Raw genomic sequence first — 144179 nt, 5'->3', positions numbered from 1 at the left:
TAGGTGCCAAATGAGGAGTCTTGTAACGGGCACATACCTCGCAAGAGAGAACATAGTCCTTGGTATCCTTCAGGCAAGTTGGCCACCAGAAGAATCGGCTCAGGAACTCTTGTGTCTTCTGTACCCCCCTGTGACCAGCCAACTTGGAGTCATGTACCAACTTGAGGATCTGCAGACGGACGACCTCAGGGACGTAGTTACGTCGATCTCTGAACCACATGCCACCCTTAAAGACAAGATTAATATCCACAGGTGGGTTGGCCAGAAATACATCACCGTCATAGGCCTCCCTGCACTCCTTCCACAAGTCCTGATCGTGAATAACTCCAATGAAATTGGCATCAGATAGAATGGTCTTGGACGGGGCTCCAGGTACGGAATCCGCAGCATGGATTCGGGATAAAGCATCAGCCTTCCCATTACGAGAACCTGGACGGTACGAGATAACAAAGTTAAATTGATTTAAAAATAAGTTCCAACGAGCCTGATGAGGAGAAAGACATCTAGCGGATCTAAGGAACTCTAAATTGCGATGGTCAGTTAGCAGTATGATCTGTTGTGCAGCTCCTTGCAGATGATGCCTCCATTCTTTGAAAGCCGCAATAATAGCCAGCAATTCCTTGTCTCCCACATTGTAATTCTTCTCTGCTGAGGTTAGTCTACGGGAAAAGAAAGCACAAGGATGTAGCAGACCCTTCTCTCCAGTTCTTTGGGAGAGAATAGCCCCCAAAGCATTATCAGAAGCGTCCACCTCCACAATGAATGAAAGTGTTGGATCTGGGTGTATCAACAGCGGTGCTGATGTGAAACAGATATTAAGCCGATCAAAAGCTTCTTGAGCCTGTAATGACCACTTAAAGGGCTTTTCCTTCTTTGTCAAGGAAGTAATGGGACGGACAATATCAGAAAAATTTTGAATGAAGCGTCTGTAGAAATTTGCAAAACCAATAAAACGTTGGACCTCCTTAACGTTCTTGGGTACCGGCCAGTCAAGGTTAGCCTGAATCTTACCAGATTCCATGTTCAGCCCCTGGGGAGAGATGATATAACCTAAGAACTGTATCTCAGAACGATGGAACTCGCATTTCTACAGCTTGATATACAGATGGTTCTCTTTCAGACGTCTTAAAACAGCTTTGACATGTTCTTCATGTTCCTGTAGAGAGTCAGAAAAGATTAGAATATCGTCCAAATAGATCACCACAAACTGGTCCAACAAATCTCTGAAAATGTCATTAGCAAGGTGTTGAAACATTGCAGGGGCATTACAAAGCCCGAAGGGCATCACGAGATATTCAAAGTGTCCATACCGGCATCGGACTGCTGTCTTCCACTCATCCCCTGGACGAATACGCACCAAATTATAAGCCCCACGAAGATCCAGTTTAGAGAACACCTTAGCATGGCGGACTCTTTCCAGTAATTCGGGAATCAGAGGCAAAGGGTGACGGTTTCGTTCGGTTACCTTATTGAGTTCCCGATAGTCAACACAGGGTCTCAGGGTCCCATCCTTCTTTTTTACAAAAAATATAGGTGCCCCTGCTGGTGAGGAAGAAGGATGTATGAAGCCTTTGGCCAGATTTTCATCAATATACTCCTTTAAGGCTTGAAGCTCAGGTGCCGCCAAAGGGTATACGTTACCAAAAGGAATAGCTGCCCCAGAAAGCAGCTCAATGGGACAGTCATAATGCCTGTGTGGAGGAAGCTGATCTGCATTCTTCTTGTCACAGATGTCAGAGAACTCTTTATATGCTGGAGGTAAAGAAAATACCTGTACATGTGGTTCCGTAGCCGTGGACTCAGGGACAGCTTCTGTTAACGCTGAGTTGCTCCTTGTTGGAAAGATAATCTCCTTGGTCTCCCAGTTGATAATTGGGTTCTGAGAACGCAACCAAGGAATGCCTAAAATCACAGGAAAATGATAAGAAATTAGCAAGAAAGAAAGTTGCTCCTGATGCTTAGGCTCCAACAAAATTTCAGGGGGTACGGTCTCCTGATCCACAGGCCCAGAGATTAGAGGTGACCCATCCACTGTTTCCATGGTAATTGGAGAGGCTCTTTGCTGAATTTCAATACCATGTTCCTTGGCAAATGCGATATCCATAAAATTGCCACCTGCACCAGAGTCAATCATAGCTGCACTGGAAATCCACTGTCCTGAACACAGGATCTTAATAGGGAGAGAACAGTGAGAGTTCTTCTCCTTCAGCTCCTTGGGGGGTGAAGTCATAGAAAGTGAATGGAATGCAGCGTTTAAAGGCAGGCTACATTCAGAGATGTCAGATTCATCATCACTGTTGTCATACTCCCCTACTGCTGCTAGCAACTTGTTAGGCCGTCTAGGACACTTAGGACAATTGATCAAGAAGTGGTCAGACTGGCCGCAGTAGAAACATAGACTTTCACGAATGCGATGCTTCCGGCGCTCATTGATCTCGCGCCTCTGAACGGAATCAATTTGCATTGGCACCTCCTCCACCTCCTGAGAGGTTTTACCTGCAGGCTCTTTGGAAGGAAGGGAAAAGTTAGAAATACGGTTATATGCAGCAAATTTCTCCTGCCTACGCTCAGTAAGGTGAATGTCTATGCGCACACAATGCTGTATAAATGTCTCTAGCTCTTGTGGTGACTCAGAGCGAGCTAGTTCATCTTTTATAACACTAGACAGACCCTTTTTAAAAATAGGCAATTGTGCATAACTGTCCCAATTGGTATCTACCGCTAATCTACTGAATTCAGTGGCATACTCAATAACAGAACGTTTAGCCTGGCGTAAAAACAACATAGCAGATTCAGCGGTTGCACGGCGATTAGGGTCATAAAACATTAATGCCATAGCGGCCAAGACATAATCCAAGTTATTTAACCGTGGGACACGAGAGTCAATCATCGGATTCGCCCAGGCAAGCGCTCGTTAGGTCAGTAGCATTATTACACACAATAATTTGGATCTATCAGTAGGAAAATGGTCAGCATGCACATCAAAATATAGCATACATTGATTCACAAAGCCACGAAATTTGTCGCGATCACCATTAAATCTGAATTTGGGCAACTTAGGTGGGCTAGCTGGTGGCGGTTGCCCAGAGGATAAAGTCACTTGTGCAGCTATTTGCGTGCTTATGTCCTGAAAAGCCTGTCCATGCTGGGACTCTATGCCAGCAAGTTTGTTTTCCTGGGCTGCCATGCGGTTGCTTAAGTCCTGCAAAGATTGTCCAAACACTTGTTGATTGTGTTCAAAGCTTCCAAACTTCTTTTGCAGACCTTCCACATCTTTCTGCAGTGATCTAATTATGGAAAACACCTGCTCTTATCTGCTTTCTGTAGTCATTGTTCCAGCAGTCTCCTTTTTTTTTTAGGCTAGAGTATCCTGTAGTAATTATAGGGGATAACTCAGGAGACTCTTTGCATGGAACAAGACAACTACAGGACACAGTTTTATAAGTGGTAAAGTCTATATTATCACATGGTGATTCAAACAGGTGCAGAGAGAAACTCAAGTCCACAACACTTGGTGTAAATATTAAACGCAGCTTAGCAGTCTATAGGAAACTTCAGAGGAAAATGCAATCAAGCAGAACGTCTATGAAGCACAGTTATTCTATAGGATACTTGACACAAATAAATCCTTATCTTAGTCCAAACACAGATAGATAAGCTTATAAGGCAGTTCAAATCATATCTTAGCTCAACCAGGGAGGCCTGGTTAATAGTCTCAGGTTTTTGCAGAGAATCAGGATGGAAGTAAACACGAGCAGCAGATGAAGGAGGATTACTGGAAACTGGTGTATGCAGCAGGAACTCAGAGCAGAGTAGCAGGATCACCACACAGGTTCACAGGAGCAGGTTTATAGCCAGGGAGTAATCAGAGGTCAGGAGCTGGATTTAAGGCAGAATACTCTAGCACAGACTGAAGGCTGGGGTGGAGTTTTATAGCAGGAAGACACAGTGCACATGAGACCAAAGACGCCATCTTGGAAAAGGGCAGTAATGCACAAAAGGTAAAAAATGTTCAGAGTCCTGACACCTGCACGTCACCATCTACCATCTTTACCTACTACACTGGGAGCCCTGGGGACTAAGCTTCACCTGTGGGAAGCCATACCATCCCTGCTGCAATAAGATCATCCCCAGTGGACCCCTTTAAGCAGCGTCGGTCATCCCTGACTGAATGTCACAGGTGGCGTCACGAACATTCTTTATTCACAACAACCCCTTTAAAGACCTTCTCTTTAACTTGAATGCCCAGGGCCACAGACCGGGTCACCACCACCGTGACTACCCCTTTAATGACCACCGGTCCTGGCCTGAGTACCCCAGGGTCCTAGCGGACGCTCCATGGTAAGTCAGATGCTCGAATGCTGATCCAAACATTTTCTTTGGAGTTACTGGAAAAAGCTGAGCGCAACGCTCAGTAGCCACATAGGGAATAGAGTAGCAGTCAATCATACACATTGTTAATCCATTCTATAAAGGAGAGGCCGGAGTCCTAGGCTTGCACAGTGGGCAGAGGCCGGCATCACGAGCATTTGGAGGGGGTGGGGCAGGTTAATGGGAGGTTTTAGTGAGGGGGCATTTTTAAAGGGGGTTTGGGGAGTCACAGAGCAAGTCACCCTTGTCGCATTAGAATGTCACACATGGACCAGATGCTAGAATCCCTGAGGACGGCCGCCAGCGGTCATTCTTCTAGCTGGCTTGATGAGCAGGTGGGGAGGATCATCAGTGGTGGAAAGAGGGTGGCCGCGACACAATCTCTGCCAGAACGGCACCCTAATAGGTCTTGGACACCAATGTGGTTGTCTCCTGACCAGGCTCCATGGGCTGGGTGTCAGTGCAGGAGCCCCTCAAGGGACCCTCCAGTCCGAGAGCCACGCCCCAGCCTCTCTGCCAGGTCTTGGGCCTGGAGGAATCCAGGTTCATGGCCTAGCTCCGCGGTGGTTAGCAGGCCTCCACTGTTGATGGGGGAGGGGCTTGCTACTGCTGAGACAACAGGAAACACGTCATTAACAGTGGGCCATAGCGGCGATGTGCCTATTGGGCTTCCTGCTTCTGCCACCAATGACTACCTGCTCCAGAACCTGGTCTTGGCGGTATCGGACGGTGGGCTGATTGCCAGAGGCTCCCTCTCCTGGTATCTCAGCCGGTTGGTTCACCCTCTACATCAGCGTAATTTCCCTTGGGCGTTCTGCATTTTTCATGATCTCAGGGTTATAGCACCCCTCCCATATCTCCTCCTGCTGAGGATCCATCTGTCAGGAGCTCGGGAACCGATGCACATAGCAGCCGTCTGGATGCTGGATTTCTGGCAGGTGAGATCACAGCTCACTAGCAGCCTGGTGAGTATTATTCTTTGTCTTGTCTATTTCCCCCTACTCTTATGTCGCAGGGTGTATTCGGTGTGTTAGGCGCACTGTCGGGTACAGGTTTCTCCTTTTCCCCCCTTTCATTTTGTCTCAGGGTGTAGTTCTTGGTCATGATGCGTCACAGGGTGGATTTAATAATCAAGTATGTTGCAGAGTGTAGTCGGTAGTTAAAATGTGAGCGGTAATTTGACAGGGGACGGGGTAACAGAAATGTTAGCTAATGTCAAGGAGCTTTTATAGTGGCTGGAATGTGGGGGATGACCCACGGCACAATTGTTGGTATGGGTCACGTCGGGTGGACACGGTCAGTGATGTTAACCCCTTCACGACCAGAGGTATTTCCGTTTTTGCGTTTTCGTTTTTTTGCTCCCCTTCTTCCCAGAGCCATACCTTTTTTATTTTTCTCTCAATATGGCCATGTGAGGGCTTGTTTTTTACAGGACAAGTTGTACTTTTAAAAAACACCATTGGTGTTAACATGTCATGTACTGGAAAACGTTTAAAAAAAATTTGCGGTGAAATTGCAAAAAAGTACAATTCCAATGTTTGGTTTTTTTTACCATGTTCACTAAATGCTACAACTGATCTGCCATTATGATTCTTTTTTTATTTAAGTGGTAAAAAAAATCCAAAGTTTGGTACAAAAAAAAGTTTCACCATTGTCCCAGACCTGTAGCGTCTCCTTTTTTCGTGACCTGGGGCTGAGTGAGGGCTTATTTTTTGTGCGCTGAGTTGAGGTTTTTATTGATACCATTTTGCTTCAGACCTCTAGTTGTCATGCCTACCAATCGTGGACCATGTGATGGGGTCACCGATGGGCGGGATTTACGACATGCTTCCCGTAAGCGTGAGTTAAATGCCGCTGTCAGAATTTGACAGCAGCATTAAACTAGTTAACAGCTGGGGGGTGGATCACGATTTCACCCACGGCTGTTGCGGGCACATGTCAGCTGTATATATCAACTGACATGTACCTGGAATGGTGCAGGCTCAGCTCTGGTGCTCGCACCAAACGGGGAGTCTGACATCGGCGTACTATTAAGCCCGATGTCAGAAAGGGGTTAATAGTAGTTTGGATGGGGTGGCACAGGCTGCGGCCCAGGTGTCAGTATCAGTTCAGACAGCAAGTAATAAAGGTGATAAGATTAATTTGGATGATAAAGCACGGGGTAAAGTTTACGTTTGCTTCGAAGGCTGTTAGGCGCCCACCTTATAAACAGGTGAGGGAAAAGATTAGGAAAGATGAGTACGTCTACATTTTTTCCCTTTTGACTCTTGATAAATTTAATTTGGACAAAAGTGAAAAAGGTTGATAGTAAAAAAGGGGATGAGTAAAAGCACAGATGGTGCTTGATTCCTCAAACCTTTACTAATTGGTTGCAATCATTTGCGATTTTGGTGACTGTCATAGGTGAGAAAACGCCTGAGAATTGTTCCCCTCTTTTTTATTATTTTGTTTCCATTTGTGAAGCATATAGGATTCATGGCGGTCAGGCATGACTGAGGTATGACAAACAATTTTGTCAGCGAAAGGCTGTCAGGCCGACCATTAGGTGGGATTAAAAAGATACTGGGATTCGGTTAAGAGTGATATCCCCATCTAGGTACGGGCATCCTTTTCAAAGCGGAGCTGGTTCGGCTGGTCAATCAGGGAGCCAGGAAATGGGTAGCCAATCTGGAGGGTCAGAAGGGCAGAAGATGGGTTTGTGTTGGCAATTTAATGATGGCCAATGTAAATTTGGATCCAAGTGAAAGTTTAAGCATCTCTACTCCTATTATAGCAGGTCTTCGCATGGGGCCGGATGATGTTTTAAGAAGGTCAAGGGAAAGGCCCCTGCAAGTAATTCCTAAGGGAGCAACACCGATGAAGTTAACCGTTATGCTTCCCTATCTAAGTAGGTTCCCCGATTGGGAGAAGGCTGATTTATTGATGTCAGGTTTTGATGTTGGTTTTCAGTTTCTGCGCCTTCATTTGAGATTCCCAGTCATTTATATAATTTGCGGTCTGCTTATCAGCATTCTGCAGTGGTGTCATAAAAACTGGAAAGGAGGTAGCACTTAGCCAGATAGCGGGGCCTTTTGATAATTTGGCAATTCCTGATTTGATAGTTTCCCTTCTAGGGATTGTACCTAAAAAGATGTCAAATAAGTTTCAGTTAATTTAGCATCTTTCTTACTCCTGAGCTATGTCGGTATCCCACCTGAGCTTTGTTTGGAAGTTTATGCATCTTCTGATGAGGCGGCTAAATGGGTGAGGAAATTTGGTAAAGGTGCGTTGATGCAAAAACAGACATCAAATCTGCCTTTAGGTGTCACGGGTGTGTCAGAGGCTGCATCTGGCTGCAGAAGCTTTCTTCAGTTGACTTTGCAGATGCCTTGCTAATCCTTTTAACTCTTGGACCCAGTGGCAACCTCCCCCCAGCTCTAATTGACACACCTGGACTGGGTGTTTATAGAATTCCTGCCTGCTTCTGGGAGTCGATGGGGATATTTACATTTTCCCCTGTTGAGTCTAGGAGCTATAGCAATCAGCTATCTTCCTCTTTGGTGTTTGGACGATGTCTGTTACATCTGTGAGTCTACTCTAGATAAGTGTTCCCCTTGTTTGTCTATCCCATCTGTCTTTAGTGGGGATCGGCTAGTGGGCACCCTGTCCTTTCCTAAGCAGGGCTTATAGCCAGGGTCATGCAGGGATTAGGTTCCTGCTTGGCGATAAGTGCAGAACCTATGTAGGGATGTTTAGGGCAGACAGGGTGACTTTAAATCTGCCTAGGGGTCTCTACTCCCCCCTTTCCTAGTGTTGGGCTCCCTTCTCCTCTTTCCTTCGTGTTGCACTTCGTCTTCCCACATTGTGTGTGACATTAGGTTGTTATCAGTTTATCTTGACGGTGTTCGATTACTTGGTTGTTTTTGAAACAGGGCTTACTTTGTTGACCCATGAGTTGTTCACTTTCTTGTTCTTTTGTTTCAGGTGTTTCGTACTTTTTGTAGTGGGTGGTCCATGATGTTTCAGGCAGGGCATTCAACATTAATTATTTGGATGATTTTATGGTTTAAATTTTTTTGATGTGTTGGTCCTAAGGATTCTTCATTGTGTGGGTCCATGCTGCATACTATGGAATGGCTTGCTAAGCTTTTTGGAGTTCCTTTGGCCCTAGGTAAGATGGAGGTGCCAGATACATGTGTTTGCTTTTGGGCTTATTCATTGATTCTGAAGTGGCTAGGGTCATGTGTCTAAATAAGATCACCTTGAGAGAGATCCAATCTCTTTTGGGTAAGCTTAACTTTGTATGTAGAGTGATGCCCATGGGGAGGGTTTTTTCCCTTATGTTTGCTAGTTTTTCATTGGCTGTAAACCATAATCATCAACATTAACAGAAATAAACACTTGAAATAGATCACTCTGTTTGTAATGACTCTATATAGTATATGAGTTTCACTTTTTGTATTGAAGAACTGAAATAAATTAACTTTTTGATGATATTCTAGTTTTGTGAGAAGCACATGTATGTGTACCTGGGGCACATGCATACGATATTCATTTTCTTTTCTTGTAGGCATAATAGTTGTTGGCATAATGGTTAATGGATTATTTCCTTGTGTAAGTTATAGTTCTTGTACTATCATTCATACCTATTTACTTAATGTGTAACCTGGCAATCATGTAGCTTTTCTTTGCAGACATTTAGGATGGATTGCAGACAGTTTTCCCGGATTACAGAAATGTAAATTATGCATGTACATAAGAACTTCTAAGATACATAATGCAGAGATGGACAATATAGGGGTTAGTGAACCTTGGAGTCTACCCAGTATCCTGCAGGAAGAAATTGTTTCACTGCCTGCTCTAATAATTTACACTCATTAAATGAATATATTCAAATCCAATCGTGTTCCAGTGCTAATGACGCATCACTTAAAATTAATCTTTCACCAGATTCCACTATACAAAACTATAGATCCCTTAGACCTAATGAGAGTAGTGTACTTACTTTGGAGATCTAAGTCAGAATGGCTGCATGACCTTTGTCAAAGTTTTAAGCTCTAGATGTACTCGTAAAATGCTCATTTTTTTAATAAATGGCCTGAAGCAATGTTACATGTGTGCCCCTGTACAATGATGAAGTGGTGCCATGCAGACTATAAAAAAAAGAGTTTGAGAGTGCCGTCAGGTAGGAGGTGTTCACTGGGCTCCCATTTGACATCCACAAATAACTGATATGGCTTATGGACCAGGTTCTGCCAATTGATTTCCACAATATCTACTGCTAACATCTCTCCAAGTGGTTATGAGGTGACTGTGTAAAGTGACCACAAGTGGTATTCATGATGAAGCTGCTGCTTCACATTGCCCCGGCCAGCAGCGTAACGACCGCAGTCACCAGCAGAATCTTCAACTTGATGTGCATCCTCGGACGCCCGTGGTGAGTATAATGGTTTATTTTCTTCAATATATTAACAAACAGCGGCAGAACGGAGGACATATACCAAGATGGGGTATATATACCAGGATGGGGCCGAGCATAAGGGACATATTTCAGAATAGGCAATATATATATATATCAGGATGGGACCAGGATGAAGGACATATATACCAGGATGAGGGACATATAAATTAGGATAGAGGACGCATATAATCAGTAGGGAAGATTAGTATTGGTAACACTGACGATTTTGCAAGTTTCCCCACCTACAAAGAATATATAGGTCTGTAATTTTTATTGTAGGTACACTTCACCTGTGAGAGACAGAACCTAAAAATTAAAAAAACTGAAAATCACATTGTATAATTTTTAAATAATGAAATTGAATTTTATTGCATGAAATAAGTATATAATCATCTACCAACCAGCAAGAATTCTGAGTTTCACAAACCTGTTAGTTTTTCTTTAAGAAGCCCTCCTACTCTGCACTCATTACCTGTATTAAATATACCAGTTTGAACTTGTTATAAAAGACACCTGTTCAAACACTCAGTCATACTCCAATCTTCCCACCATGGCCAAGACCAAAGAGCTGTCTAAGGACACCAGGGACAAAATTGTAGACCTGCACAAGGTTGGGATGGGCTACAGGACAATAGGCAAGCAGCTTGGTGAGAAGGCAGCAACTGTTGACACAATTATTAGAAAATGGAAGAAACACAACATACTGTCAGTCTTCCGTAGTCTGGTGCTCCATGCAAGATCTCGCCTCGTGAGGTAAGGATGTTTCTGATAAAGGACAGGAATGAGCCCAGAACTACATAGGAGGACCTGTTCAAAGACCTGAAGAGAGCTGAGACCACAGTCTCAAACAATAAGTAACACACCACGCCGTCGTGGATTAAAATCCTGCAGGGCCTGCAAGGTCCCCCTTGTCACACCAGCACATATCCAGGCCCATTTGAATTTTGCCAATGGCAATCTAGATGATCCAGAGGAGACATGGGAGAAGGTCATGTAGTCAGATGAGACCAAAATAGAACTTTTTCGTATCAACTCCACTCGCCGTGTTGGAAGGAAGAAGAAGGATGACTACAACCCCAACCCCAAGAACATCGCCCCAACCGTGAAGCATGGTGGGGGAAATATGATACTTTGGGGGTGCTTTTCTGCAAAGGGAACAAGGCGACTGCACCGTATTGAAGGGTGGATGGATGGTGTTATCTATCGCGAGATTTTGACCAACAACCTGCTTTCCTCAGTAAGAACATTGAAGATGGGCCATGGCTTTGTCTTCCAGCATTACAATGACCCAAAACACACAGCCAGGGCAACAAAGGAGTTCTCTAAGAAGCATTCAAAGGTCCTGGATTCGCCTAGCCAGTCTCCAGACCTGAACCCAATAGAAAATCTTTGGAGGGAGATGAAGCTCAATGTTGCCCAGCAACAGTACTGAAATCTGAAAGATCTGGAGAAGATCTGTATGGAGAAGTGGGCCAAAATCCCTGCTGTAGTGTGTGCAAACTTGGTCAAGAACTACTTATTTCATGCAATAAAATGCTAATTAGTTATGTAAAACCCATACAGTGTGATTATCTGGTTTTGATTTTTAGATTCTGTCTCATAGTTGAAGTGTACCTACGATAAAAAATTACACACCTCTCCATTCTTTGTAGGTGGTAAAACTTGCAAAACTGTCAGTGTATGAATTCTTATTTTCCCCACTGTATATATAATTAATACATTTAATTTATTCAAACTCTAGTTATGTCACTGGTCCCAGCACTTTACAGGAAAATCATGTCCCAGTCCCAATGTGCTCCTCAGTGTGGAGTGCATCATACTCATGTGTAGACCACAGGCCTCTGCTGTTTCCAGGCCTCCATCTTCCAGAGTCACCAGACATAACTCAGGGGATACACAGTTTGTATTAACCAACAACAGTTTACTGGACAGTTCAAGTTCATCAGCTTGTAACTCTCATTATCATGCACAACCCTTCTTGTTCCTTGTTTCCTTAACACAGTACGTTTCCTTAACAGTTTGTTTCCAGCATTACTATAAGTTCCTCATGGACAATCCCTACATTGGCTATTCCTGTGTGCCATGTGGATTTCTTGTCCAGTATTGCAGTGCACTCGGAATCCATTACTGGCCCTTCTCATGGTTCTGCATCATTCGTCACTTGTACGCCAGAGGATAAGGCACTCCGCCTAGTACATATACCGAACCCTGAGCTCTGAACGTTGCAGGAATGTCTACAAGGGGTTCTAGTAAGGTCTCCCACTGCCATGAACGATAGTTCCATGCTGCCATCAAAAGCCCACTGCACTTGAACTTGACCTTGGTTACTACACTTCCCTATCTGATTAACTATAAGAAAGTAGTCTGTTTTATATTATGCTTTCTACACTTGGAGAGTCTCCCACATGTCTCTTTGCAAACTCAAAAAAGGCCTTATAATTGCTGTGTGTAGGCAAAGACTTTTCTGCCCACTCTTCCATAAAAGCCACCTATATTGAGTGTACAGCTTATTGTGGTCGTATGGACAGATACCACACTTTCCTCTTGGGAACTCTGCAGTTCCTCTAGGGCTACCTTTGGTCTCTGTGCTGCCTCTGATTAATGCCCTCCTTGGATTTGAAGGTGTTTGGCAATCATCAGATATTGGGATATTTTTTATACTTGTACAAGTCAGGTCCGAGCATTTCTACATGAACAGTTTCCTGGAAAGTGGATTGTCACAGTGGGCCAGTTGAATGGCCACCAAGGTCTCCCTATCTGACCCCCTGTGAAGATACGAGATGTGTAGCATCTGAAACAACGGATACTGGAAGCCTGTGCTAGCATTTCTTCTGCGGTGTTGCTATCAGTGTGTCAAGAGTGGGAGAAGAGGGTTGCATTGATAATCCTACACAATGGGCAGCACTTTGAACACATTTTATAAGTGGTCATAAACTTGTAAATAACTCATGAAAGAATAAAGTTACATTAAAACCAAGCACACCATTGTTTTTCTTGTGAAATTCTCAATAAGTTTGATGATGAAGTTGGATCCAAAATGGCCAACTTCAAAATGGCCACCATGGTCACCACCCATCTTGAAAAGTTTCCCCCTTCTATATACTAATGTGCCACAAACAGGAAGTTGATATCACCAACCATTCCGATTTTATTTAGGTGTACCCATATACAGTGCCTTGCGAAAGTATTTTGCCTCCTTGAATTTTTCAACCTTTTCCCACCTTTTCCCACATATCATGCTTCAAACATAAAGATACCAAATATAAATTTTTTGTGAAGAATCAACAACAAGTGGAACACAATTGTGAAGTTGAACGAAATTTATTGGTTATTTTAAATTTTTGTGGAAAATCAAAAACTGAAAAGTGTGGCGTGCAATGTTATTCGGCCCCTTTAACTTAATGCTTTGTTGCACCACCTTTTGCTGCGATTACAGCTGCAAGTTGCTTGGGGTATGTCTCTATCAGTTTTGCACATCGAGAGACTGAAATTCTTGCCCATTCTTCCTTGGCAAACAGCTCGAGCTCAGTGAGGTTTGATGGAGATCGTTTGAACAGCAGTTTTCAGCTCTTTCCACAGATTGTCGAATGGATTGAGGTCTGGACTTTGACTTGGCCATTCTAACACCTGGATGCGTTTATTTGTGAACCATTCCATTGTAGATTTTGCTTTATGTTTGGGATCATTGTCTTGTTGGAAGACAAATCTCCGTCCCAGTCTCAGGTCTTTTGCAGACTCCAACAGGTTTTCTTCAAGAATGGTTCTATATTTGCTCCATCCATCTTCCCATCAATTTTAACCATCTTCCCTGTCCCTGCTGAAGAAAAGCAGGCCCAAACCATGATGCTGCCACCACTATGTTTGACAGTGGGGATGGTGTGTTCAGGGTGATGAGCTGTGTTGCCTGTACGCCAAACATATCGTTTGACATCGTTGCCAAAAAGTTTGATTTTGGTTTCATCTGACCAGAGCACCTTCTTCCACATGTTTAGTGTGTCTCCCAGGTGGCTTGTTGCAAACTGTAAACATCATTTTTTATGGATATCTTCGAGAAATGGCTTTCTTCTTGCCACTCTTCCATAAAAGCCAGGTTTGTGCAGTGTATGACTGATTGTTGTCCTATGGACAGACTGTCCCACCTCAGCTGTAGATCTCTGCAGTTCATCCAGAGTGATCATGGGCCTCTTGGCTGCATCTCTGATCAGTCTTCTCCTTGTATGAGATGAAAGTTTAGAGGGACAACCAGGTCTTGGTAGATTTGCAGTGGTATGATACTCCTTCCATTTCAATATGACTGCTTGCACAGTGCTCCTTGGGATGTTTAAAGTTTTGGAAATCATTTTGTATCCAAATCCGGCTTTAAACTTCTCCACAACAGTATCACGCACCTGCCTGTTGTGTTCCTTGGTCTTCATGATGCTCTCTGTGCTTCAAACAGAACCCTGAGACTATCACAGAGCAGGTGCATTTATACGGAGACTTGAATACACACAGGTGTATTATATTTATCATCATTAGGCACTTAGGACAACATCGGATCATTCAGAGAGCCACAATGAACTTCTGGAGTGAGTTTGTTGCACTGAAAGTAAAGGGGCCGAATAATATTGCATCCCCACTTTTCAGTTTTTGAATTTCCACAAAAATTTAAAATAACCAATAAATTTTGTTCAACTTCACAATTGTGTTCCACTTGTTGTTGATTCTTCACCAAAAATGTACATTTGGTATCTTTGTTTGAAGCATGATATGTGGGAAAAGGTTGAAAAGCTCCAGGGAGCCAAATACTTTCTCAGGGCTCTGTAAATGGCCCACCCTGTATACTGCAGCCTCAAGGTATAATGCAGCCCCTTTCCCTTCCTCCCCTCACCCCATAGTATAATGCAGCCCCAAAGCGGTATAATATGTCCCATACCGCGGCTTTACAAAGAAAAAAATAAGTTTTTCCTTACCTGGCCGAGCTCCAGCAGCGGCCTCCTCTCTGATTCAGATGAGGTGCGCATTGTCGTTACAGCATATAACAGTGACGTCATACGTCGGCAACGTAAGCGCTGACATCAGCGTACATGGCAACAGATTTTAACTGATCGTGTTTCGGAGGACGCACGATAAGTTACTGAGCCGGTAGGGGGCCCCTGCCGCTGGGGCCTGGTGAGCAGAACAGAGGTGGCTTGCTGTGGGCCCCCTCAGCTCATCAGGCCCCATATGTAAGTATGGCGGCCCTGTGTGATTGCAGAGTAGTGAAGCCCCTAAGAACACGCACTGTTCATTGCAGGGATTTGGCGATTTTTGAGTAGGGACCAGAGGGTATATATGAGTTATACATATTTGATATCTTAAATGAAATTTATGCCTAAGATTTTCTCATTTCACTTCACCAACTTGAACTTTTTAGTGCTGATGCATCAAACATAAATCAGATTAGAAAAATATTTAAACACAGCTTGCAATGTATGGTACAAAATAGGTACAAAGCCAAGGGTGTGAATACTTTGGCAAGCCACTGTATATTATGAAATTATGGCAACACTTACTTTACAGATTTGGTAAAACTCTTGGTGGTATATGTAACCTTGCAATTTAGTAATCTGTACTCTGGAATAAGTATTAAAGAGAAACTGTTATGAGGTTGTCAAATAATAGCTTTATTAGTGCAATGGTCGCGTCCTGTGAATACAAATTATATAACGTTCTTATATGCTTTTATATTAAATGTTATACTTTTTATTAAACATCATTATAATATACAAGATAATGGTGAAATTGCCTTGTCTCATTTGAAAAGCAGCTTCTGCAATTAGTTCCTGATAAAGTCGTAGCTAGAAGAGTATCATTGCTAAAGCCTAGCTTAGACAGAGCAAAGCAAATTGTGAGAAGAATAAATCAATCATCTAACACCCCACTAAACTGTCCATCAATTCTCATTTCACGGAGCTTGAATCATCATGTTCCTATTTTTTCGTTATATGTGATTCAGAGTAGAGATCACACGTGAGAATAGCAGCTCCAGCATAAGCGATTCTAAAAATGATACTGACAAGTCACACGGTTACTTTATTTTACAGCGCTATGACATTTTTGTAGTTGTTATCCAGACTTGTAATACAATACAATAGACTTATGCAATACAAGGTGCATTTTCTTGAAGGCTATAAGTAATGGCGGCGGTGAAATATGAATGTATTATATGAAATATTACAAACACAAACATACATTACGAATGCTGTAAATACAATAAATATATAAAAATGTAGAGTAAGTATGAATACCCGCGCTTGTCCAAACTTCAAGGACAATATCAAAAAGCTGCAAGAGACAATATATACCTGTGGTAGTGGGATTAATTCATATAGAGCACTACTTGATAAATGGCATGTCTCTGCGCTATTTAGATATATGTGGTAGCTACCTTTAAAACAAAATATTAGTGACAGTTCACACAACCTATGATACAGAGTCAGCAAGGGTTGTTAAAACAATTGGTACCAACTGTTGTGCACAAAGATATAGTTAGTGCACTATAAAGCGATGCGTGTTATTTTGTCACCAACTGAAAATATACTGTACATGATTGTATATATATTCTACCAATATTGAATGGTTACAAATAGGTAAAAAACAGGCCCACATTAAATAATGCATATACTGCAGTCAGATATAATCTGCCAGGTTATATATATCTATAGCTCTGGGAAAAATGAAGAGACCACTGCAAAACGTTTAGTTTGTCTGATTTTTCTCTTTATAGGTAGACTACCGTTCAAAAGTTTAGGGTCACTTAGAAATTTTCTTAGTTTTGAAATAAAAGCACAGTTTTTTCAAATGAAGCTAACATTAAATGATTCAGAAATACACTCTGTACATTGTTAATGTGGTAAATGACTATTCTAGCTGCAAATGTCTGGTTTGTAATGCAATATCTTCATAGGTGTATAGACGCCCATTTCCAACAACCATCACTCCAGTGTTCTTATGGTACTTTGTGTTTGCTAATGGATGGTTAGAATACCCTTGAAAACCCTTGTGCAAGTATGTTAGCACAGCTGAAAACAGTTTGGCTGATTAGAGAACCTATAAATGTGACCTTCCTTTGAGCTAGTTGAGAATCTGGAGCATTACATTTGTTGGCTCCACTAAACTCTCAAAATGGCCAGAAAAAAGAACTTTCATGTGAAACTCGACAGTCTATTCTTGTTCTTAGAAATGAAGGCTATTTCATGTGAGAAATTGTCAAGAAACTGAAGATTTCCTACAATGGTGTGTACTCCTGTCTTCAGATGAGAACACAAACAGGCTCTAACCAGAGTAGAGACAGAAGTGGGAGGCCCCGCTGCACAACTGAGCTACAAGACAAGTACATTAGAGTTTGTAGTTTGAGAAATCGACGCCTCACAGGTCCTCAACTGGCAGCTTCATTAAATAGTACATGCAAAACGCTGGTGTCAACATCTACAGTGAAGAGGCGACCCCAGGATGCTGGCCTTCAGGGCAGAGTGGCAAAGAAAAAGGCATATCTGAGACTGGCTAATAAAAGGAAAAGATTAAAAAGGGCAAAAGAACACAGACATTGGACAGAGGAAGATTGAAAAAAGTGTTATGGACAGACAAATCCAAGTTTGAGGTGTTTGGATCACACAGATGAACATTTCTGTGATGCAGAACAACTGGAAAGATGCTGGAAGAGTGCCTGACGCCATCTGTCAAGCATGGTGGAGGTAATGTGATGGTCTGGGGTTCCTTTGGTGCTGGTAAAGTGGGAGATTTGTACAAGGTAAAAAGGATTTTGAATAAGGAAGGTCATCACTCCATTTTGCAACACCATGCCATACCCTGTGGACAGCACTTGATTGGAAACAATTTCATCCTACAACAGGACAATCACCCAAAGCACACTTCCAAATTATGCAAGAACTATTAAGGGAAGAAGCAGGCAGCTGGTATTCTATCTGTAATGGAGTGGCCAGCTGTTATGATCCTTAGTGGTTGAGGATCACAAATTACTCCAGCAAGGTGACTAAACATAGGACAAGCTCTAGGGAGGTGGAAAACTGGACTGACCGCAAAACTGAACCTATCCAACCACACTAGAGGCAGCCGGTGAACGTGTCTAAAATCCTAGACGTCTCGAGCCAGCCTGAGGAACTAACTACCCCTAGAGAGAAAGAAAGACCTCTCTTGCCTCCAGAGAAATAATCCCCAAAAGATATAGAAGCCCCCAACAGATAATAACGGTGAGGTAAGAGGAAGGCACATACACAGGGGTGAAAGCAGATTCAGCAAAAGAGGCCCACTAATTCTAGATAGCAGAAAATAGAAAAGGGGTCTATGCGGTCAGTAAAAAACCCTTACAAAATATCCACACTGAGATTTCAAGAACCCCCACACCAACTAACGGTGTGAGGGTAGAAACTCAGTCCCCTAGAGCAACCAGCAAGTAAGAAATCACATTTTAACAAGCTGGACAAAAAAACATGATGAACGCTGATAATCAGAAACTGAACAAACAAAAACTTAGCTTGTCTTGGAGAGACTGGGAGCAAGGTAGTCACCAGGAATCTGAAGAGCACTGAATACATTGATAGCAGGCAAGGAACTGAGTATCCAGGTGAGCTAAATAGGAAACCAACCAAGGATAACGAACCAGGTGATGAAGCCAACCTGCAAAAAGACAACACTACACAGTACCGCTTGTGACCACTAGAGGGAGCCCAAAAATAGAGTTCACAACAGTACCCCCCCCTTGAGGAGGGGTCACCGAACCCTCACCAAGACCCCCAGGGCGATCAGGATGAGCTGCATGGAAGGCACGAACCAAATCGGCCGCATGAACATCAGAGGCGACAACCCAGGAATTATCCTCCTGACCATAGCCCTTCCACTTAACCAGATACTGAAGTCTCCGTCTAGAGATACGAGAATCCAAAATCTTCTCCACCACGTACTCCAATTCGCCCTCGACCAGCACCAGAGCAGGAGGCTCAACAGAAGGAACCACAGGTACCACATGCCTCCGCAACAAAGACCTATGGAACACATTATGGATGGCAAACGATGCCGGGAGATCCAAACGACAAGACACCGGGTTAAGGATTTCCAAGATCTTATAAGGACCGATGAAGCGAGGCTGAAACTTAGGAGATGAAACCTTCATAGGAACATACCGAGAAGACAGCCACACCAAATCCCCAACACGAAGTCGGGGACCCACACCGCGGCGGCAGTTGGCAAAGTGCTGAACCCTCTCCTGTGACAATTTCAGATTGTCCACCACATGGCTCCAAATCTGCTGCAACCTATCCACCACAGAATCCACCCCAGGACAGTCAGAAGACTCAACCTGACCCGAGGAAAAACGAGGATGGAAACCAGAATTGCAGAAAAAAGGCGAAACCAAGGTAGCAGAACTAGCCCGATTATTAAGGGCAAACTCGGCCAATGGCAAAAAAGTCACCCAATCATCCTGATCAGCAGAAACAAAACATCTCAAATAAGTCTCCAACATCTGATTAGTTCGCTCGGTTTGCCCATTAGTCTGAGGATGGACGGCCGACGAAAAAGACAAATCAATGCCCATCTTAGCACAAAGAGTTCGCCAAAACCTGGACACAAACTGGGATCCTCTATCAGACACAATATTTTCAGGAATGCCGTGCAAGCGAACCACATTCTGAAAAAATAGAGGAACCAAATCGGAGGAGGAAGGCAGCTTAGGCAAGGGCACCAAATGGACCATCTTGGAAAAACGATCACACACCACCCAGATGACAGACATTTTCTGAGATACTGGCAGATCCGAAATAAAATCCATGGAAATGTGCGTCCAAGGCCTTTTCGGGACAGGCAAAGGCAAAAGCAAACCGCTGGCACGAGAACAGCAAGGCTTAGCCCGAGCACAAATCCCACAAGACTGCACAAAGGAACGCACATCCCGCGACAAGGAAGGCCACCAGAAGGACCTAGCCACCAAATCTCTGGTACCAAAAATCCCAGGATGACCCGCCAACACCGAAGAATGAACCTCGGAAATAACTCTGCTGGTCCATCTATCCGGGACAAACAGTCTCTCTGGTGGACAACGGTCAGGTCTATCCGCCTGAAATTTCTGCAGCACTCGTCGCAAATCTGGAGAAATGGCAGACAAAATCACTCCCTCTCTGAGAATACCATCCGGCTCAGAAACTCCGGAGAGTCAGGCACAAAACTCCTAGAAAGTGCATCAGCTTTCACGTTCTTCGAACCAGGCAGGTATGAGACCACGAAGTTGAAACGGGAGAAAAACAACGACCAACGAGCCTGTCTAGGATTCAGGCGCTTGGCAGACTCGAGGTAAATCAGATTTTTGTGATCAGTCAGGACCACCACACGATGTTTAGCTCCTTCGAGCCAATGTCGCCACTCCTCAAATGCCCACTTCATAGCCAACAACTCCCGATTACCAACATCATAATTTCGCTCGGCAGGCGAAGACTTTCTTGAAAAGAAAGCACACGGCTTCATCACAGAGCCCTCAGAGCTTCTCTGCGACAAAACAGCCCCTGCTCCAATCTCGGAAGCATCAACCTCGACCTGGAAGGGGAGAGAGACATCTGGCTGACATAAGACTGGAGCTGAAGAAAACCGGTGCTTAAGCTCCCGAAAGGCCTCCACGGCCGCAGGAGACCAATTAGTCACATCAGAGCCCTTCTTGGTCAAATCCATCAAAGGTTTAACCACACCAGAAAAATTAGCGATGAAACGACAGTAAAAATTAGCAAAACCCAAGAACTTCTGAAGACTCTTAACAGACGTGGGCTGATTCCAGTCATGAATAGCCTGGACCTTGACTGGGTCCATCTCCACAGTAGAAGGAGAAAAAATTAAACCCAAAAAGGAGACCTTCTGTACTCCGAAGAGGCATTTTGAGCCCTTCACAAATAAAGCATTAGCACGCAGGACCTGAAACACCATCCTGACCTACTTCACATGGGACTCCCAATCATCAGAAAAAACCAAAATGTCATCCAGATAAACAATCATAAATTTATCCAGATATTCTCGGAAAATGTCATGCATGAAGGACTGAAACACAGAAGGAGCATTAGAGAGTCCAAAAGGCATCACCAAGTACTCAAAATGGCCTTCGGGCGTATTAAATGCTGTTTTCCATTCATCTCCCTGCTTAATGCGCACAAGATTATACGCACCACGGAGATCTATCTTGGTGAACCAACTGGCACCCTTAATCCAAGCAAACAAATCAGACAATAGTGGCAAAGGATACTGAAATTTGACTTTGATTTTATTCAGAAGGCGATAATCTATACACGGTCTCAAAGAACCGTCCTTCTTGGCCACAAAAAAGAATCCTGCACCAAGAGGGGAAGAGGATGGGCGAATATGTCCCTTCTCCAAAGACTCTTTTATATAACTCCGCATCGCGGCATGCTCTGGTATAGACAAATTAAAAAGTCGTCCCTTAGGGAATTTACTACCAGGAATTAAATTTATAGCACAGTCACAATCCCTATGAGGGGGCAGGACACTGGACCTGGGCTCATCAAATACATCCTGGTAGTCAGACAAAAACTCAGGGACCACAGAAGGAGTGGAAGAAGCAATAGACATCAATGGAGTATCGCCATGAATTCCCTGACAACCCCAACTAGACACAGACATAGCTTTCCAATCTAAAACTGGATTATGAGCCTGCAGCCATGGCAGACCCAAAACGACAACATCATGTAAATTATGCAGAACAAGAAAGCGAATCACCTCCTGATGAACGGGAGTCATGCACATGGTCATTTGCGTCCAATACTGAGGTTTATTCTCAGCCAATGGCGTAGCATCAATTGACCTCAGAGGAATCGGAAATTCCAAAGGCTCCAGGACAAAACCACAGCACCTGGCAAATGACAAATCCATCAGATTCTGGGCAGCACCCGAATCCACAAAGGCCATAACCGAGTAGGACGACAAAGAACAAATCAAAGTAACAGACAAAATAAATTTAGGCTGTATAGTACCAATGGTGACAGGTTTAGCAACCTTTTTTAAGCGTTTAGAGCATGCTGAGATAACATGAGCAGAATCACCACAGTAAAAGCACAACCCATTTTGACGTCTATGACTTCGTCGCTCAATTCTGGTCAGAGTTCGATCACATTGCATAGACTCAGGTCCCTGTTCAGAAAATACCGCCAAAGGATGAGCAGATTTGCGCTCCCGCAAACGCCGATCAACCTGAATGGCTAAAGCCATAGAATCACTCAGACTTTTAGGGGTGGGGAACCCCACCATAACATCCTTAATGGCTTCAGAAAGACCTTCTCTGAAATTTGCAGCCAGGGCACACTCATTCCATTGAGTAAGCACTGACCATTTCCGAAATTTTTGACAATACACCTCTGCTTCATCCTGCCCTTGAGAGAGGGCCAGCAACGCTTTTTCTGCCTGATTCTCAAGATTAGGCTCCTCATAAAGCAATCCAAGAGCCAGAAAAAACGCATCCACATTAAGCAATGCAGGATCTCCTGGCGCCAGAGAGAAAGCCCAATCCTGCGGGTCGCCACGCAACAAGGAGATAACAATTTTTACTTGCTGAGCGGAATCACGAGAGGAACGAGGTCTCAGAGATAGAAATAACTTACAATTATTCTTAAAATTCTGAAACCTAGATCTATCTCCAGAAAACAACTCAGGAATGGGTATCTTTGGTTCTGACATAGGGCTATGAATAACAAAATCCTGAATACTTTGCACCCGTGCAGCAAGATGATCCACACTAGAAGTCAGAGTCTGAACATCCATGTCTGCAGCTGAGCTCAAAACCACTCAGAGTTCAAGGGGATGAAAGAAGCTAGACAGACTGCAGCACAAAAAAAAAATAAAAATACTCAGGTCTTCTTTTAATCCCACTTCTGCTATGCATAAAACACTTTTTGGCCTGCTATACTGTTATGATCCTTAGTGGTTGAGGATCACAAATTACTCCAGCAAGGTGACTAAACATAGGACAAGCTCTAGGGAGGTGGAAAACTGGACTGACCACAAAACTGAACCTATCCAACCACACTAGAGGCAGCCGGTGAACGTGTCTAAAATCCTAGACGTCTCGAGCCAGCCTGAGGAACTAACTACCCCTAGAGAGAAAGAAAGACCTTTCTTGCCTCCAGAGAAATAATCCCCAAAAGATATAGAAGCCCCCAACAGATAATAACGGTGAGGTAAGAGGAAGGCACATACACAGGGGTGAAAGCAGATTCAGCAAAAGAGGCCCACTAATTCTAGATAGCAGAAAATAGAAAAGGGGTCTATGCGGTCAGTAAAAAACCCTTACAAAATATCCACACTGAGATTTCAAGAACCCCCACACCAACTAACGGTGTGAGGGGAGAAACTCAGTACCCTAGAGCAACCAGCAAGTAAGAAATCACATTTTAACAAGCTGGACAAAAAAACATGATGAACGCTGATAATCAGAAACTGAACAAACAAAAACTTAGCTTGTCTTGGAGAGACTGGGAGCAAGGTAGTCACCAGGAATCTGAAGAGCACTGAATACATTGATAGCAGGCAAGGAACTGAGTATCCAGGTGAGCTAAATAGGAAACCAACCAAGGATAACGAACCAGGTGATGAAGCCAACCTGCAAAAAGACAACACTACACAGTACCGCTTGTGACCACTAGAGGGAGCCCAAAAATAGAGTTCACAACAGCCAGCACAGTCACCAGATCTCAACTCCATTGAGCTGTTGTGGGAGCAGCTTGACCGCATGATACACAAAAAGTGCCCATTAAGCCAAACCAAATTGTGGGAGGGGCTTTCGGAAGCATGGGGTGAAATTTCTCCAGATTACCTCAGCAAATTAACTGCTAGAATGCCAAAGGTCTGCAATGCTGTAATTGCTGCAAAGGGAGCATTCTTTGATGAAAGCAAAGTCTGACGGAGAAAATTATTATTTCAAATAAAAATCTTTATTTTAAACCTTGTCAATGTGTGGACTAGATGTAAAATTCATTTGGCAACTCATTTAATTAATAAAAGTATGAGTTTTCATGGAAAACACAAAATTGTCTGGGTGACCCTAAACTTTTGAACGGTAGTATATATTTTTGAGTAAAATGTAAATTGTTCTTTTATTCTATAAACTTCTGACAATATGTCTCCGAATTTCCAAGCAATAAATTTAGCATTTTTTTCCTTACAAAGAAAAATGGTCAAAATAAAAAAAGCCACATTGTTTTCAGACCTCAAATAATGCAAAGAAAATCATTTCATAATCATTTAGAAGCAACAATACTAATGTTGTAACTCAGGAAGCGTTTAGAAATCAATATTTTGTGGAATAACCATGATTTTTAATCACAGCTTTCATGCGTCTTGGCATGCTTTCCACCAGTCTATCACACTGCTTCTGGCGCAAAAAATGTAAGCAGTTCTTCTTTGTTTGATGGCTTGTGACTAGTGTTGAGCGATACCGTCCGATACTTGAAAGTATCGGTATCGGAAAGTATCGGCCGATACCGGCAAAGTATCGGATCCAATCCGATACCGATACCCGATACCAATACAAGTCAATGGGACTCATGTATCGGACAGTATCCCTGATGGTTCCCAGGGTCTGAAGGAGAGGAAACTCTCCTTCAGGCCCTGGGAACCATATTAATGTGTAAAATAAAGAATTAAAATAAAAAATATTGCTATACTCACCTCTCCGACGCAGCCTGCACCTTACCGAGGGAACCGGCAGCGTTGTTTGCTTAAAATTCGCGCTTTAACTTCCTTACGCGAAGTCCCGGCTTGTGATTGGTCGCGCGCCGCCCATGTGGCCGGGACGCAACCAATCACAACGCCGGAACGTAATTTTAAAATCCTGAAGGACCTGAAATTACGTCACGGCTTGCTGTGATTGGTTGCGTCCCGGCCACATGGGCGGCGTGCGACCAATCACAAGCCGGGACTTCGCGTAAGGAAGTTAAAGCGCGAATTTTAAGCAAACAACGCTGCCGGTTCCCTCGGTAAGGTGCAGGCTGCGTCGGAGAGGTGAGTATAGCAATATTTTTTATTTTAATTCTTTATTTTACACATTAATGTTGTTTCGATACCGATACCCGATACCACAAAAGTATCGGAATACCGGTATCGGAATTCCGATACAGCAAATATCGGCCGATACCCGATACTTGCGGTATCGGAATGCTCAACACTACTTGTGACTATCCATCATCCTCTTGATTACATTCCAGAGGTTTTCAATGGGGTTCAGGTCTGAAGATTGGGCTGCCCATGACAGAGTTTTGATGTGGTGGTCTCTTTATATATATATATATACAGCTGTGGCAAAAATTTATATATATATATATATACTAGCTATTGAACCCGTTCTACGCCCGGGTGGCGAGCATTTATATTGGTATATGGTCTCCATCCTGGTATGTGCTGCTCCCATCTTGCTCTCCCATCCTGTCATGTGCTGCTCCATCCTGCGCCCCCATCCTGTCATGTGCTCCCATCCTGCGCCCCCATCCTGTCATGTGCTGCTCCATCCTGCATCCCCATCCTGTCATGTGCTGTTCCATCCTGCGCCCCCATCCTATTATGTGCTGCTCCATCCTGCGTCTCCATCCTTGTCATGCGCTCCCATCCTGCGATATGCTGCTCCATCCTACACCCCCATCCTGTCATGTGTGTGCGCCCCCATTCTGTCATGTGCTGCTCCCATCCTGTGCCCCCATTCTGTCATGTGCTGCTCCCATCCTGTGCCCCCATTCTGTCATGTGCTGCTCCCATTCTGTCATGTGCTCCCATCCTGCACCCCATCCAGTCATGTGCTCCCATCCTGCACCTCCATCCTGTCATGTGTGCGCCCCCATTCTGTCATGTGCTGCTGCCATCGTGCGCCCCCATTCTGTCATGTGGTGCTCCCATCCAGCGCCCCCTTTCTGTCATGTGCTGCTCCCATCCTGTGCCCCCATTCTGTTGTAATGTGCTGCACCCATTCTGCCTGTTCCGGTTTCCATTCTGCCATATGTTGCTCCCATCTTTCTCTCTCCGGCTCTACTTCCCGAGGGCGGCTGTGCTGAGTGCGGGCGGCTGTGCTGAGTGCGGGCGGCTGTGCTGAGTGCGGGCGGCTGTGCTGAGTGCGGGCGGCTGTGCTGAGTGCGGGCGGCTGTGCTGAGTGCGGGCGGCTGTGCATGGCGGTGATGAGTGCGGGCGGCTGTGCGTGGCTGTGCTGAGTGCGGGCGGCTGTGCGTGGCTGTGTTGAGTGCCGGCGGCTGTGCGTGGCTGTGCTGAGTGCGGGCGGCTGTGCTGAGTGCGGGTGGCTGTGCTGAGTGCGGGCGGCTGTGCTGAGTGCGGGCGGCTGTGCTGAGTGCGGGCGGCTGTGCTGAGTGCGGGCGGCTGTGCGTGGCGGTGCTGAGTGCGGGCGGCTGTGCTGAGTGCGGGCGGCTGTGCTGAGTGCGGGCGGCTGTGCTGAGTGCTGGCGGCTGTGCTGAGTGCCGGCGGCTGTGCGCGGCTGTGCTGAGTGCCGGCGGCTGTGCGCGGCTGTGCTGAGTGCCGGCGGCTGTGCTGAGTGCCGGCGGCTGTGCTGAGTGCCGGCGGCTGTGCGCGGCTGTGCTGAGTGCGGGCGGCTGTGCTGAGTGCGGGCGGCTGTGCGTGGCGGTGGTGATAGCGGGCGGCTGTGCGTGGCGGTGGTGAGTGCGGGCGGCTGTGCGGGGTGGTGCTGAGAGTGCGGGCGGCTGTGCGTGGCGGTGGTGAGTGCGGGCGGCTTTGCGTGGCGGTGGTGAGTGCGGGCGGTTGTGCGTGGCGGTGGTGAGTGCGGGCGGCTATGCGTGGTGGTGGTGAGTGCGGGCGGCTGTGCGTGGCAGTGGTGAGTGCGGGCGGCTGTGCGGGGTAGTGCTGAGAGTGCGGGCGGCTGGCGGTGGTGAGTGCGGGCGGCTGTGCGGGGTGGTGCTGAGAGTGCGGGCGGCTGTGCTGAGTGCGGGCGGCTGTGCTGAGTGCGGGCGGCTGTGCTGAGTGCGGGCGACTGTGCGTGGCTGTGCTGAGTGCGGGCGGCTGTGCGTGGCTGTGCTGAGTGCCGGCGGCTGTGCGTGGCTGTGCTGAGTGCGGGCGGCTGTGCTGAGTGCGGGCGGCTGTGCTGAGTGCGGGCGGCTGTGCTGAGTGCGGGCGGCTGTGCGTGGCGGTGCTGAGTGCGGGCGGCTGTGCGTGGCGGTGCTGAGTGCGGGCGGCTGTGCTGTGTGCGAGCGGCTGTGCTGTGTGTGGGCGGCTGTGCTGAGTGCCGGCGGCTGTGCTGAGTGCCGGCGGCTGTGCTGAGTGCCGGCGGCTGTGCGCGGCTGTGCTGAGTGCCGGCGGCTGTGCTGAGTGCCGGCGGCTGTGCTGAGTGCCGGCGGCTGTGCGCGGCTGTGCTGAGTTCGGGCGGCTGTGCTGAGTGCGGGCGGCTGTGCGTGGCGGTGGTGATAGCGGGTGGCTGTGCGTGGCGGTGGTGAGTGCGGGCGGCTGTGCGGGGTGGTGCTGAGAGTGCGGGCGGCTGTGCGTGGCGGTGGTGAGTGCGGGCGGCTTTGCGTGGCGGTGGTGAGTGCGGGCGGTTGTGCGTGGCGGTGGTGAGTGCGGGCGGTTGTGCGTGGCGGTGGTGAGTGCGGGCGGCTGTGCGGGGTAGTGCTGAGAGTGCGGGCGGCTGGCGGTGGTGAGTGCGGGCGGCTGTGCGGGGTGGTGCTGAGAGTGCGGGCGGCTGTGCTAGGCGCCGCGTGCTGGGGGCCTGAGCAGGCGGGGATACCGGCACGCTGTGGGGGTCAGGTGCCGGAGTCGCCGCTAGCTCAGGTCCCCGGCACTTGCTATTACCTGTCCCCCGTTCCACTGCTGCGCGCCTCTGTCTCCCAGGGTCCTCTGCCTGTGACTGTTCAGTCAGAGGGCGGCGAGCATTAAGCGCGTCATCGCGCCCTCTGAACTGAACGTCGCAGGCAGAGGAGGTCCGAGGTGGAGGATGGAGCAGCACGCAGCAGTGGAACGGGACAGGTAAATATACTCACCCTCCGCCTCCTGGCTCGTCCCTGATTCTCCGTTGGAGATCGCGGTGTGTGTTCAGCGCTTACGCATACCGCGATCTCCTGTGGGAGCGTCACTCTGTGGGGTCCAGACTGCGCCGGCGCTTGCGCTTGCGCAGTCTATAAAGGCTTCGGACAGAGTGACGCTCCCAGCGTTATATTATAGATATATATATATATATATATATATATATACTGTATATACACACGTGCAACCATGTGTGATGGTATGATACACATCAAATTATTGTGCCTGTAGATCATAATAAAATAGACACCGTTATAAAATAATGGTCTGATGTCTCTGTATGTATCTATATAACCTGTATGTTGGCAAAATAACCTGTTTGCAGGTTATAACCAAGGTGTCCTCATACATGGAAATATCCAATAACAAAATTGTCTTTTTTTATAGCAATGCACACTCTGTGTGCAGAATAATTTGAATTATTAGTATTTGTATTTTTGAAGCTTAATTTTATTATTGAACAACTACAGAATTGTCGGCAGGATTGGAGAATGCTCCAGGGGACCCACCCTCAGCCCCAACTCCAGCCTCCTTCATTCATGCCTGCCCTGGAACTAATAGCGTGTACCGTGCGGTGCACACTTTAGTCTATAGCCGTCACTGATGGGCAGGCTGCACAGGTGATGTGAAGTGCAGTGCAATCGCCTTCACATCACCTGCCGTCGCTGCTGGCTTCTATTAAAGAGCGGTGTGTGCCAACCGTCCTCAACTCCTCTTCCACAACACCATGGACAGCGGAGGACTAAAGATGATTGGCTGGAATGCAGCCAATCAGCATTTGCTTTCTTTGTGTGACCTCACAGCACATCTCCGACAAGGAGCTGTGTTGTGGTAGGTCGACTATCCTGCCCAAGCAGCACAGCAGTATTGTATAGAGGAGCAGAGGGACAATGTTGATGGCTGCAGTATGAGGGTCTGTACATAAAATATATGATGCCTGCAGCCTGACTAGTTCTCCAGCCACTGGGGTAGTCTAATCTAAAGGTGAAACAGGGGAGGGGGCCCACATGAAATTTCTAATTTCCTGTGGGCCCCCTCCTACACTGTTTCAACTCTAATTTCCTGTGGGTCCCCTTTCCCATAGTGTTAATCACCTCTATTTTACTGTGGGTCCCTTTACCCCTCTGAGCAGGTGCACAGTATATTAGGTGACACCATGGGGGAGGGGGCCCATAAGATATTAGAGGTGAAACAGTGGGGAGAGGCGGCCAACGGGAAATTAGGTGACACAGTGAGGAAGGGGGCCCACAGGTATTTAACACAAGTCGACATGCGTGAGCATTATTCTCTCATCCATCGGTGTCCCGCAGTCACATCACAGGCGCACCAATGGCCATGTTATGACAGCAGGGGGTCTACTGATGACCCCAGTGTCTGTCATTAAGGAGCTCTTTTGAAACCCTGGCTCCAAAGGAGACCATGATTTCTGGTATATGCAGTGATGCGTCTCATATGGTATAGTATATAGAGGATGTGTCCCATGTGGTGGTGTATATAGAGGATGTGTTCCGTGAGATGTAGTATGTAGAGGATTTGTGCTGTGTGGTGTAGTATATAGAGGATGTGTCCTGTGTGGTGTAGTACATAGAGGATGTGTCCTGTGTGGTGTAGTATATAGAGGATGTGTCCTGTGTGGTGTAGTATATAGAGGATGTGTCTCATGTGGTGTAGTATATAGAGGATGTGTCCCGTGAGATGTAGTATGTAGAGGATTTGTGCTGTGTGGTGTAGTATATAGAGGATGTGTTCCGTGAGATGTAGTATGTAGAGGATTTGTGCTGTGTGGTGTATTATATAGAGGATGTGTCCCATGTGGTGTAGTATATAGAGGATGTGTCCTGTGTGGTGTAGTATATAGAGGATGTGTCCTGTGTGGTGTAGTATATAGAGGATGTGTCTCATGTGGTGTAGTATATAGAGGATGTGTCCTGTGTGGTGTAGTATGTAGAGGATGTGTCCTGTGTGGTGTAATATATAGAAGATGTGTCCCGTGTAGTGTAGTATATAGAGGATCTGTCCTGTGTGGTGTAGTATATAGAGAATGTGTCCCATGTGGTGTAGTATATAGAGGATGTGTCCCATGTGGTGTAGTATATAGAGGATCTGTGCTGTGTGGTGTAGTATATAGAGGATGTGTCCCATGTGGTGTAGTATATAGAGCATGTGTCCCATGTGGTGTAGTATATAGAGGATGTGTCCCGTGTGATGTAGTAAATAGAGGATCTGTCAGCTCTCCTGTGTGATGTAGTATATAGAGGATCTGTCGGCTTTCCTGTACTTTGTAGTATATAGAGGATGTGTCCTGTGTGGTGTAGTATATAGAGGATATATCCTGTGTGGTTTAGTATATAGAGGATGTGTCTTGTGTTGTGTATAATATAGAGGATGTGTCCTGTGTTGTGTAGTACATAGAGGATCTGTCAGCTCTCCTGTGTGATGTGGTATATATAGGATCTGTCGGCTCTCCTGTGTGGTGCAGTATATAGAGGATGTGTCAGCTCTCATGTATGGTGTAGTATATAGAGGGTCTCAGCGGTTGGCTATGTAGACTCTTTCCTAGTCCTTCTGACTTTAGGACCCAGTGGCAAACTCCCCCGACTCTAGTTGACACACCTAGACCAGGGTGTTTATAACTCCTAGTTGCTGCTGGGAGTTGCCAGTGATATTCCCATTTCCATGTTGAGGCTTGGAGCTATAGCAGTCAGCTATCTTTCTCTTTGGTGTTGGGAGGTTGTCTGCATTTCTCTCTGAGTCTACTCAAGCTAAGTTTTCCACTTGTTTGTGTATCCCATCTGTCTTTAGTGGTAGTGGGGATTGATTAGTGCCTATCCTGTCCTTCCCTATGTAGGGCTTATCTCCAGGGTCAGGCAGGGGTTAGGTATCCTGCTCGGCGATAGGTGCGGAACCTATATAGGGAGGCTTAGAGCAGACAGGGTGACATTAGATCTGCCTAGGGCTCTCCACTCCCCCCTTTCCTAGTGTTGGGTTCCCTTTCCCTTATCCCTTCGTGTTGCACTTAGTCTTTTCTAATGTGCGTGACATTATCACTGGCCGTGCATAGTTCAGTAAAAAAAAAACTGACACACTTTTTTTGTGTGTGTTTTTTCTCTTTTTCTGGATCTGGTTGCAAGAATAGCCGAGCAGCTGCGCTGTTTGACTCTGGAAATGAATGATCTCCGCTAGGAGGTTCAGTAGCAGCGACAGCGGCTGCAGGTCGCTGATGTTGGAGTCTCTGCAGGTAAGTTGCCTTCCCAGACAAGTTTTTTGTGTTTAAGGAAGCTTGCAAACTTTATTTTAACCCCTTTCTGACCTCGGACGGGATAGTACGTCCGAGGTCAGAAGCCCCGCTTTGATGCGGGCTCCGGCGGTGAGCCCGCATCAAAGCCGGGACATGTCAGCTGTTTTGAACAGCTGACATGTGCCCATAATAGGCGCAGGCAGAATCGCGATCTGCCCGCGCCTATTAACTAGTTAAATGCCGCTGTCAAACGCAGACAGCGGCATTTAACTACCGCATCCGGCCGGGCGGCCGGAAATTATGGCATAGCCGACCCCCGTAACATGATCGGAGGTCGGCGATGCTGCAGAATAGTAACCATAGAGGTCCTTGAGACCTCTATGGTTACTGATCCCCAGCAGCTGTGAGCGCCACCCTGTGGTCGGCGCTCACAGCACACCTGATTTTCTGCTACAAGGTAGCGAACAGCAGATCGCTGCTATGTAGCAGAGGCGATCGCGCTGTGCCTGCTTCTAGCCTCCCATGGAGGCTATTGAAGCATGGCAAATGTAAAAAAAAAAAGTAAAAAAAAAATGTGAAAAAAAAAAAAATATATAAAAGTTTAAATCACCCCCCTTTCGCCCCATTCAAAATAAATCAATAAAAAAAATCAAACCTACACATATTTGCTATCGCCGCGTTCAGAGTCGCCTGATCTATCAATAAAAAAAGCATTAGCCTGATCGCTAAACGGCGTAGCGAGAAAAAAATTCGAAACGCCAGAATTACGTTTTTTTGGTCGCCGTGACATTGCATTAAAATGCAATAACGGGCAATCAAAAGAACGTATCTGCACTGACATGGTATCATTAAAAACACCAGCTCGGCACGCAAATAATAAGCCCTCAACTGACATTGAAAAATGGAGACGCTACGGGTATCGGAAAATGGCGCAATTGTTTTTTTTTTTTTTAGCAAAGTTTGGAATTTTTTTTCACCACTTAGATAAAAAATAACCTAGTCATGTTAGGTGTCAATGAACTCCTACTGACCTGGAGAATCATAATGGCAGGTCAGTTTTAGCATTTAGTGAACCTAGCAAAAAAGCCAAACAAAAAACAAGTGTGGGACTGCACTTTTTTTCCAATTTCATCGCACTTGGAATTTTTTTCCCATTTTCTACTACAAGACATGCTAAAACCAATGATGTCGTTCAAAAGTACAACTCGTCCCGCAAAAAATAAGCCCTCACATGGCCAAATTGACGGAAAAGTAAAAAAGTTATGGCTCTGGGAAGGAGGGGAGTGAAAAACGAACACGGAAAAACGGAAAATCCCAAGGTCATGAAGGGGTTAATCTTCGTCCTTACTCCTCTAGAATTGAAGAGCAACGAGTGGGTATCGTGATCTCTCTGCTACAGGGAGATCCAAAGTCCTGGGCGTTCTCTTTGCTGAAGGATACGTTTTTTCTCCAGTCTGTGGAGGGATATTTTTGGGCTCTTGCCTTTATCTATGATGACCCTGACCGATTTGCCTTGGCTGAGTCCAGGTTGCGTTGCCTTCGGCAGGGGATCGGTCAGTGGAGACGTATAGCACAGAATTCCGCAGGTGGGCAACTGAAACTAAGTGGAATAACCCGGCTCTAAGGAGGCAATTTCTTCAGGGTCTCCCTGAAAGGTTGAAGGATGCTTTAGCAGTGTACAAAACCCCAGAGTACTTGGAGGCCTCTTTGTCTTTGGCTATTCGTGTGGATAGATGTGTTTGGGATAGGTGGGTAAGACCACCTTCTCCGCAGCCTCTTTTGCTTGGTATTGACCCTTTGCCAGGGGAGCAATCTAATGGTAAACCAGTACTAAGGAGGAAGGAGGAACCCATGCAGTTAGGGGGTGCCTCTGTATTGGACATTTCACAGGAGTTTCACAAGAAAAAGGGTGTGTTTTTTTGTGTGGTAAAAAGGGACATTTTATTGGGGCCTGTCCTTTGATGCCTAAACAAAGGGAGACTCATTTAGCCCTTGGTAGTCTGGAGTTAAATTAACAAGGTGTGCATTTTTCATCAAACTGCAGTTCCTGGTTTGTCATGACAGCAGAGGTGGTGCTGGAGAGAAAAACCAAGGAGATTTCTGTGTTTGTTGACAGTTGAGCTGGAGTCAGCATGGTTAAGGCCGGCGTCACACTCAGCGTATGAAAATACGGTCCGTATTTTACGGCCGTAATACACAAAAATGTTCCAAAAATAGTGGTCTGTATGTCATCCGTAGGCAGGGTGTGTCAGCGTATTTTGCTCATGGCATCCTCCGTATGTAATCCGTATGGCATCCATACTGCGATATTTTCCCGCAGGCTTGCAAAACCGACATCTAATGGATTTATGTGCTCAAATGTTCGTTAAAACATATATACAGTATATATATATATATATATATGTCATTGATACACATATATATATATATATATTCTGTATTTATATTTAATTCAGCGCGAGATATGTGAAAAGCCGGTAATTCAATTGCCAGCTATTTCTTTCTCCTTCCCAAACTCGACAGGATATGAGACATGGTTTACATACAGTAAACCATCTCATATCCCTTTTTTTTTGCATATTCCACACTACTAATGTTAGTATTGTGTATGTGCAAAATGGGGGCACTCTAGCTTGTAAAATAAAGGGTTAAATGGCGGAAAAAATTGGCGTGGGCTCCTGCGCAATTTTCTCCACCAGAGTGATAAAGCCAGTGACTGAGGGCAGATATTAATAGCCTAGAGAGGGTCCATGGTTATTGGCCCCCCCTGGCTAAAATCATCTGCCCCCAGCCACCCCAGAAAAAGCACATCTGGAAGATGCGCCTATTCTGGCACTTGGCCACTCTCTTCCCACTCCCGTGTAGCGGTGGGATATGAAGTAATGAAGGGTTAATGTCACCTTGCTATTGTAAGGTGACATTAAGCCAGATTAATAATGGAGAGGCGTCAATTATGACACCTATCCATTATTAATCCAATAGTACGAAATGGTTAATAAAACACACACACATTTTTTAAAAGTATTTTAATGAAATAAAGACACAGGTTGTTGTTATATTTTATTATACTGGTAATCCACCTGATGACCCTTGTCCTGTAACAAAGGAAAAATAAAAACTCAACAATATCTCATACCTTCCGTCGCTCAGGTCAAGTCCCACGAAGTAAATCCATCTGAAGGGGTTAAATCATTTTACAGCCAGGAGCTGTGCTAAAGCAGTGCTCGTGGCTGTAAAACCCCCAGGAATGAATGGATTGCAGGGGAATGACCTGTAGTTACCTTGAGTTGCGGTGAGGCGCCCTCTGCTGGATGTCCTCATGAACTGGAGCCTGGTAAAAGTTCCCACGCTCGAGTTCATATGAGGACATCATTTTCTGGGGTGGCTGGGGGCAGGTGTTTTTAGCCAGTGGGGCCAATAACCATGGACCCTATCTAGGCTATTAATATCTGCCCTCAGTCACTGGCTTTACCACTCTGGCGGAGAAAATTGCGCGGGAGCCTACGCCAATTTTTTCCGCGATTTAACCCTTTATTTTACAAGCTACAGCGCCCACATTTTGCACATACACACTACTAACATTAGTAGTGTGGAATATGCAAAAAAAAGGGGATATGAGATGGTGTACTGTATGTAAACCATGTCTCATATCTTGTCGGGTTTGGGAAGGAGAAAGAAAAAGCCGACAATTGAATTACTGGCTTTTCTATAGAACACCGCTGCGTATTTCTCACAAGTCACACTGCTGGTCCGTGCGGAATCCGATTTTTTCTCGCCCCAATAGAATTTCATTTTTTTGCATAGTACGGTGACAAACGCAGCATGCTGCGATTTTGTACGGCCGTAGAAGACCGTATAATACGGATCCGTAAAATACGGCTGATAGGAGCTGGGCCATAGAGAATCATTGGGCCGTGTGTTATGCGTATTTTACGGGTGTATTTTCTGCGCTCATACATCTGTAAAACTCGCCAGTGTGACGCCGGCCTCATGCTGAGTTTGCCAGAACTCACGGGCTGGTTTGCTGTGCTTTAGCTAAGCCCATTTCCACCTTTGCCATTGATTCAGTGCCACTTGCACAGAAAGCTTTCACTCACATTGTACGTAATGTAAGACTGAGGGTGGGGTTGATTCATTGTGAAATAATTCCTTGCTATGTCCTGGATGGGCACCCCACTCCAATTGTATTGGGCCTTCCTTGGTTGGTGAAACATAATCCGTTGGTGGATTGGCAAGCAAGGGAGGTTATAGAGTGAGGGTTTATTGCCAGGAGAACTGTTTAAATTTTTCCCTTTCTTCAGTCTCTACAGAAACCTTAACTTCTTTTTTGTCAGGGTGTGAGGACTTTTTTTTCTGAGAGGGGGTGTCAAGATTTGCCTCCTCATCGTAAATATGACTGTCCTGTTAATCTTGTCCCCGCAGCTAAACTTCTTAAGTCCAGATTCTATAAACTTTCCGGTCCAGAGAGACAAGCCATATCCCTTCTGCAGACATTCCGCAATGAAATCCTCCTCTCAGTCTTCTTTTTTGCAAGCTAAACATTCCCAAATCCTGTAACAGTTCCTTGTAGGACATTGTTTGCACAGGGCCGGCTCCAGGTTTTTGAGGGCCCCGGGCGAAAGAGTCTCAGTGGGCCCCCTACTTTAACACATACCACTATTCATGATGTACAGATACAGCAGAGAAAAATACCACAGCCAAGTAGCCTATAACACAGCCTACGTAGCATATAACACAGCCCATGCAGCATATAGCACAGCCACGTAGCATATAGCACAGGCCACATAGTATAAAGCACAGCCATGTAGTATATAGCACAGCCACGTAGTATAAAGCACAGCCACGTAGTATATAGCACAGCCCACACAGTATATAGCACAGCCCACGCAGTATATAGCACAGCCCACGCAGTGTATAACACAGCCCATGTAGTATATAGCACAGCCACGTAGTATATAACACAGCTCACGCATTGTATAACAGCCCACGCAGTATATAGCACAGCCCACACAGTGTATAGCACAGCCCACGTAGTATATTGCACAGCCCACATAGTATATAACACAGCCCACGCAGTGTCTAACAGTCCATGTAGTATATAGCACAGCCCACGCAGTATATAGCACAGCCTACGTAGTATATAACACAGGCAGCCCACATAATATACTACGTGGGCTGCCTGTGTTATATACTATGTGGCTGTGCTATATGTTACGTGGCTGCCTTTGTTATACAGGCAGCCCACGTAGTATATAACATAGGCAGCCCACGTAGTATATAACATAACACAGGCAGCCCAGCTCACCCACCACCACGCCATTGCCGCCCGTCGCCCCTGACCATTGTGGACACAGGATCTGTGCTGCTCGTCTTCTCCTGCTGGCTGCGCTGGAACTGGATGGTGGACCATCACCCAGGTCCCGAGCCGTTGCTCCTCTTAGGATGCCGAGCTCTTCACTCTCACCCGGAAGTGACGACTGCCGGCCTGGAAGTGACGACTGCCGGCCCGGAAGTGACTCTTCTATCCCCATGGACGGTGATTGGTGAGTATTCCTGCTGCAGTGAGTCCCAGTCAGTGAGTCCCGCCTCCTGCTGCCTGGAATCATATATCCACTCCAGCTCCGCCTCCGAGTCCTGGCTGCAGTCACACACAGTAACAGCTCACTAGTGGAGGGAGGGAGTTAGGGCTGGACTCGGGGATGATGTAGTCCGGCTTCAGGGGCCCCCCAGGAGCGCATGATGTGCTGCGCATCAGTGTCGGCAATGCCGGCATAATAAGTGTCTTACCGGTGTTATGGGCCCCCCAGTCTCGCCAGGGCCCCGGCACTTGCCCGGGTGCGCCGGGTGCTGACGCCGGCCCTGTGTTTGCAGACCGGTCACCATTCTGGTTGCTCTTCTCTGAACTTGCTCGAGTTTGTTGATGTCTTTTTTTTAAATGTGGTGCCCAAAACTGGACACAGTATTCCACATGAGGTCTGACTAAAGTAGAGTAGAGGGGGATAATGACTTCACATGATCTAGACTGTATGCTTCTGTTAATACATCCCAGAATTCCTTTTGCCTTTTTGCTGCTGCTTCACACTGTTGACTCATGTTCAGTTTATGATATATTAGTATACCCAAGTCTTTTTCACATGTGCTGTTGGTTAGCCCTATTCCTCCCATTCTGTATATGCCTTTTTCATTTTTATTGCCCAGATGTAGTACTTTGCATTTTCCCTGTTAAAAACCTTTCTGTTAGTTGCTGCCCACTGCTCCAGTTTATTTATATCTTTTTGAATCTTCTCTCTCTCTTCTCTGATATTAGCTATCCCTCCTAGCTTTGTGTCATCAGCAAATTTAATCAGTGTACCCTCAATTCCTTTGTCTAAATCATTGATAAAGATGTTGAACAATGCAGGGCCCAGGATAGAACCCTGTGGTACCCCACTTGGGACATTCTTCCAACTGGATGTGCAGCCATTTATGACCACTCTTTGGGTCCGATCACTAAGCCAATTACGAATCCACCTAACAGTTGCCTTGTCCATTCCACATTTAGTCATTTTTTCAATAAGGATGGTGTTAGATACTTTGTCAAATGCTTTGCTGAAGTCAAGATATACTATATCTACAGCATTTATCTGATCCACCCAGTCAGTGATTCTGTCATAGAAGGAAACTAAGTTAGTCTGACATGACTTATTAGTTAGAAACCCATGCTGACTCTGGTTAATCACTTCATTCGTATCCAGGTACTTATATACATGTTGTGTAATAATTTGTTCTAAGATCTTTCCTGGTATAGAAGTCAGACTCACCGGCCTATAATTCCCTGGGTCCAACTTCTTCCCCTTTTTGAAGATAGGAACAACATTCTGGGACTTCTCCTGTTCTCCAAGAATTTTCAAAGATTATGGAGAGGGGTTCAAAAATTTCTTCTGCTATCTCCTTCAGTAGCGGTCCTTGATTGGAATCGTCCTGACAACCTGAAAGCCCTACAACGTTTTCTGGGTTTTACAAATTTTTACTGAAAATTCATCCCTAATTATTGTGAAACCCTTTACTGACAGAAGGAGTCTGACTTTTCCAAATGGTCAAATGCTGTCCTGCAGGCATTTTCATCCCTAAAGAGCTGTTTCGCCACGGCTTCTTTACTTAGTCAGCCCGAGGTTTCCCAACCCTTTTCTGTAGAGGTTGATGCGTTGGCGACGAGGGTTGGGGCTGTGTTGTCTCAAGGTCCATCCCCTGGTAAATGGTGTCCATGCGCCTTCTTTTCGAAAAAAAATTATTTGGCTGAGAGAAATTATGATGAGGGCAATAGGGAGCGCAGTGAATATTCATTTCTCTTTAGCAACGGGCACAGGCTTTAGCCGCAGGAGTCGGCTTCTGCCTCCTGTGACCCACTGCTCCGCCGCTGCCACTCACCCTCCATCTTCTGGGACCATCTCTCGAGTATATACTGAAGAGGGTGTTTTCAGCATCAAAAAATGCACTGAAAAACTTGGCTTATAGTGGCGTATATACGGTACTATGGAGTTTGTAATGGGGGTTATCTTATATACGCTTCTCCATTAATAACACCTGGAATTGATGTCAGCTGACAATACAAAGTTTACATCAACCCCACAAATATTACCCCACTTGCCACTGGGCAAGTGGGAAGAGCATGGCTATGTTTCAGATGTGGCACATATTATGGATGCGTAATTTCTGGGGCAGCTGAGGGATGATGTTGGTAGCCTGGGGGGATCAATATCTCTGGCCCCTTCTCGGGCTATTAATATCAACCCACAGCTGTCTGTTTAGCCTTTGCTGGTGTGAATTTATACGGGAACCCTTTGTATTGTTTTTCTGGGGTCCCTCGTAAATTCACCAGGAAAGGCTAGGCAAACGTCTGTGAGCTGTTATTAATTGCCTGGGAACCTTTTGGGATATTATACCTTTTCCCAGATTATTAACATCAGCCCCCAGCTGTGGGCTTTCCCTGTGCTGTTTATCAAAATTATGTGGGAGCCGTTTCTTTAAATTTTATTCTTTATTTTACACAGGAGGTACACAGCGGGTGCTAAATACAACTCCCATCACCTAGTCATGGTGGTCTCTGGGAGACCAAATGACAATGACGAGAGCTGTCTTCAGCAGCCAACGCCTGGGAACAGCACGAACTGTACCGTTTGTTCCGAGTTGCCGGTACTTGTCATGCTGATGACACCTGGATGTCATCCGTGTGTCATCAGTGTTCATGTGTGCAGCACACATTTTGTTCTTGCTGCTGACAAAAACTGACATGTCTGCGGGTGTTTCACAGGGACACATGGTCTGTGTGAAAATCTGACGTGCGCACGACCATTGAATACAATGGGTATGCATGTGTGTCTGTATTTGCGGCCCTTAAAAACGGACCACATATGGGGGCAAAAAATCGGCGTGTGAAGGGTGCCTTAGCCAGTAGATAGAAAAATATTAAAATTTAAGTCCTCAGTGGTTGATATCGCTAACTGAAAAGATGGTAACAAATTGTAAGTTTTCAATACAACTCAGGTCTCTTCATCAGGCATAGAATAAAACAAATCAATAAACATTCAAGTTTATACAGCTTGGAGTTAAAAAATCTGCATAAAAATGATGATGTGGCAAAATACTCCCTTGCCTAATAATTGTCCACACAGTGTAGGGTAGTGGCCAGTCACTTAAAGCAAATCTATCACCAGGTTTGGCCAATATGAGATACGTCCACCACCTTTTAGTGCTGATATACAGCATTCTATAATGCTGTGCATAAGCCCCCAACCCGGACTGTAAGTGAAGAAAATATAATTTTTATTATACTCAGCTGCAGGGCGGTCAGCTCCGAGGGGTGTTGATGTTCTTTGTCCGGCGCCTCCCATCTTTTACGATTGCCATCCTCCTTCTTGCTTCGTGTGGATGATGTGTCCCTGCATCATCCACACAGTGTTCCCCTTCAGGCTCCTGTGCAGGCGTACTTCTTTGCTCTGGTACTGCAGTGCATATGAGACAGGGCTCTTGGACCTCTCCCGGCACCTGCGCACTGCAGTACTAAGAAAATGGGAGGCGCCAGACCAAGAGCATCGATGCACCTTGGACCACTCCGTAGGTGAGTATGATAAAAGTTATTTGTCTTCTCTTAGGCTGGGTTCACACTGCGTTGCTGGCGTCCGTTAGATGGACTACGTTACACCGCGGCATAACGCGGTGTAACGTAGTCTGTTTAACGCCGCCATTGACTCCAATGTCGGACGCATCACTTACGCCTGCCCACAATGGGCATGCGCTAGGGATGTGCCGTCATTGAGTGACGGACCCTGAGACGTGGGCTGCAGCATTTCCGGGTCCGTCACTGCTAGCGCAGATAGAGCTAGCAGATGCTCTATCTGCGCTAGCGTGCTGCCATACCGGCACTTACGTTTACAGCAGCCCGTTACCGTATGTGTTGAACGGGCTGCTGTAAACGTAATGTAAAACCAGCCTTACAGGCTGGGTTGGGGGCTTATATATAGCATTATAGAATGCTCTATATCTGTTATGACCCCAAAGGCAGAGGGTCTCAGAAGTACATACCAAGTCTGCAAACATAAAAAACCAGCTCATAGGGCAGTGGTAACTGGGCTAACCGTATATCTAATCCTAGCACCACAAATAGCAGCAGCCGGGGAACGTGCCTACGTTGGTTCTAGATGTCTCGCGCCAGCCGGAGAACTAACTAACCCTAGAAGGGAAAAGATAGACCTTTCTTGCCTCCAGAGAAAAGACCCCAAAAGTTGGATACAAGCCCCCCACAAATAATAACGGTGAGGTAAGGAGAAAAGACAAACGTAAGAATGAACTAGATATTTAGCAAAGAGAGGCCCATTGACTAATAGCAGAATATAGTAAGATGACTTATACGGTCAGCAAAAACCCTATCAAAATTTCCACGCTGGATATTCAAGAACCCCCGAACCGTCTAACGGCCCGGGGGGAGAATACCAGCCCCCTAGAGCTTCCAGCAAAATCAGGAATCACATTTAGTACAAGCTGGACAGAAAATAAGAGCCATACAAATAACCAAAAAACAAGGAAGCACGACTTAACTTAGTTTTGCAAGAACCAGGACCAGCAGACAGGAGCAAACAGAAAGGATCTGATTACAACGATGCCAGGCACTGGACTGAGGATCCAGGAAGCTTATAGCAACACCCCTGGACTAACGACCCAGGTGGGTGCCAAACTGAGAAAGACAATCCCAGAGTCATATCACCAGTGACCACAAGAGGGAGCCAAAAAAGTCTAATTCACAACAGTACCCCCCCTTTAAGGAGGGGTCACCGAACCCTCACCAAGACCACCAGGGCGATCAGGATGAGCAGCATGAAAGGCACGAACTAAGTCGGCCGCATGCACATCAGAGGCAACCACCCAGGAATTATCCTCCTGACCATAGCCCTTCCACTTGACCAGATACTGAAGCCTCCGCCTGGAGAGACGAGAATCCAAGATCTTCTCCACCACGTACTCCAACTCGCCCTCAACCAAGACTGGAGCAGGAGGCTCAACAGAAGGAACCACAGGTACAACGTACCGCCGCAACAAAGACCTATGGAACACGTTGTGAATGGCAAACGACACCGGAAGATCCAAGCGAAAGGACACAGGATTAAGGATTTCCAATATCTTGTAAGGACCAATGAAGCGAGGCTTAAATTTAGGAGAGGAGACCTTCATAGGAACAAATCGAGAAGACAGCCATACCAAATCCCCAACACGAAGTCGTGGACCCACACCGCGGCGGCGGTTGGCAAAACGCTGAGCCTTCTCCTGTGACAACTTCAAGTTGTCCACCACATGATTCCAGATCTGCTGCAACCTATCCACCACGGAATCTACCCCAGGACAGTCAGAAGGCTCCACATGTCCCGAGGAAAAACGGGGATGGAAACCAGAGTTGCAAAAAAAAGGCAAAACCAAAGTAGCGGAACTAGTCCGATTATTAAGGGCAAACTCAGCCAACGGCAAGAAGGTCACCCAATCATCCTGATCTGCAGAAACAAAACACCTCAAATAAGCCTCCAGAGTCTGATTAGTTCGCTCCGTTTGTCCATTAGTCTGAGGATGAAAGGCAGACGAAAACGACAAATCAATGCCCATCTTAGCACAAAAGGATCGCCAGAACCTGGAAACAAACTGGGATCCTCTGTCAGACACAATATTCTCAGGAATGCCGTGTAAACGAACCACATTCTGAAAGAACAAAGGAACCAGATCGGAAGAGGAAGGCAGCTTAGGCAAAGATACCAAATGGACCATCTTGGAAAAGCGATCACATACCACCCAGATGACAGACATGCCCTGAGACACCGGAAGATCTGAAATGAAATCCATGGAAATGTGTGTCCAAGGCCTCTTCGGGACAGGCAAGGGCAAGAGCAACCCGCTGGCACGAGAACAGCAAGGCTTAGCTCGAGCACAAGTCCCACAGGACTGCACAAATGACCACACATCCCGTGACAAGGAAGGCCACCAAAAGGACCTAGCCACCAGATCTCTGGTGCCAAAAATTCCCGGATGCCCTGCCAACACCGAGGAATGAACCTCGGAAATGACTCTGCTGGTCCACTTATCAGGAACAAACAGTCTGTCAGGTGGACAAGAGTCAGGTCTACCAGCCTGAAATCTCTGCAACACACGTCGCAAATCCGGAGAAATGGCTGACAAGATAACTCCCTCTTTAAGAATACCAACTGGTTCTACGACTCCAGGGGAGTCAGGCACAAAGCTCCTTGGAAGAGCATCAGCCTTCACATTCTTTGAACCTGGTAAATACGAGACCACAAAGTCAAATCGGGAGAAAAACAATGACCAGCGGGCCTGTCTAGGATTCAGGCGTTTAGCAGACTCGAGATACATCAGATTTTTGTGATCAGTCAAGACCACCACACGATGCTTAGCACCCTCGAGCCAATGACGCCACTCCTCAAATGCCCACTTCATGGCCAACAACTCCCGATTGCCAACATCATAATTCCGCTCAGCAGGCGAAAACTTCCTAGAGAAAAAGGCACATGGTCTCATTACAGAGCAACCAGGGCCTCTCTGCGACAAAACGGCCCCTGCCCCAATCTCAGAAGCATCCACTTCAACCTGAAAAGGCAGTGAGACATCAGGCTGGCACAAAACAGGCGCCGAAGTAAACCGGCGCTTCAACTCTTGGAAAGCTTCCACGGCTGCAGGAGCCCAGTTAGCAACATCAGAACCTTTCTTGGTCATATCCGTCAAAGGTTTAACAACGCTAGAAAAATTAGCGATAAAACGACGGTAGAAGTTAGCAAAACCCAAGAACTTCTGAAGACTTTTAACTGACGTGGGCTGAGTCCAATCATGAATAGCTCGGACCTTGACTGGGTCCATCTCCACCGCAGAAGGGGAAAAAATAAACCCCAAAAAGGGAACCTTCTGTACTCCAAAGAGACACTTTGAGCCCTTAACAAACAAAGCATGCTCACGCAAAACCTGAAATACCATCCTGACCTGCTCTACATGCGAGTCCCAATCATCAGAAAAAAACAGAATATCATCCAGATAAACAATCATAAATTTATCCAGATACTTCCGGAAAATATCATGCATAAAGGACTGAAACACTGAAGGAGCATTAGAGAGCCCAAAAGGCATCACCAAGTACTCAAAATGACCTTCGGGCGTATTAAATGCAGTTTTCCATTCATCTCCCTGCTTAATGCGCACAAGGTTGTACGCACCACGAAGATCTATCTTGGTGAACCACTTGGCACCTTTAATCCGGGCAAACAAGTCCGACAACAGAGGCAAAGGATACTGGAATTTAACAGTGATTTTATTCAGAAGCCGATAGTCAATACAAGGTCTCAAAGATCCGTCCTTCTTGGCCACAAAAAAGAATCCCACACCAAGAGGGGAAGAGGATGGACGGATATGCCCCTTCTCCAGAGACTCCTTGATATACGAACGCATTGCGGTATGCTCAGGTACAGACAGATTAAATAGTCTTCCCTTAGGAAATTTACTACCTGGAATCAAATCTATGGCGCAGTCACAGTCCCTATGAGGAGGCAGAGCACTGGACCTGGACTCGCTGAATACATCCTGATAATCAGACAAATACTCAGGAACTTCCGAAGGAGTAGAGGAAGCAATAGACACCGGCGGGGAATTACCATGAATTCCCTGACAGCCCCAACTTGACACAGACATTGCCTTCCAATCCAAGACTGGATTATGGGTCTGTAACCATGGCAGACCCAAAACGACCAAATCATGCATTTTATGCAGAACAAGAAAACGAATCACCTCCCGATGTTCAGGAGTCATGCACATGGTTACCTGTGTCCAAAACTGCGGTTTATTTTCCGCCAATGGCGTAGCATCAATACCTCTAAGAGGGATAGGATTTACCAAAGGCTCAAGAACAAAACCACAGCGCTTGGCAAATGACAGATCCATAAGACTCAGGGCAGCACCTGAATCCACAAACGCCATAACAGGGTAGGAAGACAATGAGCAAATTAAAGTCACAGACAAAATAAATTTAGGTTGCAAATTGCCAATGGCGACAGGGCTAACAACCCTTGTTAGGCGTTTAGAGCATGCTGATATAACATGTGTAGAATCACCACAGTAAAAACACAACCCATTCTGACGTCTATGATTTTTCTGTTCATTTCTAGTCTGAATTCTATCACATTGCATTAAATCAGGTGTTTGTTCAGACAACACCACCAGAGGATTAGCAGTTTTGCGCTCCCGCAAACGCCGGTCAATTTGAATAGCCAGCGCCATGGAATCATTCAGACTTGTAGGAATGGAGAAACCCACCATCACATTCTTAATGGCTTCAGAAAGGCCATTTCTGAAATTTGCGGCCAGAGCACACTCATTCCACTGAGTGAGCACGGACCATTTCCGAAATTTTTGGCAATACACTTCAGCTTCATCCTGGCCCTGAGAAATAGCCAGCAAGGCTTTTTCTGCCTGAATTTCAAGATTGGGTTCCTCGTAAAGCAATCCGAGCGCCAGAAAAAACGCATGAATATTTGCCAATGCCGGATCTCCTGGCGCTAGCGAGAAGGCCCAATCCTGAGGGTCGCCCCGTAAGAAAGAGATAACAATTTTAACTTGCTGAGCTGAGTCTCCAGATGAACGGGGTCTCAGAGATAGAAACAATTTACAATTATTCCTGAAATTCCTAAACTTGAATCGGTCTCCAGAGAACAGTTCAGGAATAGGTATTTTAGGTTCAGACATTGGACTACTGGTAACAAAATCTTGTATGCCCTGCACACGAGCAGCAGGCTGATCCACACTTGTAATCAAGGTCTGGACATTCATGTCTGCAGCAAGCACAAGCCACTCAGAGGTAAAGGGGAGGAACAAAGAGAGAAAAAAAACCTCAGAATTTCCTTTCTTATTATCCCACTTCTGCAATGCATTAAACATTCAACTTTGGCCTGGCATACTGTTATGACCCCAATGGCAGAGGGTCTCAGAAGTACATACCAAGTCTGCAAACATAAAAAACCAGCTCATAGGGCAGTGGTAACTGGGCTAACCGTATATCTAATCCTAGCACCACAAATAGCAGCAGCCGGGGAACGTGCCTACGTTGGTTCTAGACGTCTCGCGCCAGCCGGAGAACTAACTAACCCTAGAAGGGAAAAGATAGACCTTTCTTGCCTCCAGAGAAAAGACCCCAAAAGTTGGATACAAGCCCCCCACAAATAATAACGGTGAGGTAAGGAGAAAAGACAAACGTAAGAATGAACTAGATATTTAGCAAAGAGAGGCCCACTGACTAATAGCAGAATATAGTAAGATGACTTATACGGTCAGCAAAAACCCTATCAAAATTTCCACGCTGGATATTCAAGAACCCCGGAACCGTCTAACGGCCCGGGGGGAGAATACCAGCCCCCTAGAGCTTCCAGCAAAATCAGGAATCACATTTAGTACAAGCTGGACAGAAAATAAGAGCCATACAAATAACCAAAAAACAAGGAAGCACGACTTAGCTTAGTTTTGCAAGAACCAGGACCAGCAGATAGGAGCAAACAGAAAGGATCTGACTACAACGATGCCAGGCACTGGACTGAGGATCCAGGAAGCTTATAGCAACACCCCTGGACTAACGACCCAGGTGGGTGCCAAACTGAGAAAGACAATCCCAGAGTCATATCACCAGTGACCACAAGAGGGAGCCAAAAAAGTCTAATTCACAACAATATCAGACTTGAAAGGTTGTGGCCAAATCTCATATTGGCCAAACCTGGTGACAGGTTCCCCTTAAAGGGAACCTGTCACCCCATTTTTTCAGATGGGCGTGGTGTCTTCCCCCAGATCTTGCTTAGTTTTCCGTTGGTGGCGTAGTGGTGTGCGCATGCCCAAGTCCAGAATCCACTGCACAGGGGAGGGAAAATAGCGCGATCTGCGCTATTCCCCTGGTGATCGGTGGGGGCGGCCATCTTTCTGTGGCCGCGCGTGCGCAGATCGAGCGCTCTGCTGCCCGGGGCTTCAGGAAAATGGCCGCGAGATGCCGCGCGTGCGCAGATGGAGATCGCGGCGGCCATTTTCCTGAAGCAGAGATGCGAACTAAGCAAGATCTGGGGGAAGACACCACGCCCATCTGACCAGACCAGCCTGATTGACAGGCGAAAACGACTACTTTGGTAACGTATTTCGGCAGCATAGGTGGGGAATGGGGGTCCACAAAATACACTATTGTAATGCACAGCTCAGGCGCTATTTAACAGTATTTTTATCTCATATGGAAAAAACGGGGTGACAGGTTCCCTTTAAAGGGCAGTACTGTAGTATATTGTTTATAAAAAATAAATACATACAAAAATAAATAAATGGTCACTGCATTCCCTCACTCATCTTTTGTAGTCCCTGTGATTGTGCCTCCTGTGATATGGTAGCTGCAAAGCATTATAGGGAATCACATGCAGCCATGCCTGACATGCAAGCCCAATCTCTTTTCAACAATGTGTGAAAAAGTGCCTAATTGCAAATTGTTCAAATTAGCTTAGACCTGTGAATTTCCGGAAATTTGACTTGAAGTCAATTCTTAGAGTATCTTTCTGCTCAACTTTATTGTTATGTAAAGTCGACGATCATTCATCTGTATTCGAATATTTAGTAAAGTATTAACCCCTAAGGCTACTTTCACACTAGCGTTAACTGCAATACGTCGCAAATGCGTCGTTTTGCCGAAAATACGCATCCAGCAAAAGTTCTTGCTGGATACGTTTTTTCGTCATAGACTAACATTAGCGACGCATTAGCGACGCATTGCAAAACGTCGCGTCCGTTTTGCGACGCTTGGGCGTGTGTTAGCGGACCGTCGGGAAAAAAAAACGTTACATGTAACGTTTTTTGCTCCCGACGGTCCGCTTTTTCCGACCGCGCATGCGCGGCCGGAACTCCGCCCCCACCTCCCCGCACTTCCCCGCACCTCACAATGGGGCAGCGGATGCGTGGGAAAAATGCATCCGCTGCCCCCGTTGTGCGGCGGAGACCACGCTAGCGTCGGGAACGTCGGCCCGACGCACAGCGACGGGTTGTTCCTGACGCTAGTGTGAAAGTAGCCTAACTGACCACCAATTTGTCTTTTTACTGACCTGAGATGTAAGCATCCCTTGATGGGTGAGAATGCAGCAGCTGTCAACTGTACACTATAGCCGACACCCTGCTACACCAGCTACGATAAGTGTTGGCACCAACTATGGCCGTTTAACCTCTTAGATTCTGCTGTTAATAGTGACTACGGCATCAAGATGGTTAAAAGAGCATGGGCGCTCCCTCTTCCACCACATCCTCATTTTCAGATTGTGATTGTGTGGTCCTAATTGTTGCCATGGCAATCCAAGCCCAAGTAATGACCATAAGGTCTGCCAGCTATAGTGACCTGTTCAGACGTTAGCAACATTTTAGTGGTAAAAATACAATTTTTTATTTCTGACATTCTACTATGCACTATTTATTAAAAAGCACCCGAGGGGTTAATAAACTACCTGACAGCAGTTTTGAATGCGTTGATGGGGGTGCTTTTTTAATCCCTTCATGACCCTGGGATTTTCCATTTTTGAGTTATCATGTTCTGCTCCGCTTCTTTCCAGAGCCATAACTTTTTTATGTTTTCGTCAATATGGCCATGAGAGGGCTTGTTTTTTGCGGGATGAGTTGTACTTTTGAACGACATGATTGATTTTACCAGATAGTGTACTGGAAAACGGGAATACATTTCCAAGTGCACTGAAATTGCAAAAAAGAGCAATTCCACAATTGTTATTTTTTTTTTAACCATGTTCACTTAATACTAAAACTTACCTGCCATTATGATTCTTCAGGGCATTATGAGTTCGCAGATACCAAATATGCATAGGTTCTTTTTTATTTAAGTGGGGAAAAAAAATTCCAAAGTCTGTAAAAAAAAAAAAAGGTGCCATTTTCCAAGACCCGTAGTGAGTCACCCACCATGGGTCTGCTTTCTAAAATGGTGTCACTTGTGGGGGGGTTTCCACTGTTTAGGCACATTAGGGGCTCTCCAAACACGACATGGCGTCCTATCTCAATTGTTATGGAAATTTTTGGGTTGGATAAATATATCCCTGTGTGTGCTGCGGCCGCTCCCAATAAGACTGAGTATTTTGAGCGCTCAAGGAATGAGACTGCAACATCATTGTGTCAATAACATTCCATCAATACTGATACTTTATTGTACATACATAGTTTTTATGATAGCATATAGAAAGGAGTGGTTAGGGGTTGTTAGGGGTGGTTAGTTATTTACCATATTGTCTAGCTCCTCTGTCATTGGTTATCTAAACATATATGGAATATTGTGATTAACGCTCATATGACTGCTGACCAAGCAACTAGAATTGAGCTCTCTGCATGTAGGACAGAGTTGAGACATCTGATCAGCACTTAATACATCTGACACTGTTGGTCTGCCGCTTCAGCAAGATTCAGCTATATTCTAGGCATTATTTCAGGACATCTGGCCCAAGTTCCGCTTTTGAGATGGAAAACCCCATACAATCTGTCTGGCTTATATCAGTTCATGTCAGCCATTTTAAACCATTGATTATAATGTATATATTAGCTGTGAGTATATGAGTATATATGATTATAGAGGAGTATACATGCAAGTGAGATCTACATGATATATATATTTCTATCACACAATTCCAGCCAATTTTGCATTGAAAAGTCAAACGGCGCTCCTTCCCTTCCGAGCTCTGCCATGCGCCCAGTGGTTTACCCCCACATACCCCCACATATGGGGTATCTACATACTCGGGACAAGTTGTACAACAACTTTTGGGGTCCAATTTCTCCTGATACCCTTGGTAAAATAAAACAAACTGGATCTGAACTAAATTTTTTGTGAAAAAAGTTAAATGTTCATTTTTTTTTTAAACATTCCAAAAATTCCTGTGAAGCACCTGAAGGGTTAATAAACTTCTTGAATGTGGTTTTGAGCACCCTGAGGGTGCAGTTTTTAGAATGGTGTCACTTTTGAGCATTTTCTATCATATAGACCCCTCAAAGTGACTTCAAATGTGATGTGGTCCCCCCAAAAAAATGGTGTTGTAAAAATAAGAAATTGCTGATCAACTTTTAACCCTTATAACTTCCTAACAAAAAAAATTGGCTACAAAATTGTGCTGATGTAAAGAAAACATGAGGGAAATGTTATTTATTAAGTATTTTGTGTGGCATATCTCTGAGATTTATGGTCATGAAAATTCAAAGTAGGAAAATTGCGAAATTTTCAAAATTTTCGCCAAATTTTCATTTTTTTCACAAATAAACGCAAGTAATATCGAGGAAATTTTACCACTAACATGAAGTACAATATGTCACGAGAAAACAATCACCAGGATCCGTTGAAGCATTCCATAGTTATGACCTCATAAAAGGATAGTGGTCAGAATTGTTAAAATTGGCCTGGTCATTAATGTGCAAACCACCCTTGGGGGTAAAAGGGTTAAAAAAGTAACAAAAAAAAAAATAAAAGTTCAAATCCCCTTTTGCTCCATTCAAAATAAAACAAAAAAAATTGTGTATTTTTTTATTTGCTGTGTTCATAATTGCCCGATCTATCAAAATATAAACTAAGTTAATCCGATCGGTAAACAGCATAATGAGGAAAAAGAATCAAAATGCCAGAATTACGTTTTTTTGCTCACTGCAACTTTGCAATAACAGACTATCAAAACATTGTATTTACCCCAAAATGGTAACAATAGAAGTGTCAGCTCGGCACGCAAAAATAAGCCCTCACCCAGCCACAGATCCCAAAAAACACAGTACTGCTGCCTTCCTCTCGGGGAGAGTAGTGCTATGCCTGGAAACAAGAGGGATCTCTTTGGCAGGTAAATCACACACAGACAACACCTTCTGAATCCAGGCCAGGTGGGGGAGCTCAAAACTCTGTTTTAGGGCAGCTTCCCTGGATAAACATCCTGGTTTGGAGGAGCAGTCAGTTTAGTCTGGATCAGACAGTCTGGAGAGCAGACAGGAAAGGAGCAGAGGAGAGATTTCAGGGGTCAAGGAGGCTACAAATGGGCCTCTGAGGAGCCAAAGCACAGAAACTGGGTACCGGGAGCCAGAGCCTGGAGTGGAACTGTAGGACACCTAGCAGAACCGGAGGGCACAGAACTACACGCACACTGCCCAAACTAAGCCTGTGCGGCAGCAGCACCCTGGAGCCTGAAGTCACCGTGCAGAGACCCCAGAAGGAACGGCTCAAGCTACCTACCATACAGGTGCCTGTCCCAGGACAGGGGAAAGAACCAGGACCTTGTTAGGACATAAAAGAAAGCAAGGGACTATAGCAAGTGCAAAATGGAAGGCTCCCACCCAGACTTGCCAAGGGGATTCCACTTGTTTCCAGGCTGCCTGGCCTCCTAATGTAGCTGTTGCCGGTAGCCTGGACTGTGGCCTGCCAGCTACAGTAAACCAGGTAAAGACTTTACAACTTGTGTCCTTTACTCATTGACCGGCAAACATCATCATCACCATACACTCTAGGACCCCTGGGGACCCCGCTTCACCTGTGGGAAGCGCCACCATCATTGCTGCAACAACATCTCCTAAGGAATTTATCCAGATGTGTGGTGAGCACTTTGACCGCCAAAGTGCTTCACAGAAGTTTATAATGTGGAGCCGTAAAAATAAAAAATCATATTATTTTCACAAAAATTATATTTTGCCCCCAATTTTTTATTTTCCCAAGGGTAACAGAAGAAATTGGACCCCAAAAGTTGTTGTGCAATTTGTTTTGAGTATGCTGATACCCAATATATGGAGGTAAACCACAGTTTTGGCGCATGGCAGAGCTCGGAAGAGAAGGAGCGCCGTTTGACTTTTCAATGCAAAATTGGCTGGAATTGAGATAGGACGCCATGTTGCGATTGGAGAACCCCTGATGTGCCTAAACAGTGTAAACCCCCATAAGTGACCCAATATTGGAAACTAGACCCCCCAAGGAACTTATCTGGATGTGTTATGAGAACTTTGAACCCCCAAGTGTTTCACTACAGTTTATAATGCAGAGCCGTGAAAATAAATAATCTTTTTATTTCCACAAAAATGAATTTTAGCCCCCAGTTTTGTATTTTCCCAACAGTAAAAGGAGAAATTGGACCACAAAAGTTGTAGTCCAATTTGTCCTGAGTACGCTACCCCATATGTGGGGGTAAACCACTGTTTGGGCGCATGGCAGAGCTCGGAAGGGATGGAGCTCTGTTTTACTTTTTCAACGCAGAATTCGCTGGAATTGAGATCGGACGCCATGTCGCGTTTGGAGAGCCCCTGATGTGCCTAAACAGTGGAAATCCCCCAATTCTAACTCCAACCCTAACCCGAATACACCCCTAACCCTAATCCCAACCCTAACCATAACCCTAGCCACAACCCTAACGCGAACACACCCCTAGCCTGAATACACCCCTAAACCTAATCCCAACCATAACCATAACCACACCTCTAACCCCAACACACCTCTAATCCCAGCACACCTCTAACTCCAACACACCCCTAACCGTAATCCCAATCCTAACCACACCCCTAAGCCTGACACACCCCTAACCCTAATCCCAACCGTAATCCCTACCGTAAACGTAATCCAAACCTTAACCCCATCTCTAGCCCTAACCCTAACCTTAGCCCCAACCCTAACTTTAGCCCCAACCCTAACCCTAGCCCTAACCCTAATGGGAAAATAAAAATAAATACATTTTTTAAATTTTATTATTTTTCCCTAACTAAGGGGGTGATGAAGGAGGGTTTGATTTACTATTTATAGCGGGTTTTTGTTTGGCAGCTGTCACACGCTAAAATACGCTTTTTATTGCAAAAAATAGTTTTTGCATCACCACATTTTAAGAGTTATAATTTTTCCATATTTTGGTCCACAGAGTCATGTGAGGTCTTTTTTTTTGCGGGACGAGTTGACATTTTTATTGGTGCCATTTTTGGGCACATGACATTTTTTGATCACTTTTTATTCCGATTTTGGGGAGGCAGAATGAACAAAAACCAGCAATTCGTGAATTTCTTTTGGGTGGGGCGTTTATACCGTTCCGTGTGTGGTAAAATTTATGAAGCAGTTTTATTCCTTGGGTTAGTGCGATTACAGCGATATGTCATTTATATTTTTTTTATGTTTTGGCGCTTTTATACAATAAGAACTATTTTATATAAAAAAATAATTGTTTTTGCATCGCTTTATTCTGAGGGCTATAACTTTTTTAATTTTTTGCTGATGATGCTATATGGCAGCTTGTTTTTTGCGAGACAAGATGACGTTTTTAGCGGTACCATGTTTATTTATATCAGTCTTTTTGATCGCGTGTTATTCCATTTTTTGTTTGGTGGTATGTAGTGTTGAGCGATACTTTCCGATATCGGAAAGTATCGGTATCGGAAAGTATCGGCCGATACCGTCAAAATATCGGATCCAATCCGATACCGATACCCGATCCCAATGTAAGTCAATGGGACGAAAATATCGGAATTAAAATAAACCCTTTATAAACTTGTAGGTTCATTCTACATGAAGGAAAACAACTAAGAATAATGTAGGATGTATTGGGGGACGTGGCGGAGACATTAAAGGCACAGAGGTTTAGCCCAATGTAATAGAATAGCAGGATTTTGGGGGTTTTTTATGACGTTCGGCGGTAGAAAGATTTTGACTATGTTAATTTTTTTTTTTATTTTGTCAGATATTGATGTTTCACTACTTCCACGCCCTTCACCTTCTTTTTTACTTCTCCCACACTTTCTTCTTCATTATCCTCATCATCAGCTTCTTTGACATCAACTTCTTCACCTTATTCATCTTCTTCTTCATCTTCTACCTATTATTTTTTTGGTTACATTGTTCATATTCTTTTTATTTTACTATTATCTTCATCATATTCTACTTCTTCATCATATTCTTATTTGTGACAGGCATTCCCGTAGTTGTTATCTATAAAAGTTTGAAGATTACACCTTCCGTTCTGCCTGTCACAAAAGAGTTACATGCGTTCAGTTTGGCCTGCAGCATCAGGCTTTATCCAGGGGCACCACGAGGAGGAACGGACTCACCCCCATACACTACTTAGTCTTCTTCTGCTTATAATTTAGATAATATTTTTTGCTCTGATATTTAGTGTTATGCTTAATGTTCTTCTGCTCTTTGTTCTGCAGCCTCTTGTTCTTCTGCTTCTCGGTCTTCCAGGTCGTCGTCGTCTCCAGGGTCGTCGTCTCCGGGGTCGTCGTCATCGGGGTGGTCTTCAGGGTCGTCGTCTCCGGGGTCGTCGTCATCGGGGTGGTCTTCGGGGTCATCGTCTCCAGGGTCGTCGTCATCACGGTGGTTGTCGTCTCTGGTGTCGTCGTCATCTTAGGGGTGGTCTTCCGGGTCATCGTGTTTAGTCTCTTGAACTTGGAAATGTAGCAGAAGGTACAAGAAGGCTGAGAAAATGCCGAGAACCAGCTGATGGAACTGGAACTCGGATGGCTACCCGAAGGTCCAAGAGCCAATGGAACTACCGAGGACCAGCTGACGTTACTGGAACCCGGTTACTAAGCAGGAGGTACCCGTGCCTGAAAGCACTACCAAGGACCACCTGACGTTGGTGGAACTCGGATACCCAGAGGGAGGCACCTAAGCCAAAGGCTCTGCCCGGAACCAGCTGACGGTACTGGAACCAGGATGGGGAGCAGAAGGTACAAGAGCAAAAGACACTGCCGAGAACCAGCTGACGGTGCTGGAACCCGGATGGGTAGCCGAAGGTCCAAGAGCCAATGGAACTACCGAGGACCAGCTGACGTTACTGGAACCCGGTTACTAAGCAGGAGGTACCCGTGCCTGAAAGCACTACCAAGGACCACCTGACGTTGGTGGAACTCGGATACCCAGAGGGAGGCACCTAAGCCAAAGGCTCTGCCCGGAACCAGCTGACGGTACTGGAACCAGGATGGGGAGCAGAAGGTACAAGAGCAAGTGTCTGCGTGGCTTTTGCAGGACACGATGCCGGCTGCACAGCAGGGGAACAGCTGGCGGTGCTGAACCCCACTGACACATTGGCTGGTGTTTTTCTCTGTGCAGCTAGCAGTACCGGGCCCCAACTGGCGGTGTTGGAGCCCGGGGTCAGCAGGAGGAGGAGATGGAGCAGAATGTAGGCCGTAGCCTGCACTGGCGGCAGCTTTTGGGTCTGTTGTGCCTGCGTGGCAGTTGCAGGACACGTTGCCGGCTGCACAGCAGGGGAACAGCTGGCGGTGCTGAACCCCACTGACACATTGGCTGGTGTTTTTCTCTGTGCAGCTAGCAGTACCGGGCCCCAACTGGCGGTGTTGGAGCCCAGGGCTCTGCAGGGGGAGCAGAGTGTAGGCCGAAGCCTAATTGAACCAATTTCAAAGGTAACCTTTAACCCCCCCTCAGGGGTTACAAAGTAGAAGAGCCACAGCTTATGCAGCAGTAGTGCTGCACAAGTCAAAGGTTGCTCTTTTAATTTCGCTCCTTGCACACGCTGAATGAAACACGTATAACATTTAGCCCTTTAAACAGTCAAACTGTGTTGGAGGCGCGAGTTCCCTTTGTAATGAGACGCAGCACAGATGTCAAGAATCCCACCTTGGTGCTGGGTGCAGCCTCCTGAGCGTTGTTATTTGCTGTACAGGAGTCTGCGCTGTCGTGTTATCCCCTGGCCTAGCGCTGTTAGCGCTGCCCATGTTCTGGCATCATTTAATGTCGGCCGGTGCGGTTCGCGATGACCATGAATCCCAGCCCCGCAGTGTCTTAACATTGTTAAAACACTGCGGGGCTGGGATGCAGGGCCTGGCGCAGCACATATGTTCGCCTCTCACACTCGGGTCCTTACACCCGCTTCAGACTGTGCGGCGTCATCTGATCCCTTATCGCATGCCACGGCCATGAAGCCGCACAGTCCGCAGAAGGCGGAAGGAGATGAGGGACAGGCGAACTGATGCACTGATCATGCCCGTCAATCACACCCTCGCAGTCCCAATAAATAAGACACCGAGGGGCGTTGTGTGGGTCAGGGCGGCCGCAGAGGCGCAGGCAGCCAAACAATGATGCCAGAAGACGGGCAGCGCTACCAAGGGGGTTGCAGCGTGTCATTACAAAGGAAAGTCACACCACCGGGACGGTTAAATGGTCACACAGAGGACACATTTTAGACGTGTTTTCAGTTCCACATGTGCGAGGAGAATACGTTTATGAGCCACCTTGCACACATGCAGCATTACCGCTGTACAAGGTGGCCTTTAAAACGTACAAACGCCTGGGGGAGGGGGGACAGGTTCCCTTCAATTTCAGTTCTTGTGTCTGCGTGGCTTTTGCAGGACACGATGCCGGCTGCACAGCAGGGGAACAGCTGGCGGTGCTGAACCCCACTGACACATTGGCTGGTGTTTTTCTCTGTGCAGCTAGCAGTACCGGGCCCCAACTGGCGGTGTTGGAGCCCGGGGTCAGCAGGAGGAGGAGATGGAGCAGAGTGTAGGCCGAAGCCTGCACTGGCGGCAGCTTTTGGGTCTGTTGTGCCTGCGTGGCAGTTGCAGGACACGTTGCCGGCTGCACAGCAGGGGAACAGCTGGCGGTGCTGAACCCCACTGACACATTGGCTGGTGTTTTTCTCTGTGCAGCTAGCAGTACCGGGCCCCAACTGGCGGTGTTGGAGCCCAGGGCTCTGCAGGGGGAGCAGAGTGTAGGCCGAAGCCTAATTGAACCAATTTCTAAGGTAACCTTTAACCCCCCCTCAGGGGTTACAAAGTAGAAGAGCCACAGCTTATGCAGCAGTAGTGCTGCACAAGTCAAAGGTTGCTCTTTTAATTTCGCTCCTTGCACACGCTGAATGAAACACGTATAACATTTAGCCCTTTAAACAGTCAAACTGTGTTGGAGGCGCGAGTTCCCTTTGTAATGAGACGCAGCACAGATGTCAAGAATCCCACCTTGGTGCTGGGTGCAGCCTCCTGAGCGTTGTTATTTGCTGTACAGGAGTCTGCGCTGTCGTGTTATCCCCTGGCCTAGCGCTGTTAGCGCTGCCCATGTTCTGGCATCATTTAATGTCGGCCGGTGCGGTTCGCGATGACCATGAATCCCAGCCCCGCAGTGTCTTAACATTGTTAAAACACTGCGGGGCTGGGATGCAGGGCCTGGCGCAGCACATATGTTCGCCTCTCACACTCGGGTCCTTACACCCGCTTCAGACTGTGCGGCGTCATCTGATCCCTTATCGCATGCCACGGCCATGAAGCCGCACAGTCCGCAGAAGGCGGAAGGAGATGAGGGACAGGCGAACTGATGCACTGATCATGCCCGTCAATCACACCCTCGCAGTCCCAATAAATAAGACACCGAGGGGCATTGTGTGGGTCAGGGCGGCCGCAGAGGCGCAGGCAGCCAAACAATGATGCCAGAAGACGGGCAGCGCTACCAAGGGGGTTGCAGCGTGTCATTACAAAGGAAAGTCACACCACCGGGACGGTTAAATGGTCACACAGAGGACACATTTTAGACGTGTTTTCAGTTCCACATGTGCGAGGAGAATACGTTTATGAGCCACCTTGCACACATGCAGCATTACCGCTGTACAAGGTGGCCTTTAAAACGTACAAACGCCTGGGGGAGGGGGGACAGGTTCCCTTCAATTTCAGTTCTTGTGTCTGCGTGGCTTTTGCAGGACACGATGCCGGCTGCACAGCAGGGGAACAGCTGGCGGTGCCAAACCCCACTGACACATTGGCTGGTGTTTTTCTCTGTGCAGCTAGCAGTACCGGGCCCCAACTGGCGGTGTTGGAGCCCGGGGTCAGCAGGAGGAGGAGATGGAGCAGAGTGTAGGCCGAAGCCTGCACTGGCGGCAGCTTTTGGGTCTGTTGTGCCTGCGTGGCAGTTGCAGGACACGTTGCCGGCTGCACAGCAGGGGAACAGCTGGCGGTGCTGAACCCCACTGACACATTGGCTGGTGTTTTTCTCTGTGCAGCTAGCAGTACCGGGCCCCAACTGGCGGTGTTGGAGCCCAGGGCTCTGCAGGGGGAGCAGAGTGTAGGCCGAAGCCTAATTGAACCAATTTCAAAGGTAACCTTTAACCCCCCCTCAGGGGTTACAAAGTAGAAGAGCCACAGCTTATGCAGCAGTAGTGCTGCACAAGTCAAAGGTTGCTCTTTTAATTTCGCTCCTTGCACACGCTGAATGAAACACGTATAACATTTAGCCCTTTAAACAGTCAAACTGTGTTGGAGGCGCGAGTTCCCTTTGTAATGAGACGCAGCACAGATGTCAAGAATCCCACCTTGGTGCTGGGTGCAGCCTCCTGAGCGTTGTTATTTGCTGTACAGGAGTCTGCGCTGTCGTGTTATCCCCTGGCCTAGCGCTGTTAGCGCTGCCCATGTTCTGGCATCATTTAATGTCGGCCGGTGCGGTTCGCGATGACCATGAATCCCAGCCCCGCGGTGTCTTAACATTGTTAAAACACTGCGGGGCTGGGATGCAGGGCCTGGCGCAGCACATATGTTCGCCTCTCACACTCGGGTCCTTAAACCCGCTTCAGACTGTGCGGCGTCATCTGATCCCTTATCGCATGCCACGGCCATGAAGCCGCACAGTCCGCAGAAGGCGGAAGGAGATGAGGGACAGGCGAACTGATGCACTGATCATGCCCGTCAATCACACCCTCGCAGTCCCAATAAATAAGACACCGAGGGGCGTTGTGTGGGTCAGGGCGGCCGCAGAGGCGCAGGCAGCCAAACAATGATGCCAGAAGACGGGCAGCGCTACCAAGGGGGTTGCAGCGTGTCATTACAAAGGAAAGTCACACCACCGGGACGGTTAAATGGTCACACAGAGGACACATTTTAGACGTGTTTTCAGTTCCACATGTGCGAGGAGAATACGTTTATGAGCCACCTTGCACACATGCAGCATTACCGCTGTACAAGGTGGCCTTTAAAACGTACAAACGCCTGGGGGAGGGGGGACAGGTTCCCTTCAATTTCAGTTCTTGTGTCTGCGTGGCTTTTGCAGGACACGATGCCGGCTGCACAGCAGGGGAACAGCTGGCGGTGCTGAACCCCACTGACACATTGGCTGGTGTTTTTCTCTGTGCAGCTAGCAGTACCGGGCCCCAACTGGCGGTGTTGGAGCCCGGGGTCAGCAGGAGGAGGAGATGGAGCAGAGTGTAGGCCGAAGCCTGCACTGGCGGCAGCTTTTGGGTCTGTTGTGCCTGCGTGGCAGTTGCAGGACACGTTGCCGGCTGCACAGCAGGGGAACAGCTGGCGGTGCTGAACCCCACTGACACATTGGCTGGTGTTTTTCTCTGTGCAGCTAGCAGTACCGGGCCCCAACTGGCGGTGTTGGAGCCCAGGGCTCTGCAGGGGGAGCAGAGTGTAGGCCGAAGCCTAATTGAACCAATTTCAAAGGTAACCTTTAACCCCCCCTCAGGGGTTACAAAGTAGAAGAGCCACAGCTTATGCAGCAGTAGTGCTGCACAAGTCAAAGGTTGCTCTTTTAATTTCGCTCCTTGCACACGCTGAATGAAACACGTATAACATTTAGCCCTTTAAACAGTCAAACTGTGTTGGAGGCGCGAGTTCCCTTTGTAATGAGACGCAGCACAGATGTCAAGAATCCCACCTTGGTGCTGGGTGCAGCCTCCTGAGCGTTGTTATTTGCTGTACAGGAGTCTGCGCTGTCGTGTTATCCCCTGGCCTAGCGCTGTTAGCGCTGCCCATGTTCTGGCATCATTTAATGTCGGCCGGTGCGGTTCGCGATGACCATGAATCCCAGCCCCGCGGTGTCTTAACATTGTTAAAACACTGCGGGGCTGGGATGCAGGGCCTGGCGCAGCACATATGTTCGCCTCTCACACTCGGGTCCTTACACCCGCTTCAGACTGTGCGGCGTCATCTGATCCCTTATCGCATGCCACGGCCATGAAGCCGCACAGTCCGCAGAAGGCGGAAGGAGATGAGGGACAGGCGAACTGATGCACTGATTATGCCCGTCAATCACACCCTCGCAGTCCCAATAAATAAGACACCGAGGGGCGTTGTGTGGGTCAGGGCGGCCGCAGAGGCGCAGGCAGCCAAACAATGATGCCAGAAGACGGGCAGCGCTACCAAGGGGGTTGCAGCGTGTCATTACAAAGGAAAGTCACACCACCGGGACGGTTAAATGGTCACACAGAGGACACATTTTAGACGTGTTTTCAGTTCCACATGTGCGAGGAGAATACGTTTATGAGCCACCTTGCACACATGCAGCATTACCGCTGTACAAGGTGGCCTTTAAAACGTACAAACGCCTGGGGGAGGGGGGACAGGTTCCCTTCAATTTCAGTTCTTGTGTCTGCGTGGCTTTTGCAGGACACGATGCCGGCTGCACAGCAGGGGAACAGCTGGCGGTGCTGAACCCCACTGACACATTGGCTGGTGTTTTTCTCTGTGCAGCTAGCAGTACCGGGCCCCAACTGGCGGTGTTGGAGCCCGGGGTCAGCAGGAGGAGGAGATGGAGCAGAGTGTAGGCCGAAGCCTGCACTGGCGGCAGCTTTTGGGTCTGTTGTGCCTGCGTGGCAGTTGCAGGACACGTTGCCGGCTGCACAGCAGGGGAACAGATGGCGGTGCTGAACCCCACTGACACATTGGCTGGTGTTTTTCTCTGTGCAGCTAGCACATCTGGGCCCCAACTGGCGGTGTTAGAGCCCAGGGTCAGCAGGACGAGCAGGGGGAGCGGAGTGTAGGCCGAAGCCTGCACTGGAGCAAGTTGAAAGGAAACCTTTAACCCCCCCCCCCAGGCGTTTGTAGCTGGAAGAGCCATCGTGTACACCACTAATGCTGGAAAAGGTAAACTTAGCCCTTTTAATTATGGTCCTTGCAGATGCTGAACCTAACACTTATGAAATGTGTCCCCTCACAGCGTTCAACCGTCCGGTAGGTGGAACTTTCCTTTGTCATGTGACGCAGCACAGCCGTCATTTTTACCCCCTTGGCGCCGTGCGCCGCCTCCTCAGCGTTGTTTGAATCTGTCCCGGAGCCTGCGCTGTTAGGTTACCCCTTGGCCATGCACACATTTTGCGCTGCCCGTCTTCTGACATCATTTGCTGTCAGGCTGGCTGCGCCTGTGTGGGTGCGCTGTCCGAGATTCAGCCTCGCGGTGTCGTCTAATGTAATCCCACCGCGGGCCTGGGATCCGTGGCCATGCGCAGTGCATATCCTCACCTCTCACTCCCCTCCCTACGGCTTCTTCAGACTGTGCGGTGTCACGGCCGTGGCATGCTATTAGGGATCAGCTGACACCGAACAGTCTTTAGAAGCCGTAGGGAGGGGAGTGAGAGGCGAGGATATGCACTGCGCATGGCCACGGATCCCAGGCCCGCGGTGGGATAACATTACACGACACTGCGAGGCTGAATCTCGGACAGCGCACCCACTCAGGCGCAGCCAGCCTGACAGCAAATGATGTCAGAAGACGGGCAGCGCAAAATGTGTGCATGGCCAAGGGGTAACCTAACAGCGCAGGCTCCGGGACAGATTCAAACAACGCTGAGGAGGCGGCGCACGGCGCCAAGGGGGTAAAATTGACGGCTGTGCTGCGTCACATGACAAAGGAAAGTTCCACCTACCGGACGGTTGAACGCTGTGAGGGGACACATTTCATAAGTGTTAGGTTCAGCATCTGCAAGGAGCACCACGAAAAGAGGCACTTTTTCCCTTTGCATCATTACTGCTGCACAAGGTGGCTCCTTCAGTAACAAACACCTGGGGGGGGGACAGGTTCCCTTAAATTTAACTTGTTGTGCCTGCGTGGCGGTCGCAGTACACGTTGCCGTATACACAGCAGGGGAACAGCTGGCGGTGCTGAACCCCACTAACACATTGGCGAGGTGTTTGGCTCTGTGCGTACAGCACTTCTGGATGGCAACTGGCGGTGTTGGAGCCCAGGGACAGGTGGAGGAGGAGGAGGTTGGAGGAGGTAGGAGGGATTGCCACACACACAGCAGGGGAACAGCTGACGTTACTGAACCCCAATAACAGAGGAGGGACTGTTGACTGTGCGTACAGCACTTCTGGACGGCAACTGGCGGTGTTGGAGCCCAGGGACAGGTGGAGGAGGAGGAGGTTGGAGGAGGTAGGAGGGATTGCCACACACACAGCAGGGGAACAGCTGACGTTACTGAACCCCAATAACAGAGGAGCGACTGTTGACTGTGCGTACAGCACTTCTGGACGGCAACTGGCGGTGTTGGAGCCCAGGGACAGGTGGAGGAGGAGGAGGTTGGAGGAGATAGGAGGGATTGCCACACACACAGCAGGGGAACAGCTGACGTTACTGAACCCCAATAACAGAGGAGGGACTGTTGACTGTGCGTACAGCACTTCTGGACGGCAACTGGCGGTGTTGGAGCCCAGGGACAGGTGGAGGAGGAGGAGGTTGGAGGAGGTAGGAGGGATTGCCACACACACAGCAGGGGAACAGCTGACGTTACTGAACCCCAATAACAGAGGAGCGACTGTTGACTGTGCGTACAGCACTTCTGGACGGCAACTGGCGGTGTTGGAGCCCAGGGACAGGTGGAGGAGGAGGAGGTTGGAGGAGGTAGGAGGGATTGCCACACACACAGCAGGGGAACAGCTGACGTTACTGAACCCCAATAACAGAGGAGCGACTGTTGACTGTGCGTACAGCACTTCTGGACGGCAACTGGCGGTGTTGGAGCCCAGGGACAGGTGGAGGAGGAGGAGGTTGGAGGAGGTAGGAGGGATTGCCACACACACAGCAGGGGAACAGCTGACGTTACTGAACCCCAATAACAGAGGAGCGACTGTTGACTGTGCGTACAGCACTTCTGGACGGCAACTGGCGGTGTTGGAGCCCAGGGACAGGTGGAGGAGGAGGAGGTTGGAGGAGGTAGGAGGGATTGCCACACACACAGCAGGGGAACAGCTGACGTTACTGAACCCCAATAACAGAGGAGGGACTGTTGACTGTGCGTACAGCACTTCTGGACGGCAACTGGCGGTGTTGGAGCCCAGGGACAGGTGGAGGAGGAGGAGGTTGGAGGAGGTAGGAGGGATTGCCACACACACAGCAGGGGAACAGCTGACGTTACTGAACCCCAATAACAGAGGAGCGACTGTTGACTGTGCGTACAGCACTTCTGGACGGCAACTGGCGGTGTTGGAGCCCAGGGACAGGTGGAGGAGGAGGAGGTTGGAGGAGGTAGGAGGGATTGCCACACACACAGCAGGGGAACAGCTGACGTTACTGAACCCCAATAACAGAGGAGCGACTGTTGACTGTGCGTACAGCACTTCTGGACGGCAACTGGCAGTGTTGGAGCCCAGGGACAGGTGGAGGAGGAGGAGGTTGGAGGAGGTAGGAGGGATTGCCACACACACAGCAGGGGAACAGCTGACGTTACTGAACCCCAATAACAGAGGAGGGACTGTTGACTGTGCGTACAGCACTTCTGGACGGCAACTGGCGGTGTTGGAGCCCTGGGACAGGTGGAAAAGCAGAGGAACACAATGTAGGCCGAAGCCTGAGAAAGTCGAAAGGGAACCTTTAACCCCCCCCCCAAGGCGTTTGTAGCTGAAAGAGCCAGCTTGTGCAGCACAAAAGATGCAAAAGGAAAAGGTGGCTCTTTTCATCATGCTCCTTGCAAACACAGAACTAAACACTTGTAAAATGTGTCCCCTGCAACTGTAAAACCGTCCTGGAGGTGGGACTTTCCTTCGTAATGTGACGCAGCACAGCCGTTATTCCTACCCCCCTGGCGCCGCGCACCGGCTCCTCAGCGTTGTTTGATTCCGTCCCGGAGCCTGCGCTGTTATGTTATCCCGTGGCCAGGCACACTTAGCGCTGCCCGTCTTCTGGCATCATTTGGTGTCAGGATGGCTGCGCCTGTGCGGCCGCGCTGGCCGAGAGCCCGCCTCGCAGTGTCTTCTGATTTAATCCCACTGGGGGCCTGGGATCCATGGACATGCGCAGTGCATATCCTCGCCTCTCACTCCCCTCCCTACGGCTTCTTAAGACTGTGCGGTGTCACGGCCGTGGCATGCTATTAGGGACCAGCTGACACCGAACAGTCTGAAGAAGCCATAGGGAGATGAGTGAGAGGTGGAGGTTCAGATATGCACTGCGCATGTCCATGGATCCCAGGCCCCCAGTGGGATTAAATCAGAAGACACTGCGAGGCGGGCTCTCTGCCAGCGCGGCCGCACAGGCGCAGCCATCCTGACACCAAATGATGCCAGAAGACGGGCAGTGCTAAGTGTGCCTGGCCACGGGATAACATAACAGCGCAGGCTCCGGGACGGAATCAAACAACGCTGAGGAGCCGGTGCGCGGCGCCGGGGTGGTAGGAATGACGGCTGTGCTGCGTCACATTACGAAGGAAAGTCCCACCTCCGGGACGGTGTTACGGTATCAGTGGACACATTTTATAAGTGTTAAGTTCTGCGTGTGCAAGGTGCTAAACAAAAATAGCTACCTTTTCCTTGTGCAGCATTACTGCTGCACAAGGTGGCTCTTTCAGTAACAAACGCCTTGGGGGGGGGGGACAGATTCCCTTACATTTCAGTTGTTGTGTCAGCGTGGCGGTCGCATGACACATTGCCGGCTACACAGCTGGGGATCAGCTGACGTTACTGAAACCCAATAACACTGGGTCGTATGTTTTGACTGTGCAGACGGCACTTCTGAGCCTCAACTGGCGGTGTTGGAGCCCAGGAATTTAAGTTCAGGTGGTAGAAAGATGAACACAACAGGAGACCTGGATAACGTATACAGTGACCTAATTATTTAATCAGGAGGAGGAGTGGCAAATTCCTGCGAGATCCAGGCCTTGTTCATTTTCAGGAAAGTAAGCCGGTCAACGTTATCGGAGGATAGTCGCATGCGACGGTCAGTTAGTACACCACCTGCAGCACTAAAGACACGTTCCGATAATACACTGGCCGCAGGGCAAGACAGCACCTCCAATGCATACTGGCTTAGCTCTGGCCATGTATCCAGCTTTGAGACCCAAAACTTGAAAGGGGAAGAGCCGTCTGGGAGTACAGCAAGAGGGCAAGACATGTATTCTGTCACCATCTGACGGAACCGTTGCCTCCTGCTGACTGGAGCCGTCTGTGATGGTGTAGACTTTTGTGGGGGGCACAGAAAACTGTGCCACAGTTGGGCCATACTGGTCTTGCCTTGGGCAGAGGCACTGCTTCTGCTCCCTCTTTGTGCAGAGCCTCCACCACTGCCTGGACGCACTGAGCTGCTTTGGAATGCACTAGCAGAACTTCTCTCAGTTGGAATGGAGAAGATGATGGAATTGACCAGTGTGTCTTGGTACTCCCGCATTTTTCGCTCCCGGTTCAACGGTGTGATGAGGCTTTCTACGTTGTCCCGGTAGCGAGGATCGAGGAGGGTGAACACCCAATAATCAGACATGTTGAGAATGTGGGCGATGCGGCGGTCGTTTCTCAGGCACTGCAGCATGTAATCCACCATGTGCTGCAGACTGCCAACTGCCCAAGAAACGCTGTCCCCTGCTGGAGGCGTGATCTCTGCCTGCTCGTCATCACCCCACCCTCGCTGTACACACTGAGTACTGGACAATTCGGTAACTCCCTCCTCTGGACGGACGTCTTCCTCCTCCATTGACTCCTCCTCATCCTCCTCACAAACTGTCCCCTGCCTACGCGTTTGTGAGGAACCACGTGGCGCTGACTGTCCAGAAGATGATGGAAATGGTGAATCCTCATCCTCCACCTCTTCCACAACATCATCCCTTAGCGCTTGCAGTGATTTTTCAAGCAGGCAGATAAGGGGGACAGTCATGCTGACTAGTGCATCATCTGCACTCGCCATCCGCGTGGAATAATCAAAGGGACGCAAAACCTGGCAGACGTCATTCATAGTGGCCCACTCTGTGGTTGTGAAGTCTGTACGGCGCTGACTGCGACTTTTTTGCGCCTGAAGCAGCTGGTACTCCATTACAGCTTGCTGCTGCTCACACAACCGCTCCAACATATGTAACGTGGAATTCCACCTGGTAGGTAGGTCACATATGATGCGATGTTCCGGCAGGCGGTGTCGGCGCTGCAGAGCCGCAATGCGCGCTTTTGCCGTGCTGGAACGCCGCAAGTGAGCACACTCTAGGCGGACCTTGTGCAGCAGTGCATCAAGATCCGGATAGTCCCTCAAAAAGCTCTGCACGACCAAATTGAGCACATGTGCCAGACATGGGATGTGAGTGAGGTTGCCGAGGCCCAGAGCTGCCACCAGATTTCGGCCATTATCACACACTACCATGCCTGGCTGGAGATTCGCTGGCACAAACCACACATCGCTCTCCTGCTTGATGGCATTCCAGAGCTCCTGCGCTGTGTGGCTACGATTCCCCAAAAAAATTAATTTCAACACGGCCTGTTGACGTTTGGCCACGGCTGTGCTCATGTCGGTCGTAACAGGTACACGTTCATCACGGGTCCATGTGGAGGTGGACTGTGACGGCTCCTGCAGCGATGATTCTGAGGAACTGGTGTAAGAGGAGGAGTCAATGCGTACAGAATGGATTCCTGCAATCCTTGGAGTGGGCAGGACACGTCCTGCGCCACTCGCACGGTCTGTACCCGGCTCAACGACATTAACCCAATGGGCAGTGAGGGAAAGGTATCGCCCCTGTCCATGTTGACTGGTCCACGCATCGGTGGTGAGGTGGACCTTGCTACTGACGGCGTTCAGTAGCGCGTGTTTTATGTGTCCCTCCACATGCTTGTGCAGGGCAGGGACGGCTTGCCTGCTGAAGTAAAAGCGGCTGGGCACATTGTACTGTGGGACTGCCAATGACATCAAGTCACGGAAGCTGTCAGTCTCCACCAGCCTGAATGACAGCATTTCCAGTGACAGAAGTTTGGCAATGCCTGCAGTCAGAGCCTGTGCTCGTGGGTGGTTTGACGAGAAAGGCCGCCTTTTCTCCCATGCCTGTACTACCGATGGCTGTAGACTGGGCTGGGAGTGTGTGGATGACTGGGAAAGTGGTGCTGCGGGTGGAATTACAGCGGGTCTCTGGACAACAGGGCCAGAGGTTCTTCCACGGCGATCCTGGGAGGAAGCCGAACCAGCTGCGTGTGAGCTAGAGGAAGAGGCAACACGAGCTGAAGAGGTGGTAGCTGCCGCTGTTGGTTGGCCTACCTCTTCAGTGTGTTTTTCTAACTCCGCCGGGTGCCTGTTGCGCACATGTTTCCACATGTTGGAGGTATTGAGGTTGCTGACATTTCGACCTCTTTTGACTTTTTGATGACACACGTTGCATCTGACATAGCAAATGTCATCTGCAACTGTGTCAAAAAAGGACCAGGCACTGCAAGTCTTGGGAGCGCCCTTTTTGGCTTTTGGAAGAGACATGCTCCTAACGGGTGCCAAAGCGGAGGCTGCAGGATCCGCAGTCTTCCCCCTCCCTCTCCCTCTTTGGGCCGTACGGGGAATCTCTTCCTCAGAGCTGCTCCCACCTTCCTGTCCCTCACGCCAAGATGGGTCGAGGACCTCATCATCTACACTACCCTCTGCCCCCAACTGCTCCTCCTGGGTAGTCTCAGCAGCAGAGCACGCACCAGTAAGTGGCACCTGAGTGTCATCATCAGCTGATGCGGCCTGCGATGTGGTGACCGGAGCCACTGGCCAACCCGCCTCTTCAGAGGAAGACAGAAAAAGCTGTTGGGCATCACTGCACCCTGCCTCTTCTTCCATTTCTCCAATGCTGCTTGGCTGGCCCCCTGTTTCCAAGCCAAGAGATTCAGAGAACAGAAGTAGAGACGGCTCCTGTCCTGGGCTCTCTGTCTGCCTGGGCAATTTGGCAGGTGGTGAAGAGACAGATGGCTGCTCTCCAGTGCTCTGTGTCTGAGAGGATGTGGCACTAATGGAAGTTGATGCATTAGCTGCCATCCATCCGACAACAGCTTCAATTTGTTCTTGACGCAGCAGCGGTGTACGGCGCTCTGACACAAAGCTGCGCATGAACGACTGTTGCCTGGTGAAAGTGGGTGCTGATGAGTCACCGGTGCCCGCAGCAGGCACAGAATCCCCACGTCCCCTCCCTGCTCCGCGCCCACGCCCACGCCCACGTGCCTTACTCACTGCCTTCTTCATCTTGGTTGACTGATAAAGATAAGCAGAAAAGTACTAACGGATTTGTGTGCTTATTCCTGAGCAACTCCTCCTAACAGGTATAAGAAACACTAATTTTCTAAAGTGTGGACTAGACTTTAATATGAGCTAATGTGGCCTACACAAATGTAAAGTGGTGTAACTGGTGTGTTTGGTGAACTTTATTATTTATTTCTTTTTTGGGGGCTGAACTGACAACAGATAGAGCTGCAGTCACACGGAGACCGTGCAGACAGACGTAAACGGCGCTGCAAGGCCCAAAAACCCTCCTCTACGTTATCCTATGTAGTGTTTTTCCACAAGTTAGCTGGAGACGGGTGGAAAGACACTAATAGGATTTTTTTAAATAAATTAGCAGCAACCTACACTACTTGAAAAAAAAAGAAAATTGATTTGGCGGTATGACGCAGTGAACAACCCTGAGCAGGAAACAACCAGGCTATGGCTGCTCACAGACTACAGGGCGAGCTGCAATCACACGGAGACCGTGCAGACAGCCGTAAACGGCGCTGCAAGGCCCAAAAACCCTCCTCTACTTTATCCTATGTAGTGTTTTTCCACAAATTAGCTGGAGACGGGTGGAAAGACACTAATAGGATTTTTTTAAATAAATTAGCAGCAGACTACACTACTTGAAAAAAAATTAAAATTGATTTGGCGGTATGACGCAGTGAACAACCCTGAGCTGGAGACAACCAGGCTATGGCTGCTCACAGACTACAGGGCGAGCTGCAATCACACGGAGACCGTGCAGACAGCCGTAAACGGCGCTGCAAGGCCCAAAAACCCTCCTCTACTTTATCCTATGTAGTGTTTTTCCACAAATTAGCTGGAGACGGGTGGAAAGACACTAATAGGATTTTTTTAAATAAATTAGCAGCAGACTACACTACTTGAAAAAAAATTAAAATTGATTTGGCGGTATGACGCAGTGAACAACCCTGAGCTGGAGACAACCAGGCTATGGCTGCTCACAGACTACAGGGCGAGCTGCAGTCACAAGGAGACCGTGCAGACAGCCGTAAACGGCGCTGCAAGGCCCAAAAACCCTCCTCTACTTTATCCTATGTAGTGTTTTTCCACAAATTAGCTGGAGACGGGTGGAAAGACACTAATAGGATTTTTTTGAATAAATTAGCAGCAGACTACACTACTTGAAAAAAAAAAAAAAAAAAAAAGAACAGTATGAGGCAATGAACCACCCTCCCTGAACTGAATACAACCAGCTATGGATGGCCTATGTGGCTGCACTCAGACTAGAGAGTGGGCTGCACTCACACACACACACACAGACCTTGCAGATCGCTGTGAAAACAGCGCTACAAGGCAAAAGCAAGGTGAATAGTAGGTGAACACAGCGGTTGCTAAATTAGCCTTTGGAAAGCACAAAGAAGCAAATCGCTATCTCTAAGGCTACTTTCACACTAGCGTCGGGAACAACCCGTCGCTGCGCGTCGGGCCGACGTTCCCGACGCTAGTGTGGTCTCCGCCGCACAACGGGGGCAGCGGATGCATATTTCCCACGCATCCGCTGCCCCATTGTGATGTGCGGGGAAGTGCGGGGAGGTGGGGGCGGAGTTCCGACTGCGCATGCGCGGTCGGAAAAAGCGGACCGTCGGGAGCAAAAAACGTTACATGTAACGTTTTTTTCTCCCGACGGACCGCTACCATACGCCCAAACGCCGCCAAACGCATTCACCGTTTGGAAATGCGTCGCAAATGCGTCGCAAATGCGTCGCTAATGTTACTCTATGACGAAACAACGTATCCAGCAAAAACTTTTGCTGGATGCGGCGTTTCGCAAAAACGACGCATTTGCGACGTATTGCAGTTAACGCTAGTGTGAAACTAGCCTTAACTGTCCCTGAGTCAGCAAACAGCGTCCTGTCACTAACTGAATTCACAGCAGAGTGATCGCAAAATGGCGCCAGCGACTTTTAAACTGCAGCATGACATCATTTCAGCAGCCAATCACAGCCTTGCCAGTAGTTTCATGCCCTCCATGCTAAACAGGATGTGCCCACACTTGGAATCATTCTCATTGGCTGAATTTCTGCATTTTGAATCTTGGAACTTCCGATTCCGGTATCCGATACGCGGCAAGTATCGGAATCCCGGTATCGGAATTCCGATACCGCAAGTATCGGCCGATACCCGATACTTGCGGTATCGGAATGCTCAACACTAGTGGTATGATAAAGCATTGTTTTTGCCTCGTTTTTTATTTTTTTTACGGTGTTCACTGAAGGGGTTAACTAGTGGGACAGTTTTATAGAACGGGTCGTTACGGACGCGGCAATACTAAATATGTGTACTTTTATTTATTTTTATTTTTTTTAATCAAAGAAATGTATTTATTGGAACAATATTTATTTTATTTTTTTTCTTTATTTAGGAATTTTTTTAAAATATTTTTACACATGATTTTTTTTTTACATTTCCACTTTCCAGGGTGGGACATCACTATATATTGTCAGATCGCTGATCTGACACTGTGCACAGCACTGTGTTAGATCAGCGATCTGACAGGCAGTGCTGCAGGCTTGCCGGAGCCTGCTCTCAGCAGGCGCCGGCAAGCCACCTCCCTGCAGGACCCAGAAGGAACCCCGCGACCATCTTGGATCCGGGGCCTGCAGGAAGGAGGAGGTAGGAGACCCTCTGAACAACGCGATCACATTGCGTTGTTCTGAGGGTCTCGGGGAAGCAAGCAGGGAGCCCCCCTCCCTGCTCGATGCTTCCCTATGCCGTCGGAACACTGCGATCATGTTTGATCGCAGTGTCTCGGGGGTTAATGTGCCGGGACATAGTGCTGGCACATATGCTGGCACATAGTGCTGGATGTCATCTGTGATAATCAGCTGACACCCGGCCGCGATCAGCCGCACTCCCCCCGCGAGCGTGGCTGATCGCGTATGACGTACTCCTCCGTCCATGGGAATTAGGGCCCGGGTCACATGGACAAAATAGTTCGTCTGATGGCAGAAAGGGGTTAATATTTTTTAAAACATTTTTTAAAACTTTTTACTTGCTTCAATAGTCTCCTTAGAAGACTTGAAGCTAGCTACGATCATCGCTTGTTCTACACATAACAGGGCTTCATCATTAGAGCTATGCTTGCCGAATAAGCTGCAGATGGAACCCAGATACATGGAGTGCAACTTTACTCATCATATCCTATTAATGCCAGTCATGGGCCGACCTGCAATGACCCCCGGCTGTGATGCCAACCCATCGGCGCCCCATGATCATATGACAGGGGTGCTGATGGGTGGGGTTTGAGACCCGCTTCCAGTAAGCGCAAGTTAAATGCCGTTGTCAGAGATTGATAGTGTCATTTAACATGTTAACAGCCGAGGGTGGATTGCAATCCCACCAGTGGCTATTAGAGGGATATAACACCTGATCAAATCAGCTGTCATGTGCCAGGAAGATGCGGGCTCATCAAATGCCGGAACATAACATCTATGGTCTGATATTAACCCCTTTCTGCCAGCTGACGGAATAGTGCGTCAGCTGGCAGATTCCCCACTTTGAGGTGGGCTCCGGCGGTGAACCCACCTCAAAGCTGCGACATTTCAGCTGTTTTGTACAGCTGACATGTGTGCGCAATGAGCGCGAGCGGAATCGCGATCCGCCTGCGCCCATTAACTAGTTAAATGCCGCAGTCAAGCGCTGACAGCGGCATTTAACTAGCGCTCCCGGCCGCGCGGCCGGCAGTGCTCGCACCGCTGACCCAAGTCACATGATCGGGGGTCAGCGGTGCATTGCCATAACAACCAGAGGTCTCCTTGAGACCTCTATGGTTGTTGATGGCCGATTGCTTTGAGCGCCACCCTGTGGTCGGCGTTCAAAGCAACCTTGCATTTCTGCTACATAGAGGTGATCTGTGCTTCACCTCTATGTAGCAGAGGCGATCGTGTAGTGCATGCTTCTAGCCTCCTATGGAGGCTATTGAAGCATGCCAAAATTTAAAAAAAAAACCGTTTAAAAATATAAAAAAAAATATAAAAGTTCAAATCACCCCCCCTTTCGCCCCAATCAAAATAAAACAATAAAAAAAAATCAAACCTACACATATTTGGTATTGCTGCGTTCAGAATCGCCCGATCTATCAATAAAAACAAAGGATTAACTTGATCACTAAATGGCGTAGCGAGAAAAAAATCAAAACGCCAAAATTACGTTTTTTTGGTTGCTGCGACATTGCATTAAAATGTAATAACGGGCGATCAAAAAAACGTATCTGCACCAAAATGGTATCACTAAAAATGCCAGCTTGGCACACAAAAAATAAGCCCTCACCCGACCCCAGATCTCGAAAATTGGAGACGCTACAGGTATCGGAAAATCGCACAATTTTTTTTTATTTATTTTTTTTTTTTTAGCGAACGTTGGAATTTTTTTCACCACTTAGATAAAAAATAACCTAGACATGTTAGGTGTCTATGAACTCGTAATGACCTGGAGAATTATAATAGCAGGTTAGTTTTAGCATTTGGTGAACCTAGCAAAAAAGCCAAACAAAAAAACAAGTGTGAGATTGCACTTTTTTTGCAATTTCATCACACTTGGAATTTTTTTCCCGTTTTCTGTTACAGGGCATGGTAAAACCAATGGTATCGTTCAAAAGTACATCTCGTCTCGCAAAAAATAAGCCCTCACATGGCTATATTGACGGAAAAATAAAAAAGTTATGGCTCTGGGAAGGAGGGGAGCAAAAACCGAAAACGAAAAAATGGAAAAAGCTCCGGGGGTGAAGGGGTTAATAGGCTGGAAAGGGCCATGGATATTGGCCAGCCACTTCCTAGCCTAATAAAGCCAGCCTTCAGCCACCTCAGATGCGCCAATTCTGGTGCTTAGCCTCAGCTCTTTCCAATTACTCTGGTGTGGTGGCAATCGGTGTAAAGGGATTCTGGGATTGATGTCAGCAGCTGGCGCTGACATCATTCCCAGGGGTTAGTAACACACACCAGTCCGCCGTAGCCCACATGGAGGTCCCATGACAATCCCAGTCTCAGAAAACGGGGCTCCATAGACTGGAGCAGCAGCCACTGCTGGGTTTCACACTGTACTCGTTCTTGAGGCTCTATAGGTTGCTCACGGTCATTTCTCAAGTGTGATGACATCAGTAACATACTCGCCCGTGAGACATGACCTTTGGACATATTAATAGGCTGAGAAGGTCCATGGATATTAGTTCCTTCCCAACATAATAAGACCAGCTCATGACTGTCTTCTTTCCCTTGGCTGGTTATTAAAAATAGGGAGGACCCCACATTTTTTTAAAATGACATATTTTTCACTGGTCCTCACTTGAGCAGTGTTGCCAACCGTGATCCGGCAGTTATACAGGCTGGGACACAGGTGGTGCCGGTCAATCACAGTCATACTTGGCATGGCTGTGAAGGCTCTGGAAGTGACCACAGCTTAGAAGCTTGGTGACTGGCTGCACTGCAGCCTTTCAACAAGCTTTATTAAGCATCCGAACTCCAAACAGTAACATGGAATTTCGGGTTCGCTCATCCCTAATTACCACATAAGGTGACATGTTAGATTTGAAAAATTTGGCTTGGTCACTAAGGAGTTAAAGTATTATATTACATTTTAGAGTTGGGCAAAAATATTTGTATGAATAGCGGACACATCGGTAGTCTGTGGCTTCGGGAACAAAGCTCTGTGCACCTCCTCCTACATGAAAGCTTCCCTGGTGTTTCATGCATTGTGGCGCAATGCGCACATAATGTTAACCCGGGCTTACTGCTCATGAGAGGCAGTGAGGTTAACGGTAAGTAGGAGAAGGTTCACAGGGCTCTGGTCTTCTGGTTACTGACGTGTCTGCTTTGCTTAAAGGGAATCTGTCACCTGAATTTGGCGGGCTATGTAAATGCCCTGTTTTCGGTCCGATGGGTGGTGTTTCTTCTTTTTTCCTCCACCCCATCCTTCCCCACTGTCCGCAATATTTTCCGGAATTGGAGTAGGTGTCCTCCATTGTTCGTATGTGCGCAATGCAATCTTGTCTCGCGCACGTGAGTCGCCCGCCAGGGCCGTGGGGTACCCGGTACCGGGTCCGGTGTTCACAGTGGGATGTCATGGTGGCAACCCAGTCCGTGGCCCTGGGCGCCCATGTAAAAGCGGAAAGTCTTTAAAGTGAATTGGAGAATGGAGTTTATGTTTGTGATGCCACCTGTGGTATTCGGTCAGTGTGGACCGAGGCTGCTTTAAGGGGTCCTCTGAGGTGATGTTATGGCAGCTAGATGGTATAGCTTCCCACAGGTGAAGTATATCCCCAGGGCTCCCGGGGTGTAGATGGAGGATGGTGGAAGGCGCAGTAAAGAACAAGGAAATAGGTTTGTAGTCTCTTTACCTTGTTTACTGAAGACTTCAGGCAGCCACAGTCCAGAGCACCAGATCACAGGGCAGGCAGGGTCCGGCCGGCTTGGAGACAAGTTGGGAGTCCCCTTATCCAGGTGAAGATTCAAGCCTTCCTCTAATGCGGTGGTGTTGTAGTTCCTTACTGCCTATGGCTTCAGATAAGGTCCTCACAGATCGTCTCTGTCCCCCATATAGGATAGGACAATACCTGCATGACAGGTAACTCGAGCCATTTAACAGGGACTCTAGCACGCCCCAGGCTCTATGTGTTACTGTGTCCCAGGTGTGTGTGGCGGACAGGTAACTTGCAGTTCAGCTGTCCTGCTGGTCTCTGATGTAAGTCGTGGAGTCCCTTGTTATGATCCGGTGACCTTGGAGCCGCATGAAACTTTCTCTGGAGTAGGTGGAAACTATACTGACCGCAGATCCTGAACTAACACCGCAACTAGAAGTAGCCGTAGGGTGTGCCTAACAAACCCTAGACACCTCGACACAGCCGGAGGACTAAATACCCCTATAGATGGAAATAGGAATACTACCTTGCCTCAGAGCAGAACCCCAAAGGATAGGCAGCCCCCACGAATATTGACTGTGAGTAGGAGAAGAAAAGACACATGCAGGCAGAAAACAAGATTTAGCAAAAGAGGCCACTCTAGCTAAATAGGAAAGGATAGGACAGAATACTAAGCGGTCAGTATTAAAACCCTTCCAAAAATATCCACAGAAGAAGCTGTGTGAAGTTGGCACCCCATGTTCTCAAAAGATGAATCAAAATACACCATTCGTTTGTGGCAGCACAAACGAATGGTGTATTTTGATTCATCTTTTGAGAACATGGGGTGCCAACTTCACACAGCTCACAGCAGATAATACAAAAAGTTCCACAATCTAACTAAAGACATGGAATGTATATCTGCCACTCCAGAGAATCCAACAAGACTGAGAAAATACTGACACAATCTAAGCTGGACAAGAAAACACAAAAGAATAGCACTGAATCATGAAGCACACAGCATGTGTGCCACAGAAAAAAAAACAGACACTTATCTTTGCTGATTTGGCAGAAAGGCAGGAGGAACCAGGCAGAGGTCCAACACCTCCCAACAACAATTGACAACTGGCAAGGACTAATGGATCCTGCACACCTAAATAACCCAGTCAGAACTGCAATCAGCAGAAACACCTGACCAGGACTGCAACTCAGGGACAACTGCATTACCACCTACCACCACCGGAGGGAACCCAAAAGCAGAATTCACAACAGTACCCCCCCCTTGAGGAGGGGTCACCGAACTCTCACCAGCGCCCCCAGGCCGATCAGGACGAGCCAGATGAAAGGCACGGACCAAATCAGCAGCATGGACATCAGAAGCAAAAACCCAAGAATTATCCTCCTGGCCATAACCCTTCCATTTGACAAGGTACTGAAGCCTCCGCCTCGAAAAACGAGAATACAAAATCTTCTCAACCACATACTCCAACTCCCCATTAACCAACACAGGAGCCGGAAGATCAACAGAGGGAACAACGGGCACCACATATTTCCGCAATAAAGATCTATGGAAGACATTATGGATAACAAAAGAGGCCGGAAGCACCAATCGAAAAGACACCGGATTAATAATCCCAGAAATCCTATAAGGACCAATAAACCGAGGCTTAAACTTAGGGGAAGATACCTTCATAGGAACATGACGGGGAGACATCCAAACCAGATCCCCAACCCGAAGCCGGGAACCAACACACCGACGACGGTTAGCAAAATGTTGAGCCTCCTCCTGAGACAACACCAAATTGTCCACCACATGAGCCCAAATCTGCTGCAACCTGTCAACCACAGAATCCACACCAGGACAGTCAGAAGGCTCAACCTGCCCAGAAGAAAAACGAGGATGAAAACCAAAATTACAAAAGAAAGGCGAAACCAAAGTAGCTGAACTAGCCCGATTATTAAGGGCAAACTCGGCCAATGGCAAAAAGGCCACCCAATCATCCTGATCAGCAGACACAAAGCATCTCAAATAGGTCTCCAAGGTCTGATTAGTTCGCTCGGTCTGGCCATTTGTCTGAGGATGAAATGCAGAAGAAAAAGACAAATCAATGCCCAGCCTAGCACAAAAGGCCCGCCAAAACCTAGAAACAAACTGGGAACCTCTGTCGGACACAATATTCTCCGGAATACCATGCAAACGAACCACATGCTGAAAAAACAACGGAACCAACTCTGAAGAGGAAGGCAATTTAGGCAAAGGCACGAAATGAACCATCTTAGAAAACCGGTCACAAACAACCCAGATAACCGACATCCTCTGGGAAACCGGAAGATCAGAAATAAAATCCATAGAAATATGCGTCCAGGGCCTCTCAGGGACTGGCAATGGCAAAAGTAACCCAATAGCACGGGAACAACAAGGCTTGGCCCGCGCACAAGTCCCACAGGACTGCACAAAAGAACGCACATAACGCGACAAGGAAGGCCACCAAAAGGACCTACCAACCAAATCTCTGGTACCAAAAATACCAGGATGACCAGCCAACACGGAACAGTGAACCTCAGAAAACACTCTACTAGTCCATCTGTCAGGAACAAACAATTTCCCCACAGGACAGCGGTCAGGTCTGTCAGCCTGAAATTCCTGAAGAACCCGCCGTAAATCAGGGGAAATGGCAGAAAGGACCACCCCTTCTTTCAGAATGCCGACCGGTTCAAGGACCTCAGGAGAATCAGGCAAAAAACTCCTAGAAAGGGCATCAGCCTTAATATTCTTAGAACCCGGAAGATACGAAACCACAAAATCAAAACGGGAAAAAAACAAGGACCATCGAGCCTGTCTAGTACTCAGCCGTTTGGCAGACTCGAGGTAAATCAGATTCTTATGATCAGTCAGGACCACAATACGATGCTTAGCTTCCTCAAGCCAATGTCGCCACTCCTCAAACGCCCACTTCATAGCCAACAACTCCCGATTGCCGACATCATAATTGCGTTCAGCAGGCGAAAACTTGCGGGAGAAGAAGGCACACGGTTTCATCAAGGAACCCACAGAATCCCTCTGAGACAAAACGGCCCCTGCCCGAATTTCAGAGGCGTCAATCTCAACCTGAAACGGAAGGGAAACATCCGGTTGGCGCAACACCGGAGCAGAAGTAAATCGGCGTTTAAGCTCCTGAAAGACAGAGACAGCCGCAGAGGACGAATTCGCCACATCAGCGCCTTTCTTCGTCAAATCGGTCAAGGGTTTAACCACGCTGGAGAAATTAGCAATGAAACGGCGATAAAAATTTGCAAAACCCCAAAATTTCTGAAGGCTCTTCACGGATGTGGGTTGAATCCAATCATAAATGGCGTGACCCTTAACCGGATCCATCTCCATAGATGAGGGAGAAAAAATGAAGCCCAAAAAAGAAACCTTCTGCACCCCAAAGAGGCACTTAGACCCCTTCACAAACAAAGCATTGTCACGAACGATCTGAAATACCATCCTGACCTGTTCCACATGAGACTCCCAATCATCGGAAAAAATCAAAATATCGTCCAAATATACAATCAAGAATTTATCAATATAAGTCCGGAAGATATCATGCATGAAGGATTGAAAAACCGAGGGAGCATTAGTGAGCCCGAATGGCATCACAAGGTATTCAAAATGGCCTTCGGGCGTATTAAATGCAGTTTTCCATTCTTCACCCTGTTTAATACGAACAAGATTATATGCCCCCCGAAGGTCAATCTTAGTAAACCAACTAGCCCCCTTAATCCTAGCAAACAAATCAGAAAGCAAAGGTAAAGGGTATTGAAACTTGACCGTGATCTTATTCAAGAGGCGATAATCAATACAAGGTCTCAAGGAGCCATCCTTCTTAGCAACAAAAAAAAATCCCGCTCCCAACGGTGAAGAAGATGGCCGAATATGCCCTTTCTCCAAAGACTCCTTAACATAACTCCGCATGGCGGTATGTTCAGGCACAGACAGGTTGAAAAGTCGGCCCTTAGGAAACTTACTGCCTGGAATCAAGTCAATCGCACAATCACAGTCCCTGTGCGGTGGAAGGGAACTGGACTTGGGCTCATCGAATACATCCTGAAAATCAGACAAAAACTCTGGAATTTCAGAAGAGGAAGAAGAGGAGATTGACATCAAAGGAACATCATTATGAACCCCCTGACAACTCCAACTAGTCACAGACATAGACTTCCAATCCAACACAGGATTATGTACCTGCAACCACGGAAAACCCAGCACGATAACATCATGCAAACTATGCAACACCAGAAATCGACAATCTTCCTGATGGGCTGGCACCATGTGCATGGTCACCTGTGTCCAAAACTGAGGCTTATTTTTAGCCAAAGGTGTAGCATCAATCCCCCTTAAAGGAATAGGGTTCTCCAAAGGCTGCAAGGGAAAACCACAACGCATGGCAAACTCAAAATCCATTAAGTTCAAGGCGGCGCCTGAATCCACAAACGCCATGACAGAAAATGATGACAATGAGCAGATCAAGGACACCGATAACAGAAATTTAGGTTGCACAGTACTGATGGTAAATGAACTAGCGATCCTTTTTGTCCGCTTAGGGCAGACTGAAATGACATGAGAAGCGTCGCCACAATAATAACACAACCTATTCTGACATCTGAGTCCTTGTCGTTCTGTCCTAGACAGAATCCTATCACACTGCATTGGCTCAGGAATTGGCTCTGAGGACGACACCACAGCGTGCACACCATAATATCTTTAACAGATTCAGAAAGACCCTTTCTGAAAATTGCCGCCAAAGCATCATCATTCCATTTAGTCAACACAGACCATTTTCTAAATTTCTGACAATACAATTCTGCCGCCTCTTGACCCTGAGACAGGGCCAACAAGGTCTTCTCCGCTTGATCCACAGAATTCGGTTCATCATATAATAATCCTAAAGCCTGAAAAAAGGAGTCTACATTAAGCAAAGCCGGATTCCCAGATTCCAGGGAAAATTGTTATGATCCCAATGGCAGAGGATCTCTGATATTCCGGCAAGATAGCAAAAATATAAATACTGCTCTAGGGAGGTGGAAACTGGGCTAACCGCATACCTGATCCTGACACAAACAACTAAAAGTAGCCGGTGAACGTGCCTACGTTGGTTCTAGACGTCTCGAGCCAGCCGGAGAACTGACTACCCCTAGAGGGAAAAAATAAGACCTCGCTTGCCTCCAGAGAAATTGAACCCCAAAGATATAGAAAGCCCCCAACAAATAATAACAGTGAGGCAAGAGGAAAACACAAACGTAGAGATGAACTAGATTCAGCAAAGTGAGGACCAATAGTCTAGATAGCAGAAAATAGATAGTGGACTATGCGGTTAGCAGAAAACCCTACAAAACATCCACGCTGAACATTCAAGAACCCCCACACCGACTGACGGTGTGGAGGGAGAATATCAGCCCCCTAGAGCTTCCAGCGAGTCAAAAATCAAATGTAAAGCAAGCTGGACAAAAACACTGAATAATGCAAACGTTCCAAATTGTACAAAACAGACTTAGCTTTTCTTGCATGAGGCAGACTGAAAGGAATCCGGAGGAGACCAAATAGGTCTGGATACAACGATGCCAGGCAAGAGACTGAGTCCAGAGGACACTCAAATAGGAAACACCCGCTGCTTAACGACACAGCTGGAGCTCAGGCCTGCAACAAGACATACCTAACACAATACCGTTAGTGACCACCAGAGGGAGCCCAGAAACACAGTTCACAACAGTACCCCCCCCTTGAGGAGGGGTCTCCGAACCCTCACCAAGACCCCCAGGGCGATCAGGATGAGCAGCGTGAAAGGCATGAACCAAATCAGCCGCATGAACATCAGAGGCGACAACCCAGGAATTATCCTCCTGACCATAGCCTTTCCACTTAACTAAATACTGGAGTTTCCGTCTAGAGATATGAGAATCCAGAATCTTCTCCACCACGTACTCCAACTCGCCCTCAACCAAAACCGGGGCAGGAGGCTCAACAGCAGGAACCATAGGCACCACATACCGCCGCAACAAGGACCTATGGAACACATTATAAATAGCAAAAGACGCTGGAAGGTCCAAGCGAAAAGACACCGGGTTAAGGATTTCCAAAATCTTATAAGGACCGATAAAGCGAGGCTTGAACTTAGGAGAGGAGACTTTCAAAGGAACATGCCGAGAAGACAACCAAACCAAATCCCCAACACGAAGTCGGGGACCCACACCGCGGCGGCGGTTGGTAAACCGCTGGGCCTTGTCTTGTGACAATTTCAAATTGTCCACCACATGGTTCCAAATCCTAATCTTGGAGAACAACGAGTCAAAAAATGGCCAAAAAAATAGCTTTAAAAATATCTTTATTCGTATTTTAGTTTTACATGTATGCGTATAGATAATACATATAGAAAAACTTCATATGAAAAAGTAGTAAATTGTGACTGTGTCCTTAGGTGCAACCAAAAAACACCCGGTTCACAGATCAGGGCACGGATGTAGTGATGGTATAAATTATATGGTGCAGCAATATATGGAGATAAACTCCATATCAACTCCATGTAGGTAAGGAGAATTGTATCCGACGCATGGCAACTAAAGACAAATATTGGCAGCTAATAGTAATGCCGATCATGTGCCCATGCATATAAATGTGTCTTGCAACATATAAAGCATGAAGAAATAAGAGCGTGACGCCCCCTGAGGAAGCGGCTACACATAGACGCGAAACGCGCGTTGGGGTCTACATCCCGGATCCAGTCGGGCACATCTGAACTCTCATGGGTAATTAGCTCTTATTTCTTCATGCTTTATATGTTGCAAGACACATTTATATGCATGGGCACATGATCGGCAATACTATTAGCTGCCAATATTTGTCTTTAGTTGCCATGCGTCGGATACAATTCTCCTTACCTACATGGAGTTGATATGGAGTTTATCTCCATATATTGCTGCACCATATAATTTATACCATCACTACATCCGTGCCCTGATCTGTGAACCGGGTGTTTTTTGGTTGCACCTAAGGACACAGTCACAATTTACTACTTTTTCATATGAAGTTTTTCTATATGTATTATCTATACGCATACATGTAAAACTAAAATACGAATAAAGATATTTTTAAAGCTATTTTTTTGGCCATTTTTTGACTCGTTGTTCTCCAAGATTAGTATTATGATTGTGAGTCGGCTTATTCTTATATACTTACTGACGACCGTGTTAATAATGGTTCCAAATCCGCTGCAACCTATCCACCACAGAATCAACCCCAGGACAGTCAGAAGGTTCAACCTGACCCGAGGAGAAACGAGGATGAAAACCAGAGTTGCAGAAAAAGGGTGAAACCAAGGTGGCAGAACTAGCCCGATTATTAAGGGCAAACTCGGCCAGTGGCAAAAAGGTAACCCAGTCGTCCTGATCAGCAGAAACAAAACATCTCAAATAAGTCTCTAACGTCTGATTAGTTCGCTCGGTCTGGCCATTAGTCTGAGGATGAAAAGCCGACGAAAAAGACAAATCAATACCCATCTTAGCACAAAAGGATCGCCAGAATCTGGACACAAACTGGGATCCTGTGTCAGATACAATATTCTCAGGGATGCCATGCAAACGAACCACATTCTGAAAGAACAAAGGAACCAAATCAGAGGAGGAAGGCAACTTAGGCAAGGGCACCAAATGGACCATTTTAGAAAAACGATCGCACACCACCCAGATGACAGACATCTTCCGAGACACCGGAAGATCTGAAATTAAATCCATGGAAATGTGCGTCCAAGGCCTCTTTGGGATAGGCAAGGGCAAAAGCAACCCCCTGGCACGAGAACAGCAAGGCTTAGCCTGAGCACAAATCCCACAGGACTGCACAAAAGAACGCACATCCCGCGACAAGGAAGGCCACCAAAAGGACCTGGCCACCAAATCTCTGGTACCGAAAATCCCAGGATGTCCCGCCAACACCGAAGAATGAACCTCAGAAATAACTCTGTTGGTCCATCCATCAGGGACAAACAATCTCTCTGGTGGACAACGATCAGGCCTATCAGCCTGAAATTTTTGCAGCCCTCGTCGCAAATCTGGGGAAATGGCAGACAAAATTACTCCCTCTCTGAGAATACCAGCCGGCTCAGAGACTCCCGGAGAATCAGGCACAAAACTCCTAGAAAGTGCATCAGCCTTCACGTTCTTCGAACCAGGCAGGTACGAGACCACAAAGTCAAAACGGGAGAAAAACAACGACCAACGGGCCTGTCTAGGATTCAGGCGCTTGGCAGACTCGAGGTAAATCAGATTTTTATGATCAGTCAAGACCACCACACGATGTCTAGCTCCCTCGAGCCAATGTCGCCACTCCTCAAATGCCCACTTCATGGCCAACAACTCCCGATTACCAACATCGTAGTTCCGCTCAGCAGGCGAAAATTTCCTTGAAAAGAAGGCGCATGGCTTCATCACGGAGCCATCAAAACTTTTTTGCGACAAAACAGCCCCTGCACCAATTTCAGAAGCATCAACTTCAACCTGGAAGGGAAGAGAGACATCCGGCTGGCACAAGACTGGCGCTGAAGTAAACCGACGCTTCAGCTCCCGAAAGGCCTCCACGGCCGCAGGAGACCAATTCGCAACATCAGAACCCTTCTTGGTCATATCCGTCAAAGGTTTAACCACGCTGGAGAAATTAGCGATAAAACGACGGTAAAAATTAGCAAAGCCCAAGAACTTCTGCAGGCTCTTAACAGACGTGGGCTGAGTCCAGTCATGAATGGCACGGACCTTAACTGGGTCCATCTCCACAGTAGAAGGGGAAAAAATAAAACCCAAAAAAGAAACCTTCTGTACCCCAAAGATACATTTTGAGCCCTTCACAAATAGAGCATTCTCCCACAAAACCTGAAACACCATCCTGACCTGGTTCACATGGGACTCCCAATCATCAGAAAAAACCAAAATATCATCCAGATAAATAATCATAAATTTATCCAGATATTTCCGGAAGATGTCATGCATGAAGGACTGAAACACAGAAGGAGCATTAGATAATCCGAAAGGCATCACCAGGTACTCAAAATGACCCTCAGGTGTATTTAATGCCGTTTTCCATTCATCTCCCTGCTTTATGCGCACAAGGTTATACGCACCACGAAGATCTATCTTGGTGAACCAACTGGATCCCTTAATCCGAGCAAACAAATCAGACAACAATGGCAAAGGATACTGAAATTTAACAGTGATCTTATTCAGAAGACGATAATCAATACAAGGTCTCAGAGACCCGTCTTTCTTGCCCACAAAAAAGAATCCTGCACCAAGAGGGGACGAGGATGGGCGAATATGTCCCTTCTCCAAAGACTCCTTTATATAACTCCGCATCGCGGCATGCTCTGGCACAGATAAATTAAAGAGTCGTCCCTTAGGAAACTTACTACCAGGAATCAAATCTATAGCACAATCACAGTCCCTATGAGGAGGAAGGGCACTGGACCTGGCCTCATTAAATACATCCTGAAAGTCTGACAAAAACTCAGGGATCTCAGAAGGAGTAGAAGAAGCAATAGACACCAATGGAGAATCGCCATGAATCCCCTGACACCCCCAACTAGACACAGTCATAGCTTTCCAATCTAAAACTGGATTATGGGCCTGTAACCATGGCAGACCCAAAACGACAACATCATGCATTTTATGCAGTACCAAAAAACGAATCACCTCCTGATGTACAGGAGTCATGCACATGGTCACCTGCGTAAAAATACTGAGGTTTATTCTCTGCCAATGGCGTAGAATCAATTCCTCTAAGAGGAATAGGATTTTCCAAAGGCTCCAGGACAAAACCGCAGCGCTTGGCAAACGACAAATCCATCAGACTTAAAGCAGCACCAGAATCCACAAAAGCCATAACTGAGTAAGAAGATAATGAACAAATTAAAGTCACAGACAAAATAAACTTAGGCTGAAAAGTACCAATGGCGACAGGATTAACTTTTTTCTTTAAACGTTTAGAGCATGCTGAGATAACATGTGTTGAATCACCACAGTAGAAACACAACCCATTTTGACGTCTATGATTTTGTCGCTCGGCTCTGGTCAGAATTCTGTCACATTGCATAGAATCAGGTGACCGTTCAGACAGCACCGCCAAAGGATTATCAGATTTGCGCTCCCGCAAACGTCGATCAATTTGAATGGCTAGAGCCATTGAATCATTTAGACCTGTAGGGATAGGAAACCCCACCATCACATCTTTAATGGCTTCAGAAAGACCATTTCTGAAATTTGCGGCCAGTGCACACTCATTCCATTGAGTAAGCACGGACCATTTCCGAAATTTTTGGCAATATACCTCAGCTTTGTCCTGACCCTGAGAGATAACCAGCAACATTTTTTCAGCCTGATTTTCAAGATTAGGCTCCTCATAAAGCAAACCAAGTGCCAGAAAAAACGCATCAACATTCACCAATGCAGGATCTCCTGGCGCCAGAGAGAAGGCCCAATCCTGAGGGTCGCCGCGCAAGAAGGAAATAACAATCTTAACTTGCTGAGCGGAATCACCAGAGGAACGAGGTTTCAGAGACAGAAACAATTTACAATTATTCCTAAAATTCAGGAATTTAGATCTATCTCCAAAAAACGGCTCAGGAATAGGTATTTTTGGTTCAGACATAGGGCTATGGATAACAAAATCCTGAATGCTTTGCACCCTAGCAGCAAGCTGATCCACACTAGAAGTCAAAGTCTGGACATTCATATCTGCAGCAGAGTTTCAGCCACTCAGAGAAAAAGGGGATGGAAGAAGCTAGGCAAACTGCAGCAAAAAGAAAAAAAAAAACAAAAAAAAAAAACTCAGAACTTCTTTTTAATCCCGCTTCTGCGATGCATTAAACATTTTCTTTTGGCCTGGCATTCTGTTATGATCCCAATGGCAGAGGATCTCTGATATTCCGGCAAGATAGCAAAAATATAAATACTGCTCTAGGGAGGTGGAAACTGGGCTAACCGCATACCTGATCCTGACACAAACAACTAAAAGTAGCCGGTGAACGTGCCTACGTTGGTTCTAGACGTCTCGAGCCAGCTGGAGAACTGACTACCCCTAGAGGGAAAAAATAAGACCTCGCTTGCCTCCAGAGAAATTGAACCCCAAAGATATAGAAAGCCCCCAACAAATAATAACGGTGAGGCAAGAGGAAAACACAAATGTAGAGATGAACTAGATTCAGCAAAGTGAGGCCCAATAGTCTAGATAGCAGAAAATAGATAGTGGACTATGCGGTTAGCAGAAAACCCTACAAAACATCCACGCTGAACATTCAAGAACCCCCACACCGACTGACGGTGTGGAGGGAGAATATCAGCCCCCTAGAGCTTCCAGCGAGTCAAAAATCAAATGTAAAGCAAGCTGGACAAAAACACTGAATAATGCAAACGTTCCAAATTGTACAAAACAGACTTAGCTTTTCTTGCATGAGGCAGACTGAAAGGAATCCGGAGGAGACCAAATAGGTCTGGATACAACAATGCCAGGCAAGAGACTGAGTCCAGAGGACACTCAAATAGGAAACAACTGCTGCTTAACGACACAGCTGGAGCTCAGGCCTGCAACAAGACATACCTAACACAATACCTTTAGTGACCACCAGAGGGAGCCCAGAAACACAGTTCACAACAGAAAATGCCCAATCCTGTGGATCACCACGCAGCAGGGAGATGACGATTTTAACCTGCTGAATGGAATCACCGGAGGATCGAGGTCTCAAAGCAAAATACAGTTTACAATTGTTTTTAAAACTCAAAAATTTGGACCTGTCACCAAAAAACAAATCAGGAGTAGGAATCTTCGGTTCTAAAACAGGAGTCTGAACAATATAATCAGAAATACCCTGTACCCTAGCAGCAAGCTGGTCTACACGAGAAGCTAATTCCTGAACATCCATGCTAGCACAAGACTCCTCAGCCAGCCATAGATAAAGAGGGAAAAAAAGACAAAACAGACTGCAGAAAAAAAAATGGCTCAACACCTTTCTTCCCTTCTTCTGAGATGCATTTAGCTCATTATTGGCCAGTTGTACTGTTATGATCCGGTGACCTTGGAGCCGCATGAAACTTTCTCTGGAGTAGGTGGAAACTATACTGACCGCAGATCCTGAACTAACACCGCAACTAGAAGTAGCCGTGGGGTGTGCCTAACAAACCCTAGAAACCTCGACACAGCCGGAGGACTAAATACCCCTATAGATGGAAATAGGAATACTACCTTGCCTCAGAGCAGAACCCCAAAGGATAGGCAGCCCCCACGAATATTGACTGTGAGTAGGAGAAGAAAAGACACATGCAGGCAGAAAACAAGATTTAGCAAAAGAGGCCACTCTAGCTAAATAGGAAAGGATAGGACAGAATACTAAGCGGTCAGTATTAAAACCTTCCAAAAATATCCACAGCAGATAATACAAAAAGTTCCACAATCTAACTAAAGACATGGAATGTATATCTGCCACTCCAGAGAATCCAACAAGACTGAGAAAATACTGACACAATCTAAGCTGGACAAGAAAACACAAAAGAATAGCACTGAATCATGAAGCACACAGCATGTGTGCCACAGAAAAAAACCCAGACACTTATCTTTGCTGATTTGGCAGAAAGGCAGGAGGAACCAGGCAGAGGTCCAACACCTCCCAACAACAATTGACAACTGGCAAGGACTAATGGATCCTGCACACCTAAATACCCCAGTCAGAACTGCAATCAGCAGAAACACCTGACCAGGACTGCAACTCAGGGACAACTGCATTACCACCTACCACCACCGGAGGGAACCCAAAAGCAGAATTCACAACAGTCCCTACAACCTTGGTGTTCTGGCTACCGGTGTCTGCGCCTCAGAAGGAGCAGCCTGCTCATGGCTGGTCTCCCACTGGTCTCCTCGCCTGTGCTCCTCTCTCCTACACGCTCACTGCAATACATTCAGCTTTCGTATAATCTCTTCCCAGGAGCTGCAGCACTGCGGCTACACAGCTCCGTACACCGTCTTCTGCCTCAGACAGCTCCAGTCTGCTTCCTGGCACAAACTTCCCAACTTTCCTTCCAAACTACAGTATTATATATATGGGGAGTCACCTAGTAAATAGGATCAAAAGCTCCACCTGATGGCCTGCTGGTATGCTTTGCCATCTGCGGGGGAAAGCCGAAAACCTTTACTTCGCATGAGCCAGTGCACTATGTTCCGGAAGTATTTCTCTGTGTTCCGGGATACAGTGCGCCAGCACATGCGCAGTAATGCTTTTCGGCTTTGCCCGCAGACGGGCAAAGCAAGCTGCGCGTGCGCGAGGTAAGATTGCATTGCGAACGCGCGAACTATGGAGGACACCTACTCCAATTCCGGAAAATATTGCGGACAGCGGGGAAGGATGGGGTGGAGGAAAAAAGAAGAAACACCGGCCATCGGACCAAAAACAGGGCATTTACATAGCCAGCCAAATTCAAGTGACAGACTCCCTTTAACTCTCTAACATTTATATAAAAACCAACATAACAAGTTGCCTAGTAACTGAACGTTAGTTCTGAGATAAATGTGCTGAAAAAATATACTCCTACCTTCCAGTAATTCATTTATATCACCACTAAAAAATTCTACATGTGATCCAGTCATCAATATTCTTCAGATGGTCAAAGGTAGTAAGCCCTCTCTTATCTTGGTACTCTAAGTTAGCTCCTGAGAAAAAGTAACATTACAATCATTCTACACATACAGTTGAAACCAGAAGTTTATATATGTATATATATATATATATATATATATATATATATATATATATATATATACACACCGTATTTTCAGGCGTATAAGACGACTTTTTAACCCCTAAAAATTGTCCCAAAAGTCGGGGGTCGTCTGTGCAGGGAGCGATCCTGGATGTTCCCAGGGTCTGAAGGAGAGGAGACTCTCCTTCAGGCCCTGGGATCCATATTCATGTAAAAAATAGAGAATAAAAATAAAAAATATGGATATACTCACCCCTCCGACGAACCCTGGCTGTCACCGCTGCAAGCGCCTGCCTCTGTTCCTAAGAATGCAGAGAGTGAAGGACCTTCGATGACGTCGCGGTCAGGTGACCGGTCATCTGACCGGTCACCTGACCTCTCACATGACCGCGACGTCATCGAAGGTCCTTCACTCACTGCATTCTTAGGAACGGAGGCAGACGCTTGCAGCGGTGACAGCCAGGGTTCGTCGGAGGGGTGAGTATATCCATATTTTTATTCTTTATTTTTTACATGAATATGGAACCCAGGGCCTGAAGGAGAGTCTCCTCTCCTCCAGACCCTGGGAACCACACGCCGTATAAGATGACTGGGCGTATAAGATGACCCCGTCTTATACGGTGGGCATATCCCAAATTCCATATTTTATATGGAAAAGTTGGGGATCGTCTTATACGCCCAGTCGTCTTATACACCAGAAAATATATATATATATATATATATATAAAGACACATATGCATGTTTTTCTCAATATCTGACATGAAATCAGGATTAACCTTTCCCATTAAGGTCAATTAGGATTGCTATAATTATTAATATTTGCCAAATTCCGGAATAATGAACTTCCAAACACATGACATATGGGCATTTCAGAATTGTTTAAAGGCATAGTCATCTTAGGCTAGTTTCACATTAGCGTTTAAATCCACAGCGTTTGAAACGCATCCGCAAGTGGTGGAAAAAACGCATATAAACGCGTACAAACGAGGCGCTTTTTAGACGCATGCGGTATCGCATGCGGTTTAAAAAACGCCACGTTTGTACGCGTTTATATGCGTTTTTTCCTGCGTTTGCGTTTTTGGTGCGCATGATGAGAAATTTCACAAGAGAAAAATCAAGATAACCAGACACTGCCAATGGGACTACAGAGGGCGTGTATTATGGAATCTCTATATATAGACCCTAGGGCTACTGAAATCTTAACAGTTTGCTACTGTATCCTGTGTCATGATGGATCTTCGCATGGAGAGCTTTTATTTCAACCTGGATTTAAGCATCAAGCTGTTTCTTGCCTGTGCTTTTCCTGGGGAGCAAGACAGAAATCGCGAAAGATGGAGATGGAGACAATGTAGGCATTTTTGGAGACACCCCATTATTGAATTACATGAGAGACGTGGAGCCTATCACATGCCGTATGCCGAGCTTAATGCCAACCCGGAGAAATTCCAGGAATACACAAGGATGTCGCAAGACTCATTCCGGGATTTGCTTGCTCGTGTCCAAGGAGCCATACGGAGACAGGACACCCAGCTCCGTAGAGCGATTCCACCGGAGGAACGTCTGCTGGTTACATTAAGATACGTTCCAAATCTAAACCAATGACAGTCCAAATTTTTTGTTTTCTGACATGTATTTTTCGGGTATTTTCCTTTCTTTCTTTAGCGTAACCACACCATAAATAGAATAGATTGTAATGTTTTTTGGGTTTGTTTTTCTTACAGATTTCTGGCAACCGGAGAGAGTTTATCATCCCTCCACTTCCAATACCGGCTTGGAATATCCACCCTGTCCGGAATAGTTGCGGACACCTGTCGGGCTTTGTGGAATGTACTCCGGGATGAGTTTATACCCCTGCCCACCGTCGACATGTGGCTTGAAATTGCGGAAAAATTCTGGAGTGTTTGTGATTTCCCCAACTGTTTAGGAGCGGTGGATGGAAAGCACATCCACATTATCAAACCTGCCAAAACAGGATCGGAGTATTTCAACTGTAAAAAATATTTTTCTGTTGTGCTCATGGCAATAGCTGATGCGAACTGTCGCTTCATCGCCATGGACATTGGAGCTTTTGGCCATGGCAACGATTCCCAGACTTTCAAGAACTCGGATATGGGCTGCCGTGTGTATGGCAAAAATTTCAATTTTCCCCCGCCACAACCTCTCCCCAACACTCTAGGTCCACCGATGCCATTTGTTATGGTTGGGGATGAGGCCTTTCAGATGTGTGAAAACCTACTGAAGCCCTATTCCAGTCGGGACTTGAACCACACTAGAAGGATCTTTAACTACAGACTGACCAGGGCCCAAAGAACAGTAGAGTGTACCTTTGGCATTCGGGTCACTAAATGGCGCATTCTTGATCAGCCATAAATCTAAAAGTGGAAACAGTCGACGAGGTGGTCAAAGCCTGTGTGGTTCTGCATAATTATATAATGGCTAAGGAGCAACCCAACATTGAACTGGATGAACCAGTTGCACACCCACTGCCCGATTTCCAGCATCACCCGCTGCGGTCAACTGCAGCAGTTGGTCACATGCGGGACCAATTTGCTGCCTTTTTTGATTCAGATATTGGACGTGTGTCATGGCAGGACAATGTTGTGTAAATGTCCTGTTGTAATTCGATCTGTACCAGTAATTTTCTGATATGAAAATAATATTTCTCATTAATAAACTTTAGTTTTGGTTGTGTTGACCGTGTCTCCTATCTTTTTCCTCTCCAAACCAAGGCTGTCCTAAAACTGGCAGTATTTGATCTGTATTTAATATCAGTTTTTGTAATCCAAAACCAGGAGTGGGTGATAAAGGCAGAGGTGCTAGTTATTATGTTAATATCATAATTTTCCTCTAATTGTTCCACTCCTTTTTTTGGCTTAGAAATACTTATATAAAACACTGGCCACATACTAGTAATGGCAGCCATGTTGCTTTATTGGTAAGCTTGTTGACTTCATTGCATCCTGATTCTGTTCTGCTGTATCCATTGGACAAAAACTGAAGAGACAATGACTGCCACACTATCTATACTCATCAAGTCAGGTGTCAGAAATAATGAATTCATGATGCACATGTAACAGCCTCATGAATTCACTATTTCTGACACCTGTGCAGGTGAGCATAGATATGTAGTGTGTGACCACCATTGTCCCCTGAATTTGTTTGTAATAGATTATGTATAAAGAAGAGAAAATGGTGGTTATACAAGGCAGTTCTCTACTCACCAGGTCAGGTGTCATAACTAATGAGTTTTTTGACACCTGACCTGTTCAGTAGAGGTCTGCACTGAATTTCCACCATTTCCTCTTCAGACTGCCACACTAGTCACAGACAAAAAGAGATTATGGAGATACATGTAATATTTTTTGGCCCACCTCATATCTGTATACTAAAGACACACAAAGCTGCAGTCTTTTTTTTAACTACTGGAGATATGATGTGGGCCAAAAGGTAAGTGTGTGGCGAAGTTTCTTATTTGGCGCACGGTGTGTGTTGCCGGCGGCGGAAGACACAATAAACCAAACATAATTGAGGCAAATCAAATATTTTTTTTATTTTTTAACAACCAAAAAATTTATTTACTGCGCCGGCTTGGGGTAGAGTGATGTAAACGGGGGGTGTGAAGCACTGAGGCCTGGCTAACCATGGACGAAGCAGAGGTGGCAGGAGAAGGGGCAATGAAACTAGAAGGGTCTGGAAGTTCGGGGATAGGGCTTGACACATGAGAGGCTTGAGACGCACTGGAAGGGTGAGACAAACCTGACATTACAGACACATTGGGAGGTGAAGGGGGAGGAATGCTAAGAGTCCTCTGTTTTTTTTTTGTGTTTTTTTTTTGTTTGCCTGGTTGTGGGAGGTCTTGGTGAGCTCATATGGTGTGGCGTGCTGGTGGGTGACCTGTCAGGGTCCGGCTGCACTGTGTCAGAGTCCATAGTGCTCGTAGATCGTGCAGCCATGCCAGAGTCCATAGTGCTCGTAGATCGTGCAGCCATGCCAGAGTCCATAGTGCTCATAGAGTGTGCAGCCATGCCAGAGTCCATAGTGCTCATAGAGCGTGCAGCCATGCCAGGGTCCTGCTGCATCGTGGTGGTGGTGGTACGGAAGGCCATGCCAGGGTCCTGCTGCATTGTGGTGGTGGTGGTACGGAAGGCCATGCCAGGGTCCTGCTGCATCGTGGTGTCAGTGGAGGAGGTCCAAGCAGGAGCAGCGGATGTCATGGTGGTGGCGGTGGGATGTCCAACTGCACTCGGCATGGTGGTGGTGCTGTAGTGGTGTCTGGCTGTGGAAGGAATTGTGGTGGCCGTGCAGTGGGATGCAGCAGAGGTCGGCATTGAGGTCAATTGTGACAGTGAAGGCACAGGTGGATATGCCGCCACTGTCTGCTGGAAATACCGACTCTGCTGCATATCCTGCACGTGAGCAGCATTGCAGGCCTGCATGACACTCAGCTGGAGATCAGGAGTAAGGTGTTCCGACATGCCCTGCTCAATTTGGTTAAAAAAATGATGTGCTGTCCTCTGGAGGTCGGCTTTCACTTGATCAAGGCTTTTGCTGACCTCCTGGATACGTGCATTCAAGAGGCTATGTGAAACATCCAAAGCCTTGATTGCTTCGTGTAAAACCGAGCTCAAGTGCAAAAACTTGGGCATGAGTGACCTGTCCGAAGCCCTCTGCCGCTGCTGGGAGGAGCCCAAAAAAAGGGGCAGTGGAAGAGGACTGTGAAAGGGGAAGACCTGATGGACCAGCTCCCTGGTCTCCAGTTAGTGTGGAAGGCCCACTTGCTGCTGCGCTGCTGGATGGCTGGGACGGGTCCGTGGCTGTCGGATGAAGGAGCGCTCCAGAACCTGGGCCAACAGTAGTGCTGTATGTGCTTTGAAAAAAAGGAAAAAGAAAATTAATATCAAAAATTTCAATTAATATCAAAAATTTACCAGACGCAAAATCCTATGGAATATAAGAATACAGATTATGGCAATACAATCCAACCTAATGCACGTGATAAATACTTACGTTCTCTGGGCAAGGACCGGTCTTAAAAATGCCAGAACTCGATGGTATTTGTATCTTCTGATCCTTGCTCCTAAACCACTGGGAACACGGCTCTCTTGACGCAGGTCCTTGTTGAAGCGGTCCTTCATCGACCGCCAACGTGTTTTGACTTTGGCCACTGTTAAAAAAAAAAAATTGTGGTCAGAAAAAGGAATTTTGGCCGTGCTCACACAACTGTGTGTGATGAGAGAAACTCCTGAGAGTTTCTTTCATCACACACAGTCGAGTGAGCACGGCCAAGGTCTCTGCTGCTTCTCACTGCAGTACAATACTTACCAAATGCATTTCGGACCCGTCTCGGGGCGTTGTCCCAGCCATCCCACATCGCTTGGGCCACCTCATTCCATAAGCGCCGGATCGTGACGTTGGTTGAGTGCAGTGGATCCCGGGTGTCCCACAACGGGACTCGCTCCTGGACCAGGGAGATGAGGAGGTCATTCTCGATTAGATCATCCTCCCATTGTGAAACCTAAAAATTAAATAAAGTCATTAAAGTTTGCTCAATTAACATAAGGAAAAGAAAGAAAAAAGATGCTGAGAAATGGCATGAATAGGAAAGTCAACATACAAAAGGATTCCAGAAGAAAAAAGTAAAGAAATACGAATGGAAAGAAAGGAAGATTCAAGAATATTCAACTGAGGATACAGTAAACAGTCAGCCTTGTATACGTACCCGCTGCCGTCTTTCCACCGGACCTTGACTCCGCTGCTCCTGCCCTGTCTCTGCCGCAGTAGAAGAGCTCTAAAAAAAATGAAAAAATCAAATTGTCACATGTGTCGATGTGACAGTGAATACTTACCAATCTGACGAGGCACGTACTCACCTCACTGACATGCTCCACTTCCGACTGTCCTGGACGAAACTCCTCATCAGAAGAAGAAGCAGAAGACATTCTGATGCATGTAGAAAGAAAGAAATGGCAGAAATTAGGGAATGTAGGGAAAGAAAATTGAAAATAAAGGCATTGGCTAGGATATACTCACATTGTTCAGAGGCTTGTTTGCTCCAAGTTGCTTTGGTCTGTATGCTCTGCTTGGCTGTCCGCTGTGGTCCGTCTGCTCTGCTTGGCTGTCAGCTGAGAAGTGACCTGCAACTGTCCACACCCTCCCTTTATCACCTTGATGGTGGGGGGTGGCTTATCAGTGTCTAGACATGTTTTTCTCTATTTAAACGCATGCGTTCACGAACGCAACCAAACGCATGTGCTTGTGAACGCATGCGTTCATATAGACAGCAATGCGTTTTTTTGTCGCAATCCTTCCGCAATCGACCGCATGCGTTTCCAGGCGGCAAATTGACGACTCTAAAAATTACTACATGTTGCATTTCAGCGCTAAGCCGCAAACGACGATACGACGCATGCGTCGTCAAACGCGGCAAAACGCGAACAAACAAAAACGCATACGTCCCTAATGTTAAATATAGGAATACACAACACATGCGGATATATGCGGTACAAACTCTGCGGACACAACCGCAAATGTGAAACCAGCCTAAGTGTATGTAAACTTTGCAGTAAGTAATAAAAATGCCTTAAAACATTCTGTCTCTCATTATTCTGGTATTTGGCAAATATTAACAATTATGGTAATCCTAATTGACCTAAAACGGTAAAGATTTATTCTGATTTCTCGTCAGATATTGAGAAAAACATGCATATGTGTCTTTGTATATAGTGCATTTAAAATTCTGGTTTCAACTGTATGTCTGTGGCAATTGCCAACATTACATCCATTTGTGAGCATGCATCTGTAATAATTGTGTTGTCTGTATAGTTACTAAAGGAAGAGCTGACTGTGGCAGTGGCATTTCCTTAGTCAAATCATTTCTAATCTTTGGAGGATTCTTTGTTACTTATAGTTGGCTACAGAAATATAGCTTTATACCGAGCAAACATTCCTTTGGCTTTCAGATTCAATGCTATTTTAGGACAAGCATTGCTATTACTGTAATACATAGCTATAAAAAGGCTTATTTTACCCTGGAGCATTTATTGTTAATTATGGAAGAACACAACTAATTCTCTTTACATAGTATTATAAAACATTACACTCAGTAGTATTGCTAGCGAGGGTAGGGGCACTACCACTCTCCATCTTATAGGTCGCAGGTTGCATGAACAAGACATTAGCGTCTTTGGTGCAGGCAAAGCAATTATTTCACTGCATCACTTAGCCATGCTTGAATGTTAACTGCGCAGCTGGGCTTCTCAGGAACTTGGGATAACGTAAGTATATATGTATTTTTTCTGGGCCGTTATTACTTTTAACACGCACTCATGGGGATATATTACTTTTTGAGTGGTACTTCGGGTACTATTACTTTTAAAATGGCACTTGGGGCATTACAATTGTAACATACAATTGTGCTCAAAAGTTTACATTCCCTGGCATAATTTTAGCTTTCTTGGCCTTTTTTCAGAGAATATGACTGATAACTCCAATACTTTTCCTCCACTCATGGATAGTGGTTGGGTGAAGCCATTTATTGTCAAACTACTGTGCTTTCTCTTTTTAAATCATAATGACAACCCAAAACATCCAAATGATCCTGATCAAAAGTTTACATACCCTGGTGATTTTGGCCTGATAACATGCACAGAAGTTGAGACAAATGGGTTTGAATGGCTACTAAAGGTAACATCCTCACCTGTGACCTGTTTGCTTGTAATCAGTTTGTGTGCATAAAAGCTGAGTGAGTTTCTGGGATCCAGACAGACTCTTGCATCTTTCATCCAGCCACTGATGTTTCTGGATTGTGAGTCATGGGGAAAGCAAAAGAATTGTCAATGGATCTATGGAAAAAGGTAGTTGAACTGTATAAAACAGGAAAGGGACACAAAAAGATATCCAAGGAATTGACAATGCCAGTCCGCAGCGTTCAAACTGTGACTAACAAATGGAAAATCAGGGGTTCTTTAAAAACAAAACTACGGTCAGGTAGACCAACAAAAATTTCATCCACAACTACCAGGAAAATTATTCGAGATGCAAAGAAAAACCCACAAATAACATCAGCTGAAATACTGGACTCTCTGAAAACTAGCGGTGTGGCTGTTTCAAGAAGCACAATTAGGAGGCACTTGAAGAAAAATGGGCTGCATGGTCGAGTCACCAGAAGAAAGCCATTACTGTGCAAATGCCATAAAGTATCTCGCCTACAATACGGAAAACAGCACAGAGACAAGCCTCAAAACTTCTGGAGCAAGGCAATTTGGAGTGATGAGATAAAAATTTAACTTTTTGGCCACAACCATAAACGTTACATTTGGAGAGAGGTCACAAGGCCTATGATGAAAGGAACACCATTCCTACTGTAAAACACGGAGGTGGATCGCTGATGTTTTGGGGATGTGTGAGCTGCAAAGTCACAGGAAACTTGGTCAAAGTTGAAGGAAAGATGAATGAAGCACGTTATCAGCAAATACTGGATGCAAATTTGCACTCATCAGCCTGGAAGCTACGTATAGGACGTACTTGGACATTCCAACATGACAACAATCCAAAACACAACGCCAAGTTGACCTGTCATTGGCAAAAGCAGAAGAGTGGGCAGCTTTACCACCTGAGAAAATAAAGAATCTCATCCACAACTACCACAAAAGACTTCAAGCTGTCATTTATGTTTGAGGGAGCAATACACAGTATTAAGAAATGGGGTATGTAAACTTTTGATCAGAGTCGGTTGTTTTTTTGGGTTGTCATTATCATGTAAAAAGAGAAAACACAGTAGTTTGGCAATAAATGGTTTCACTCAACCACCAACTATGAGTGGAGAAAAAGTTTTGGTATTATCTTTTATATTCTCTGAAAAAAGGCCAAGAAAGCAAAAACTCTGCTGGGGTATGTAAACTTTTAAGCACAACTGTACTTTGAAAATTAGCTGGGGATGATGAGTTTCAGATGACTAAACCAAGAGGCAGGTCCACAGCAGATACCCCCTGCCTTACTACCCTACACCAACATGTCTCTTCCTAGGCACTCACATAGGGAGAGAACTTTCTGTCTAGGAAATCTGGCTGGAAGAACTTGTGGGGACCTACATCAGACCAGGCATTTGAGGCTAAAGGCTTCCTAGGTTTTCAACGTATGTTTTCTTTGAAACTATGCAGTGTTTCAGAGTAAAATGTTCATGGTTGCATTACCGCATGGTTCTCCTTTCCCTCCACCTTCTCCTCTTCTCTATCTATATTTTGTTATCAACAACTTGAACATATCCTTGCACTTGAGAAGACAAAAAACGTTTCCAAATCACTCTTTCCTACAAGGTCAAGTATCCATTTCAATTTATCACACTCAGGAAAAAATATTGAAGTGTTGCATGAAATGTATTTGATGGCCTGTGTAATCTTGCATCTAGAATCACTCACTTTCTTATACAGTTATATGAAAACGTTTGGGCACCCCTATTAATCTTAACCCCTTAACGACCGCCGATACGCCTTTTAACGGCGGCCGCTGTTGTGAGTTTGGTTTTTGGGCTCCCCCGGTGGTCACTGGTGGTACTGGACTTGTGTGCTTCACTTTCTCTGTTCACCTGTTTCCATCAGGATATGGGTGTATCCTATTTAGCCTTGCTGCTCAGTTATTCTAGTGCCGGCCATCAATGTAACCAGAGCCTTTCTGTTGCATGTTCCTGCTTCTAGACTACTATCAGCTAAGTTGGACTCTTAGTCCTAAGTTTGTTTTGCATTTTTGTTCCAGTTCACAGTTATGTTATTTTTCTGTAGCTGGAAGCTCTTGTGGGCCGAAATTGCCACTCCGGTGTCATGAGTTGACACATGAGTCTTAAAGTAATTTCGGGATGGTATTTTAATAGGGTTTTCAGCTGACCGTGAAGTTCCCTATTGTATCTTCTTGCTATCTAGTAAGCGGACCTCGCTTTGCTGAACCTACCTTCATACTGCGTATGTCTTTTCCTCTGAACTCACCGTCAATATATGTGGGGGGCTTCTGTCTCCTTTTTGGGGGAATTTCCCTAGAGGTAAGCCAGGTCTGTCTTTTTCTCTATTAGGGTTAGTTAGTCCTCCGGCTGGCGCTAGGCGTCTAGGGATAAAACGTAGGTACGCCACTCGGCCACTGTTAGTTGTGTGGTAGGTTTAGCTCACGGTCAGCTCGAGATTCCATCACCCAAGAGCTGTTCTGTTATTTATGTTCTCTGACGTTCCCTTGCCATTGGGAACCATGACAGTATGGCCGGCCCAGTGTTAAAACCGTTGGCAGAAGAAAGGAGAGAAAAAGAAGTCTGCAGATTTTTTTTTTTTTTTCCTCTGAGCTTGCTCTATAGTTGACTTAGTTGCATTTCTGCTCTAATTGCAGCCTTTGTCTCTCTCTCTCCTTCTAATCCTTGAATGGCTCTGATCTCACCTGATTAAAATGGATCCTCAGAGTTTGGCTACAGGTTTGAATAATCTTGCTACGAAGGTTCAAAATTTACAGGATTTTGTTATTCATGCTCCTATATCTGAACCTAGAATTCCTATACCAGAATTTTTCTCCGGGGATAGATCTCGTTTCCTGAATTTCAAAAATAATTGTAAATTATTTCTTTCCCTGAGATCTCGCTCCGCTGGAGATCCCGCACAGCAGGTTAGGATAGTAATTTCCTTGCTGCGGGGTGACCCTCAAGACTGGGCATTTGCATTGGCACCCGGGGATCCTGCGTTGCTCAATGTGGATGCGTTTTTTCTGGCTTTGGGGTTGCTTTATGAGGAACCTAACTTAGAGATTCAGGCTGAAAAAGCCTTGATGGCCCTATCTCAAGGGCAAGATGAAGCTGAAATATACTGCCAAAAATTTCGTAAATGGTCTGTGCTTACTCAGTGGAATGAGTGCGCCCTGGCGGCGAATTTCAGAGAGGGTCTCTCTGATGCCATTAAAGATGTTATGGTGGGGTTCCCTGCACCTACAGGTCTGAATGAGTCCATGACAATGGCTATTCAGATTGATCGGCGTTTGCGGGAGCGCAAACCTGTGCACCATTTGGCGGTGTCTTCTGAGAAGGCTCCAGAAAATATGCAATGTGATAGAATTCTGTCCAGAAGCGAACGGCAGAATTTTAGGCGAAAAAATGGGTTGTGCTTCTATTGTGGTGATTCAACTCATGTTATATCAGCATGCTCTAAACGTACAAAAAAGGTTGATAAGTCTATTTCAATTGGCACTTTACAGTCTAAGTTTATTCTGTCTGTGACCTTGATTTGTTCATTATCGTCAATTACCGCGGATGCCTATGTCGACTCTGGCGCCGCTTTGAGTCTAATGGATTGGTCCTTTGCCAGGCGCTGTGGGTTTGATCTAGAGCCTCTGGAAGTTCCTATACCTCTGAAGGGTATTGACTCTACACCATTGGCTAGTAATAAACCACAATACTGGACACAAGTGACTATGCGTATGAATCCAGACCATCAGGAGATGATTCGCTTCCTTGTGTTGTACAATCTACATGACGTTTTGGTGCTCGGATTACCATGGTTACAATCTCATAACCCAGTCCTTGACTGGAAAGCAATGTCTGTGTTAAGCTGGGGATGTCAGGGGGCTCATGGGGACGTACCTTTGGTTTCCATTTCGTCATCTATTCCCTCTGAGATTCCGGAATTTTTATCTGATTATCGTGATGTTTTTGAGGAGCCTAAGCTTGGTTCACTACCTCCTCACAGAGATTGCGATTGTACCATAGATCTGATTCCGGGCAGTAAATTTCCAAAGGGTCGTTTATTTAATCTATCTGTACCTGAACATGCTGCTATGCGAGAATATATTAAGGAGTCCCTGGAAAAGGGACATATTCGTCCTTCTTCATCTCCCTTAGGAGCCGGTTTTTTCTTTGTATCTAAAAAAGATGTCTCTTTGAGGCCGTGTATTGATTATCGACTCTTGAATAAAATTACAGTCAAATATCAGTATCCTCTGCCACTGCTGACTGATTTGTTTGCTCGAATAAAAGGGGCTAAGTGGTTCTCTAAGATTGATCTCCGTGGGGCGTATAATTTGGTGCGAATTAAGCAGGGGGATGAGTGGAAAACCGCATTTAACACGCCCGAGGGCCATTTTGAGTATTTAGTAATGCCTTTTGGTCTTTCAAATGCCCCTTCAGTCTTTCAGTCCTTTATGCATGACATTTTCCGTGAATATTTGGATAAATTTATGATCGTGTATCTGGATGATATTTTGATTTTTTCGGATGACTGGGATTCTCATGTCCAACAGGTCAGGAGGGTTTTTCAGGTTTTGCGGGCTAATTCCTTGTGTGTGAAGGGTTCTAAGTGTATTTTTGGGGTTCAAAAGATTTCTTTTTTGGGGTACATTTTTTCCCCCTCTTCCATTGAGATGGATCCTGTCAAGGTTCGGGCTATTTGTGATTGGACGCAACCTTCTTCTCTTAAGAGCCTTCAGAAATTTTTGGGCTTTGCTAATTTTTATCGTCGATTTATAACTGGTTTTTCTGATGTTGCTAAACCTTTGACTGATTTGACCAAAAAGGGTGCTGATGTTGCTGATTGGTCCCCTGCTGCTGTGGAGGCCTTTCGGGAGCTTAAGCGCCGCTTTTCTTCCGCCCCTGTGTTGCGTCAGCCTGATGTTACTCTTCCTTTTCAGGTTGAGGTCGATGCTTCCGAGATCGGAGCTGGGGCGGTCTTGTCGCAGAAAAGTTCCGACTGCTCCGTGATGAGACCTTGTGCGTTCTTTTCTCGAAAATTTTCGCCCGCCGAGCGAAATTATGATATTGGTAATCGGGAGCTTTTGGCTATGAAGTGGGCTTTTGAGGAGTGGTGTCATTGGCTTGAGGGGGCTAGACATCAGGTGGTGGTATTGACCGATCACAAGAATTTGATTTATCTTGAGTCTGCCAGGCGCCTGAATCCTAGACAGGCGCGCTGGTCATTGTTTTTCTCTCGGTTTAATTTTGTGGTCTCATACTTACCAGGTTCTAAAAATGTGAAGGCGGATGCCCTTTCTAGGAGTTTTGAGCCTGATTCCCCTGGTGATTCTGAACCTACAGGTATCCTTAAGGATGGGGTGATATTATCTGCTGTTTCCCCAGACCTGCGACGGGCTTTGCAGGAGTTTCAGGCGGATAGACCTGATCGTTGCCCGCCTGGTAGACTATTTGTTCCTGATGATTGGACCAGTAGAGTCATCTCGGAGGTTCATTCTTCTGTGTTGGCAGGTCATCCTGGGATCTTTGGTACCAGGGATTTGGTGGCTAGGTCCTTCTGGTGGCCTTCCCTGTCTCGAGATGTACGAGTTTTTGTGCAGTCTTGTGATGTTTGTGCTCGGGCCAAACCTTGTTGTTCTCGGGCTAGCGGATTGTTGTTATCTTTGCCTATTCCGAAGAGGCCTTGGACTCACATCTCTATGGATTTTATTTCTGATCTCCCTGTTTCTCAGAAAATGTCTGTCATCTGGGTGGTGTGTGACCGTTTTTCAAAGATGGTTCATTTGGTGCCCTTGCCTAAGTTGCCTTCCTCATCCGAGTTGGTTCCTCTGTTTTTTCAAAATGTGGTTCGCTTGCATGGTATTCCGGAGAATATCGTTTCTGACAGGGGGACCCAGTTCGTGTCTAGATTTTGGCGGGCGTTCTGTGCTAGGATGGGCATTGATTTGTCTTTTTCGTCTGCGTTCCATCCTCAGACTAATGGCCAGACTGAGCGAACTAATCAGACCTTGGAGACTTATTTGAGGTGTTTTGTGTCTGCGGATCAGGATGACTGGGTTGCCTTTTTGCCGTTGGCGGAGTTTGCCCTCAATAATCGGGCTAGTTCTGCCACTTTGGTTTCTCCTTTCTTTTGCAATTCGGGGTTTCATCCTCGTTTTTCTTCCGGTCAGGTGGAGTCTTCGGATTGTCCTGGAGTGGATACTGTGGTGGATAGGTTGCATCGGATTTGGGGACAGGTGGTGGACAATTTGGAGTTGTCCCAGGAGAAGACTCGGCATTTTGCTAACCGCCGTCGTCGTGTTGGTCCTCGTCTTCGTGTTGGGGACTTGGTGTGGTTGTCTTCTCGTTTTGTCCCTATGAGGGTTTCTTCTCCTAAGTTTAAGCCTCGGTTCATCGGCCCGTATAAGATTTTGGAGATTCTTAACCCCGTGTCCTTTCGATTGGACCTCCCAGCATCTTTTTCTATCCATAATGTCTTCCATCGGTCATTATTGCGCAGGTATGAGGTACCGGTTGTGCCTTCCGTTGAGCCTCCCGCTCCGGTGTTGGTTGAGGGTGAATTGGAGTACGTTGTGGAGAAGATCTTGGACTCCCGTGTTTCCAGACGGAAACTTCAGTATCTGGTCAAGTGGAAGGGCTACGGTCAAGAGGATAATTCTTGGGTGACAGCCTCTGATGTTCATGCCTCTGATTTGGTCCGTGCCTTTCATAGGGCTCGTCCTGATCGCCCTGGTGGTTCTTGTGAGGGTTCGGTGCCCCCTCCTTGAGGGGGGGTACTGTTGTGAGTTTGGTTTTTGGGCTCCCCCGGTGGTCACTGGTGGTACTGGACTTGTGTGCTTCACTTTCTCTGTTCACCTGTTTCCATCAGGATATGGGTGTATCCTATTTAGCCTTGCTGCTCAGTTATTCTAGTGCCGGCCATCAATGTAACCAGAGCCTTTCTGTTGCATGTTCCTGCTTCTAGACTACTATCAGCTAAGTTGGACTCTTAGTCCTAAGTTTGTTTTGCATTTTTGTTCCAGTTCACAGTTATGTTATTTTTCTGTAGCTGGAAGCTCTTGTGGGCCGAAATTGCCACTCCGGTGTCATGAGTTGACACATGAGTCTTAAAGTAATTTCGGGATGGTATTTTAATAGGGTTTTCAGCTGACCGTGAAGTTCCCTATTGTATCTTCTTGCTATCTAGTAAGCGGACCTCGCTTTGCTGAACCTACCTTCATACTGCGTATGTCTTTTCCTCTGAACTCACCGTCAATATATGTGGGGGGCTTCTGTCTCCTTTTTGGGGGAATTTCCCTAGAGGTAAGCCAGGTCTGTCTTTTCCTCTATTAGGGTTAGTTAGTCCTCCGGCTGGCGCTAGGCGTCTAGGGATAAAACGTAGGTACGCCACCCGGCCACTGTTAGTTGTGTGGTAGGTTTAGCTCACGGTCAGCTCGAGATTAGTGTTGAGCGATACTTTCCGATATCGGAAAGTATCGGTATCGGAAAGTATCGGCCGATACCGTCAAAATATCGGATCCAATCCGATACCGATACCCGATCCCAATGCAAGTCAATGGGACGAAAATATCGGAATTAAAATAAACCCTTTATAAACTTGTAGGTTCATTCTACATGAAGGAAAACAACTAAGAATAATGTAGGATGTATTGGGGGACGTGGCGGAGACATTAAAGGCACAGAGGTTTAGCCCAATGTAATAGAATAGCAGGATTTTGGGTTTTTTTTATGACGTTCGGCGGTAGAAAGATTTTGACTATGTTAATTTTTTTTTTTATTTTATCAGATATTGATGTTTCACTACTTCCACGCCCTTCACCTTCTTTTTTACTTCTCCCACACTTTCTTCTTCATTATCCTCATCATCAGCTTCTTTGACATCAACTTCTTCACCTTATTCATCTTCTTCTTCATCTTCTACCTATTATTTTTTTGGTTACATTGTTCATATTCTTTTTATTTTACTATTATCTTCATCATATTCTACTTCTTCATCATATTCTTATTTGTGACAGGCATTCCCGTAGTTGTTATCTATAAAAGTTTGAAGATTACACCTTCCGTTCTGCCTGTCACAAAAGAGTTACATTTGTCCGCGTTCAGTTTGGCCTGCAGCATCAGGCTTTATCCAGGGGCACCACGAGGAGGAACGGACTCACCCCCATACACTGCTTAGTCTTCTTCTGCTTATAATTTAGATAATATTTTTTGCTCTGATATTTAGTGTTATGCTTAATGTTCTTCTGCTCTTTGTTCTGCAGCCTCTTGTTCTTCTGCTTCTCGGTCTTCCAGGTCGTCGTCGTCTCCAGGGTCGTCGTCTCCGGGGTCGTCGTCATCGGGGTGGTCTTCAGGGTCGTCGTCTCCGGGGTCGTCATCATCGGGGTGGTCTTCGGGGTCATCGTCTCCAGGGTCGTCGTCATCACGGTGGTTGTCGTCTCTGGTGTCGTCGTCATCTTAGGGGTGGTCTTCCGGGTCATCGTGTTTAGTCTCTTGAACTTGGAAATGTAGCAGAAGGTACAAGAAGGCAGAGAAAATGCCGAGAACCAGCTGATGGAACTGGAACTCGGATGGCTACCCGAAGGTCCAAGAGCCAATGGAACTACCGAGGACCAGCTGACGTTACTGGAACCCGGTTACTAAGCAGGAGGTACCCGTGCCTGAAAGCACTACCAAGGACCACCTGACGTTGGTGGAACTCGGATACCCAGAGGGAGGCACCTAAGCCAAAGGCTCTGCCCGGAACCAGCTGACGGTACTGGAACCAGGATGGGGAGCAGAAGGTACAAGAGCAAAAGACACTGCCGAGAACCGGCTGACGGTGCTGGAACCCGGATGGGTAGCCGAAGGTCCAAGAGCCAATGGAACTACCGAGGACCAGCTGACGTTACTGGAACCCGGTTACTAAGCAGGAGGTACCCGTGCCTGAAAGCACTACCAAGGACCACCTGACGTTGGTGGAACTCGGATACCCAGAGGGAGGCACCTAAGCCAAAGGCTCTGCCCGGAACCAGCTGACGGTACTGGAACCAGGATGGGGAGCAGAAGGTACAAGAGCAAGTGTCTGCGTGGCTTTTGCAGGACACGATGCCGGCTGCACAGCAGGGGAACAGCTGGCGGTGCTGAACCCCACTGACACATTGGCTGGTGTTTTTCTCTGTGCAGCTAGCAGTACCGGGCCCCAACTGGCGGTGTTGGAGCCCGGGGTCAGCAGGAGGAGGAGATGGAGCAGAGTGTAGGCCGAAGCCTGCACTGGCGGCAGCTTTTGGGTCTGTTGTGCCTGCGTGGCAGTTGCAGGACACGTTGCCGGCTGCACAGCAGGGGAACAGCTGGCGGTGCTGAACCCCACTGACACATTGGCTGGTGTTTTTCTCTGTGCAGCTAGCAGTACCGGGCCCCAACTGGCGGTGTTGGAGCCCAGGGCTCTGCAGGGGGAGCAGAGTGTAGGCCGAAGCCTAATTGAACCAATTTCAAAGGTAACCTTTAACCCCCCCTCAGGGGTTACAAAGTAGAAGAGCCACAGCTTATGCAGCAGTAGTGCTGCACAAGTCAAAGGTTGCTCTTTTAATTTCGCTCCTTGCACACGCTGAATGAAACACGTATAACATTTAGCCCTTTAAACAGTCAAACTGTGTTGGAGGCGCGAGTTCCCTTTGTAATGAGACGCAGCACAGATGTCAAGAATCCCACCTTGGTGCTGGGTGCAGCCTCCTGAGCGTTGTTATTTGCTGTACAGGAGTCTGCGCTGTCGTGTGATCCCCTGGCCTAGCGCTGTTAGCGCTGCCCATGTTCTGGCATCATTTAATGTCGGCCGGTGCGGTTCGCGATGACCATGAATCCCAGCCCCGCAGTGTCTTAACATTGTTAAAACACTGCGGGGCTGGGATTCAGGGCCTGGCGCAGCACATATGTTCGCCTCTCACACTCGGGTCCTTACACCCGCTTCAGACTGTGCGGCGTCATCTGATCCCTTATCGCATGCCACGGCCATGAAGCCGCACAGTCCGCAGAAGGCGGAAGGAGATGAGGGACAGGCGAACTGATGCACTGATCATGCCCGTCAATCACACCCTCGCAGTCCCAATAAATAAGACAACGAGGGGCGTTGTGTGGGTCAGGGCGGCCGCAGAGGCGCAGGCAGCCAAACAATGATGCCAGAAGACGGGCAGCGCTACCAAGGGGGTTGCAGCGTGTCATTACAAAGGAAAGTCACACCACCGGGACGGTTAAATGGTCACACAGAGGACACATTTTAGACGTGTTTTCAGTTCCACATGTGCGAGGAGAATACGTTTATGAGCCACCTTGCACACATGCAGCATTACCGCTGTACAAGGTGGCCTTTAAAACGTACAAACGCCTGGGGGAGGGGGGACAGGTTCCCTTCAATTTCAGTTCTTGTGTCTGCGTGGCTTTTGCAGGACACGATGCCGGCTGCACAGCAGGGGAACAGCTGGCGGTGCTGAACCCCACTGACACATTGGCTGGTGTTTTTCTCTGTGCAGCTAGCAGTACCGGGCCCCAACTGGCAGTGTTGGAGCCCGGGGTCAGCAGGAGGAGGAGATGGAGCAGAGTGTAGGCCGAAGCCTGCACTGGCGGCAGCTTTTGGGTCTGTTGTGCCTGCGTGGCAGTTGCAGGACACGTTGCCGGCTGCACAGCAGGGGAACAGCTGGCGGTGCTGAACCCCACTGACACATTGGCTGGTGTTTTTCTCTGTGCAGCTAGCAGTACCGGGCCCCAACTGGCGGTGTTGGAGCCCAGGGCTCTGCAGGGGGAGCAGAGTGTAGGCCGAAGCCTAATTGAACCAATTTCAAAGGTAACCTTTAACCCCCCCTCAGGGGTTACAAAGTAGAAGAGCCACAGCTTATGCAGCAGTAGTGCTGCACAAGTCAAAGGTTGCTCTTTTAATTTCGCTCCTTGCACACGCTGAATGAAACACGTATAACATTTAGCCCTTTAAACAGACAAACTGTGTTGGAGGCGCGAGTTCCCTTTGTAATGAGACGCAGCACAGATGTCAAGAATCCCACCTTGGTGCTGGGTGCAGCCTCCTGAGCGTTGTTATTTGCTGTACAGGAGTCTGCGCTGTCGTGTGATCCCCTGGCCTAGCGCTGTTAGCGCTGCCCATGTTCTGGCATCATTTAATGTCGGCCGGTGCGGTTCGCGATGACCATGAATCCCAGCCCCGCAGTGTCTTAACATTGTTAAAACACTGCGGGGCTGGGATTCAGGGCCTGGCGCAGCACATATGTTCGCCTCTCACACTCGGGTCCTTACACCCGCTTCAGACTGTGCGGCGTCATCTGATCCCTTATCGCATGCCACGGCCATGAAGCCGCACAGTCCGCAGAAGGCGGAAGGAGATGAGGGACAGGCGAACTGATGCACTGATCATGCCCGTCAATCACACCCTCGCAGTCCCAATAAATAAGACAACGAGGGGCGTTGTGTGGGTCAGGGCGGCCGCAGAGGCGCAGGCAGCCAAACAATGATGCCAGAAGACGGGCAGCGCTACCAAGGGGGTTGCAGCGTGTCATTACAAAGGAAAGTCACACCACCGGGACGGTTAAATGGTCACACAGAGGACACATTTTAGACGTGTTTTCAGTTCCACATGTGCGAGGAGAATACGTTTATGAGCCACCTTGCACACATGCAGCATTACCGCTGTACAAGGTGGCCTTTAAAACGTACAAACGCCTGGGGGAGGGGGGACAGGTTCCCTTCAATTTCAGTTCTTGTGTCTGCGTGGCTTTTGCAGGACACGATGCCGGCTGCACAGCAGGGGAACAGCTGGCGGTGCTGAACCCCACTGACACATTGGCTGGTGTTTTTCTCTGTGCAGCTAGCAGTACCGGGCCCCAACTGGCGGTGTTGGAGCCCGGGGTCAGCAGGAGGAGGAGATGGAGCAGAGTGTAGGCCGAAGCCTGCACTGGCGGCAGCTTTTGGGTCTGTTGTGCCTGCGTGGCAGTTGCAGGACACGTTGCCGGCTGCACAGCAGGGGAACAGCTGGCGGTGCTGAACCCCACTGACACATTGGCTGGTGTTTTTCTCTGTGCAGCTAGCAGTACCGGGCCCCAACTGGCGGTGTTGGAGCCCAGGGCTCTGCAGGGGGAGCAGAGTGTAGGCCGAAGCCTAATTGAACCAATTTCAAAGGTAACCTTTAACCCCCCCTCAGGGGTTACAAAGTAGAAGAGCCACAGCTTATGCAGCAGTAGTGCTGCACAAGTCAAAGGTTGCTCTTTTAATTTCGCTCCTTGCACACGCTGAATGAAACACGTATAACATTTAGCCCTTTAAACAGTCAAACTGTGTTGGAGGCGCGAGTTCCCTTTGTAATGAGACGCAGCACAGATGTCAAGAATCCCACCTTGGTGCTGGGTGCAGCCTCCTGAGCGTTGTTATTTGCTGTACAGGAGTCTGCGCTGTTGTGTGATCCCCTGGCCTAGCGCTGTTAGCGCTGCCCATGTTCTGGCATCATTTAATGTCGGCCGGTGCGGTTCGCGATGACCATGAATCCCAGCCCCGCAGTGTCTTAACATTGTTAAAACACTGCGGGGCTGGGATTCAGGGCCTGGCGCAGCACATATGTTCGCCTCTCACACTCGGGTCCTTACACCCGCTTCAGACTGTGCGGCGTCATCTGATCCCTTATCGCATGCCACGGCCATGAAGCCGCACAGTCCGCAGAAGGCGGAAGGAGATGAGGGACAGGCGAACTGATGCACTGATCATGCCTGTCAATCACACCCTCGCAGTCCCAATAAATAAGACAACGAGGGGCGTTGTGTGGGTCAGGGCGGCCGCAGAGGCGCAGGCAGCCAAACAATGATGCCAGAAGACGGGCAGCGCTACCAAGGGGGTTGCAGCGTGTCATTACAAAGGAAAGTCACACCACCGGGACGGTTAAATGGTCACACAGAGGACACATTTTAGACGTGTTTTCAGTTCCACATGTGCGAGGAGAATACGTTTATGAGCCACCTTGCACACATGCAGCATTACTGCTGTACAAGGTGGCTGTAAAACATAGAAACACCTGGGGGAGGGGGGACAGGTTCCCTTCAATTTCAGTTCTTGTGTCTGCGTGGCGGTCGCAGGACACGTTGCCGGCTGCACAGCAGGGGAACAGCTGGCGGTGCTGAACCCCACTGACACATTGGCGAGTTGTTTTTCTCTGTGCAGCTAGCACATCTGGGCCCCAACTGGCGGTGTTAGAGCCCAGGGTCAGCAGGAGGAGCAGGGGGAGCGGAGTGTAGGCCGAAGCCTGCACTGGAGCAAGTTGAAAGGAAACCTTTAACCCCCCCCCCCAGGCGTTTGTAGCTGGAAGAGCCATCGTGTACACCACTAATGCTGGAAAAGGTAAACTTAGCTCTTTTAATTATGGTCCTTGCAGATGCTGAACCTAACACTTATGAAATGTGTCCCCTCACAGCGTTCAACCGTCCGGTAGGTGGAACTTTCCTTTGTCATGTGACGCAGCACAGCCGTCAATTTTACCCCCTTGGCGCCGTGCGCCGCCTCCTCAGCGTTGTTTGAATCTGTCCCGGAGCCTGCGCTGTTAGGTTACCCCTTGGCCATGCACACATTTTGCGCTGCCCGTCTTCTGACATCATTTGCTGTCAGGCTGGCTGCGCCTGTGTGGGTGCGCTGTCCGAGATTCAGCCTCGCGGTGTCGTCTAATGTAATCCCACCGCGGGCCTGGGATCCGTGGCCATGCGCAGTGCATATCCTCACCTCTCACTCCCCTCCCTACGGCTTCTTCAGACTGTGCGGTGTCACGGCCGTGGCATGCTATTAGGGATCAGCTGACACCGAACAGTCTTTAGAAGCTGTAGGGAGGGGAGTGAGAGGCGAGGATATGCACTGCGCATGGCCACGGATCCCAGGCCCGCGGTGGGATTACATTACACGACACTGTGAGGCTGAATCTCGGACAGCGCACACACACAGGCGCAGCCAGCCTGACAGCAAATGATGTCAGAAGACAGGCAGCGCGAAATGTGTGCATGGCCAAGGGGTAACCTAACAGCGCAGGCTCCGGGACAGATTCAAACAACGCTGAGGAGGCGGCGCACGGCGCCAAGGGGGTAAAAATGACGGCTGTGCTGCGTCACATGACAAAGGAAAGTTCCACCTACCGGACGGTTGAACGCTGTGAGGGGACACATTTCATAAGTGTTAGGTTCAGCATCTGCAAGGAGCACCACGAAAAGAGGCACTTTTTCCCTTTGCATCATTACTGCTGCACAAGGTGGCTCCTTCAGTAACAAACGCCTGGGGGGGGGACAGGATCCCTTAAATTTAACTTGTTGTGCCTGCGTGGCGGTCGCAGTACACGTTGCCGTATACACAGCAGGGGAACAGCTGGCGGTGCTGAACCCCACTAACACATTTGCGAGGTGTTTGGCTCTGTGCGTACAGCACTTCTGGACGGCAACTGGCGGTGTTGGAGCCCAGGGACAGGTGGAGGAGGAGGAGGTTGGAGGAGGTAGGAGGGATTGCCACACACACAGCAGGGGAACAGCTGACGTTACTGAACCCCAATAACAGAGGAGGGACTGTTGACTGTGCGTACAGCACTTCTGGACGGCAACTGGCGGTGTTGGAGCCCAGGGACAGGTGGAGGAGGAGGAGGTTGGAGGAGGTAGGAGGGATTGCCACACACACAGCAGGGGAACAGCTGACGTTACTGAACCCCAATAACAGAGGAGCGACTGTTGGCTGTGCGTACAGCACTTCTGGACGGCAACTGGCGGTGTTGGAGCCCAGGGACAGGTGGAGGAGGAGGAGGTTGGAGGAGGTAGGAGGGATTGCCACACACACAGCAGGGGAACAGCTGACGTTAATGAACCCCAATAACAGAGGAGCGACTGTTGACTGTGCGTACAGCACTTCTGGACGGCAACTGGCGGTGTTGGAGCCCAGGGACAGGTGGAGGAGGAGGAGGTTGGAGGAGGTAGGAGGGATTGCCACACACACAGCAGGGGAACAGCTGACGTTACTGAACCCCAATAACAGAGGAGCGACTGTTGACTGTGCGTACAGCACTTCTGGACGGCAACTGGCGGTGTTGGAGCCCAGGGACAGGTGGAGGAGGAGGAGGTTGGAGGAGGTAGGAGGGATTGCCACACACACAGCAGGGGAACAGCTGACGTTACTGAACCCCAATAACAGAGGAGCGACTGTTGACTGTGCGTACAGCACTTCTGGACGGCAACTGGCGGTGTTGGAGCCCAGGGACAGGTGGAGGAGGAGGAGGTTGGAGGAGGTAGGAGGGATTGCCACACACACAGCAGGGGAACAGCTGACGTTACTGAACCCCAATAACAGAGGAGGGACTGTTGACTGTGCGTACAGCACTTCTGGACGGCAACTGGCGGTGTTGGAGCCCGGGGTCAGCAGGAGGAGGAGATGGAGCAGAGTGTAGGCCGAAGCCTGCACTGGCGGCAGCTTTTGGGTCTGTTGTGCCTGCGTGGCAGTTGCAGGACACGTTGCCGGCTGCACAGCAGGGGAACAGCTGGCGGTGCTGAACCCCACTGACACATTGGCTGGTGTTTTTCTCTGTGCAGCTAGCAGTACCGGGCCCCAACTGGCGGTGTTGGAGCCCAGGGCTCTGCAGGGGGAGCAGAGTGTAGGCCGAAGCCTAATTGAACCAATTTCAAAGGTAACCTTTAACCCCCCCTCAGGGGTTACAAAGTAGAAGAGCCACAGCTTATGCAGCAGTAGTGCTGCACAAGTCAAAGGTTGCTCTTTTAATTTCGCTCCTTGCACACGCTGAATGAAACACGTATAACATTTAGCCCTTTAAACAGTCAAACTGTGTTGGAGGCGCGAGTTCCCTTTGTAATGAGACGCAGCACAGATGTCAAGAATCCCACCTTGGTGCTGGGTGCAGCCTCCTGAGCGTTGTTATTTGCTGTACAGGAGTCTGCGCTGTCGTGTGATCCCCTGGCCTAGCGCTGTTAGCGCTGCCCATGTTCTGGCATCATTTAATGTCGGCCGGTGCGGTTCGCGATGACCATGAATCCCAGCCCCGCAGTGTCTTAACATTGTTAAAACACTGCGGGGCTGGGATTCAGGGCCTGGCGCAGCACATATGTTCGCCTCTCACACTCGGGTCCTTACACCCGCTTCAGACTGTGCGGCGTCATCTGATCCCTTATCGCATGCCACGGCCATGAAGCCGCACAGTCCGCAGAAGGCGGAAGGAGATGAGGGACAGGCGAACTGATGCACTGATCATGCCCGTCAATCACACCCTCGCAGTCCCAATAAATAAGACAACGAGGGGCGTTGTGTGGGTCAGGGCGGCCGCAGAGGCGCAGGCAGCCAAACAATGATGCCAGAAGACGGGCAGCGCTACCAAGGGGGTTGCAGCGTGTCATTACAAAGGAAAGTCACACCACCGGGACGGTTAAATGGTCACACAGAGGACACATTTTAGACGTGTTTTCAGTTCCACATGTGCGAGGAGAATACGTTTATGAGCCACCTTGCACACATGCAGCATTACCGCTGTACAAGGTGGCCTTTAAAACGTACAAACGCCTGGGGGAGGGGGGACAGGTTCCCTTCAATTTCAGTTCTTGTGTCTGCGTGGCTTTTGCAGGACACGATGCCGGCTGCACAGCAGGGGAACAGCTGGCGGTGCTGAACCCCACTGACACATTGGCTGGTGTTTTTCTCTGTGCAGCTAGCAGTACCGGGCCCCAACTGGCAGTGTTGGAGCCCGGGGTCAGCAGGAGGAGGAGATGGAGCAGAGTGTAGGCCGAAGCCTGCACTGGCGGCAGCTTTTGGGTCTGTTGTGCCTGCGTGGCAGTTGCAGGACACGTTGCCGGCTGCACAGCAGGGGAACAGCTGGCGGTGCTGAACCCCACTGACACATTGGCTGGTGTTTTTCTCTGTGCAGCTAGCAGTACCGGGCCCCAACTGGCGGTGTTGGAGCCCAGGGCTCTGCAGGGGGAGCAGAGTGTAGGCCGAAGCCTAATTGAACCAATTTCAAAGGTAACCTTTAACCCCCCCTCAGGGGTTACAAAGTAGAAGAGCCACAGCTTATGCAGCAGTAGTGCTGCACAAGTCAAAGGTTGCTCTTTTAATTTCGCTCCTTGCACACGCTGAATGAAACACGTATAACATTTAGCCCTTTAAACAGACAAACTGTGTTGGAGGCGCGAGTTCCCTTTGTAATGAGACGCAGCACAGATGTCAAGAATCCCACCTTGGTGCTGGGTGCAGCCTCCTGAGCGTTGTTATTTGCTGTACAGGAGTCTGCGCTGTCGTGTGATCCCCTGGCCTAGCGCTGTTAGCGCTGCCCATGTTCTGGCATCATTTAATGTCGGCCGGTGCGGTTCGCGATGACCATGAATCCCAGCCCCGCAGTGTCTTAACATTGTTAAAACACTGCGGGGCTGGGATTCAGGGCCTGGCGCAGCACATATGTTCGCCTCTCACACTCGGGTCCTTACACCCGCTTCAGACTGTGCGGCGTCATCTGATCCCTTATCGCATGCCACGGCCATGAAGCCGCACAGTCCGCAGAAGGCGGAAGGAGATGAGGGACAGGCGAACTGATGCACTGATCATGCCCGTCAATCACACCCTCGCAGTCCCAATAAATAAGACAACGAGGGGCGTTGTGTGGGTCAGGGCGGCCGCAGAGGCGCAGGCAGCCAAACAATGATGCCAGAAGACGGGCAGCGCTACCAAGGGGGTTGCAGCGTGTCATTACAAAGGAAAGTCACACCACCGGGACGGTTAAATGGTCACACAGAGGACACATTTTAGACGTGTTTTCAGTTCCACATGTGCGAGGAGAATACGTTTATGAGCCACCTTGCACACATGCAGCATTACCGCTGTACAAGGTGGCCTTTAAAACGTACAAACGCCTGGGGGAGGGGGGACAGGTTCCCTTCAATTTCAGTTCTTGTGTCTGCGTGGCTTTTGCAGGACACGATGCCGGCTGCACAGCAGGGGAACAGCTGGCGGTGCTGAACCCCACTGACACATTGGCTGGTGTTTTTCTCTGTGCAGCTAGCAGTACCGGGCCCCAACTGGCGGTGTTGGAGCCCGGGGTCAGCAGGAGGAGGAGATGGAGCAGAGTGTAGGCCGAAGCCTGCACTGGCGGCAGCTTTTGGGTCTGTTGTGCCTGCGTGGCAGTTGCAGGACACGTTGCCGGCTGCACAGCAGGGGAACAGCTGGCGGTGCTGAACCCCACTGACACATTGGCTGGTGTTTTTCTCTGTGCAGCTAGCAGTACCGGGCCCCAACTGGCGGTGTTGGAGCCCAGGGCTCTGCAGGGGGAGCAGAGTGTAGGCCGAAGCCTAATTGAACCAATTTCAAAGGTAACCTTTAACCCCCCCTCAGGGGTTACAAAGTAGAAGAGCCACAGCTTATGCAGCAGTAGTGCTGCACAAGTCAAAGGTTGCTCTTTTAATTTCGCTCCTTGCACACGCTGAATGAAACACGTATAACATTTAGCCCTTTAAACAGTCAAACTGTGTTGGAGGCGCGAGTTCCCTTTGTAATGAGACGCAGCACAGATGTCAAGAATCCCACCTTGGTGCTGGGTGCAGCCTCCTGAGCGTTGTTATTTGCTGTACAGGAGTCTGCGCTGTTGTGTGATCCCCTGGCCTAGCGCTGTTAGCGCTGCCCATGTTCTGGCATCATTTAATGTCGGCCGGTGCGGTTCGCGATGACCATGAATCCCAGCCCCGCAGTGTCTTAACATTGTTAAAACACTGCGGGGCTGGGATTCAGGGCCTGGCGCAGCACATATGTTCGCCTCTCACACTCGGGTCCTTACACCCGCTTCAGACTGTGCGGCGTCATCTGATCCCTTATCGCATGCCACGGCCATGAAGCCGCACAGTCCGCAGAAGGCGGAAGGAGATGAGGGACAGGCGAACTGATGCACTGATCATGCCTGTCAATCACACCCTCGCAGTCCCAATAAATAAGACAACGAGGGGCGTTGTGTGGGTCAGGGCGGCCGCAGAGGCGCAGGCAGCCAAACAATGATGCCAGAAGACGGGCAGCGCTACCAAGGGGGTTGCAGCGTGTCATTACAAAGGAAAGTCACACCACCGGGACGGTTAAATGGTCACACAGAGGACACATTTTAGACGTGTTTTCAGTTCCACATGTGCGAGGAGAATACGTTTATGAGCCACCTTGCACACATGCAGCATTACTGCTGTACAAGGTGGCTGTAAAACATAGAAACACCTGGGGGAGGGGGGACAGGTTCCCTTCAATTTCAGTTCTTGTGTCTGCGTGGCGGTCGCAGGACACGTTGCCGGCTGCACAGCAGGGGAACAGCTGGCGGTGCTGAACCCCACTGACACATTGGCGAGTTGTTTTTCTCTGTGCAGCTAGCACATCTGGGCCCCAACTGGCGGTGTTAGAGCCCAGGGTCAGCAGGAGGAGCAGGGGGAGCGGAGTGTAGGCCGAAGCCTGCACTGGAGCAAGTTGAAAGGAAACCTTTAACCCCCCCCCCCAGGCGTTTGTAGCTGGAAGAGCCATCGTGTACACCACTAATGCTGGAAAAGGTAAACTTAGCTCTTTTAATTATGGTCCTTGCAGATGCTGAACCTAACACTTATGAAATGTGTCCCCTCACAGCGTTCAACCGTCCGGTAGGTGGAACTTTCCTTTGTCATGTGACGCAGCACAGCCGTCAATTTTACCCCCTTGGCGCCGTGCGCCGCCTCCTCAGCGTTGTTTGAATCTGTCCCGGAGCCTGCGCTGTTAGGTTACCCCTTGGCCATGCACACATTTTGCGCTGCCCGTCTTCTGACATCATTTGCTGTCAGGCTGGCTGCGCCTGTGTGGGTGCGCTGTCCGAGATTCAGCCTCGCGGTGTCGTCTAATGTAATCCCACCGCGGGCCTGGGATCCGTGGCCATGCGCAGTGCATATCCTCACCTCTCACTCCCCTCCCTACGGCTTCTTCAGACTGTGCGGTGTCACGGCCGTGGCATGCTATTAGGGATCAGCTGACACCGAACAGTCTTTAGAAGCTGTAGGGAGGGGAGTGAGAGGCGAGGATATGCACTGCGCATGGCCACGGATCCCAGGCCCGCGGTGGGATTACATTACACGACACTGTGAGGCTGAATCTCGGACAGCGCACACACACAGGCGCAGCCAGCCTGACAGCAAATGATGTCAGAAGACAGGCAGCGCGAAATGTGTGCATGGCCAAGGGGTAACCTAACAGCGCAGGCTCCGGGACAGATTCAAACAACGCTGAGGAGGCGGCGCACGGCGCCAAGGGGGTAAAAATGACGGCTGTGCTGCGTCACATGACAAAGGAAAGTTCCACCTACCGGACGGTTGAACGCTGTGAGGGGACACATTTCATAAGTGTTAGGTTCAGCATCTGCAAGGAGCACCACGAAAAGAGGCACTTTTTCCCTTTGCATCATTACTGCTGCACAAGGTGGCTCCTTCAGTAACAAACGCCTGGGGGGGGGGACAGGATCCCTTAAATTTAACTTGTTGTGCCTGCGTGGCGGTCGCAGTACACGTTGCCGTATACACAGCAGGGGAACAGCTGGCGGTGCTGAACCCCACTAACACATTTGCGAGGTGTTTGGCTCTGTGCGTACAGCACTTCTGGACGGCAACTGGCGGTGTTGGAGCCCAGGGACAGGTGGAGGAGGAGGAGGTTGGAGGAGGTAGGAGGGATTGCCACACACACAGCAGGGGAACAGCTGACGTTACTGAACCCCAATAACAGAGGAGGGACTGTTGACTGTGCGTACAGCACTTCTGGACGGCAACTGGCGGTGTTGGAGCCCAGGGACAGGTGGAGGAGGAGGAGGTTGGAGGAGGTAGGAGGGATTGCCACACACACAGCAGGGGAACAGCTGACGTTACTGAACCCCAATAACAGAGGAGCGACTGTTGGCTGTGCGTACAGCACTTCTGGACGGCAACTGGCGGTGTTGGAGCCCAGGGACAGGTGGAGGAGGAGGAGGTTGGAGGAGGTAGGAGGGATTGCCACACACACAGCAGGGGAACAGCTGACGTTAATGAACCCCAATAACAGAGGAGCGACTGTTGACTGTGCGTACAGCACTTCTGGACGGCAACTGGCGGTGTTGGAGCCCAGGGACAGGTGGAGGAGGAGGAGGTTGGAGGAGGTAGGAGGGATTGCCACACACACAGCAGGGGAACAGCTGACGTTACTGAACCCCAATAACAGAGGAGCGACTGTTGACTGTGCGTACAGCACTTCTGGACGGCAACTGGCGGTGTTGGAGCCCAGGGACAGGTGGAGGAGGAGGAGGTTGGAGGAGGTAGGAGGGATTGCCACACACACAGCAGGGGAACAGCTGACGTTACTGAACCCCAATAACAGAGGAGCGACTGTTGACTGTGCGTACAGCACTTCTGGACGGCAACTGGCGGTGTTGGAGCCCAGGGACAGGTGGAGGAGGAGGAGGTTGGAGGAGGTAGGAGGGATTGCCACACACACAGCAGGGGAACAGCTGACGTTACTGAACCCCAATAACAGAGGAGGGACTGTTGACTGTGCGTACAGCACTTCTGGACGGCAACTGGCGGTGTTGGAGCCCAGGGACAGGTGGAGGAGGAGGAGGTTGGAGGAGGTAGGAGGGATTGCCACACACACAGCAGGGGAACAGCTGACGTTACTGAACCCCAATAACAGGGGAGCGACTGTTGACTGTGCGTACAGCACTTCTGGACGGCAACTGGCGGTGTTGGAGCCCAGGGACAGGTGGAGGAGGAGGAGGTTGGAGGAGGTAGGAGGGATTGCCACACACACAGCAGGGGAACAGCTGACGTTACTGAACCCCAATAACAGAGGAGGGACTGTTGACTGTGCGTACAGCACTTCTGGAAGGCAACTGGCGGTGTTGGAGCCCAGGGACAGGTGGAGGAGGAGGAGGTTGGAGGAGGTAGGAGGGATTGCCACACACACAGCAGGGGAACAGCTGACGTTACTGAACCCCAATAACAGAGGAGCGACTGTTGACTGTGCGTACAGCACTTCTGGACGGCAACTGGCGGTGTTGGAGCCCAGGGACAGGTGGAGGAGGAGGAGGTTGGAGGAGGTAGGAGGGATTGCCACACACACAGCAGGGGAACAGCTGACGTTACTGAACCCCAATAACAGAGGAGCGACTGTTGACTGTGCGTACAGCACTTCTGGACGGCAACTGGCGGTGTTGGAGCCCAGGGACAGGTGGAGGAGGAGGAGGTTGGAGGAGGTAGGAGGGATTGCCACACACACAGCAGGGGAACAGCTGACGTTACTGAACCCCAATAACAGAGGAGCGACTGTTGACTGTGCGTACAGCACTTCTGGACGGCAACTGGCGGTGTTGGAGCCCAGGGACAGGTGGAGGAGGAGGAGGTTGGAGGAGGTAGGAGGGATTGCCACACACACAGCAGGGGAACAGCTGACGTTACTGAACCCCAATAACAGAGGAGCGACTGTTGACTGTGCGTACAGCACTTCTGGACGGCAACTGGCGGTGTTGGAGCCCAGGGACAGGTGGAGGAGGAGGAGGTTGGAGGAGGTAGGAGGGATTGCCACACACACAGCAGGGGAACAGCTGACGTTACTGAACCCCAATAACAGAGGAGCGACTGTTGACTGTGCGTACAGCACTTCTGGACGGCAACTGGCGGTGTTGGAGCCCAGGGACAGGTGGAGGAGGAGGAGGTTGGAGGAGGTAGGAGGGATTGCCACACACACAGCAGGGGAACAGCTGACGTTACTGAACCCCAATAACAGAGGAGCGACTGTTGACTGTGCGTACAGCACTTCTGGACGGCAACTGGCGGTGTTGGAGCCCAGGGACAGGTGGAGGAGGAGGAGGTTGGAGGAGGTAGGAGGGATTGCCACACACACAGCAGGGGAACAGCTGACGTTACTGAACCCCAATAACAGAGGAGGGACTGTTGACTGTGCGTACAGCACTTCTGGACGGCAACTGGCGGTGTTGGAGCCCAGGGACAGGTGGAAGAGGAGGAGGTTGGAGGAGGTAGGAGGGATTGCCACACACACAGCAGGGGAACAGCTGACGCTACTGAACCCCAATAACAGAGGAGCGACTGTTGACTGTGCGTACAGCACTTCTGGACGGCAACTGGCGGTGTTGGAGCCCAGGGACAGGTGGAGGAGGAGGAGGTTGGAGGAGGTAGGAGGGATTGCCACACACACAGCAGGGGAACAGCTGACGTTACTGAACCCCAATAACAGAGGAGGGACTGTTGACTGTGCGTACAGCACTTCTGGACGGCAACTGGCGGTGTTGGAGCCCAGGGACAGGTGGAGGAGGAGGAGGTTGGAGGAGGTAGGAGGGATTGCCACACACACAGCAGGGGAACAGCTGACGTTACTGAACCCCAATAACAGAGGAGCGACTGTTGACTGTGCGTACAGCACTTCTGGACGGCAACTGGCGGTGTTGGAGCCCAGGGACAGGTGGAAAAGCAGAGGAACACAATGTAGGCCGAAGCCTGAGAAAGTCGAAAGGGAACCTTTAACCCCCCCCCAAGGCGTTTGTAGCTGAAAGAGCCAGCTTGTGCAGCACAAAAGATGCAAAAGGAAAAGGTGGCTCTTTTCATCATGCTCCTTGCAAACACAGAACTAAACACTTATAAAATGTGTCCCCTGCAACCGTAAAACCGTCCTGGAGGTGGGACTTTCCTTCGTAATGTGACGCAGCACAGCCGTCATTCCTACCCCCCCGGCGACGCGCACTGGCTCCTCAGCGTTGTTTGATTCCGTCCCGGAGCCTGCGCTGTTATGTTATCCCATGGCCAGGCACACTTAGCGCTGCCCGTCTTCTGGCATCATTTGGTGTCAGGATGGCTGCGCCTGTGCGGCCGCGCTGGCCGAGAGCCCGCCTCGCAGTGTCTTCTGATTTAATCCCACTGGGGGCCTGGGATCCATGGACATGCGCAGTGCATATCCTCGCCTCTCACTCCCCTCCCTACGGCTTCTTAAGACTGTGCGGTGTCACGGCCGTGGCATGCTATTAGGGACCAGCTGACACCGAACAGTCTGAAGAAGCCATAGGGAGATGAGTGAGAGGTGGAGGTTCAGATATGCACTGCGCATGTCCATGGATCCCAGGCCCCCAGTGGGATTAAATCAGAAGACACTGCGAGGCGGGCTCTCTGCCAGCGCGGCCGCACAGGCGCAGCCATCCTGACACCAAATGATGCCAGAAGACGGGCAGCGCTAATTGTGCCTGGCCACGGGATAACATAACAGCGCAAGCTCCGGGACGGAATCAAACAACGCTGAGGAGCGGGTGCGCGGCGCCGGGGGGGTAGGAATGACGGCTGTGCTGCGTCACATTACGAAGGAAAGTCCCACCTCCGGGACGGTGTTACGGTATCAGTGGACACATTTTATAAGTGTTAAGTTCTGCGTGTGCAAGGTGCTAAACAAAAATAGCTACCTTTTCCTTGTGCAGCATTACTGCTGCACAAGGTGGCTCTTTCAGTAACAAACGCCTTGGGGGGGGGGACAGATTCCCTTACATTTCAGTTGTTGTGTCAGCGTGGCGGTCGCATGACACATTGCCGGCTACACAGCTGGGGATCAGCTGACGTTACTGAAACCCAATAACACTGGGTCGTATGTTTTGACTGTGCAGACGGCACTTCTGAGCCTCAACTGGCGGTGTTGGAGCCCAGGAATTTAAGTTCAGGTGGTAGAAAGATGAACACAACAGGAGACCTGGATAACGTATACAGTGACCTAATTATTTAATCAGGAGGAGGAGTGGCAAATTCCTGCGAGATCCAGGCCTTGTTCATTTTCAGGAAAGTAAGCCGGTCAACGTTATCGGAGGATAGTCGCATGCGACGGTCAGTTAGTACACCACCTGCAGCACTAAAGACACGTTCCGATAATACACTGGCCGCAGGGCAAGACAGCACCTCCAATGCATACTGGCTTAGCTCTGGCCATGTATCCAGCTTTGAGACCCAAAACTTGAAAGGGGAAGAGCCGTCTGGGAGTACAGCAAGAGGGCAAGACATGTAGTCTGTCACCATCTGACGGAACCGTTGCCTCCTGCTGACTGGAGCCGTCTGTGATGGTGTAGACTTTTGTGGGGGGCACAGAAAACTGTGCCACAGTTGGGCCATACTGGTCTTGCCTTGGGCAGAGGCACTGCTTCTGCTCCCTCTTTGTGCAGAGCCTCCACCACTGCCTGGACGCACTGAGCTGCTTTGGAATGCACTAGCAGAACTTCTCTCAGTTGGAATGGAGAAGATGATGGAATTGACCAGTGTGTCTTGGTACTCCCGCATTTTTCGCTCCCGGTTCAACGGTGTGATGAGGCTTTCTACGTTGTCCCGGTAGCGAGGATCGAGGAGGGTGAACACCCAATAATCAGACATGTTGAGAATGTGGGCGATGCGGCGGTCGTTTCTCAGGCACTGCAGCATGTAATCCACCATGTGCTGCAGACTGCCAACTGCCCAAGAAACGCTGTCCCCTGCTGGAGGCGTGATCTCTGCCTGCTCGTCATCACCCCACCCTCGCTGTACACACTGAGTACTGGACAATTCGGTAACTCCCTCCTCTGGACGGACGTCTTCCTCCTCCATTGACTCCTCCTCATCCTCCTCACAAACTGTCCCCTGCCTATGCGTTTGTGAGGAACCACGTGGCGCTGACTGTCCAGAAGATGATGGAAATGGTGAATCCTCATCCTCCACCTCTTCCACAACATCATCCCTTAGCGCTTGCAGTGATTTTTCAAGCAGGCAGATAAGGGGGACAGTCATGCTGACTAGTACATCATCTGCACTCGCCATCCGCGTGGAATAATCAAAGGGACGCAAAACCTGGCAGACGTCATTCATAGTGGCCCACTCTGTGGTTGTGAAGTCTGTACGGCGCTGACTGCGACTTTTTTGCGCCTGAAGCAGCTGGTACTCCATTACAGCTTGCTGCTGCTCACACAACCGCTCCAACATATGTAACGTGGAATTCCACCTGGTAGGTAGGTCACATATGATGCGATGTTCCGGCAGGCGGTGTCGGCGCTGCAGAGCCGCAATGCGCGCTTTTGCCATGCTGGAACGCCGCAAGTGAGCACACTCTAGGCGGACCTTGTGCAGCAGTGCATCAAGATCCGGATAGTCCCTCAAAAAGCTCTGCACGACCAAATTGAGCACATGTGCCAGACATGGGATGTGAGTGAGGTTGCCGAGGCCCAGAGCTGCCACCAGATTTCGGCCATTATCACACACTACCATGCCTGGCTGGAGATTCGCTGGCACAAACCACACATCGCTCTCCTGCTTGATGGCATTCCAGAGCTCCTGCGCTGTGTGGCTACGATTCCCCAAAAAAATTAATTTCAACACGGCCTGTTGACGTTTGGCCACGGCTGTGCTCATGTCGGTCGTAACAGGTACACGTTCATCACGGGTCCATGTGGAGGTGGACTGTGACGGCTCCTGCAGCGATGATTCTGAGGAACTGGTGTAAGAGGAGGAGTCAATGCGTACAGAATGGATTCCTGCAATCCTTGGAGTGGGCAGGACACGTCCTGCGCCACTCGCACGGTCTGTACCCGGCTCAACGACATTAACCCAATGGGCAGTGAGGGAAAGGTATCGCCCCTGTCCATGTTGACTGGTCCACGCATCGGTGGTGAGGTGGACCTTGCTACTGACGGCGTTCAGTAGCGCGTGTTTTATGTGTCCCTCCACATGCTTGTGCAGGGCAGGGACGGCTTGCCTGCTGAAGTAAAAGCGGCTGGGCACATTGTACTGTGGGACTGCCAATGACATCAAGTCACGGAAGCTGTCAGTCTCCACCAGCCTGAATGACAGCATTTCCAGTGACAGAAGTTTGGCAATGCCTGCAGTCAGAGCCTGTGCTCGTGGGTGGTTTGACGAGAAAGGCTGCCTTTTCTCCCATGCCTGTACTACCGATGGCTGTAGACTGGGCTGGGAGTGTGTGGATGACTGGGAAAGTGGTGCTGCGGGTGGAATTACAGCGGGTCTCTGGACAACAGGGCCAGAGGTTCTTCCACGGCGATCCTGGGAGGAAGCCGAACCAGCTGCGTGTGAGCTAGAGGAAGAGGCAACACGAGCTGAAGAGGTGGTAGCTGCCGCTGTTGGTTGGCCTACCTCTTCAGTGTGTTTTTCTAACTCCGCCGGGTGCCTGTTGCGCACATGTTTCCACATGTTGGAGGTATTGAGGTTGCTGACATTTTTCCCTCTTTTGACTTTTTGATGACACACCTTGCATCTGACATAGCAAATGTCATCTGCAACTGTGTCAAAAAAGGACCAGGCACTGCAAGTCTTGGGAGCGCCCTTTTTGGCTTTTGGAAGAGACATGCTCCTAACGGGTGCCAAAGCGGAGGCTGCAGGATCCGCAGTCTTCCCCCTCCCTCTCCCTCTTTGGGCCGTACGGGGAATCTCTTCCTCAGAGCTGCTCCCACCACCTTCCTGTCCCTCACGCCAAGATGGGTCGAGGACCTCATCATCTACACTACCCTCTGCCCCCAACTGCTCCTCCTGGGTAGTCTCAGCAGCAGAGCACGCACCAGTAAGTGGCACCTGAGTGTCATCATCAGCTGATGCGGCCTGCGATGTGGTGACCGGAGCCACTGGCCCACCCGCCTCTTCAGAGGAAGACAGAAAAAGCTGTTGGGCATCACTGCACCCTGCCTCTTCTTCCATTTCTCCAATGCTGCTTGGCTGGCCCCCTGTTTCCAAGCCAAGAGATTCAGAGAACAGAAGTAGAGACGGCTCCTGTCCTGGGCTCTCTGTCTGCCTGGGCAATTTGGCAGGTGGTGAAGAGACAGATGGCTGCTCTCCAGTGCTCTGTGTCTGAGAGGATGTGGCACTAATGGAAGTTGATGCATTAGCTGCCATCCATCCGACAACAGCTTCAATTTGTTCTTGACGCAGCAGCGGTGTACGGCGCTCTGACACAAAGCTGCGCATGAACGACTGTTGCCTGGTGAAAGTGGGTGCTGATGAGTCACCGGTGCCCGCAGCAGGCACAGAATCCCCACGTCCCCTCCCTGCTCCGCGCCCACGCCCACGCCCACGTGCCTTACTCACTGCCTTCTTCATCTTGGTTGACTGATAAAGATAAGCAGAAAAGTACTAACGGATTTGTGTGCTTATTCCTGAGCAACTCCTCCTAACAGGTATAAGAAACACTAATTTTCTAAAGTGTGGACTAGACTTTAATATGAGCTAATGTGGCCTACACAAATGTAAAGTGGTGTAACTGGTGTGTTTGGTGAACTTTATTATTTATTTATTTTTTGGGGGCTGAACTGACAACAGATAGAGCTGCAGTCACACGGAGACCGTGCAGACAGACGTAAACGGCGCTGCAAGGCCCAAAAACCCTCCTCTACGTTATCCTATGTAGTGTTTTTCCACAAGTTAGCTGGAGACGGGTGGAAAGACACTAATAGGATTTTTTTAAATAAATTAGCTGCAACCTACACTACTTGAAAAAAAAAGAAAATTGATTTGGCGGTATGACGCAGTGAACAACCCTGAGCTGGAGACAACCAGGCTATGGCTGCTCACAGACTACAGGGCGAGCTGCAATCACACGGAGACCGTGCAGACAGCCGTAAACGGCGCTGCAAGGCCCAAAAACCCTCCTCTACTTTATCCTATGTAGTGTTTTTCCACAAATTAGCTGGAGACGGGTGGAAAGACACTAATAGGATTTTTTTAAATAAATTAGCAGCAGACTACACTACTTGAAAAAAAATTAAAATTGATTTGGCGGTATGACGCAGTGAACAACCCTGAGCTGGAGACAACCAGGCTATGGCTGCTCACAGACTACAGGGCGAGCTGCAGTCACACGGAGACCGTGCAGACAGCCGTAAACGGCGCTGCAAGGCCCAAAAACCCTCCTCTACTTTATCCTATGTAGTGTTTTTCCACAAATTAGCTGGAGACGGGTGGAAAGACACTAATAGGATTTTTTTGAATAAATTAGCAGCAGACTACACTACTTGAAAAAAAAAAAAAAAAAAAAAGAACAGTATGAGGCAATGAACCACCCTCCCTGAACTGAATACAACCAGCTATGGATGGCCTATGTGGCTGCACTCAGACTAGAGAGTGGGCTGCACTCACACACACACACACACAGACCTTGCAGATCGCTGTGAAAACAGCGCTACAAGGCAAAAGCAAGGTGAATAGTAGGTGAACACAGCGGTTGCTAAATTAGCCTTTGGAAAGCACAAAGAAGCAAATCGCTATCTCTAAACTGTCCCTCAGTCAGCAAACAGCGTCCTGTCACTAACTGAATTCACAGCAGAGTGATCGCAAAATGGCGCCAGCGACTTTTAAACTGCAGCATGACATCATTTCAGCAGCCAATCACAGCCTTGCCAGTAGTTTCATGCCCTCCATGCTAAACAGGATGTGCCCACACTTGGAATCATTCTCATTGGCTGAATTTCTGCATTTTGAATCTTGGAACTTCCGATTCCGGTATCCGATACGCGGCAAGTATCGGAATCCCGGTATCGGAATTCCGATACCGCAAGTATCGGCCGATACCCGATACTTGCGGTATCGGAATGCTCAACACTACTCGAGATTCCATCACCCAAGAGCTGTTCTGTTATTTATGTTCTCTGACGTTCCCTTGCCATTGGGAACCATGACAGGCCGCTAAGGGTACTTAAACCACAGCGCCGTTAATTAACGGCGCTGTGGAAAAAGTGAATAGCGCCCCCCAGAGTCGGATTTTCTCTCGGGTCTTGGTTACCGGGGGTAGCCGAGACCCCAGAGAACATGATTCGGGGTTTTTTTACTGACCCCGGAGTTGCGATCGCCGGTAATTAACCGTTTACCGGCGGTCGCCAAAAAAACCCCAAAAAACGCGATTTCCCATTTAATTTCTCTGTCCTCCGATGTGATCGCACATCAGAGGACAGAGAAATGGGGTCCCCGATCGCCCCCGATGGCCCCCCGATACTCACCTGTCTCCCCCGGTGCTCCTCGTGGCTCCCGCTGGGCGCCGCCATCTTCTTCCGGCAAAAAAATGGCGGGCACATGGGCAGTGCGCCCGCCGGCCGGCACCCAGGAGATCTTTGGGTCCTCGGCTGCTGGGGGTAGCCGAGACCCCAAAGAACATGATCATGAACATGAACCTGTTTTGCGATCGCCAGTAAGTAACTGTTTACCGGCGACCGCAAAAAAAAAAAAAAAAGCGATGTGTAATTCTCTGTCCTCATCAGAGGACAGAGAAATAGGGGGATTCGGGGACCCTATCATACTTACCGGTGTCCCTGGGCCCTCCTGCATCCCCTCCTGCCGGCCGGCTTCTTCCTATGGAAAGAAAATGGCGGGCGCATGCGCAGTGCGCCCGCTCTCTGCTGCCATCTGCCGGCCGGCAGGAGAGAGGAGTTGGGGCTAAAATTAGGGTTAGGGCTAGGGTTAGGGCTAGGGTTAGGGCTAGGGTTAGGGTTGGGGCTAAATTTAGGGTTAGGGTTGAGGCTAAATTTAGGGTTAGGGCTGGGGCTAAATTTAGGGTTAGGGCTAGGGTTAGGGTTGGGGCTAAAGTTAGGGCTAGAGTTAGAGTTGGGGCTAAAGTTAGGGTTAGGGTTGGGGCTAAAGTTAGGACTAGGGTTGCGGCTAAAGTTAGGGTTAGAGTTGGGATTAGGGTTGGCATTAGGGTTACGTTTGGGATTAGGGTTAGGTTTGGGATTAGGGTTAAGGTTAGGGTTGGGATTAGGGGTGTATTGGGATTAGGGTTAGGTTTGAGGTTAGGGTTGAGACTAGGATTAGGGGTGTGTTGGATTTAGGGTTCTGATTAGGGTTATGGTTGTTTTGGGGTTAGGGTTGCGATTATCCTTAGGGTTGTGATTAGGATTATGGATCGGGTTGGCATTAGGGTTAGGCCTCTTTCAGTCTTTTGGCATCAGTCTGAAACTGCCACTTTCGTCAAATAGCGGATCCGCCATTTTTTTTGGCGGATCCGCTATTTTCCCATAGACATGCATTAGCGACGGATTGTGGCGGATAGTCGTCTGTTTCATCTGCCATGCGACGGATCCGTCGAGATTTGGCGGACGTCATCTAGACATTGACGGCCATTGTAACGTTTGTCTGCGCCGAAATGGCACGGCGGTTACCGTCATTTCGGCGGATCCGTCGCCCCAATCCGCTTTTTCAATTGCGCATGCTCCAAAAAGTAGATACTTTTCCCAGACAACCCCCAAGTAACAGATCCGTCAAAAAAATGGATCCGTTAGAACCGTTTTCTCAACAATTGTGGCGGATCCATTCGATCCGTCACTATGTCGCAGCTGACTGACGCCAAACAACTGAAGTGTGAAAGAAGCCTTAGGGGTGTGTTGGGGTTAGGGTTGGAGTTAGATTTGGGGGGTTTCCACTGTTTAGGTACATCAGGGGGTCTCTAAATGCCACAGCCAATTTTGTGCTCAAAAAGTCAAATGGTGCTCCCTCCCTTCCGAGCTCTGCCGTTCACCCAAACAGTGGTTTACCCCCACATATGGGGCATCAGCGTACTCGGGATAAATTGGGCAACAACTTTTGGGGTACAATTTTTCCTGTTACCCTTGTGAAAATAAAAACTTGGGGGCTAAAAAATCTTTTTTGTGGAAAAAAAAAATATTTTTTATTTTCACAACTGTGCATTATAAACGTCTGTGAAGCACTTGGGCATTCAAAGTTCTCACCACACATCTAGATAAGTTCCTTGGGGGCTCTAGTTTTCAAAATGGGGTCACTTGTGGGGGGTTTCTACTGTTTAGGTACATCAGGGTCTCTGCAAACGCAACATAATGCCCGCAGACCATTCTATCAAAGTCTGCATTCCAAAATGGCGTTCCTTCCCTTCCGAGCTCTGCTATGCGCTCAAACAGTGGTCCCCCCCACACATGGGGTATCAGTGTACTCAGGACAAATTGGACAACAACTTTTGGTGTCCAATTTCTCTTGTTACCCTTGTGAAAATAAAAACTTGGGGGCTATAAAATCTTTTTTGTGGAAATTTTTTTTATTTTTTATTTTCACCACTCTGCATTATAAACTTCTGTGAAGCAGTTGGGCATTCAAAGTTCTCACCACACATCTAGTAAAGTTCCTTGGGGGGTCTAGTTTCCAAAATGGGGTCACTTGTGAGGGGTTTCTACTGTTTAGGTACATCAGGGGCTCTGCAAACGCAACATAACGCCCACAGACCATTCTATCAAAGTCTGCATTCCAAAACGGCGCTCCTTCCCTTTCGAGCTCTGCCATGCGCCCAAACAGTGGTTTACCCCAACATATGGGGTATCAGCCTACTCAGCATAAATTGCACAATACATTTTGGGCTCCAATTTCTCCTGTTACCCTTGAGAAAATAAAAAATTGCAGGCTAAAAAATCATTTTTGAGGAAAAAAAAAAGGATTTTTTATTTTCACGGCTCTACTTTATAAATTTCTGTGAAGCACTTGGGGGTTTAAAGTGCTCACCACACATCTAGATACTGTAAGTTCCTTAAGTGGTCTAGTTTCCAAAATGGGGTCACTTGTGGGGGGTTTCTACTGTTTAGGCACATCAGGGGCTCTCCAAACGCGACATGGTGTCCGATCTCTATTCCAGCCAATTCTACATTGAAAAAGTAAAACGGCACTCCTTCTCTTCCAAGCTCTGCGGTGCGCCCAAACAGTGGTTTACCCCCCACATATGGGGTATTGACGTACTCAGGAGAAATTGCTCAACAAATTTTGTGGTCTAATTTCTCCTGTTACCCTTGTCAAAATAAAAATTTGGGGGCAAAAAATCATTTTTGTAGAAAAAATTTGATTTTTTATTTTCACGGCTCTACGTTATAAACTTCTGAGAAGCACCTGGGGGTTTAAAGTGCTCACCACACATCTAGTTAAGTTCCTTAAGGGGTCTAGTTTCCAAAATGGGGTCACTTGTGGGGGGTTTCCACTGTTTAGGCACATCAGGGGCTCTCCAAACGCGACATGGCGTCCGATCTCAATTCCAGCCAATTCTACATTGAAAAAGTAAAACGGTACTCCTTCTCTTCCAAGCTCTGCGGTGCGCTCAAACAGTGGTTTACCCCCACATATGGGGTATCAACATACTCAGGAGAAATTGCACAACAACTTTTGTGGTCTAATTTCTCCTGTTACCCTTGTTAAAAAAAAATTTGTGGGCGAAAAGATCATTTTTGTGTAAACAAATGCGATTTTTTATTTTCATGGCTCTACTTTATAAACTTCTGTGAAGCACTTGGGGGCTCAAAGTGCTCACCACACATCTAGTTAAGTTCCTTAAGGGGTCTAGTTTCCAAAATGGTGTCACTTGTGGGGGGTTTCCACTGTTTAGGCACATCAGGGGCTCCCTAAACGTGACATGGCATCCAATCTCAATTCCAGCCAATTCTGCATTGAAAAAGTCAAACGGCGCTCCTTCTCTTCCAAGCTCTGCGGTGCGCCCAAACAGTGGTTTACCCCCACATATGGGGTAACGGCGTATTCAGGAGAAATAGCACAACAACACTTATGGTTAAATTTCTGTTTTTACACTTGTGAAAATAAAAAAAGTGGTTCTGAAGTAAAATGTTTGCAAAAAAAAGTTAAATGTTCATTTTTGCCTTCCACATTATTTCAGTTCCTGTGAAGCACATAAAGGGTTAATAAACTTCTTGAATGTTCTTGAGGGGTGCAGTTTTTAGAATGGTGTCACACTTGATTATTTTCTATCATATAGACCCCTCAAAATGACTTCAAATGTGATGTGGTCCCTAAAAAAAATGGTGTTGTAAAAATGAGAAATTGCTGGTCAAATTTTAACCCTTATAACTCCCTAACAAAAAAAAATTTTGTTTCCAAAATTGTGCTGATGTAAAGTAGACATGTGGGAAATGTTATTTATTAACTAATTTTTGTGACATATCTCTCTGATTTAAGGGCATGAAAATACAAATTTTGAAAACTGCAATTTTTTTTGCCATATTTCCATTTTTTTCATAAATAATCGCAAGTAATATCGAAGAAATGTTACCACTAACATGATGTATAATATGTCATCCGTTGAAGCGTTCCAGAGTTATAACCTCATAAAGTGACAGTGGTCAGAATTATAAAAATTTGCCTGGTCATTAAGTACCAAATTGGCTCTGTCACTGAGGGGTTACGCTTAATGTTTTATAAAAATTGTTTTTTATTTCAGTTTCATATATCTAATAACTGTTGGACACAGTAATGTTTCTGCCTTGAAATGAGGTTTATTGTACTAACAGAAAATGTGCCATCTGCATTCAAACAAAATTTGACAGGTGCATAAGTATGGGCACCCTTATCATTTTATCATTTTCTTGTTTTAAATACTACTTTTTACTGACTTACTAAAGCATTTTTTTGTTGTTTTGCAACCTCATTGAGCTTTGAACTTCATAGCCAGGTGTATGCAATCATGAGAAAAGCTACTTAAAGTGACCACTTGCAAGTTATTCTCCTGTTTGAATCTCGTCTGAAGAGTGGCATCATGGGCTCCTCAAAACAACTGTCAAATGATCTGAAAACAAAGATTATCTAATATATAATTGCCTAGAATACTACTTCCTGCAATTTGTGCCAACTTCCGTGGCTTTGTCCGGAGCTAATGTCCGGAGCTAATGTCCGGAGCTAATGTCCGGAGATAAGTGACGTCACCAGTGTCCTACACCCAGGCAGAGCACAGGGGCCCCAGGCAGCATATGGGGCCCCAGGCAGAGCACAGTGGCCCCAGGCAGAGCACAGGGGCCCCAGGCAGCATATGGGGCCCCAGGCAGAGCACAGTGGTCCCAGGCAGAGCACAGGGGCCCCAGGCAGCCTATGGGGCCCCAGGCAGAGCACAGTGGCCCCAGGCAGAGCACAGGGGCCCCAGGCAGCATATGGGGCCCCAGGCAGAGCACAGGGGCCCCAGGCAGCATATGGGGCCCCAGGCAGAGCACAGTGGCCCCAGGCAGAGCACAGGGGCCCCAGGCAGAACATGGGGCCCCAGGCAGAGCACAGGGGCCCCAGGCAGAGCACAGGGGCCCCAGGCAGCATATGGGGCCCCAGGCAGAGCACAGGGGCCCCAGGCAGAGCACAGGGGCCCCAGGCAGCATATGGGGCCCCAGGCAGAGCACAGGGGCCCCAGGCAGCATATGGGGCACCAGGCAGAGCACAGTGGCCCCAGGCAGAGCACAGGGGCCCCAGGCAGCATATGGGGCCCCAGGCAGAGCACAGTGGTCCCAGGCAGAGCACAGGGGCCCCAGGCAGCTTATGGGGCCCCAGGCAGAGCACAGTGGCCCCAGGCAGAACATGGGGCCCCAGGCAGAGCACAGTGGCCCCAGGCAGAGCACAGAGGCCCCAGGCAGAACATGGGGCCCCAGGCAGAGCACAGGGGCCCCATGCAGAGCACAGGGGCCCCAGGCAGCATATGGGGCCCCAGACAGAGCACAGGGGCCCCAGGCAGCATATGGGGCCCCAGGCAGAGCACAGTGGCCCCAGGCAGAGCACACACCAAATCGGAGGCCGAGGGGCCCCGCCAACCAAATCGGAGGCCGAGGGGCCCCGCCAACCAAATCGGAGGCCGAGGGGCCCCGCCAACCAAATCGGACGCCGAGGAGCCCCGCCCACCAAATCGAAGGCCGAGCGGCCCCGCCCACCAAAGCAGAGGCCGAGGGGCCCGGCCCCGCCCACCAAAGCGGAGGCCGAGGGGCCCCGACCACCACATCGGAGGCCGAGGGGCCCCGCCCACCAAATCGGAGGCCGAGGGTCCCCGCCCACCAAATCGGAGGCCGAGGGTCCCCGCCCACCAAATCGGAGGCCGAGGGTCCCCGCCCACCAAATCGGAGGCCGAGGGTCCCCGCCCACCAAATCGGAGGCCGAAGGTCCCCGCCCACCAAATTGGAGGCCGAGGGTCCCCGCCCACCAAATCAGAGGCCGAGGGTCCCCGCCTACCAAATCGGAGGCCGAGGGTCCCCGCCCACCAAATCGGAGGCCGAGGGTCCCCGCCCACCAAATCAGAGGCCGAGGAGCCCCACCCACCAAATCGGAGGCCGAGGGTCCCCGCCCACCAACTCGGAGGCTGAGGGGCCCCGCTCACCACATCGGAGGCCGATGGGCCCCGCCCACCAAATCGGAGGCCGAGGGTCCCCGCCCACCAAATCGGAGGCCGAGGGTCCCCGCCCACCAAATCGGAGGCCGAGGGTTCCCGCCCACAAAATCGGAGGCCGAGGGTCCACACCAACCAAATCGGAGGCCGAGGGGCCCCGCCCACCAAATCGAAGGCCGAGGGGCCCCGCCCACCAAAGCGGAGGCCGAGGGTCCCCGCACACCAAATCGGAGGCAGAGGGACCCCACCCACCAAATCGGAGGCCGAGGGTCTCCGCCCACCAAATCGGAGGCCGAGGGTCCCCACCCACCAAATTGGAGGCCGAGGGTCCCCACCCACCAAATTGGAGGCCGAGGGTCCCCTCCCACCAAATCGGAGGACGAGGGTCCCCGCCATCAAATCGGAGGACGAGGGGCCCCACCTGTGAAAATTTTACTGTGAAAATACCTGATGGGCACACAAGTATGCGCCAGTATGGGTACTAAGAGCTTTTCCACATAATAATGAAATATTTTAAAATGTCATAGAACATACCAATATACATAGTTATTGATACATATTATTTATTATTTACATTATTGTTCTTAAGCAAAGAACCGTTGTTGTGGCATTTGCCACAACACGCAAAGTTGTTGTCTGATGTCTTTCATCACTCCCCTCATAAGCATGTTCATGGATCCTGTGTAACTGTACCTTAAATAACAAGAATTGTCAAGAGCTGGTGAGTGCAGCCATTTTTTGTTCTTTCTTACTATTATTTATTAATTGTATTATTCTTACATTTGAATAAATAAAGTATATATGGATTCTAGACTCCCGATTCTTTAGAATCGGGCTGCCATCTAGTTCAACATAGTTGTTCAGGGGAAGGATACAAAAAGCTCTCTCAGAGATTTAACCTGTCAATTTCCACTGTGAGGAACATAGTAAGGAAATGGAAGAACACAGGTACAGTTCTTTTTAAGGCCAGAAGTGGCAGGCCAAGAAAAACATCAGAAAGGCAGAGAAGAAGAATGGTGAGATCAGTCAAGGACAATCCTCAGACCACCTCCAGAGAGCTGCAGATGGTGTCACTGTGCATCGGTCAACTATACAACGCACTTTGCACAAGGAGAAGCTGCATGGGAGAGTGATGCGAAAGAAGCCATTTCTGCAAGCACGCCACAAAACAGAGTCGGCTGAGGTATGCAAAAGCACATTTGGAGAAGCCAATTTCTTTTTGGAAGAAGGTCCTGTGGACTGATTACACCAAGATTGAGTTGTTTGGTCATACAAAAAGGCGTTATGCATGGCGGCAAAAAACACAGCATTCCAAGAAAAACACTTGCTACCCACAGTAAAATTTGGTGGAGGCTCCATCATGCTTTGGGGCTGTGTGGCCAATGCCGCCACCGTGGATCTTGTTAAAGTTGAGGGACGCATGGATTCCTCTCAGTATCAGCCGATTCTTGACAATAATGTTCATGAATCAGTGACAAAGTTGAAGTTATGCAGGGGATGGATCTTTCAGCAAGACAATGATCCAAAACACAGCTCCAAATCTACTCAGGCATTCATGCAGAGGAACAATTACACTGTTCTGGAATGGCCATCCCTGTCCCCAGACCTCAATATCATTGAACATCTGTGGGATCATTTGAAGAGGGCTGTCCATGCTCGGCGACCATCAAACTTAACTGAACTGGAATTGTTTTGTAAAGTGGAATGGTCAAAAATGCCTTCATCCAGGATCCAGGAACTCATTAAAAGCTACAGGAAGCGACTAGAGGCTGTTATTTTTGCAAAAGGAGGATCTACTAAATATTAATGTCACTTTTCTGGTGAGGTGCCCATACTTATGCACCTGTCAAATTTTGTTTGAATGCAGATTGCACATTTTCTGTTAGTACAATAAACCTCATTTCAAGGCAGAAACATTACTGTGTCCAACAGTTATTAGATATATGAAACTGAAATAGCTGTTGCAAAAATTTTTTTTTTTAGAAAACATTAAGCTTAAGATTAATAGGGGTGCCCAAACTTTTTCATATAACTGTATGTAAAATAGTTTACTCCAGCAGCAATGTAATAATATTTTGGTAGCCCGCTTGAGGGACATGAAAAATAGTAGACAATGCTCATTGGGTGCCGATTGTTTGGAATACATTTACACCTCCCTATTCAAAATGTACTGCATGTTCACACATCTATAATAAATTAAATTATATAATAAATAAGGGATACTGTACCATTGTCAATCAACACCTTTGCTCCATAAAAGTTTGATGAAATCATGGCATTAAACAGTGGAGGGATGAAATCCTTATTTAGTGCATTGACTTCAGCATTGTGTGACAGCAACAATTTCAAGATCTCATAATCTTCAATATGGAGAGCAGCAAAATGTAACAGGCTGTCAATAAACAAAAACAGATTTATAAAGTGACTGCATAACATCCATAAGAACATCTTTTTTATAGGTGACATTTTAAATGGATTGTTTCCTTGTGAATCATTATCCTTTTATATGCCATAAACTGGATGTAAATAATGCAAGACAGAAAGGTAATACATTTTCTGTGTGTGAAAGTGGGGATGCATATGACTTACAACCGCTGAATAAGACAATGGGGGAATATTATCTCCTGCAACAATTTTTTGGCATGCCAATTCGCAACAAAAAGTTGAGAATTGGCATGCCATATTTGGACAATAATGTGGGCCTTTTTCAACTTTTCTTAAAGTGACCCACAACTTAGGACTGAAAAGTGTCTACACAGGCATGACCACAATTTTTGAGACTGACACTAAATTTGGTTTTCACAAAGCTTGCTTTGTCAATGTTTTTTTTAATTTTTTTAGTCAGATGTTTCAATGGTTACTGAAGTACAATAAGCATTTCCTAAGTTTTAGAATTTTATTGCCAAATGAATCAGGTTTAAAAAGTAAAGTCAATAGTTAGTGTTGACCTTTATTTTTCAAGACTTCTGCAATTCATCTGGGCACACTGGAAATCAGCATCTCGACCAAATCCTGACTGATGGCAACCCATTTTTTCGTAAGCAGTGCTTGGAGTTTATCACAATTTCTGTGTTTTGTTTTTCAGGCCTGTTTTTGAGGATTAGCAACAAGTTCTCAATGGGATTGAGATCTGGGGGCTTTCTTGATTATGGCACCAAAATTTCAGTGTTTTGTCCACCGAGTCACTTAATGATTACTTTTGCCTTGTTACATGATTCTCCATCATGCTGGAAAAAGCATTGTTAATCACCAAATTGCTCCTGGATCATTAGAAGTTGCTCTTGGAGGATGTTTAGATACAATTCTTTATCCTTGGCAGCGTTCTTATCAAAATTATGAGTGCTTTACTGTTGGCATGACACTGGACTCATGGTGGCGTTCACCATTTTTTCTCTAGACAATCATTCTTCGAGATGTCTCAAACTGTCTGAAGGGGGCTTCATCAGAGAAAAATACCTTTACCCTGGTCTTTTGCAGTCCAATCCTTGTACTTTCTGCAAAGTTGGTGAAGGATTGAGGCTTTTGTAGGCTGGCCAAATATCATAAATGGCAGTATCACGCTGCAGCTCTGCAGGTAAATGCAAACTCCACTAGGTGGCAGCAGAGTGGAGAGAGGACTGAAATCCTGTTCAGAGCAGACCAGCACAACTGCAGCGAGGCTACCACCAGGTGGCAGCAGAATAGTCAACAAGCCAGATCGATACCAGAGAGTAGCGTAGTACCAAGGGGAAAATCACACATGGAGTCAGAGGAATGCCAAGAGGTCAGTACCAGTCCGAAGCAGAAATACCAGAAGGAAGAGACAGAGTCAAGTCAGAGCCAAAACCGAGTTGAGTACCGGGGAATCCAGACACGAAGCGATAACACAGTCGGGGCGGGAAGAGATGAATGAACACACATGGGCAAAGTCAGCTATTCGCAGCAGGACAAATCAGGGCTTCACCAGAGTTAGCTACTCATGCCATACGCAGGAAGTATATCTGACACTGCCTGCAGTTTGCAGCGCAGAGAAATAGCAGACCTGAAACCAAAATGAGGCAGAAAGTTAACCCCTTACATGAGTATGATTAAAAAAATAATAATAATTAGATGTAGATGATATATGCTGTAGGATTTCTACTCACTCAGTTCCATTTTGAGGCAGTCTGGTTTCAGCAAAAAGGCCCAGGCTGGTTTATTAAAGGGTATCTGCTACCCCATTTTGAGCATTTTTAGTTAATAATATGGGCATACAGGTTGTATAAAGCAGAAACTAGTCATACCTGTATGCCTCCGTGATGATGCCTTGTCCATTAAAAGTCATCTCTTTTCGTTTTGATCTTTCAGGCTATGGGGCATATGCTGCCTGGAAGACAAGATGGCCTCCTCTCCCATTATACTAGATTTCTCATCCCCTTTTCCATGCCTGCCTTTGACGTCAGATGCACAGACGGAAATCCTGCATCTGTGCATTCTGCCTGCTGTCTCTCCTGTGCACTGTAACATCTGTCTCAGGGTAGTGACTTCAGTTCTCTTGTGTGCAGGTGCCAAAGAGTCACTCACTTCTTGTCCCAGTGTTCTCCAGCTCTCAGAAAACTTGCACACCTGACTTTAATGAACAAGTAATCATCAAGGAGGCATATAGGTATGACTAGTTTTAGCTATATACAACCTGTATGCCCAGAATATTACCTAAAACCGCTCACATGGGGTGACAGAAAATATTTAAAACTCCATAAAGTGCTTAGGATAATAAAACAAAAACAGCCTTTTTCAGCACAAAGTGAAAACATAGTAATAGTCAATAGAGTAGTGTGGGTTCACCTTCTTGGGTTAGTGTCCAGCTCTTTAGTCCTTAGCAAAGACAAACAACATTGGAGGGCTGCTCACCACCACTCACAGACCTGAATGAGACAGTAGATCTCCTTTTTATCTGCCTTACTACACCACAACCCTGACATGCCCTATTAACTCTCTCAGCACTATATGTGCTGAAGCCTACTTTCTGGGTTTACATCACTGAGGCTACAAACCTCGATGATACGTCTCTCCCCTCCAAGACCTGTCCAACAGCCATCTTACAATATGTAGATGTCAAAATTCAAAGAGACATAGTTTGATGTATGAGAAACGGTTACAAACATTTTTCATTTATACGTCTGATTCATGGGTGGTATGTCTGCAGACATACAAAAGTGAGCCTAGTCTAATTCTTACCTGTTCCCATTTTTGTCACAAATATTCACATTCGAGCCATGGTTAATTAGGAAATTGATGATGTGCATGTTACTTCCACTGTACAGATATGCACATAAATAAATAAGCATCATTGTTAAAAAGTAGTGATGAGCGAGTATACTCGTTGCTCGGGTTTTCCCGAGCACGCTCGGGTGACCTCCGAGTATTTGTTATTGCTCGGAGATATAGTTTTCATCGCCTCAGTTGCATGATTTACGGCTTCCAGATAGGCTGAATATCTGTATCTTCGAGCAATAACAAATTCTCGGAGGTCACCCGAGCATGTTCGTGAAAACCCGAGCAACGAGCGCTCATCACTATTAAAAAGGCTTTCCACAGTGTTATTCTGCCTAGGTCAAAACAAAAATAATTTAACATATTTGGATAAAAGAATACAGTCATGGCCGAAACTGTTGACACCATTGAAATTGTTCAAGAAAATGAAATATTTCTCACAGAAAATTATTGCAATTACCCATGGATAATTATATACATATTTATGTCCTTTTTGTGTATTGGAACAACGCAATAAAAACCCAGAGAAAGTAGTCAAATTGGACATAATTTCACAAAAATCCCCCAAAATGGGCAGAAAAAATATTGGTCTCCTTTCCAAAATTGTGAGTAAACAACTGTGTTTTAAGCATGTGATGCTTGTTCAAACTTACCTATGACAAGTAACAGGTGTGGGCAATATGAAAATCACACCTGAAACGATATTAAAAGGGGGGAAGTTGGCTCAATCTTTGCATTGTGTGTCTGTGCGTGCCACACTAAGCATGGAGAACCGAAACAGGTGAAGAGAATTGTTTGAGGACTTGAGAACCAAAATTGTTGAACAATATCAACAATCTCAGAGTTACAAGTCCATTTCCACAGATCTTGATGTTCCTTTGTCCATGGTCACAACATAATCAAGAAGTTTCCATCCCATGGCACTGTATATAATCTCCTTGGATGTGGACGGCAGAGAAAAATTGATGAAAGGTTGCAACACAGGATAGTACGGATAGTGCATAAGCAGCCCCAATCAAGTTTCAAGCAGTCCTGCAGGCTCAGGGTGCATCAGTGTCAGCCTGAACTATCCGTCGACATTTGAATTAAATGAAACGCTATGGCAGGAGAACCAGGAGGACCCCACTGCTGACACAGACATAAAAAAGCTAGACTGCAAGTTGTCAAAATGTACATGAGTAAGCCAAAATCCTACTGGGAAAGTGTCTTGTGGACAGATAAGACCAAGATACAGCTCTTTGGTAGAGCACATCATTCAACTGTTTACTGAAAATGGAATGAGGCCTGAAAAGAAATGAACACATAACCTACAGTCAGATATGGTGGAAGTTTAAAGATGTGTTGGGGTTGTTTTGCTGTCTCTGGCACTGGGTGCCTTGACTGTGTGAAAGGCATCATGAAATCTAAAAATGTATCTGAAGATGTAGTGCTCAGTGTCAGAAAGCTGGGTTTGTGTTTTGGGTCATGGGTCTTCCAGCAGGACAAAGATCCCAAACATACTTCAAGAAACACCCAGAAATGAATGGTAACAAAGCATTGGAGAGTTCTGAATTGGCTAGCAATGAATCCGGATCTAAATCCCATCGAACACCTGTGGAGAGATCTTAAAATTGCTGTTGGGAGAAGGCGCCCTTCAAATATGAGGGACCTGGAGCAGTTTGCAAAAGAAGAGTGGTCCAAAATTCCATTGGAGTGTTGTAAGAAGATTGTTGATGGTTATAGGAAGTGTTTGAGTGTGGTTATTTATTCCAAAGGGTGTGTACCAAATATTAAAGGGACTCTGTCACCTGAATTTGGAGGGAACAATTTTCAGTCATATGGGCGGGGTTTTCGGGTGTTTGATTCACCCTTTCCTTACCCGCTGGCTGCATGCTGGCTGCAATATTGGATTGAAGTTCATTCTATACTTTGTCTGGCATAGTGATGAGCGAACGCACTCACCACTACTCGTTGCTCGCCCGAGTATCACGGTACTTGTCATACTCTACGAGCACCGAGCATTTCTGGGATAACTCGGCGGGAACTGGTGTCTCCACCCAGCATTTTTGGCGGACTTTAGAGACCCAACCACGCTGCAGGGATTGTCTGCCAGGCCATGAAATGCCGCAGCCATCTTTGTTGTGGTCATGCAGTGATTGGCTTGGCCGCACAGCATCATCATGAGTATAAGAGACCTAGCGCCGCCCTGCTCGTCACTTTCAGCTCCGGATTCAGTGAGTGTAGGGAGAGCTGCTGCACAGATAGGGTCAGAATTGTGCTTTTAATAGTTAGTGTAGGTCTGCAACTGTTCAGTCCACAACTCCTGAGAAACCAACAGTCCTTTTTAGGGCTAATTCGTGGGTCCCGATATTGCAGCGCTAGGTAGGTAGGGCACAGCATATCCACATCAGTGCAAGGCCTGCAGGCACTGTATGTGCGTACATAGCTCCCACTGCATCCCTCCCAAACCTCCATAACTGTCTGCTGCTGCTGTTTATTTACTATATACCTAGCTGCAGTTTTCTTTTTTTTTTTTTTTTAAATTCACCAAAAAAAAACCCAAAATTTATACAGTCTGTTATGTCTGACTGAGGCCTGGTGTATCTGTTTAAAAATCATAGTTTTGCAGGCATACGTAGCATAGCTCTGTGTGCTAGCCTTGTTCTACTTTTATTATTTTTTTTTATAAATTCACCCAAAAGCAAAAAAAAAAAATTAATACAGTCTGTTATGTCAGGCTGAGGGCTGATGTTTCTGCTTTTGAAAAATCTTATTTCCGCAGGCATACGTAGCATAGTTCTGTGTGCTATCCTTGTTCAAATTTTTTTTTTTTTGTTAAATTCACCAAAAAGCAAAAAATATATTCATGCAGTCTGTTAAGTCAGGCTGAGTCCTGGTGTATCTGTTTTTGAAAAATAGTATTTCCGCAGGCATACATAGCATAGTTCTGTGTGGTAGCCTTGTTCCACTCTTTTTTTTTTTTTTTTTTAAATACTCCAAAACCCCCAAAAATTTTTATACAGTCTGTTATGCGAGGCTGAGGCCTGTTGTATCTGTGATGTAAAAATCATAGCATCGCAGGCATAAGTTTCATAGTTCTGTCTGCTAGCCTTGTTCCACTCTTTTTTTTATTTAAAACGTTCTTCAACCCCCCCCAAAAAAATGTAATGCAGTCTGTTATGTCAGGCTGAGGCCTGTTATATCTGTGATGTAAATATCGTAGCATCGCAGGCATAAGTTTCATAGTTCTGTCTGCTAGCCTTGTTCCACTCTTTTTTTTATTTAAAACATTCTCCAAAACCCCCCAAAAATGTAATACAGTCTGTTATGTCACGCTGACGCCTGTTGTATCTGGTGGAAAAATCGTAGCTTCGCAGGCATAAGTTTCATAGTTCTGTCTGCTAGCCTTGTTGTACTCATTTTTAATTTTTTGCCAAATTTCACATACAAAGGAAAAAATCTGTTATCTGTGTCTGGGGCCAGTTGTGTCTGTGGTGGAAAAATCGTAGCTTTGAAGGCATACTGATCAGATATAATTTAATAATATAAATAATACTATTTATAATTTCCAAATAAATACATTTAAGTTGAGCTTTTGAAATAGTTCAGTACTCCATTTAAAATGGGCAAGTCAAGGGGCAAGGGATGGGGAAGTGAACGTGATGCTGATGGTGCATGCAGAGGACAAGGCCGTGACCAAGCTGAAAGCTTGCCACAACAAAGACCCACATCATCTCGCTCAACCTTCCTGTCCCAGTTTCTAGGGGATCGCAGTACACCACTATTGAAGCCAGAGCAGTGTGAAATGGTTGTTGGTTGGATAGCGGATAATGCTTCCAGTAACTTAGCCACCACCACCACCACCATGTCTTCCACACGGTCAAGTCTGAGTAGCCGTGAGTGTGGACCGGATATTCCTCACCCTGATCCTCTTTCCTCCCACCATGCCAAGTGCCCTGAGACAACTAATCCCACACTTTGACACTCCGAAGAGCTGTTCAGTTTTCCCTTTCAAGATTTCGGACTCTCGGCCGGTCAACTTGAAGTGGGGCCAGATGAGATCGCATGTAGCGATGCCCAAAGCTTTGACCAGCCACAGTCACATGAAGGCGATGGTGGGAAAGTGTCACTAGAGGTGGACGATGATGAGACACAATTGCCAGAAAGTCAGGAGGAGGAGCAGGGTGCGGATGTGGAAGACAAGGTGATGGATGACATAATGACTGACCCAACCTGGCATGGGGACATGCAGAGTGAGGACAGCAGGACACATGGGGAAGGAGGCATATCACCTCAACAGGGAGGAAGAAGCAGTGTGGTGGCCACAGACAGAAGGCGTGCATCTGTTCCCCGTAACACCAACATGAGGAAAGTTGCCATTCCAACTGTTCTGATCTGGTTATTTTTTAAAGACTCTGCCGATAATCCCAAAACAGGCCATTTGCAGCACCTGCCATGCCCACATCAGCAGGGGTAGCAAAACTACCAGCCTGACCACCACCAGCATTATCAGGCACATGGAAGCAAAGCACCTGACTGTGTGGGCCGAACCCCAAGCTCCAGGAACACTGCAGGGGACACCACTGCTTATTCACTGTTTTGCATAGAAGCCAATCCCCAGTCCACCTTGCATGTAAAGATGCCTCTAGCCCTGCACCTGTTGTTGCCCACAGTCAAGCAGCACCATCATTAAGCCCATCTGCATCCTTGTCCAAGCACAGCCTTCAGTTGTCTATACCCCTGTCATTGGAACGCAAGCGGAAATACCCAGCCAATGCCCCACAGGCCACAGTCCTAAATTCTAACATTTATCTTCTGCTTGCGCTCAAAATGTTGCCTTTTAGGCTCTCTGAGATGGAAGCTTTCCACAACCTGATGGTGGTGGCCGTCCCAAGGTACTCGGTCCCCAGTCGCCACTATTTCTCCCGGTATGCCGTAGCGGCATTACACCAGCATGTGTCACATAACATTACCCATGCCCTCAACAATGCTGTTACTGGGAAAGTGCACCTAACCACGGACACGTGGACAAGTGCTTGTTGACAGGGACAGTACATCTCACTGACAGCACACTGGGTTAACATAGTGGAAGCCAGGACCCAGTGGGACCTTGGAATGGCACACATTCCCCCCATGCCGAGGATTGCGGGCCCTACATCAATCATGGTTGCCCCCACAGTCTACAGCTCCTGAACCTCCTCCTCCTCTTCAACCTTCATCTCTGAAATCAACACATCAGTGAGAAGCTGGAAGCACTGCAGCACTGCCTCAGCCAAGCGGCAACAGGCTGTGCTGAAGCTGATCTGCATAGGTGACAAACCGCACAATGCTGAAGAGTTGTGGACAGCGCTGAAAGAGCAGTCAGATATTTGGATGACGCCGCTGAACCTACAGCCAGGCATGGTTGTGTCAGGACTCTGAACATTTTTTATTACCTTTTGTGCATTATTGCCCTTTTCCAAGATGGCGTCTTTGGTCTCATTTGCACTGTGTCTTCCTGCTATAAAACTCCACCCCAGCCTTCAGCCTGTGCTAGAGTATTCTGCCTTGCATCCAGCTCCTGACTCTGATGACTCCCTGGCTATATACCTGCTCCTGTGAACCTGTGTAGTGATCCTGCTACTCTGCTCTGAGTTCCTGCTGCATATACCAGTTTCCAGTAATCCTCCTTCATCTGCTGCTCGTGTTTACTTCCATCTGCATTTGCTGGACATGTAAGCTGTTGCTGCTCTGCAAAAACCTGAGACTATTACCCAGGCTTCCCTGGTTGAGCTAAGATATTATTTGAACTGCCTTATAAGCATATCTATCTGTGTTTGGACTAAAACAAGGACTTATTCATTTCAAGTATCCTCAAGAATAATTGTGCTTCATAGACTTTCTGCGTGATTGCATTTTCCTCTGAAGTTTCCTATAGACTGCTAAGCTGCATTTAATATTTACTCCAAGTGTTGTGGACTTGAGTTTCTCTCAGCACCTGTTTGAATCACCGTGTGATAATATAGACTTTACCACTTATAAAACTGTGTCCTGTAGTTGTCTTGTTCCATGCAAAGACTCTCCAGAGTTATCCCCTATAATTATTACAGGTCGTGTGTGACAATGGCTGGAACCTGGTGGCGGCTCTGAGGCAAGGTGAGGTCACACACATACCTTGCTTGGCCCATGTAATTAACCTCGTGGTTCAATGTTATCTGAAAAGCTACCCGGAGCTGCTAGTGAAAGTACGCCGTCTGTCTGCCCTTTTTAGAAAGTCAGCTACAGCTTCAGCCGCTCTTGCCTTGCTTCAGCAGCGTTTGCAGCTTCCAGCTCACCGACTGGTGTGTGATGTCCCCATGCGCTGGAACTCTACGCTGCATATGCTGGAAAGGATTTGTGAGCAGAGGAGGTCTGTTGGGGGATTTCAAACTATCTATATTTGAATGTAGATATTTCAAAGACAAGTCCAACAATACCTTTACATGGCCAGTCCTTTCCTCCCTTACTGAGAAATGAATTGCTATGCAATTGAAGCTGAAGAATTATTTGTAGATCTGAAACCTCTGTCACTACAGCTCTATTCCACTCTCAGAGCCACCTCTTCCTGCCTGACTAACAGGCTCTCTGCCTCAAGAGCTTATTTTAAATGAAAGGGGGGTATTACTCGGGTGAGACATGTCAAGCATACTGTCAGTCATTACATGTCTGACACTGGTAATGTCACCTTTCATTTAATATAAAATCTGGAGGCAGGTTCTCGGGGAGATCAATCTGCAGCTCATAGATCTTAACATCTCATTACATATAAAAGAAAGTGGATTACTCTGTAATAAAACATTGGATCGCAGATATCAAGTTATATGTTTATTCAACTTTCTGTTACCTACATAGCCATTTAAATGACTAGGCCGGTTGATTCTACTGACAAATTTCCCTTTAAATGTGAAGCAAGAGGAATATTGCTTAACCAAAAATTACAGCAAGTAAGGGGGTATCATTGAAAAATGTGCTTACTTGTTATCCTTATTGCAATGCCACATCTTCACCAGCTGTAAAATTAAACTCATTTGAAATCAATCAGCAAATAGAAATGTTTTATTTGTATTTTTAAGCAAATTGCAAACTGATCTTGCTTAGTCAGTCTGTGCAGACCTATGAAATGAGCATGATAATGTATTAAAAGTTACTACTTAACTATTCCTCATATATTTTATTACTTCCAGCCTATACAGCAAAACTGACAG

This window comes from Ranitomeya variabilis, chromosome 5 (genome assembly GCF_051348905.1).
Source record: "Ranitomeya variabilis isolate aRanVar5 chromosome 5, aRanVar5.hap1, whole genome shotgun sequence".
Lineage (NCBI taxonomy): Eukaryota > Metazoa > Chordata > Amphibia > Anura > Dendrobatidae > Ranitomeya > Ranitomeya variabilis.
This window is presented reverse-complemented; position numbering follows the sequence as displayed.